This window comes from Calliphora vicina, chromosome 4 (assembly GCF_958450345.1).
Source record: "Calliphora vicina chromosome 4, idCalVici1.1, whole genome shotgun sequence".
NCBI lineage: Eukaryota > Metazoa > Arthropoda > Insecta > Diptera > Calliphoridae > Calliphora > Calliphora vicina.
In genome coordinates, this window is record NC_088783.1 from 122,565,018 (window position 1) to 122,699,165 (window position 134,148).

The 134,148-nt window shown below is 29.4% G+C and overlaps 7 protein-coding genes across 8 annotated transcripts; 5 read left to right on the forward strand and 2 right to left on the reverse strand.

Moving 5' to 3' along the window:
- Positions 1 to 456: 456 nt before the first annotated feature.
- Positions 457 to 5,942, reverse strand: Coq8 (ubiquinone biosynthesis protein COQ8, mitochondrial). The gene is made up of 4 exons (XM_065508319.1): positions 4,352 to 5,942; positions 4,101 to 4,293; positions 957 to 1,127; positions 457 to 900 (listed from the first exon to the last, which is right to left on the reverse strand). Exons 1-4 carry the CDS (start codon positions 5,833 to 5,835, stop codon positions 712 to 714), a joined length of 2,037 nt encoding a protein of 678 aa, XP_065364391.1. The 5' UTR covers positions 5,836 to 5,942; the 3' UTR covers positions 457 to 711.
- A 1,810-nt stretch (positions 5,943 to 7,752) lies between these two features.
- Positions 7,753 to 9,489, reverse strand: Flad1 (Flavin adenine dinucleotide synthetase 1). 2 transcript variants are annotated; one of them, XM_065508157.1, is made up of 4 exons: positions 9,276 to 9,489; positions 8,595 to 8,828; positions 8,184 to 8,534; positions 7,753 to 8,122 (listed from the first exon to the last, which is right to left on the reverse strand). In XM_065508157.1, exons 2-4 carry the CDS (start codon positions 8,715 to 8,717, stop codon positions 7,856 to 7,858), a joined length of 741 nt encoding a protein of 246 aa, XP_065364229.1. In that variant the 5' UTR covers positions 8,718 to 8,828; positions 9,276 to 9,489; the 3' UTR covers positions 7,753 to 7,855. The 2 variants fall into 2 exon arrangements, with proteins under 2 accessions (XP_065364229.1, XP_065364230.1); XM_065508158.1 differs by having other exon boundaries at positions 8,595 to 8,848.
- Positions 9,490 to 22,696: 13,207 nt separating this feature from the next.
- Positions 22,697 to 25,231, forward strand: LOC135958758 (putative uncharacterized protein DDB_G0282133). The gene is made up of 2 exons (XM_065509652.1): positions 22,697 to 22,708; positions 22,805 to 25,231. The coding sequence occupies exons 1-2, from the start codon at positions 22,697 to 22,699 to the stop codon at positions 25,229 to 25,231; spliced, it is 2,439 nt and encodes an 812-aa protein (XP_065365724.1).
- A 5,938-nt stretch (positions 25,232 to 31,169) lies between these two features.
- LOC135958759 (hornerin) lies at positions 31,170 to 33,042 on the forward strand. The gene is made up of 2 exons (XM_065509653.1): positions 31,170 to 31,307; positions 31,370 to 33,042. Exons 1-2 carry the CDS (start codon positions 31,296 to 31,298, stop codon positions 32,837 to 32,839), a joined length of 1,482 nt encoding a protein of 493 aa, XP_065365725.1. The 5' UTR covers positions 31,170 to 31,295; the 3' UTR covers positions 32,840 to 33,042.
- A 9,732-nt stretch (positions 33,043 to 42,774) lies between these two features.
- On the forward strand, positions 42,775 to 50,249 carry LOC135958760 (uncharacterized). The gene is made up of 2 exons (XM_065509654.1): positions 42,775 to 42,939; positions 49,144 to 50,249. Exons 1-2 carry the CDS (start codon positions 42,775 to 42,777, stop codon positions 49,954 to 49,956), a joined length of 978 nt encoding a protein of 325 aa, XP_065365726.1. The 3' UTR covers positions 49,957 to 50,249.
- Positions 50,250 to 52,989: 2,740 nt separating this feature from the next.
- Positions 52,990 to 75,009, forward strand: LOC135958761 (putative mediator of RNA polymerase II transcription subunit 12). Its single transcript, XM_065509656.1, has 4 exons — positions 52,990 to 53,339; positions 56,523 to 57,177; positions 73,047 to 73,372; positions 73,436 to 75,009. The coding sequence occupies exons 1-4, from the start codon at positions 52,990 to 52,992 to the stop codon at positions 74,925 to 74,927; spliced, it is 2,823 nt and encodes a 940-aa protein (XP_065365728.1). The 3' UTR covers positions 74,928 to 75,009.
- An 18,758-nt stretch (positions 75,010 to 93,767) lies between these two features.
- Positions 93,768 to 95,899, forward strand: LOC135958232 (basic-leucine zipper transcription factor A). Its single transcript, XM_065509122.1, has one exon. It carries the CDS (start codon positions 93,926 to 93,928, stop codon positions 95,702 to 95,704), a length of 1,779 nt encoding a protein of 592 aa, XP_065365194.1. The 5' UTR covers positions 93,768 to 93,925; the 3' UTR covers positions 95,705 to 95,899.
- Positions 95,900 to 134,148: the final 38,249 nt, after the last annotated feature.

Sequence of the window (134,148 nt, forward strand, 5' to 3'; positions counted from 1 at the left end):
AAAGAAGAATAAATAAAAACACACACACACAAACTCTCTAACCGTCAACAATAACAACAAAATGTTCTAAAATATTATATTTAACATTTTTGTTAACCTATTTTGAGTTTTCTTTTGTAACAACTTACTATCCTTTTCGAACATAGACATTCCGTTACAGCAATACACACATATATCGGATATCGCTGTTTTATTTTTCTTTCAACTCTCTTGGCATATACATTCCTAAGCACTGCATCTGTAGCGGCGAATTCGCTAACAGCGAAAGAGAATTGAAATTAATTAAAACAACAAACATCACAATGTATGTATGTATTTATGTTTGTATATACTTTGCCATGTGTTTTATAAAAAAACAAACTCTTTTTAGCCATTTTTAGTTTTATCCGTATGTCCCTTTACTTCCTTCTAAATTGCTTTTCGACTGCCAGTTGACCCCATTAAAACTACAATAGGTTGTGATGTGAAAAATTTACAAGTTTAAATGAATTCTTATGGAATGGATGATAGATACAAAAGTATAACATATACATATATTCTCATAATTAGTCATATTTAGTGCAGTTGTATAAAGACATTAACATTAAAACATATTATCATTTAGTACAAAAAACCGAATAAAATAACATTTTTGGATTTCTAAAAAGTGTGTCCTTTCAATATATTTTTTAAGGGCTCTCCCTTAAATAATCTTGTAAAATAATAACTTATTTATTCCTTAAATTTACCCACAACAATTTCATCAAATAATGGACGACATTTAAGTTTAATTTGAAGTCGAGCGCATAATAAGAATATGCCAGATAATTTTCGATGAATAGAATAAATTTCTTCTGGAGGAGGACATAAGCGATGTGCCACCATAGTCGGCACTAAATGAGCGATACGTTCCGTAGTATTCTAAGAAATAGTACAACATATTATTACCAACAAATTTCTAAGCAATATTTACTTACTTGTTTGCCAAAATCGAATTCATCCTCATAACGGAACATTTCTCCCAATATCATTACTGCATCCACATGTGCCTCTTCCATTTGTTTAGTCTCATAACCAGTTAGAAAACCCATGTCTCTAGAAATTTCCAGAACTCCCTGACGATTGTTATTAACAGCACACATAATAACCTTAAACAATTCAAAAACACAATATTAAAAATTACATATGTAAATAATATATTTTGTATTACAAATATTTTTTACTTACATCGTATACCTGAATACTCACTAAACATTTTATGCCGAATTCGATCAGAAATTGTAACTCTTTGTCTGGCGAATTTCATAACATTTTTCAGACTTGTCGGACAGAATTCTGTAAGAGTTTGTGAGCTAAATTCAAAGGGTAATTCTAAAGATATTTTAGACATGTTTGACTGATATCGAAAAAAGTTGATATAACTTCCGATATGATTACGACATTTCTAATAGAAGTCCGAACAAACATCAGAAAGGGGTTCGAATATTCTTATTTGAGTTTAGCAAAAATAAACAACGTATTCAAATTCTGGTTTTAAAAGCACAAGAAAATATCGGAAAACAACGTCAGACAGGCATACCATTCTGATCGGTTTAAAATAAATTTTAATAAAATCCCATGTTTTAATTTTTTTATATTTTTATGAGCAAAAATAAAAATTAGTTTTTGATTTTTATTTTTTCGAGCTGAAATAAAAGTTATTTTTAAAAACCACTAATTAGTAAAAAATACTTTTTGAGATAATATGCCAATGCTTGATTTTGGTGTTATTACGACTTTTTCTAGTTAGGAGTACTTTTCGTAATATGTATATTTGGTAAACAGGGGTTTTTGGTTAATAGACTTAAAGCTAATAAACACATTTTATGTTTTCTTTAAAAAATTAACTTTTATTTATGACCAAAAAAAAAAAAATACATTTTTTGCTCGAAAAATAAAAAGCAAAAAATAACTCTTATTTTCTAACTTTTATGAAAAATTCTTAACTGATACCTGCTGTTGAGTTCTTTTTTGTGACAATTGGAATTTAACAATGCATACTACATATACATACAGTGGTGGTCAAAACATATGCAACTAGCATCAGAATTTTACAAAAGTTGTTTAAACTATTTTTAAAGGTAAACAAAAATATTCATTTGCTTATAATATTTGTTTATTAATGCATTAAAAATAAGAATATGAAATTTAATTCAGAATTTTTTGCATTGAAAAGAAAAAAAATTAAAAAAACTACGTATGGGTTGATATTTCAATGGCCAAAACATATGCAACTAATTGCTTCTAAAACATTTATGTCTATAAAACTTAATATTTGGTGGCAAATCCTATATTTTCAATGACGGCCTTACATCGGCAAGGCAGTGAAGCTATCATATTGGCAATAAAATTTGCAGGAATAGCGTTCCAAGCATCTACCAATCCTTGAAACATAATATCTGAATTAGTGCAAATTTCGGGGTCGATTCTTTGATTAACGATTTCCCAAAAGTTCTCAATGGGATTTAAATCCGGTAATTGTGGTGGCCATTCCATTACTGAAACTCTTTCTTGTGCTAACCTCGATTTAACAACATGTGAAGAGTGCTTGGGGTCGTTATCGTACTGAATAACTCATGGAAGAGTCATATTATCCTCAGAATTTGGAAGCATTACTCTTTTCAAGATGTCTCTATAGATAAATCCATCCATTATTTCATTAATTCTGAGCGATGGACCAACTCCAGCAGCTGAAAAACAACTCCCATACCATTACGTTGCATCTTGTATGTTTCACTGTCTTTTTGTAGTATCGTGCTTGAAGCCACGTGTTAACTGGTCGTCTTACGTAACACATGAAATCACTTCCGATAATATTAAATTCAGAATCGTCGCTAAATAGGACAGTCGTCCATTTGTTTTCTGACCAATTTAAATGCTCCATAGCAAACTTCAAACGTTTCTTTTGATTACGTTTTGATATAAGCGTTTTTTTGCGCGTAGGAAAAATGTCGGTGAAGCATGCAAGATGCAACGTAATGGTATGGGAGTTGTTTTTCAGCTGCTGGAGTTGGCCCATCGCTCAGAATTAATGAAATAATGGATGGATTTATCTATAGAGACATCTTGGAAAGAGTAATGCTTCCAAATTCTGAGGATAATATGCCTCTTCCATGAGTTATTCAGTACGATAACGACCCCAAGCACTCTTCACATGTTGTTAAATCAAGGTTAGCACAAGAAAGAGTTTCAGTAATGGAATGGCCACCACAATTACCGGATTTAAATCCCATTGAGAACTTTTGGGAAATCGTTAATCAAAGAATCGACCCCGAAAATTACACTAATTCAGATATTATGTTTCAAGGATTGGTAGATGCTTGGAACGCTATTCCTGCAAATTTTATTGCCAATATGATAGCTTCACTGCCTTGCCGATGTAAGGCCGTCATTGAAAATATAGGATTTGCCACCAAAAATTAAGTTTTATAGACATAATGTTTTAGAAACAATTAGTTGCATATGTTTTGGCCATTGAAATATCAACCCAAACGTAGTTTTTTTAATTTTTTTTCTTCTCAATGCAAAAAATTCTGAATTAAATTTCATATTCTTATTTTTAATGCATTAATAAAAAAATATTATAAGCAAATGAATATTTTTGTTTACCTTTAGAACTAGTTTAAACAACTTTTGTAAAATTCTGTTGCTAGTTGCATATGTTTTGACCACCACTGTATGTATCCCATCGATTGGAAATATAAAATAATATTCGTATGTGAACAAATTTTATTTCTTTGGGCAAAACTGCTAATCGGTTTGAACTTATGATATAGAGTCAATGGACAAACTCATTGGACTGATTAGGCATTATAAAAACGTTTATATACAATTCCGATAAATTCAGATGTATATAAAATAAAAACGGGAAAAAATAAATTAAATTGGTACCGAACTATCATCTCATATTCTTTCTCATGTTTCTTATAAATATTTCTTTACTTCTTAATACTACAATATTTTTTCTGTAGTAGCTTTTATTAGCCATAAATGCTCATTTAGTTAGGACTTGGTTGGTCATATAAATTGATGATAAATAAATAAAATATTTATTAAAAAAAAACCAAAATATGAATACTTACATTTCTGTAATTTCGGATAAACTCTTTTTGATAGAAGCGAGTTGAACCAAAATCAATTAACATTAGACGTCGAGAGTCAGCATCGTATAGGAAATTTGACCAATTCGGATCAGTTTGCATGCACTGCAATTCGAATAATTCGCGTAAACAAAGCTTTAAAACTGATTCTCCTATGTGCTTGCGATGATCGTAGCTGAAAGTTTGATATTCATTAAAAATTACCTAATAAAACTATCAAATCCGCCACCTACCTCATTTCAAAGCATTTATCCAAGGGCACACCAGGTACCAATTCAGTTGTTAGAACACTACTCGTAGTCAGTTCTTTTATTACGCTTGGAACATAATATTCTTTATAGGGTGATACCATTTCCTTGAATTTTTCAGTATATTCAGCTTCTCGTGTATAGTCTACTTCCCAGGTCAATTCACGCTTGGCTACCTTGACTACATTGTCTATGAAAAAGCCCTGAGGAAAGACATCCCACACCTTCAACATACCTACTAAGTTGTCTATATCACTTTCAATACTTTCAGCAACGCCAGGGTACTGAACTTTTATCGCAACAACCATGCCATTTTTCAATGTTGCTCTGTGAACCTGGCCAATCGAAGCGGCAGCAAAGGGTTTATCGTCAAAATTTTCTACGGAATTTCGCCAGTCTGGCCCTAGTTGAGTAGACATTACACGTTCCAGCTGCCAGTCTGGCATATAATCTGCAGCCTGGCGAACTCTTTCAAAAGCTTTAGCTAATTGTGGAGACACCACTTTGGAGTCTTGTATGGATAAAATTTGGCCAATTTTAAGAGCAGCTCCCCTTACTTTGCAGAGTGTGTCGACTATTCTTTCTGCATTTGCAGGACTAAATAAAGCCTCTGAAACATTTTTTGATCCTCCCATGCCCAGAGCACCTTTTGTTAATTCATTTATGGTACCAATTCCTAAACCAGCAAACAAACCACCAAATGACGCCATTCTTCCTAATCGACTTGACGGCACTTTTCTTTGCTTGGCCACTGTACTAAGAGAAGGTAAATTTTTTTGAGCGTTAGAATTGCCTGCATCCAAATTTGTGGTGGAATCTCCAGCTACAAATGTCAATACATTTTTAACATAGTCTGTATCTGCTTTGAGTTCATCTGTTGTAGTTTTTATGGGTACTGTTGAACTCATTTCATTTTGTGATTTTACAACTTGCTTACTTTTTGTCGCTGCCGTTCGTAGGCTAACTTCTCGATCTTTATGTCTCTTAGAAAGTATATTTTCTAGCTCTTTTAGAGTTATTGAAGAAATATCTAAATTTGCCGCGTCCATATTAGCCTGCATATTAACGCTGCCGCTGTTAGTGGATGATGATTCACGTTGCAAATGTTTATCTTTATGATTCCGTTCGTTTTCTGCACTTACAGCACTCCCAAATGGATTTTGATTCATTTTGAATTCCTGAGAAAATTTAACTCCGGCCAATTGCTTTACTCCCTCGGCCACCGCACAAGTTCTTCCTCTGGATTCTTCAATAAATTTTTGTAGTTTCCTTAGTTCTTCTGTAGGATTTTGACCAGTTGATTTCAAATATTCTGTTCCCTCTTTTATATTTTGTTCCAACAATTCTCGTATACTTGAATTAGACCATAAATGTTTGCTTACTTTTCTTTGTTCATGACACAACGCCTCTGCAACCAGTTGCAAACCCCTCAACACCGCTAACATATCTTGACCAGCTCGAGCCATCATTTATTTATTTGTTTTGCTGTATTTCTTTACTCAGAATAACACATTTAAATATAAAATCAGAAGTTTTCTTAAATCTAAACTTTGTACGATTTTCTTTTCTTCAGTTTAATTATGAAATATCTATAAAAAACAAGAAATTGTGAACAGCTGGCGGGAAAATTATATAAAAACTATGCTGCCGGACTGTTACAAATAGTACTGAACATATGATTGTCAACTGTTGTGTTAGAGATGCCAATTTATTTTTATATATTAAAATAATACAACTTGGGAAAAAATTAACACAAGGCCAAGGCGTATTTAACAAGGTGACAGCAGTGGCGAATTGAAATAAATACAGGCGAATTCACTTATTTTTTATATATAGAGTTTGACATACGGACGTACGGGCGAATATTTTTTATATATGTAGTTTGACATTTGTGCGTGCTATTTCTATAATCAGCTGTGCTGCCGATGGCACCTTATTAAATGCACCTTGCACAAGGCCAAGGCGTATTTAACAAGGTGACAGCAGTGGCGAATTGAAATAAATACAGGCGAATTCACTTATTTTTTATATATAGAGTTTGACATACGGGCGTACGGACGGATATTATTTATATATGTAGTTTGACATTTGTGCGTGCTATTTCAATAATCAGCTGTGCTGCCGATGGCACCTTACCCTAGGTCTCCAAGTAGCAATTTTTATTGCTAAGCTCAAGCAATAACGTCGGCAAAGCAACAGCAGAGTGATTGCTGATTGCTTTAGGTGGGGAAAACGTTCGTCACAAATACAAAATTTTCAAAGCGAGAAGTTCTATGAAAAACTGTGGTTTATTTTACGTTAAATGATTTTTTCACTAATTTCTTTGTTTTTTTGTTTGTTTTGGTTCTTAAATAAATTAAATATGGATGAATTAATCGCATCGAATCATAGAAAGAAGAAATTTTACATTAATGACAACTGAACTGACAGCTTATTGCTTAGCAATAATTGCTCAGACAATCAGCAGAGCAATCATTGCGCAATGGATTGCTACATATGGCAATTTGCGGTCTACACTCGCAAATTTTATTGACGCAATCAAATTTGACAACTGCAGCAATAAATATTGCTACGTGGAGACCTAGGGTTATTAAATGCACCTTGCACAAGGCGTATTAACATATACGCCTTGAATTAACACAAGGCGAATCTAATAAGGTGACCTCACGAGAACAGCTGATTACAGAACTAGCACGCGAGATCAAAATGCATATATAAAAAATATTCGCCGGAACGCCATTATGTCAAACTTCATATATAAAAAATAAATGAATTCGCCTGTATTTATTTCAATTCGCCACTGCTGTCACCTAGTTAAATACGCCTTGAATTAACACTTGCGAATCTAATAATAATTAGATTCGCCTTGCTTGCAATATTGCACTACACGAAAATTAGTTTTTTACAAAATCCAATAAACATGACGTCAAACAAAATAATTACAAAGTGATTTTTAATATCTTTTTGTATAAATTACGTTATGCTCTAAGCAAAATTTCTTTGGGATACAATAAGCGTTTTTAAAACACTTTTATTTTACATTTACTATAAAACGAGAACAAAGTCTAATAGCTGAGAAACGTGAACAAAATCTATGAGTTTCGAAAAAATATTTTTAATAATTATCTTAGTATACTTTGGTGATGGGTATATTAGATTCGTCACAGCCGAATATAACACTTGTTATACCTTTCACCAGAGTATATACAACGCATATTTAATACAAAACATTGAGAAAACAAAATAAAAAGTGATTAGAGTAAATGTGTTATTTGACGTTGTAGGGGTAAATATTGAAAACTCTCCCTAATAATTGTACCTGGTTGGTTCTACCATGCATAATTACTACGATTTATTTTTCAGTTATGAATTTAATTCTAAAAATATTTAAAATTTTAGCACCGCTCAGGTAAATGTATATTAAGTAATTTTTTTAACACAATCTTAAACAAATTGTACTTGCAATTATACTAACTAAATTAAATTGTTTTAAAATCGCCCGGCTCGTTCCAATTCATCGTTGTCCAGCAATTCATGCCCGTGCCTATAATTGACAACTGTCCCCGTGGTAACATCTATTAAACGTAGATACGGATTCGGTTTCGTATTTTTCTTATTTCCTATAGATGTGTAACCTTTTTGATATAATTTGCAATAAGTTACATTATAATGATATATATACTCCCAGACCTGCCGACATTTCCAATCAATAATAGGATTAATCCTCATTAAAGGTGGCCAACCAGAATCTGTCATCTGTAAAATAAATCTATTAGGATAGATAGCAATTATAGGTATAAAATGTTTTTTTAAATACCTGCATAACTTTTAAATCATTACAATAAGGATCGGTTCTTCGACATCCCATAAATACAGCTTTAAGCTTAGGGTTATCATTACAAAGATCCTTCAGTGCTTCTTTAATTGGCCCCTTTTTCTTTATTAGATCTAGGTTATAAAGAATTTGGCAATCAGACACAAACTGATCGATTTCCTCAAACGCATCTGGATCAGTGATATATAATGTAGGTATTTTAATATGTTTCAGACTGGAGTTATTTTGGAAAAAATTGTGTAACATGTGTAAAACTACCGTACAATCCTTTCCTCCATTAAATGACAGCAACATTTCATCGGGTTTATAAAGTTGAAATACTTTGTGCATTAGCTGTCAAACGAATAATTTGATTAAGTAAAATTGTTAAATTTATTTAATTTTTAGAAATACCTCTAATATGTCCTTTTCTTTTTCTTTGATTCCTTCTTCAATATCTTCGAACTGCTGATATTTAAAGTCTACCTTTAGTTTTTCACTTAGGTTCTGCTCCTGAGAATCGACTTTAACTTCCATTTTTGAAAATATTATACTTATTACTCCTTGTATGGAAATTGCTGTATCTCTTTTTTTTCACTAGCTTTTTATTACTGATTAGTATTTTTCTTTTTTTGTTTTTAGTTCTCCCTAAAAATTAGTTAAAATATCTATAAATTATAGGTATTTTAGGTTTTCAATTAGTTAAAAATGTTTTTTATACAATGTTCGATTCAATGGAAATAATAGCATCGTTAAAATTTATAAAAAACCGAATTATTTTTGACAAACTTTATTTGCAATGTAACCTTTGTTAATACTTCATTTGTAAAAACAGTCTCAACATGATTTAGTTTAGGTTACTATTTTCATAATGTATATTACAGATTTGAAACAAATTGATTAGTCTGTCTTCTATTTAGCACAGTCTTGGTTTTCAAATTGTATTGAACTTTTGCAAATTGTTATTAATAAAAATTAATAAAAACAAATAAAAAGTAATAAGTAATGGTATGTCTGTATATCTCATTACAAAATCAAATTTTAGCCATTTTCAACAATAATTGTTGTACCACACAAAAAAATGTTTACACTCACTTTAAGTACAAATGATTTTATCCACAATGTCTCGTTATTTGATTTGCTCCAAAGTTAATATTGTGAATTTATATCAAAAGTAATTCTACAAATTTGTGTAATTTAATTGTATCTCAAAATTTAATCGTAAGTTAGCTTTTTAATATATTTTTAACTTTTTTTCTTTCTTTAGCAATTTCATTTTTGACAAATTGATTAGCCCAGCTGTTTTTGTTATGACGGAAAAAGCGAGAGTAAAAAATAAAAAATAGACAAGTGTTCACGTGTAGCCAAGGTGCATTTAATAAGGTGCCATCGGCAGCACAGCTGATTATAGAAATAGCACGCACAAATGTCAAACTACATATATAAAAAATATTCGCCCGTACGTCCGTATGTCAAACTCTATATATAAAAAATAAGTGAATTCGCCTGTATTTATTTCAATTCGCCACTGCTGTCACCTTGTTAAATACGCCTTGCGTGTAGCATTAGGGAAGAGTTGCTGAAAGTAGTAGTAGTTTTCTATGTACATATATGCATTCAAGGCGTATTAATACGCATTGTATGCATCGTAACAAGGCGAATTCATATTAGGTGGAGTCAGTGTAGCGTCTGTCAAAGCTTGTTTTTATCAAAGTAAATTAATAAAGTAGACTCAGTAGAACAAAAATTGCTTGTGGTTTTTGTAAATGTTGTATTTGTTGTAGTACTGTCGCTACTTTATTAATTTACTTTGGTTCAAGGCGTATTTAACAAGGTGACAGCAGTGCGAATTGAAATAAATACAGGCGAATTCACTTATTTTTTATATATAGAGTTTGACATACGGGCGTACGGACGGATATTATTTATATATGTAGTTTGACATTTGTGCGTGCTATTTCAATAATCGGCTGTGCTGCCGATGGCACCTAATTTAATGCACCTTGCTTTGGTTTTTATCAAGGCGAATCTAATAAGGTGACCTCACGAGAACAGCTGATTACAGAACTAGCACGCGATAATGTCAAAATGCATATATAAAAAATATTCGCCGGAACGCCATTATGTCAAACTTCATATATAAAAAATAAATGAATTCGCCTGTATTTATTTCAATTCGCCACTGCTGTCACCTAGTTAAATACGCCTTGGTTTTTATTATACAAGGTGCATTTAATAAGGTGCCATCGGCAGCACAGCTGATTATAGAAATAGCTCGCACAAATGTCAAACTACATATATAAAAAATATTCGCCCGTACGCCCGTATGTCAAACTCTATATATAAAAAATAAGTGAATTCGCCTGTATTTATTTCAATTCGCCACTGCTGTCACCTTGTTAAATACGCCTTGTTATTATATTTCAATATCTACATCAAGGCGAATTCATATAGAAAGCTTGATGATTCCAGTGCAACTATAAACTATCCATTTTGCTAAAACAACAGAAAAAAGTGGACGCATTAAAAACACACACATATACAGTTTGCCAACAATTATAATTGTTTTCAAAACAAACATATTGTAAAGCATTTAACAAGGCGTATTAATACGCCTTGGCATTTAATTTGAATGAAGGCAAACACTAACAAATATTAAGATTTTTTATTATTCATCTTAATACGATTATTAATTTATTTATCTTAAGTATAAATACGCGAAAAAATAAATTATTATCAAAACGAAGCTGTAAGAAAAAGGATAAATAGGAAAAACATAAATAATATGGTGTCAAACAATTGTTTTAAAATTTTTCCACTGACAATTTTAATTAGATTTTTTTTTATTTAAACAATACTGATGACTCCAGTTGAGATACATTAACATTGAACTACAGCAATCAATATAACGAAGTTTTGTAAAAAAAAAAAAAAAATATATAAAGATGCCAGGAAGCGAACCTTTTTGAAAATTATTCAATAAGTTTATTATCAATATTATAGGAAAAATCTCCTAAAATATTTTAGAAAATGTTTTATTTGCAACTAAGAACTGTGTATAACACTATATACCGTGCTGGGGAGGAAGAATAATTGGAATTAAACAAATCAACTTGCAGAAAAAAGGCTCTTACAAAACGATCTGAAAAAAAATAACTAGTGAAACAAATCCAAAAACAGGCATGCAAAGGATCTTAAAAATGAATGTGGACTATCAGTTTCGCATGAAACAGTTCAAAAATGTCTAAATAAAAACAAATGTTCATCGCGAGTAACTATAAAGCTGCCGTTACTATCGGGCAAAATGTAGATTAAAAACTACACTTTGCTATTGATCACATTTTTCTGTCAATAGAGTGTTAGGATGACGTAATAAATAACGTGATGAAACAAAAATAATGCTCTACAGCCCCGGTGGACCAAACATGGTTTAGAGAAAACCACTGACTGTCCTCGAAAACAAAAATATAATACCCACGATCAAATTTAGAAAATTGTCTAATGGTGTGGGGTTATATTTCAAGTAAACAAGTGGGATAAATTAGAATTTTAGGAGACGTAATGACCATTAAAAGGTTTACTGACTATTAGTGCTCAAAAATTTGGTTTCTTTACCGTGAAAATGATGTAAAATTTAAATACAAACTATACCATGACAACAAACCAAAACATAAATCATATTTATGACGACCGTAGTTTCTTTATAACTGCAAAAAGGTTATTGATACACCTCCCCCAAGTAAAGATTTGATTCCTTTGGAATAAAAATGAGTTAATTAGATTTATTAATGAAGAATGGTTAAAAATTTCCCTTGTATACGATATTCTAAAACTGATGCCGATCAGATTGGCATCTGCGATTGATGAAGATTACGTTACCAAAATCACTAAAAATAGATGTATAATTCCATAGTACTTTATTTTGAAAACAATTATTTGACACTCTGGAATACTGTCTTATTTACTTTTTTCCTGCATTCTTCCTCACTATAATTAGAATTTTAGGTTTCCTTTGTCTTATTAATTTAAAATAAATAAAGAAGATAAATTGTAAGAATATATATATATATATTATATATATATATAACAAGTAAGAGTACTATATTCGGCCGTGCCGAATCTTAAATACCCTCCACCTAAATATGATGGTATAACAACTGAAATAATATAACAATTGTTAGTAAGACTAGTTTACGCAGATCTAATTCAGAAATTTAGAATTAAAATTCCTATTAGAACGTATGAAATTTAACAATTTATATACTTAATAATAAGTTAATACGTTTGGATCAACATTTTTCCTTTTTAACCTCAAGTGAAGATTCTTCACTGAAGAAACAGATTATAAAAAAGGGTATATATATTTAGTCAAATTTCAAGATATTGGGTTGTGGGACTTATATGGGAGATATGACGTATTATGAGTCGACTGTCGTAAAATATTTTAACGTGATTTTTATGTATTTATATGGGAGCTGTTGCTCCCATATAAACAACGCCATTAAAAAGAGTGGACCTTATATGGGAGCTATGACGAATTATGGACGAATATTTAAAAAATCTTGTAGTACGATTCTTGGATACAAATTACTGATTGGTGTAAATTTTTGGTTCAGTACAGATTATTTTGGATATTTTTGAAGGTTAATGTGGCTATGACCAATTATGGGCCTATCATCGTAACATTTGGTACATCGATTTTTATTATATATTGAACAAATTTGTTTCGAATTTCAACCTGATAAATATATTTGTAAGAAATTTATGACGAGTTTAGTGATTTTCAAGAGTGGACCTTATATCGGAGTTATGGTTAAATATGGACCGATATTCACAGTAGTATGATTGCTGGATACAAATTACTGATCTGTGCGTAATTTCATTTTGATATCGATTTGTTTTAAATATTTATTAAGGTTAATATCTTTTTCGGAAATGGGCCTTATAGGGGAGCTATGACCAATTATCGGCCAATCTGCGTAAAATTCGGTACAGAAATTTCTATGTATATACTTATTATTTTTGTTGAATTTTAGCATGATAAAGCTATTTATAAGATATTTATGAGTACTTAACTGATTTTCAGAAGTGGACCTTATATGGAAACTATGGTCAAATATGGACCGATATTCACAAAATCCCGTAGTATGATTTCTAAATATAAATTAGAGATTTGTATAAAATTTTGTTTTGATATTGATATTTTTCAGATATTTATGTTGGTTAATGTGTTTTTCGGAAGTGGTCCTTATATGGGAGCTATAACCAATTATTGGCCGATCTTCATAGAATTAGGTATAGCGACTTTAGTATATATTGGGACTATTTATGACGAATTTAAACTTAATAGCGATATTAATAAGACATTTATGCTTATTTAAGTGATTTTCGGAATTGAACTTTATATGGGGGCTATGGTCAAATATGGGCCGATCTACAGAAAATTTGGTGTTGTGATTTTTTTAAGCACAAAACTTATTTTTCCTGAATTTTGTATGGATACTGCAATTTGGTAGGCATTTACAGACCATAGAACTATATTTCTGGAAGAAATTTGTATGGGGGCTAGGAGAAATCATGGACCGATTCCTATTATTTTTACCAGAGTTAGTCCTTTTAATATAAAAATAATTTGTGCAAAATTTGATGGTATTATCTGCAATATATTTGCACATATAACAAAAACAATTTTAAAATTATGATGTTTTTTTTTAGGTTGTCTCACATTTTGGTTCATAACTCTGGTTCCACTGAACCGATTTTGCTGATTTTCAATACCAAACTGCTTAGGAGAACAATAAACATTTTTCTTGCAAGTTTACCAATTTTGTTTGTCTATTTTGGACGTGAGCGTGTTTTACACAGACAGACAGACAGACGGACAGACAGACGGACATAGCTCAATCGACTTAGAATTTCATAAGGATCAATAATATATATACTTTGTTGGGTCTCAGATGAATATTTCTCAATGTTACACACGGAATGACAAACTTATATATACCCTCATTCACCACTTATGGTGGTGGAGGGTATAAAAAGAAGTGTACATTTTGATGTCACCACTAACTGCGAAAACGGGTCGACCGATTTCAACCAAAATTTCAGGGTACGTTGGGGATGGTATGTAGATGGTTTATGTGAAGTTTGCACGAAATCGGCATAGTGGTTCCGGAGATATGGCTGGACCGATTTTTATCAAATTTTCAGTGAATCTTCAGATTTTTGATTTTCGGTTTGTGGGCGGAGGGGCGTGGTAAAATCAAATTTTTACACTATACCGCTAATGACACTATACCTGTAACGATTTCAAGGTCAGTAATTGTGGCCAAACTTTTGCAATAAAAAATCAAAAAAAATTGTCAAAAAATTATTTTTATTTTTCATTCGAGAAATAAATGATGATGTCAACAAGCTCAATGAGCAAATTAATTAAAACTGACTGGTGAAACAATGAAATACAATTCGATTGACACAGTAATGAACGCAGAACAAGCCTCAATTATGATACTGAAACATTGAAGGTTGGATCACAGATAATGTTTCTCCGCAACATAAACGCGCCAAAATTATGCAATGGAACACGATTGACCATCAAAAAATGTTCACCAAATTTAATTGAGGCAACAATCATCGGTGGCAGATTAAAATGCGAAGACGTAATGATTTCACGCATACCAAAGATTTCCAACGACAAAGCATAAGGCCAATCGTTGACTATTTGGAAAATTCATGTTTTGTATGTGGTTTGCTCCCGAGTAAATAAAAAAAGAAACGTATATCCCCTGTCATTAAGATGAATTCATAAATATAATCCCATTTGCCTTAAATACATCCGTTCCTTTTTTTAAGGGCATATCATGCCACTGTACTTATATGTAGATATCTGCTACAACTTTGTCAAATGACCACCCCAGTGTTTCGGGTGCGATGTCAGGGAGGGGGACTCCGTGCTTTTTTTTCCGACACTGTATATTCAGATCGAGATGCAATATAAAACATAATTATTGTAAAGGCCAGCAACGCGGACCGGGTTCAGCTAGTTATATTATAAATATGTTGAATATTTTTGAAAACAATTTATTGACAAACTGTATATGGCGCGCACCAACACAATAGAGTTGGGTTTATTAGCTCAGTGAAGTGACCGCTCTTTTCAGCTCAGCTCACTGAAATGAACTAAGTCGCTCTATCTACGTTCCAAATTTCAATAAAATCGGTTCAGCCGTTAAGGCGTGATGCTCAAAATAAATATATTTATATAGATGATCTGATAATTGTGATCCAAAATAAAAATGTGACAATAACTAAACCAAAATGAATATTGTTGCAATTTTTTGGGGGTTTTCCCATTTACATAATGTTAGTTATCAATTGGCAAAATATATATTTTTTACCTGACTTTTACAACTTATATATACATATATATATATGATCAACAAAATTTCTACTATGAATACGAAAGAAAAATAGTTTTGTGATACAATTTGTATAAAATTCGCCTTGATCTACATATTCTAAGCTTATCCACACTATATTAATTTTTAATACACATTTTTTTTAATTTTTCATTTGTTTTTTACATTTGGAGCTCGCATGATATTTCGAATATAAAAACGTTATTGGTAAAATTAACTTTTTTTTTGTTTTACAATTTCAGCTTTTGTCGGTCGGTATTAAAAAAACACTCTTTACAATATGTATTAAAAAAACACCAACAAAATCCAAAAATTAACTGGAATTTAGAAAATGGAAAATACTTATGTGACCTTCGCAATTTGATGCAAAATAACAAAATGCAACAACAAATACACAAAAATTATATTTTTGTTATATTTTTTATCAGCTTTTTACAATATTATGTATCTATGTATGAAAAACAAATTTCTCTTAAAAATGCGTAAGCATATGTTGTTGTTGTGCCAACCAAAAAGCTTCATGAGTAATTTTTCCAAAAAAAAAAAAATTCCATTTTACTTTGGAGATTAATGTGTGTTTTTAAAATTTAAATAAATGACTTTAGTTTTTTTTTTTTTATCCGTTGCCTGCATTTACGATTCTTGCCCAGCGAGTTACATACATATATTGTTAATTTTTGTTTTGACAACACTTGCATAACTATCTCAAAGTTTTTTATGACTTTTGCAAACACTTTTTAATTTAACTCTAATTCAAAAATGGGTTTTAATGTATCACTTCATTTTTAAAATCACGTTTGTGTATACAAAATGCGTGGGATATTCAAAATGTCGATGAGAAACTTGGGAGTAGCACGTACATAATATCAATTTTGTATTACATAGCCTTTAAAAACAAATCTTCAAGCAATACGCTGTTTGCATATGAACTTTTAACGAAATACTGCAGTATATACATACATACATACATACATACATACATACATACATACATACATACATACATACATACATACATACATACATACATACATACATACATACATACATACATACATACATACATACATACATACATACATACATACATACATACATACATACATACATACATACATACATACATATTATTATTGCAATTACACATTTTATAACGAATAAGAGTATTGTAATCGAAATTTTGAACGTCAATTGAAACCATTTTTTGTTTTGCATGCCCTTCTTAGAGCATTAAATATTTAAATTTAGAACTCATATACATGTACACATTAGAGTGACGAAAGCCGATTTTTTTTTTAGATTTCAAAGTTCAGATATATGCAAAATTTTACTGTTAATATGGAATAAATAGGTGAAACTCGTTAACTTTCTGCATTGTTTTCTAGAAATATGTAGATTTATTTATATTAATGAATATTACACTAAAAAAAAATTTTTGGAAATTAACCCTGTATCTTCTTTAGTTCAAAATGACCCAAAAACTTTATTATAGCCAAAATTAGAGAAAAATGAAAATTTTTCAGTTTTTGAAAAAATTTTCGTACTAAATAAATACTTTTCCAATTGAAAGCAAAAGAATCGAAATATGTACGTAATTATCGTTGTAATGAGATATAAATGACAAAATTTGATTAAAAAATTTTAAAGTTATTACAAATTCGCCAGGCTATTAACGTGTTTCAGGCCACTTGAACAAAAAATTTATGAAAAAAATTAAGATATTTCGAGAAAAATTAAAATAAAAGCTCATTTTTTATTAAAATATGTTCATATTTACTTGTATATGAGATAAATTTAGCGATTTTCAAGAAAAACTAATATTTTGTCCATATTTAGGCGAATGAGCCCAATTTCCTTACTGTTATACATTTTAAGTAAAACTTATTCATAGTATTATAATCCTGGTAATTTTAAATATGGTCTGATAGTTCTACTAAAATCGGAAAACGTTAACCTTTAAATCGTGAAGGTCAAAAGTCAAATTTTTCAATATTTGGAATTTCTAATGAAAAGATAGCGAAATTTTATATATTTTTGGGCCCATTTTAATGCAACTTAAGGAAAATATAACATAAAGTCCAGAATTTAAAATAACAGCAAAAAATGGAAATTGACCCTTAGCAGCACTTGGAGTCCAAATTACCCTCCACACAACCATTTTGACCCCAAGTCCTCTTAAAGGTTAAAATCCATTTTTGCACTGTTGTTGTAAATTGTAGACCCCAGTATATATTTTCCTCAAGTTTCATGAAAATCGGCCCAAAAATATATAACATTTCGCTATCTTTTCATTATAAATTCCAAATATTGAAAAATTTGACCTTTGACCTTCACGATTCAAAGGTTATCGTTTTCCGATTTTAGTAAAACTTTCCGAACATATTTAAAATTACAAGGACTATAATATTATGAATAGGTTTTACTTAAAATTTATAACAGTAAGGAAATTGGACTCATTCGCCTAAATATGGACAAAAAATTAGTTTTTCTTGAAAAACGCAAAATTTAAATCCCAGGTACGGAAAAACTGTAAGAGGTATTGACATAATTTTTTCATATTTTTATTCCCTATTTTGATCTCAATAAAGCCCAATGTGATGATCGAAAAAATCTGAAATTTGTTTAACAAAATTTTTAAAAATTTGAAAATATAGTTTTGAAACAGCTTTTCAAAATCTGGAAAATTTTAATTTTTCTCTAATTTTGGCGATAATACAGTTTTTGGGTCATTTTGAACCAAAGGAGATACAGGGTTAATTTCCAAAAATTTTTTTTAGTGTAATATTCATTAATATAAATAAATCTACATATTTCTAGAAAACAATGCAGAAAGTTAACGAGTTTCACCTATTTATTCCATATTAACAGTAAAATTTTGCATATATCTGAACTTTGACCTCGATGCGCGTCCAGAAATCGTTGCCCGATTTGGCTCAAATTTTCAGCACTTAACATTTAGGCCTAGTGTCACAATATTCCACCCGGCACTCTTCAAAATTTTAACAAAAAATTTTTTCCATACAACTGATTGTCACTCTAATTAATATACATACATATGTACATATGTACATATGTACATATTTAAATTTTATTTATTTATTTAATTTGCTTAATAAATTTAGTCCGATATTGTAACACATAGCAATCGTAGTATCTACTTATACAATTTAATACGTACTTAATTTGTTTAAATAAACTTAACTAATTCACTAAATTACTTGATTAGTACAAAAGAACGTATAGTAGGTGTAACTTCGGATGTGTGTTCATTATTTAGCATGAACAAAGTTTCTGTTATTAATGTACAGCAAATCTTTTCTAGTTGTTATCAAAAATGTATAAAAATGTATGTATGTTTGTATGCATATGTATGTATGTATGTATGTATGTATGTATGTGTATGTATGTATTAATAAAATTACTTTATCTATTTGTCGTTGTTTTAGATTAACATTAAATAACAGTTATTTTTAGATCATTTAGTATTTTTTTCGGTTACAAGTAATATATTGAGAAATTAGTTCTATTGTTATCAGACCTAAGTTGGCCCGGTTACCAAGCAAATGAAGTAATTTTGTTGTTATAAATGTTCTATTGGTATTCGAGTCATCTTAGGTTCATGGCCTGGAATCGTCTTTATCTAAATGACCTGTGGACAAAAAATATGTGAGTGTATATATTTTTTTTAATATTAAAACCTACATTATGAATAAAATAATACACGATCGTATACAACCCCACCCCCAAAAAAAAGCATATTTCATTCAAATATACCGTTTCTCACAATTGTTGTCTTGGCGTCAATATTTGGTGTGGTAGATCCAAGGGTCTTTTTTGTGATCAATAGAAAGCTTATGAAATTACGCTTATTTTGATATCCATACTGATTGTCTGGAATATATAGTTAACATCAGATCGGGAAGTAAATAAGTTTCGAGAAATTTAAATAAAATTGAAACTATATTGAATTTAGAAAAACTGATATGTTTTATTTCAGGATCGTGAAATCCATTAACAAATGCCTCTATATTGATATGGTCTAAAAACGTGGTGTTTTCCTCGATAAGTAAGCTGTTGTAGCAAACGCTCGATTTCCAACGCAAAATCTTGTAGTGTCTCATTGGCCTTTTGCACTCTACCACGCAATTTCATTCGGTATAATTCCTTTTTATGTTCGGTTTATGTTATAACTTCCGAAATTTCCTGAAATTTCTCGTTTGTGGTTTTAGATGTTTCTTCAACTTCAGCTAACAGTTTCTTGTTATTGATTTTAGAATTTTCTTGAACTTCAGCAAATTTCTCGTTTGTTTCTTTGAATTTGTACATCTTGTAGTCTCAAAAGGCCAACGCAAAATCTTGTAGTGTCTCATTGGCCTTTTGCACTCTACCACGCAATTTCATTCGGTATAATTCCTTTTTATGTTCGGTTTATGTTATAACTTCCGAAATTTCCTGAAATTTCTCGTTTGTGGTTTTAGATGTTTCTTCAACTTCAGCTAACAGTTTCTTGTTATTGATTTTAGAATTTTCTTGAACTTCAGCAAATTTCTCGTTTGTTTCTTTGAATTTGTACATAATAGCAGCAAAGATTGTGCTTAAATCCACGCTGCTTATTGTGGCACGGGTACAGACTTCCACTTCATCTTTATACTAAAATTCATAAGATCCAATGCCACGTCGCTTGAATTCATCTATCAGCCTCTTTTGCAATTCTGCTTTGTATATACATATGTATGTATGTCAGTAGCTCAATTCTTTCTTGAGTTGTTCCACTTTTAGCTCCTCAGACTTCATGATTTTTATTTTGCAATCCCACTTCTGACACCAATTCGTTAAAGTAATCAATGACAGTCGGTAATTCCAATTTTAAATCAATGTGTTCCTTTTTCAAAAATCTAAATATAACCCTGGAGACTGCCACGCTCAGCGTTGTCTGGATTACTTTTGTCGCAGATATACCAAATCGTTAAAGTAAAAGCTCCTCCCTTTTACATGATACCAATATTTCATGTTTTCTTTGCGAGAAATATGAAAAAATAAATCATAAAAATCTTCAAAAAGGACTCTTTACTCTTACACCAAATACTCAACACAGAACAAACAATCTTAAGGAGTGCGGTTCTGAATATTGTTTTGCTAGGTCTCAAACTTTAGTACTGAACATTTTATCCAAACGGGGCCAACAACAACAACGGGACACGAGTTGGGATCAAAAGTAAATGGACATACGGCCAGATATAGCTCAGATAATATGAATTTGTAAATTTACGTAAAATTACAAAATTACATAAACAAAAATTCAACTTAACATACATAAATCCGTCATTTCTATCTACCAAAATATAAATTTTTTGCCGACAAGATAAAGTATAAAGAATCATAAATGAAAACAATGCACACATTTTACAAATGTTTTGAGTTTATGAGAACACTATGCATTGTAGTAAATATTGCTTTACAAAATGCGTTTATGAAGTCACCCAAACTATTTCAATTTCATACAGCACTCTTATGCATTAAATGTTGCAAAATTTGGTATATTATTTCTCGATGAAAACATCCAAACGTACATACATATGTATGTATATACAACATACATATAATATACATATGTATGTATATTTTTATTTTGATAAACATTATAGGTCATTGCTCTTTAAGACGAAATTGTCCCAGTTATGTATTTATTGCAAAGCTCATGTGCGTTCAGTAACTTCTCCAAAATACATACAGTGCCGGACTTAAATATTCACACAGCATACAGATTTATCTTTAATCTTCCATATTTTTAAACGAAGGCCACAACATTCGTACGGGTTTCAAAAAATATTTATTTACGTATAACTTATTGAAATATATGGAAAAACTAAACATAAGTTGGTACATTTCAGAAAAAAAATTTAACAAATGTTTCGAAGTTCGATTTTAAGGGGACAAAAATATTCACACAGTTTCTAATTTTTAATAGGAAAATTGTTTAGGAAAGCACCATATTATTAGTAAGACTCAACTTAAAGAAGTCCTGTTACAAAAATGGCAAAATATTGGAGCTGACGTCACCAAAAATTGGTCGATTCAATGCCAAGACGATTAAAAGAAGTCATTAAAAAGATAGGCTACTCCACAAAATGTTAAACTATTAAAAAAAAACTATTTTCCTATTAAAAATTAGAAACTGTGTGAATATAAAATCGAACTTCGAAACCATAGAGCATAGAGCGGAAACTCTCCTGTCAAAGACCTAACTCAGTTGTCAAAAACCTAAGTGGTGAGAATGTGTTAGTAGAAAAAACTATGTGAAAACAAAAACAACACTCGTATGTGTGATTATTTTGAGTAATTTTTTTGTTTGACTTTTTTTCTAGTTTCCGCTCTATGTTCTCTATGTTCGAAACATTAGATAATTATTTTTCTGAAATGTGCCACCTTATGTTTAGTTTTTCCATATATTTCCATAAGTTATATGTAAATAAATATTTTTGTTGAAATCCGTACGAATGTTGGGGCCTTCGTTTAAAAAATATGGACGATTAAAGATAAATCTGTATGCTGTGTGAATATTTAAGTCCGGCACTGTATGTACTTTTGATTTCTTTAAAAAACATGTTCAAACCGCAATGAATTTGAAACATTGAAGAAGCTGATTAATGTAGATCAACATTCAATAAATTTTATCTAAAACAATCATATGTAATGTTTGCGCTTATGTAAAATAATAATGTACACATGTACATACATATGTACTACATATTCCGTATGAATTTGAATTTTAATTATATTATATTATGACTGAAGGTGTGATTGAAGCTGTTGCGTTCTTGATGGTGTTTGGGTGTTTTTTGACATGTGACAGAGTGTGTTATTGTTTTTATTTTGTAAATTTCAGAGTGTTCAATATTCATGATGTCATAGAAATTATGAAATTATAATATTTGTTCATAAACATTTTCTATTAAAAACTAGACTAAATTTTACATATATAAACAATGTTAGGTTTAAAAAAAATAACCATTTCATTACTTCGAAGAAAGCAAACAACAACACAAATAATTTTGATCTACATATGCATAGGAGTATATTGTAGTGACTTAAATAAAAATGTCAAGTTTGGTAAGTATTTAGGATCTACGTATGTACATATGTACATATATTTTTCATTATTGAGTTTTATTTAATAATGATACGAAATATGTTTTATATTTTTAGATTCATTTAATACTGATTTTGGTATTAAACCAATCACTGTACGTTGTAACAAACGCTCAGCAGGATTTGGAAATTGAATCAGGTGTTTGGAAATATCCGACAAGTCAGTTCTCATCAACTAATTCGCAACCATATATTAGTAGTAGTTATAATTTGCAAACAATTCGTAATTCTGCACAACAGGAAAACTTGTTCGGTTCAAATACTAATTCTAATATGAGAAGCCACAAAGCAATGCCATCATTATTCAATTCACATTATGACTCCATCATTCACATAACTCCCGAAGCAGTTCCAACAAATTTACAGTTAAATAACAAACATAATTGGAATGATATAACAGAAGGAAGATCAATACCAATTTATAGAAATATTATTTCATCAAACGAACAGCCTCCTGTTGAGTTACATCATGGATATCGTTACTTTACACCAGCAATTTCTTTCTCAAACATTGATAATTTCAAAAATGTTATTTACAATGAATTGGGTTTGAGTGAAAGTCCTAGTGGTACCCGTATCTCGAGCAGTCCACAAGGATTTGCGTTGCAACAACCAGTAGCGGAAATTGGTAACAACATACGTTTTTTGACAGAAAATACAAAAAGTAAAGCCGAAATTTCATCTCATGAAACAAATTTTGTAGGCTACCAAAACTCTCAAAACATTACAATTTTAACACCAGTTAAAAATCTTACATTTCCCTACAACTACTCCCAAACAAATGGGTTAAATAACGTATTAAAAGGTAAACTGAATGTTAACCAGTTCAGTTTGAGCCACAGACAAGTTACTGCAGAGGAGACGGGAAACCAATTAAACAAAAAATCATCCTTTCTACCTAAATACGACGGAGTTTTTAACTCAACATCTAATTTGAACGCAAGTGGGCAAATATCAGAAATTAAAACACCAGAAACATCATTACATTCAGATATACCTTTAAATTTAAACGTATCAAATGTTCAACCTAATCAGAAGGAATTAGCATTGAATATCCGACCAAGTATAGAAATATTTCAAAATACACAACCAGGCAACATAGTAACACAAAGTTCATCTCAATCGCCCTTAAAACTGAGTGATATGGGCTCATATTTTCCTCATTCAGAGTTTAACCATGATTTTAATAAAGCGTATAATCAACATATTCAACAATATGAGAATTTTGTTAATAACAAACAAAGTTTACCAAATCATTCACACAATATTGGTCTTAATATACCTACGATCTCAACAATTTCTGATGTTTCAAAACCTTCCGATTCATCTTACAGCGGAGTCTTTAATAGGGTTTTACCACAAATAAGCGGTGGTGGGCGTCCCATTGAAGCCATTCATGAAAACTACCAAAATTATAAAATTTATCAGAGGCCCACACAAAATATTTCTTTGAATAACAATAATCAAATTTCCCCATCGGAATACGAGCAATATTATGCTACTTCACAGCAACAGCACATGCCAATACAAAGCATATATCAACAAAACAAAATAGGAAATCCTTCACACAATATTGGTCTTAATATACCTACGATCTCAACGAATTCTGATGTTTCAAAGCCTTCAGATTCAATTTACAGCACTGCGATTTATAGACTTTTACCACAAATAAGCGGTGGTGGTGGTGGGCATCCAATTGAAGCCATTCATGAAAACTACCAAAATTATCAAAATCATCAGAGGCCCACACAAAATAATTCTTTCAATAACAATAATCGAAATTCCCCATCGGAATACAAGCAACCTAATGCTACTTCACAGCAACAGCTCATGCCAATACAAAGCATATATCAACAAAACAAAATAGGAAACCAGATACAAAATCAGATTAACAAGGACTCATCAACGATATTCTCTTCCCCGACTTATCAAACACCCGAATCAAAGAAACAAAATAACATAATTTTTCCAACAAATTTATTCCTAATTGATTCAGGCAATCTCGCAGCAAGGCTTCCGATAGAGTCAAATCTATATCCTTATTCTAAAATACACGAAACGAATGGATCCCCAATGGCCAATTCAAACGTTCAAAAGAGATATCCCGAACATAGCTATCATCACACTTCTTTCAATAATAATATACAAAATAATGCTTTTAAAATCATTGATGGTAATAATATAAATCAAATCTACGCAGTTCACACAAATAAAAAAACTCCTCAAATTGAAACGCATTCGAATCAGTTAACAAATATTTATTCATTGAAACCTACATTTGCAGTTAATAATGAGCACATAGACCCTCGGACTTCCAACTATAGAATGAAAAATTCTAACTACACGGCAGCCGAAGCACAGTCTGCTGAATTTACATCAAACAAAACACCAATTACTTATAACCCAGCCCAAACATCTATAGTGTTTCCCAAATCAGATGAAAAAATACGTTTGCCTCATTTGGTATATGGTCCTCCCACATAACACTCTCCCTTTCGGTTTGTTTGTGCATTAATTGCATTTTTACTAATATTAATGAAGTGTTTATAATATTAAAAATAGAAATAGTGTTATAAATTTAAAGAATTATGATGTATTTAATTAAATGTGTTGAACATGTACCCTACCTATCCATTCGAGTAATGATCGTACAATTAATCGAACAGTTTCTTAGGAATAATTATTTAGAAATTATTATTTTCGAATAAAGATAGGCAAAAATTTCACGAAAAAGACGCAACAATAAATAAAATACATTTTAATTATTTTATTAATTTAAAAATCTCCTTTTACTTAGGACAATTAAAACAAATATTTAGTGTTATTTATAGCTGTTTGATCTTACAAATCACTTGTAAGTGCCAACAATTTGTTCTAAAAAAAGTTGTAACGCTTTTTTGCGTAAATATTTGCCATTTGTGGCCATACCTTAACGAATAATTCTAACAATTTTATGAAGATTAATCGAATAAATATATTTTAATTGTTGTTTTAATTTATCATGTTTTTTTTCGTAAATCTTGATTTAAGCTAGACAGTGTCTTCTATGGCGTTCACAATAACTCACCCCAAATTATAACGAATGGATTTGACCTAAATCACGGTTTGCATTCATGTTTTCACATTTTTCATAAAAATATGTAAATGGTTTTGTGTAGGCATGTGCGATTAATCGAATAATCAAACATTCTGCTTTATCAATATTTTTATTAATCAATTAATTAATTTTAATATTTTTGTTCTGAAATATTAAAAAAAGAACCAATGTTACACACATATGTAATTTATTTTGAATTATTTAAATGTGTAATTAATCCATTATTGTTAGCTTTGAACAATCAAAATCAAAAATATTCAATTAATTATGAATATGAATAATCAAAATGTTTGATTAATCAGGATGTTAGATTAATCCATTAACTCAGAAGAAAATAATATTGAAAGTGATAGTGAATGTGATATTGAAAATGTTTTCGACAGTGACAAACATATAATCGAATTAATATAACAATTTGAAAACTCTTATTCGAATTATTCGTTTTATTCAAACAAAAAACTAATAATTTGGATAATCTAGTAGTTACTTATTTAATTTTCAATTAAACGTATTGGTCATAGGGTAATATAGAGACGAGACGAAATTGTCAAAAACCTAAGTCTGTTGTCAAAAACCAATCTCTTGCAACAACAAAATACATGCTAGACAATGTATTTTGTTGTTGTATCAGAAATATTATTTGTTGTATTTTTGTTTGACAAATCGGAGTGTCTCGTCTCTATGTATAATTCTCTATGGTATTGGTCTCTCTCGTTACAAGTTTTTAAAAGTAAACGAACGGAATCCCGTAACTTCCAGTGATAATTTGTACAAATTATTACAAATTATCAAGTACGCGAACACAACTAATAACACAAAAACTACTTAACTTCATTTTCTCTCTTGTTAGATGTTTGTATGTATTTATAATTTTTATCCAAATACAAATTAATTTGTTCTCCTCATCTAATGTAAAACAATAAGATCCATCGATTATTTATATAATTTACTTTCTCTTGCATATAAAAAAATAACTATTGCGAATTGTGTTGGAAAATAATAAGAAAAACGTCTGCCTTTCAATTGCTGCATTGTAAAAAGGGGTCATATAGTTAAGTTTGACATTCCAAACAACACTTTCATTATTGAAAAAGTCAAACTCCATATATAAAAAATTAATGAATTCGCTCGTATTTGCATTTATTTCCCACTGGTAAAAAATCGATGAGTGTGTGAGACGATAGGATAGATAGGATTTGATTTTGTTAATTGCGTTTCTGCTATACGATTTTTTACGTTTTGATCGTCCATACAAATCGACACAGCCTAATGTACATACTGGTAAAAACAGTTCCTTATCTTTTAGCAATCGAAATATTTTCATTTTGTTCGAGCTCCTCATCTGAGATAAAATCTATTTCATTTGAAGAGAATTTAAATTGATTTTTATTAGACAACTTACAAAAAAGGTGAAGAATTGATTTTCTAGAGCCCCACTCAAGGAAAACCAAAACTACCGTTTTCCTTTATTAACTATATTGTAGCAGGAGTTGAGCTGAACATCACTTTGTGATATTTGGGCATGTAGAATGTCAAAATGCATGAAAAAGGCATACAAAAATGATAATTTCCCCTATTTATTTATGAAAAACGGGATTTGGGGTTCCCCGTTTGGCATCTCTAGGTATATATAAGTTATTATTTTCCACATTTTTCATTTACGATCCTTATACTACGATCCTTTGTCTGTTGAAATAAACTTTCCGAAGGCTCTCAATATCTTACAAACATGAATGATACAACAGGTATGGTTCTGGTTCGATTGCTAATTAAAATCTGAAAGATCGGCTTACAAAAGGCTGAAAGATTTGCAAAAAAGCTACGACTTACATATATCGCGAATACTATCGGACGTATACAAAATTCGGACCAACAATGTTTCAATTTCGGGAAAATCAAGTATCAGACTTAATTAACTTTAATAATTCTTTAGTATAGGTTTATAGAAATCTTTCAAGTAACTGCTATACACATTGGCGGACGACTAAAATTAAAAATTTCACAATTTTTTTCAAAAATCTTAACAAACATTTTACATTTTGTTTCATTAAATTATTAATATCAAGTATTTTAAGCTCTTTAAATTTGGATTCTGCTTTTATATATACTCTTCTTTCCTACAAAAACAATTACGGTTCAATTTGTATTCATTCTATTTGTTAATTGAAATATTTGGGGTATTCACACGTTCTACTATTTGGTCAAATTGTCATAATGTCCTAATATATTATGATAGTTTCAACTAATTTTTTTTGTGTTTCAAACAAAAAAGTTCTAAACTAATAACACTATTTGAACTATGTTTATTGGTATGTCAAAAAAATAATACTTTTTTTTTGTTTAAAACACTACAACAACTATTATAATATATTAGGACATTATGACAGTCATATTGCAGACCATGTGAATACCCCAATAATATAAAAACCTTGATGTAAATATAAACTTTTCATAAAATAGTAATTTTGAGTACTAAAATCGGCAAATCGCACTTTGCCATTTTTCCGATCAAAAGTCGTCAAAATGCCGATAAATCGGCAAATCTGGCAACAGTGGTCACAGTGAAACAGATATTGTTACTGTTGTTAGACTATAGATTGGTACTAAAAATTTGTACAAATACAAATTTGTATATTCAAATTGTGTTTATAGCAGCTGTTCGTTGTACTTCAGACAAGGGTTCCTAATTTCCCGGACATTTTTCATTCTGTTAAAATATTAAAAAACAAAAAACAGTTAAGCCAAAACCAGTGCAACACAGACTAAGTTAAATCTGAAAAAATTCATTATTCATTTCGAAAGAAAATCAACTGATTTTTTATGCTAGTATCAAAAAATCTATGGGAATAATCGAATTATAGTTTAACAAAAATCAAAAAAAATTTGTTACCATAGTTTACAGAATTTCACAACATTCAATAGATTTCCGGCACGGATTCTCATTATCCGATTGGCATAAAATTTTACATCAGTTAGTTTCAGATACCAAAAGAAAACAACCATCCAAAGCAAATACATTTTTTAAGAGAAGGTCTAATTTATACATACATATGTATGTAGTTAAAATTAACTTTCATTGAGTTTTTAACTATGATGTAATAAAAACTCTTTCAATAGTAGGTTGGTTTGGTATCATTTTTCTAAAATACATATTTATATTTCAAAATACCAAATGTTCGAATACGAAAACCTCACATGGAATTGATGCAGTTACAAACAATGTAAGATACATATTCAATGTCAAGCTATTAATTTCAATTCCGGCGGAAGTTTGCAAGTTTTTCTACTTTAGGATTATATTTCAATATTGTGTCTGTCTTATATAACTTTATGCATGCAGATTGTTTAATATAAATATGAAGAAAAGTTAAAATAATGAATTAGTTGCAAAGTTAACCATCAATAAAACAATATGCATTATATACACGCTTTTCTAATTACATATATATTCAATATTTGTTTGTTAATCCACAATACAGCAGTAAGTTTATCTTACGGTCATAGAAAAAGAGAGCTAAACTTTAATAACTATCCTGCCAATAGACAGATAGTTGATCCAAGGGAGTACAATAATTATTATCAACAAAATACTGTTAATGATCCTGGTTATACCACTCAGAATGAAAATAATAACGAGGACACAACATCAACTGCAAATACAACTAACTCTCAACACTATGTGGAATTCATTAATCCATCAGGTCATATGTTGCATTTGATGTACATGCAACCCCATCCAAATAAAAGACAGGAAACTCCAACAAGCGCTGACGTAAGCAAAACGTATCAGAACCAGCTACATCACCAACCTCAGCATCTTAATATTAATAGTCAAAATTTGGAATATGCAGGACCTCATCTATTTCCTACGCCACTTCCAAACAATTACCAAAATATACAACAGTCAAATCTTCCCATCAAACAATTTAATACGGCTTTACATAACCTATATCCAGCTCAGTTTCTCTTGCGACCATATCAGCCAGATTCAAAAGTTCCATCTAAAATGGAAGCTCCCTTCATACCCTCACAGTTTTTGGGCTATGGCCAACAACAAAAACAACAGTTGCCTCAACAACAGCAACAGTTGCTCCGGCAGTATCAACAACTACCCCAACAACACCAACAGTTACTCCAGCAGTATCAACAACCACCCCAACAAAACCAACGGTTGCACCAACAACCTATGAAAATACCACTTAAGACAGAAATTAAACCAGTGCACGAGGCACATCAAGTTTCGCCATATCACTCCTCTCCCAACTTAATTTATATGGCTCCGAGTAATGTATATGATTTGTATAGAAAATCATATTAATATTAATCTTAAATTATCTTTAATACTAAGTTTCAATATATTTTATTTTATTTTATTTAATTTATGAACGAACAATTTAGCTGCCTATAATGGTGTAATTTGCTAATGACCTTCTGCAAGAATTGTGTAACTTTTGCCAAATTATCAATTTAACGAAAATAAAAACTCAGAAAACAAAATTAAATGAATGTTAAGTGAGATGAGATGAGTTGAGTTGAATAAAAAATTAATTTCGGTACCTAAATATAAAGTAAAATGATCAAATGTTTATTTGAGTGTCGTCGCAATTAATTCTCGTAAATGCTGATATGATAAAGTTATTAATTTGTGAGACGGGGATATTGTCAAAAAATAAAAAACCTTTGAATATTTTCTTTGATATGAAACTTGGCACAACCAATTTAACACATTGGCGTACTGAAAAATTAAAGTTTTTCCACTTTATATTTACCACAGTGTCATTGACGATCATTAATCACGACAAGTAACAACTTTTTCCGGGGGAGCAATATTGTTAATTTAGCTAAATATGCGCACATACACAAAAGAGTAAATGTTTGAAATTTACCACCAAATACCAAAATTTAATATGTAAATATGTATGTAATGAATTTTACGCATTTGAAATAAAAAATACCAAGTATTTTCATAATTAAAATACTTACTTACATATTTAGGAAAGAGAGGAGACTTAACTGAGAGTAAAATACGGTAGATTATGTGGTTTTAATCATTTGGCTCGTGTCATCACTAGAGACATTGAATGAACAGTAAAGAGTAGAAATTAAAAAAAAAAAAAATAAATAAATTTAACATGACATTGTGTGTAACACAATCCATTTTCAAGAGCAGCATGGCTGGCTTCACATTTTTATTTATTTTATTTTTTCTGCTCATATCAAAACATTTTCTTTAAACGAAATGCAAAATTTTGCTAGGGTTTTATAAAAAAAAGAGTATTTTACTTACTTTTTCTTGAATTCGTTTTAAACCAATTCAAAAAGTGTGTAAGTATAAATGTGCTTGCCCGTTCACTCATCATGAACATAAACCTTGTAGCTGTTAAGCAGCACACTTGTGGATTAAAGACAATTTTTAGTTGGAACGAATTTTAAGGATTAATCAAGGATACCATGAAACTATTTGTAAGTATACCTTATATAATTAGATGTAAAACTGCAAATAATCGAAATCTATTGCATTTTAGTATTGTTGTTTGTTTGCGGGAGTTTTTTGTTTGGCATTGGCAGATGTTAAACATGTTAATGTTAAAGAAAGTGCTGTGGAGAAAAAAGTAGATGCGGTTGCTACAGATAAAAGCAGTGACTCTAAACCAAAAAGAGATGCATCTCATTTGAGTGGTGTTTACCATGGTCCTTCATATAAATACTTGCCCCCGTCATCGATTTCATCTTCGTACGATTCATACTCAGGAAGTCTAGGTAATTCTGCAGGATATTCCGGTGGACATATTTCTGGTGTAGGAGGTGGTTACAGTTCGGGTGGTATTGGTATTGGTCGTGGTCATAATCATGTCGGATTTTCTTCATCTGGTCATTATAATAGCGGTGCTTCCCATGGCCTTGGCTATGCCCCTGCATCAAGTTATCATGGTAGTGGTCATCATGGCTTAGGTTTTACCTCTTCTGGTCATTATGCTGGTCATGGAGCCAACCAACACTCCGGAGGTTTTAAAGGTGGTGCTGGTTCTCATAGCGGTGCTGCTTTTGGACATGGTGACTTTTCCGCAGTTCGTCCCCATTCTTACGCCGTCGGCCATGGTTATAGTTCATCGGGATCTAGCACTTCTGGCTTAGGATACAAATCGCACTCACATAATTTAGGTGGAGCAAATGCAGGTTCGGGTTCGGGTAGCGGTTATCATTATTCTAAGGGTATTAGTGGATCTTTCCCTGCTCCATCATCTTCTGGATTTGGATCTGCTCAAGGATTTAGTAGCTCTCATGCATCTGGTTTGGCTGAAGTTCACCATGGCGATCATGTTCATAATGGTGGCCAAGAACATATTTATGTAATTTCCAATGGACCTTCCGGTTATGGTAATTCTCATGGTGCGGTTTCTGTGGGTCATGAAGTGCCAACTGGTTCATATTTACCACCCGTCCAACAACATCCACTACCTTCCAGCAGTTATGGTGTGCCCATTTCAACCGTAGGGGATTCATACAACACTAAATATCACTCTCAACAATCTGCAGTTATAGAACACGGCCCAGCTTATGCTGCTGGTCACAAGGGTTTGGGTCATTTCGGTTTTGCTGCAAGTAAACCTCAAGTGTTACATACCAGCATTACGGGATCTGGTTTCAAGCAACCTTCTTATTCCAAGGCTCCTTTTAAGCCATCTGAATTCTTAGGTGCCAAATATGAAGGTGCCGCCCATAACGATGCTCCCGGCCAGCAATATTTGCCTCCATCAGGTGTAGGAAGTGACACTACAGGCTATGATTATTCCATACCTTCTGGATCATCTGTAAGTTACCCAGAACCTAGTTATCAACAGACTGTGGAAGTGCAATCAACATCTGTCCATGAACCAGACTCTGCTTATCTACCCCCCAATAATAACGAGGGTTCTTTTAATGAACTACCTTCTGCTCCTAGCGGCAATTACTTGCCACCCAGCAATAGCTACGGAGTTCCCTATTCTCATTAGGTAAAATTTAATACATATTTTACCTTAAATTATTGTTATTATTATGTTTAAACTAAACCTATTAACTCTTTCCCAATCCTTTTAGTTCATATAATTTATTGCATTTATCTAGTATGTTTAAACAAATTTCTTTCATGCAAATCAAAAATGTATTATAAGTTAAGAAAAATAAAACTTGTACATACTCGTAGTAAACAAATAAATTGTTTGAAAAATTTAAAATTCATCTCACAATTGGCATGATGTCAATCACTACAAAAAAAAAAAAAAAAAACAAATAACTTTCCCACTTTGGTTGGTTGGCTAGCTCACAAATGAAGTAGATTGATGATGATCAAGTAACAACATTAAAGAAATTTTATAGTTACGAGTATGTAGTTGTCAAAGTATTGTTTTTTGTTCGTTTGACGATTACAAGAATTTTATTAAAAGCGTTTTTAATGTGCAAAGAGGTGCTGCTGCATTACAAATGCACTCACTCGTATGGGAGGAATGAAGCGTTATGGAAATTGCTCGTTATATCATCTAAATTAAAAGGGAAATTGTAGTTTTATATTAATGGAATTTAAATTTACATTGAAAAAGTAAACCAAATTAAAGTAAAGTCTTTGTATGATAAAAATACATACATACATACATACATAGATATGTAAATAAAATTAATCATACATACATACATATTTAGTAAGTAAAAGTTGTTGCTGTCGTATTCCAACGACAATGTGTGTTTGCGCTAAAAAGATTGTTGCTTAAGTTTTTTGTTTTTTTCTTATTACAGTTTTTTATTTGTTATTTGAATCTTCCGATTTATATTTCATATTTTGGGGTATTTATACTAAATATCGTAGCATTGATATCCAGTGTATAATTTTAATACTATTGTTGTATTTTATTGTATCTATGACAAACAAAAAAAATTGCTAAATTTACTTTTGGGAAACATTTTTTTGGTTTTTGTTTTTTTCTTCGTTGCGTTCAAACAACAAAACACACTAATAAGTTATGAATAACAAAGTCACTAATGTATAATTAGTGTTCCCAAATAACAACAAAAGATTTAAATAAATAAATAAATAAATATATATGTAACACATAGGATTTGAAACCGAATATAATGACATTAATATAATATAATGACATTTTGAGAGGATCGGTCCATAATTAACCCTACCTCCCATATAACCCCTATATCAGACAAATATTTTATTGTCAATAATTAATTTATACTCGTATATAATGATATTTCTTAAAGTTTTAAGAAAATAATAACTCTATCAAATTGTGTACAGTTCGGACCATAAGGCCAACACTTCATATTGAATGTATGTATATACATATATATTAGGGTATTCGAATTATTCGATTTTTCTCTTATTCGAATAAAACGAATAATTCGAATAAGGGATTTTAACTTGTTCGAATAATTCGATCACACGTTTAAAATTAATCGAATTATTCGAATAATTTAATTTTTTTTAAAAAGTAAAGAATGAAGTTTTGATGTCGGTTTTTTAATATTTTATTGTTAAAGTGTTCACACGGTGAACAATGGGTACCGATAAACACCCAATCTGAAGCTTCCAGGCCCGGGAGGATGTTCACATCAGTGAAAAGGTCTAAAATTATTATACCTATATCACAGAAAATATATTTAAAAGTGCATAATAAAACCCTAAATTACTTATTAATATAAACAATTATTTACTCAACTGAGTTTAATAAATATATAAATTTTTTATAACGTTACCCGAATACATGGTTTTCTTATTTTCCCTTTCCCTAATTCCCGCGTAAGTACCCAAACGATCTATCCCCCTCTAACCCGTTCAAACAGAAAGAAAAACAAAAAATAACGTTAAAGTTAACAATTCATGTATTGATAATGTTAAAAAACATTCAAAAACAAAGTAGATCATTAAATATTCAACAGAAATATTCTGATCAGATTAACTCCCAAACAATCTACAAAACAATTGACAAGCAAACCCTTTAGTTTCCGTTTTGGAGCTATGCTTTAAAAAATTTGAGCTAGTTGGACATGATCCTGAAATCAAATACAATATTAAAGTATTAGGAACTTTTTTATGTCGTTCATTAATTCGGGGTTTAAATTGAGTTACTAATTCTTTAGTAAATTAATTATTCACTATTTCTAAATTATTTATAACAAATTGTATTTTACATCAAGCTCTATCAACGTTGCCGAACCTTTGCTTAATAAAGTGCTCTTGGGGAATTACACAATAAAGGAAATCTGTTCAAAGTTTGATATCATTGTCAGTGAACGTGGCTAATTTGAAGTCAGGCAGTGCATGATTGACGCATTTATAAATACGCAAAAAGTTTATTACCATGTTAGACAAAGATGTTCAACGATGTTCAAAATCATGTATAAGACGAACTCAATGCATTTCTTGCAACAAAACGTTAGTTTGCAATATTTGTGTTTATCATTCGATTTATTAAATATTTTGCAACACTTACTTACGTACGCGGTTAAAAACATCACTTTTATACATATATCTTAAGATCATGGCCTTCATCTATTTCAATGTAATCATCAATATCATTTTCGACGACCGTTTCCAAATCACATTCAACTAGAGTTTCGTGTTCGGTTTTAATCGAAACCGCGGTTTTTCAAGGCCTAAAACCGAAACCGACAATTATTCTTCGGTTTTTACTTTTTATATATTTTCAGTAGAAAAATAAAAAATTTAGAAATGAGTAACAAACTTTTTCCTCCAAAGATTCATCCAAGTATTTTCTGACAATTAAAATTCAATTGACTGCAAAATTCAATTCCATACAAAATTTGTTTTATAAACCTTTGATAAATTTATAAACTGTTTATGCATATGGGGGTTAATTATTTTCAAATATGCAATAAAGTATGGAGTACTGGCTGACCCGGTGCGTTACGCCATACCAATTAGAAGAAATAAATAGTACTATTAAGTCTCCCTTTGTGAATTAATAATAATTCAGGATAACATTATAAAATATTCCAAAAGTACTTTACAATAAAGAAATAGAACTATTTCCGAAACCAATCGGTTTTCAATTTTTTAAAACCGAAACCACGGTTTTGAAATTCTTCGGTTTTTGGAAAACTCTACATTCAACTCTACTTTAATCTAAGTTAAAATTTTGATTATTAATTGCGATTCTTCTAATATTTCGCCAGCTAAATAACAAATATTTTATTCCGTACCTTTTATTTTCAATGGTTCAAGTCCTAAGTTAAAAATTTTGAAATATTTGTTTTTAGAATTGTAACTTCTTTCAGTAATATTTATATATTTATAGAAGGAGCTATCGGAACACTCATCTACAGTGATCGAAAGTCCATTTGTCGAATTTCAAAAACAATACAATGTTTGTGAGTCATTATTACTTATTTAAATTTGAAATTATGACATATTTTAAGCAATTTAATAAATTTAAATATATATGAACATTTATTCGTTTTATTCGATTATTCTACATAAAATTATTCGAATTATTCGTTATTCGAAAATGGCCATTTTTAAATTGTTCGAATAATTATTCGTAAGAAATTATTCGATTAATCGAACGATCATTAGTCGAATGAATACCCTAATATATATATATATAACAATCTTACTTGTTAACTCTGTTAAGGTCTATAAACCATCATTTAAAATATTGGCATTTAATGAATTTATATAAACTATTATTTAACACTTACATATCTACATATGTCGTCATTGTGGAAAGTATTGTGTGAAATCATTCGTAAAATATTTAAATGTACATACATACATACATAAATACTTATTTCTTTTACTTGTGTTGACTTTTTTAACTTGGGTCAAGTTTTTTTATTTATAAACTAAAATAAAAATACTAAGTACTTATATAGGATGATACCTTTTTAACATTTAATAATGAGGTTAATATTTCAGTTCAAGTAATATTTCATCCTCCTACGTACTTCCCTCGAGGCCCTATTGCGCCAACAACATACGGAAATTCCCTTTATATTTCTCGTAAAAATATAAAGGCACTATTAATTCATTTGATCAAACAAATTGTTATTGAATAGAAACTATTACTTTGATTGTTGCGCCTTTAATTTTGTCCATCAGTGATGTTAAACTACTTAGGGCCATTATTACAACTTGCCGCTATAGTTAAAGTTAACTTTAAGGGTACCTTTTTCTATTGCTTAAAGTTACCTTTAACTATAAAGGCAAGTTGTAATAATGGCCCTTATATTGTGAAATGGTACACATACATACATATTTACATACATATTATGTATTTAATCATTGCACCAGTTATGTAGGTTTGAACAATCCTTTCACTTTAAATAAAAAATATTTCCTGTTTTATACGATTCATTTTATACTGCCAGTTAATGTTTCAAATTTGCAGCATATTTGCTATAAAACGAAGAGTTCAAACATCAAAACATTAAATCGGCAAACGTGTTGTGGTGGTAGATAATTTTTAGAAGAATCTTAATTTTGTATTTACAGCGTTATACTGGTACACATTAGTTGGTAAGAGTTACAATATCAGATTGGACTGTTCGTTAACATAGTATCCCAGCAGTTAAGCAAGTAGTCAATGTATCCCTTAAAGGCAGTAATTGTCACAAATGTTTTATCACATGGCTAACTCCAATTTATATATTTTGGTCATTTGACACGTGTGTGCACTTTGTAGTGCAGAGAGAAGACAATTGGTCACTTTATACATCCCAAGTAATCTAGTGTGAAGACAATTGACACTTAAGTGTCTCTAAGTAATCTGGAGTGTAGTCACTTTAAACGTTTTGTGAGTAATTCGTACAAACTGGTTTTATACAAATTGTGTTGATATAATTCTCATACAGTTTATTTTTATTTTTGCTTAAGTATCCGGTATCCCATGTAACATAGCATGAAGTCAATAGTCACTTTAGTGTCTCTTATGGAGAAGTCACTTCATACTTTTTTTTCAATTGAGTTATGCTTAACAAACCCAGCAGTTAAGCAAATAGTCAATGTATCCCCTTTAGACAATAATTGTCACTAATGTCTGATCACTTGGCTGACTCCAATTTATATATTTTGGGTCATTTGTTGCGTATATGTATGCTCAATTGGTTACTTTGTATACCCCAATGTCTAAGTAATCTAGAGTGCAGTCTAGAGAAACCGGTCTACCGGTTTTTTCAACTATCTAAACTCCACCGGTTTCGGTTTTTTGACAAACCGGTTTTTGTAAGACGGTTAACCGGTTTTAATGAAATATATTTTCTAAAGCTCATTCAAACATATTTATGAAGAACTTTGTTACCATTTTTAAAAATATGGATTTATTTAATGGAAAATTATAGCATTTGACAATATTTCGTAAAAGATATAAAATAATTGCATAGAGATAAAGCCTTAATAATTCAAAAAATACTAAATTTCCGAGGATTTAGTACACAATTCTTAACACATTTCCTATTAGCGTCCACAAATATAAATAAATATAAGGATACCTCTTTCATATTAAGAAGACAAAAATCGAAACCGTTTAACCGGTTTTCTTAAAAGACAATAATCAAACCCGGTTTTTTAAAAAACACTAGAGTTGGGTTTATTAGCTCAGTGAAGTGACTGCTCTTTTCAGCTCAGCTCACTGAAATGAACTAGGTCGCTCTTTTAGCTCAGTATGTTGTATAATGACCATTTCATTTTGAGAATTGCTTGTAGGGAATTAAATCAATTATTTCTGTTGTTAGTTGTAAAAACACACAGTCTTTTGACAATTAGAGATTTATGCGTGAAATAATTGATTAAAATTTTAAAAAATCAAATTGTATTTTATTTAAACTAATATTTTTGCGGAAAAAAGAGTTAATTTTTTATTATTTCTAATTTCCGATGGTAAGCAAATGTTTAGACAATATTTGTTAAACAGAACATTCACTAACTATAAGGTATTATTTTACCACAAAATAATAAAATTAACAAAAAAACTCAAGATATTAACTGGAATTTGAAAAATGAAAAATATTTTGATGATCTGATAATTCTGATACAAAATAAAAATGTGACAATAACTAAACCAAAATTAATATTGTTGCAATTTTTTGGGGGTTTTCTCATTTACATAATGTTAGTTATCAATTGGCAAAATATATATTTTTTACCTGACTTTTACAACTTATATATATATATGATCAACAAAATTTCTACTAAAAATACGAAAGAAAAATTGTTTTGTGATACAATTTGTATAAAAATATTTTCAACATTACCTTAATTATTTTATGATATAACAATATATACATAAATAGAATTTCTGAATTTAAGGAATAAGATTTTATTGTTTTAAACTTTCATTCCAAAAAACAGCGAAAACCCATGATAGGTCGCTCATGGCAGCTGACAAATGTTCTGTTGATGTAGCAGTATAGTAAAAAAGTGCATAAGATATATGTTTTCTAAAAAAAAGTGATTGAAATAATATTGCTAATTTAATTAAGAATATCAGTACTTTGTATTTTTTTGATTATGTTTTTTGGTAGATATAATCCCACTAATGTATTTTTGAAATAGTATTTTTTTTACTAATTACATAATTTCAATTACAATTATTATTTTAACAATAACAATTATGTATTTCCCTTTTTCATTATTATTTTATGAAATATACTTACAAACTGTGGCAATACTCTTTCTTTATATCATTCTACATCACCATACCATAAATAAATTCACACTCATTCAATAGCACACATATAAAAATTCCTTCATGAAAACAAAAACAATTTGAATAACTCTAATAATTCTTGAAACAATTCATACAAACGTTGTATCATATCAAAGCAAAAATATATTCGCGGCAGCATACGATCATATACATACATAACAAACCTACATTCGAATGATCGTTTCATTTTTGTAGTACACAATACTCACTCACTTTTCAATGTCAGTGAGCGAAAGAATGTTTCAGAATTGACGAGTAAAGTGAAACATGTGAAACATTGAAGATGACAAATGAATGTGCTTGTGCAGCTCTTTCATGAGTACTGAAAGAAACATTAGCATAAAACGCTCAGTGCTCAGTTGAAAACGCTCAGTGCTGAGCTGAAAACGCTTCGATTCACTTCGCTCAGTTGAGTGAATCGTTCAATTGAACTAGGTCATTCATGAGCTACACAACTCTAAAAAACACACTTTTTCGGTTAAACCGGAAACCGGTTTTTTAAATTTTGACACTTTAAACTCTAGTGTAGTCACTCTACACGTTTATTTTGTACATCACTTTAAAAAACTGTTATTTTACCCACCAAAAGTAATATATTGGAGAGTTGTCAGAAGAAGGTTTGTTTACAAGCAATCGGTTATTGGCCTGATTATGAGATGCCATTTTAAGTGACTATTTGAAGTCAATTGTCACCCATACATGTTTACATAATCAGCTATCAGACTGTCTCATTGTAATCGAAAAGGTTCAATTGAACATGCACGTGATAAAATACGTGACTAGTTATGTAACTAGTCACACTAAATGATAGGTAAAATCACTATTACGGGACAATCACCTAGAACTGCTGGGGACAGTTTATACATTTTAAGTAAATGTTAAAAATTAATAATAAACAACAACAATTCTGTTATCTCATCATTCAATAATTACTCGTAAATTTTAGTCATAATCTCAGTTTTTAGGCTTTTGGTGTTATTTTTAAAGAATGCAAAACGGAAATTTATGATAGGTAAATTAAGCAATTTCAAAATCCAAGGTCAATATTAGTTATAGTTTCGTCAAGTTGAAATATGTATATAAAAAAAAAATTGTTTTACCACAAATTTTAAGAACCAATTAAATAGTTGTTTTTCTATGTATTCTGTTTCACCAATTTTTACTACCACTAATGTGATTTAAAATTTATTAAAATGAATTTTTGTAAGCGGAAAATGAGATACTTTTATCTCAACACGTTTTGCTGAGACACATCGAAGATACTTCGTAAAAGTTTTCAAAACTGAACGCATATGTACATATATTTATACAAACAATTAGTATTCGGAATTTATTGGGCTTATTTTAACAAAACACACTGTATATAATATTTACGTTTAATTATTAAAAAAGTACAGTATATATTAAGGCATTTTCGACATTAAAAATAAATTTACCGTTATACGTTTTTATATACATACATACATCAGAGGTTGCCACTTTAAAATTGTTCCAAATCAGCCTTTATAAGTTTGTACTTTTGTACTCATAATTGTACTAAAATACATTTTATATTGTTAATATATTTTTGATCGGAATAGATTATTACCATATTTGTTGATGAGTAAGGAATACACAAAATTCATATTTAATTTTGAGAACTTCTGGAGAAATTGAATTAATTTTAAAAACCTTGTTCCAAAATTTTCTTACACTTAAATTTTTATAGTAATTTTATGAACAGCATGGGCATAAGTATGTAACTTTGATAATGTTGTAAACTTAAATAAATCTAGAAATTTGTTTCTAATAAAACTTCCAATGATGAACATCCATGTTTGACATTACAAATTTCATTTGAGATTTTTTCTTCTTAAATTTTTTTTATCTATGTATATAAATTATCAATATATAATTTCTATATAATTTATTTATTTTTTTAATTTTAGCTTGAAACTAAATCTACTCAAGTTCATATGTACATGTATTCGAATAATTTTTAGTCAAATGATACCATTAATATGGTGGTTAGTTAATATGTACCTACATATTTTATATAAAAATTACCTGTTCAAATTTAAATAATGAATTTGTATGCATTTACAAAATATTATGTATTTCTAAATAATAAACTCACCCCTAGTATGTATTTATTTATTACATTATTAAATTAAATACCCGAACCGTTTTCCGTTTTATTTACACTTTCTAGAGAATTGACAACTCTAGTATGCTTCTTTATTTTTCAATTAAAAAACATAAACATTTCATTTAAGTACAGTAATTTTGACTTACCTGCACAACCAACTTTGCACGATATTTTGTGCAGGTAAGTTAAAAGTAAAAAGTTAACATCAGTTAACTTAAAGGCTATTTTAGTCGTAAGTAACAACGGTAATCATTTGAAATTGGTTTTTAAGTATAGATAAACATTTGAAAATTACGATAAGTATTTTCTTTTTGCATTTGCAAAGTTTGGTAATAATTGACAGCTTAAAAACAATGGTATGCTAACTTTTCGTGTATGCAAAAGTATGCGTATATATCGTTCTGGTCGTCCACCAAAATTAACTGAATGCGAAAAAGAGGGTTATAATGCAATCTGTGAAGGAAAACCCCAGATTTACTGCATCGAAAATGGCAGAAAACTTAAATTCACTATTTAATAAACATGTGTCCAAAGACACTGTGATCAGAATTTTGAAAAAGGCCAACTATAGAAGCCATGTAGCAAGGAAAAAGCCGCCAGTTTTTATATGTAGTTAATAGACAAAAACGAATTGCTTTCACTAAAGAACACATAAATATGCCTCCAGAGTTCTGGAAAAATGTTCTGTTCGCGGATGAATGCAAGTACTGCATCTTTGGCATAAAAGACCGTCAGTTTGTTTGGAGAAAGCCTTGTACAGTGCTTAGTCCCAAAAATTTAAAACCAACAGTTAACTAACTTTTCGTGTATGCAAAAGTATGCGTATATATCGTTCTGGTCGTCCACCAAAATTAACTGAATGCGAAAAAGAGGGTTATAATGCAATCTGTGAAGGAAAACCCCAGATTTACTGCATCGAAAATGGCAGAAAACTTAAATTCACTATTTAATAAACATGTGTCCAAAGACACTGTGATCAGAATTTTGAAAAAGGCCAACTATAGAAGCCATGTAGCAAGGAAAAAGCCGCCAGTTTTTATATGTAGTTAATAGACAAAAACGAATTGCTTTCACTAAAGAACACATAAATATGCCTCCAGAGTTCTGGAAAAATGTTCTGTTCACGGATGAATGCAAGTACTGCATCTTTGGCATAAAAGACCGTCAGTTTGTTTGGAGAAAGCCTTGTACAGTGCTTAGTCCCAAAAATTTAAAACCAACAGTTAAGCATGGTGGTGGTGCAGTGATGGTACAGGTAAGTCAAAACTACTGTACTAAAATGCAGTTCACTTTTTTCTAGCTCTGCTTTTACTATTTAGGTTTTGCTTTTATTTTCTAATTCATGCAAAAACAATAACAAATAACCACAAAAAATTATAATTCACAACATCACCAAGCGACATACACGCAAAGTCATGTCTGAAAGGGCTTTACTTTAGAACAACAGCAACTACACACTGCTAAATACAACAACAATGAAATTCTTGCATACACAATCGGCTTGATAATTTAGTTTTTTTTTTCACTGATTTATTTATACCCTACACCACCATAGTGGGGAGGGTATTATGCGTTTGTGCAGATGTTTGTAACGTCCAAAAATATTAGTCTAGCACCCACCTTAAAGTATACCGATCGACTTAGAATCACTTTCTGAGTCGATTAAACGATGTCCGTCCGTCCGTCCGTCCGTCCGTCTGGTTGGCTGGCTGGCTGTCCATGTAAACCTTGTGCGCAAAGTACAGGTCGCAATTTTGAATATATTTCGATAAAATTTGGTACATATAATTTTTTCGGCCCAAGGACGAACCCTATTGAAACTGGCTGAAATCGGTCCATTATTTCACCTAGCCCCCATACAAATGTCCTCCCGAAATTGGACTTTATCGGTCATAAATGTTTATTTATATATGTATCTACACAAATTTCGCTCCAAATAACTTTTATACATACAAAATTCATGTCACCAAATTTTATTACGATCGGTGCATAATTAGTCATAGCTCCCATATAAGACCCGCTTCCGAAAATCACTTTAACGTGCATAAATCGCTTAAAAATGTTGGTATACACACAAAATTCAACATAGTTAACTTTAATATAGACATAAATCACACGACCTAATTTTATGGTGATCGGTCCATAATTGGTCATAGCTCCCATATAAGGCTCACTTCCAAAACTCACTCAAAAATATAAATTATTGATATTTTAAAAGAAAAATATTTTTACTCATTTACTTGGTGTAGGGTATTATATGGTCGGGCTTGACCGACCATACTTTCTTACTTGTTTAATACATACATATGTATGTACCATAGTTGGGGGTAGTGCACTAATTTTTAACTATCACTAATAGTTAGTGGTAGTGTAAAATATTTCACTAATTTTTTTAATGTTTAGTGATGAGTTGAAAAATATAAGCCTCACTCAATAATAGTGATAGTGTAGTTAAAATTTTTTAACTAATAATATTTTGAAAATAGTTAAAATATTTTTTTTGCAGCCTAATGAAATAATTTTTTCTACACTAAAATTTTTAGTTAAAAAATATTCCTGCACTATTTTTTTCAACAAAGAAATGTTTTACTCTATTCATAGTTTAAGTTAATATATTTATGGAAAAAACGTAAAAGCGGTATATAAATATACAAATTACAATAAAAAGAAAAATAAGCAATTACACATAATATAATTAGCGACTATTGGCTTTAAGTAAAACAAGCTTTTCGAAATTCGAATCACTTAATTTATTTCTCGGAGGAGAATCCACCATTCCACTAAAAGAAAATAAACGCTCTACTGGAGCAGAAGAAGCCAAAGGCGTGTTAAATTTAAAAAACATTTGCCTTATTATTGGATATTTTTTGAGACTGCAAATATCAGTGTCCGAGCTTAAAAGGAATGCACGTATTTCACTATGCCATCTTTCTGAACAAAGGTTGAAGGTCCTAATATTGAAGATGTTAATAAACTAAGTAATTTCTTCAATAACTTTTTCACTTACTGTCAATTTCCCCAAAATCTAAGAATCCTACATTATCAGTGTTTTTTTGTGTTATTATTTCTTCGGATGCTGAAAAACACTTTGAAGCTTGCTCAACAAACATCTGTATATTTAATATTCTAGTTTAAACTGGAATAACTTCACGATCACTAATTTTGAATATATTAGTGCAAAGAAAATTATTGAAGCTTTTTTTTAGTTATTGTTAAATTTTTTAACTATTTGAGTTTAGTGCTTATTTCTACACTACCACTCAATTGATTTATAGTTAAAAAAATATCACTATCACTAAAAAATATTAGTGATAAAAATATAAGCTTCACTACCACTAAAGCTGATGAAAATTAGTTAAAACTATATTTTTTAAAATAATATTTAGTGCTAGTGAAATGTTGATTGCACTCAACATTTAGTGCACTACCCCCAACTCTGGTATGTACATACTTTATTTTAACAATGATTTTTATTAAATTACATTGAGAGTTTTTATATTTTAGTAATTTTATAAATTTTGCAACACTTTCACTGTATTTATTTTATTAATGTTCGATTAATAACGAACAATACGACGATGAATTTAAAGCGAACGATTATGGAGGAGACCGTGTAAGAACTAAAATGTTTGGCAAACAGCAGCATAGAGTTGCCAGTTAAAATAGAATTCTATTTGATAGGAAGATTTTATTAACATTATATTTGTTAGATAAAGAGGGGAACTGATGTAAAATTAGTTACGTGACTAAAACCGATTTCTATTCTAATTATGATCATGAGGCAATCATAAGAGGATAATGTTTATCCTCCATATTCATATTCAAATTTTAAATGGATAAAAAAAATGTCATATTTAAAAAGTTCATGCATATCTCAGTTTGAACTTTTATGAAATTTTTTATCAATTTAAAATTTGAATATGGAGCAAGGCGAATTTATATACATGGTGGTGTCGGTGGCGAATTCAGGCAAATACGAGCGAATTCATGCATTTTTTATATATGGAGTTTGACATTCGAAACAATGAGAGAGTGGTTTTGAATGTCAAACTCCATATATAAAAAATTAATGAATTCGCTCGTATTTTCCTGAATTCGGCACCGACACCACCTTGTATATAAATACGCCTTGATATGGAGGATAAACTTTATCCTCTTATGATTACCTCATGATAAAAATTTGAATAAAAAATTATTTTCAAGCTAAAATTTAAAAAAAAAAATAAATTAAACCGGCAACATCAATTATCCGGGAAAGAAAAAGAAAATATTTTTGGATCGATTTAAATTTGTTTGCATCGATTAACCGTAATTGCCTCTATTATCCGGGATTATAAGCATAATTTTTTTCGATTATTTTTGAACAATCAAACACAATGTAAATAAAACGAACAGGGGGAATTCCCTCTATTGCATATGATGAGTCGGAAGCAAATACATAATTTAATTTAGAAATTTGAGAAGTGCGGATTGTTAGTGTTAGACATTATAAAAACAATGTGATTCTGGTATTGGCTTTCGAAACCGAAATTGACAGCTGAAGAACCAAACGTAGATTTTGCAGTTTATAAATGGTTCCGGAAGGAACGATTGAAAGGAACACTAATTTCTGGAATAACATTGAAGGAAAAGGCTAAAATATTCCCCTCAAAATTACACAAAAAAGCGACATGGAAAAATCTTCAGTTGATTAATTAAATGAATTCAAATTAATGGAAAAACTCACCAATGAGATGCAAATTCTGCAAATGTTTTTAGATGTTTTAACAATAATTTTGTACCACAAGTGAGATAGTATTTTAAGAAAATCGGTCTAAAAGATGATATGAGTGATCACAAATCATTCACATCCAGACGTGCAGAATTTCAATGCTGAAAACGTTATTGTGGAATTTTTTGTCAAACAAAGGTGTTCATCATTGAGCATTTTTATTAGAAATGAATTTCTAGATTTATTTTTCATCGTTTTTGGATTTAGATCTCAGGATTACAACATTATCAAACTCAATTGAAACACGAATAATTTATTTTTTTTCATTTGTGTCAAATGGACGTATTTTGTAGATAAAAGTGTGCACTTGATGTCTAGTTATTTCTTAACTTATAGTTATTCTGTCTGTTAAAATAATTTTTGTATAAAAACTGTCATCATAACGTTAGGTTAAAAAACAAACACATTGTGAAAATGAGGATAAGACTTATTCTGTCTTGTTTAGAAACCACTTTACTTGTATCATAGGTCAGTAATACATATTCAGGTGTAAATAATATTGACTATAGAATTGATATTTTTTTACAAATTTTTCTTTTCTGTTTAAACAACTTAATCCTTCGAATAATATTTTTAAAAAGAACGATTTTTTAAAAAATATACCAATAATAAACATTTGCTCTTTTATTAAATATTTTCGGATTTCGGAAATTATGTATGTATATATTTTATGAATTACACCAATTTTAAAACACTTCCTCTACTTATTAAATAAACATTTCATTGAACATGTGTGTGTACGAGTAATTAACAAAATATTAAATTCAACCATACTCACAAATTTGCTGCAATATTCGTATGATTGACCATACTCGTAATTAAAAACATTTAAACCTGTTGTTTGTTTGTTCAGTAATATTGAATAAAATACAATAAAAATTTAACCGAAACCCAACCTAGACAACTTGATTATGGTCACGTGCATTGAACTTGCATTAATCAGCATCAGAGAGAAAATGTTGTTGGAGGAAACACTTTTCAGTGCCATTTTCCAAATATAAAAAAAACATATTTATGCACCAGTTTAACTGAAAGTAAACCCGAACAAATATTGCAGATATTTTTGTTTGTCTCTTTGCACAGAAATAGTACCAACTAGTTGCTAGCTAACATTGACCTCTAATTGGGTAAAACAATATAACAAAAATAAAATAATCGAAAACGCTTGCTGTTTTTATGCTTGACAAGTTTTTCTTTTTAAAATGCAGAAAAATCCGTTGTTTACATTAGGTTTTCTTACATACTACTATATACTATGTATGTACTTGCATTTTTTATTATATCCACCATCAAAAAAGATGGGGGGGGGGTATATTGATTTTGTCATTCCGTTTGTAACAAAACGAAATATTTGTCGCTGACCCACATTAATATGCATATATGTATGTATATTCTGGGTCCTCATAAGATTCTATGTCCGTCTGTCCGTCAGTCTGTCTGTTAAAACACGATAGTGCCCAAACGAAAGTAGATTGCTGGCTGCAATTTTCCACAAATACTCCCTATTTTGATTATGCGGCAAAAGTATATATGTACATATGTATATTATGGGTCCTTATGAAATTATAAGACGATCTAGCTTGTCCGCCCTTCTATCTGTCTGTCTGTCTGTCTGTCTGTCTGTTGAAAACACGGTAGGACCCATCCGAAAGGAGCTAGCTGACTGATTTTCTAAATATATTATCTGGTAATAAGTTTTCACCTGTCACTGTTTGAGCAGTCATAAAGATGTTGATTTTGCGGCAAACCTGATAATATTTTGCACAATTAAATTAGTTTTAAGCACTCTGAAAATTTAATGTAAAGTATGTCGAAAATCGGTTAACATTTGTCCCTGGTCCCCACACAAGGTCCCCCTCAGAAAATGACTTGAACATTCATAATTGTACATATTATAATAATTAATATCGGAATGAATTTAGACATAAACAAGTTTTATATGAACCTAAATCTTTCTACCAACTTTTGTGAGGTTCGGTCCATAATTGATTTTATTGTTACATATTAATGGTGGGTATACAAAACTCGGCACAGCCGAATATAACACTCTTACTTGTTTTTAATTTTTCGTTTTTAATCGAAAACTTTTAATTTTCACAATGCTCTGTGAGTAGTTTACGTTTATGTATGTATGCATGTGTATTTTGTTTCACGTTTTTCTTTTAATGGATAACAACTGCCTGAAACGGCGAAAATCAGGTTGTATAGTAGAGAAATATTTATTTTGTACATTTTACTAGTAGCAGAGTTATTTATAAAAGCAGTTGTCAACTGCATACTGGAGTTAAAGAAGTATCATAATTCAAAGGTGATGTAACAAAAAACACCAAGGATAAGACGTAAAATAAAAATTTATAAAAAGTGGATTTTAAATCTTAATCACAAAGATAAAATAAGGACATACTTATGAATATATTTTTAATAACAATTTACACGAGTATACACATATCGTACTTTAAATTCCAAAAAATATTGGTGAATTAAATAATACGAAAATTTCTGTATAAAAGCATCCAGTTCTAACTGAAGGAACATCAAAATTGCAATAAATTTATAATTAAAAACAAAACAAAACAAAAGATTATGTGACTTAATTAACATTGCATTTGATCAGTAATTGTTGACATGACATTAATGTGATTTATTAATTTATTATTATCTTTATGTAGGTTTTTTGATTTTTTTTAGTTAAAAATGTACTTCAGGAAATGTTTCTACCAATTGGTTCTGCTTTTATTATCTGCACCAAATATCATAATTTCTGGTCCAGTTTCTAGTCCTGAAATTTCAACTCAGACAGGCAAATCGAATAGTCATTTATCGATACAGCAACAACAACAACAACAGCCACATAAGTCCAATCACAACAATCAAGATGCTCAGTTAAATTCTTTAAACGTTTATGCATCGAACTATGAAGCCATTTCGAGCAAGCAAAATCAAAATGAACATTTTAAACCGTCTTACAAACTGCCAGATATGGAAACAAATTTTACACCCATCCACAATGGCAATAGCATAGCACCGGAATTTGCTAGCCCACTAGGATCTTCAACTCCACTTTTAATGCAATATTTGCCACAGCAAATTAATGAAGGCGGCGTCCAGTATTTACAGTTAATCCCAACCAGACCTTTAATGGTGCCAATAGGTCCATATTTAACCGGTAACACAGGAGTACAACCTTTGACATATCATCAGCATTTGGCACCTAGCAACAGCATTGACTACACCGCCCGACCACTTTTATCAGCATTACCAATCAATATGCCTCCACCTGCTCCTTCTGCTCTAGTAGACGTACCTGCTTCGCCATTACCTTCCTATGGAATTCAATCGTATGCTGGCCATATTTCGCCTTACAAACAAAATCATCGCATAAATAGGGAAACTAAAGACAAACCGTTATTAGGACCTATAACTTTAAATCTAAATGAATATATACCATCAACAAGCAGTCAACATTCGCATTCGACATTTAATGATCGAGGAAGACCTTAAAAATTCCAATTACATTGATAATTATGTATTTATTATTTCTTGATTACATACTTTTAAATAACCAAAAATTGTCTATTGATTGATTGATTGCTTGACTTCACTAGATTTTATTAATACCATACCATACCATACCATTTAATTTTACTAATAAAGGCAATGAGAAATTTTTAAAAATTTTCTCCTATAATTTAACAAATATAAAATTAATTGCACTTAGTTTTATGAAAATCTATTTAATTGCGAATATAAAATTCCTTTCAATAAAACATCATACTGTTGTTATCAAACACAAATTATGTATATCAGTTATTGGAAGGTATTGAAACTTGTTTCTTCATTTTCATAAAGTAAAAAAATAATTGTTACAAAATAAAAATTAGGTTATAAAGCTAACTCTCTCTTCTAGTATTTGTACGTATATTAATTAGTGTGGGCCAAAAAAAAAAAAAAAAATGCTGTGGATGTTACCAACTAAAAAAAACTTAATTCTCAAAAACCGTTTGTCAAAATTGTTGTCCTGACTTCAATATTTGATGAGCTGGATCAAAGGAAAATGTTCTTTTTTAAGATTTTTATGATTTTTTGGACAATTCTCAAAAAGGAAACATATTAAATATACGTATATATATGTAATGTGAAAGCTGTCAAAGTCTGGAAGTCCCTATTGGAAGACCTTAGTTTTCCTCCATACAAATGAGGCCACCCTAATGTACATAGATATGTACTTGCAGGGGGGGGATGTTGGTAGGGGTGTGGTTATTCCAAAATATAAGATGTTATTTTAGCAATCACCACTTATGCAACTAACATGCTTTTTAATAAATTGTCTTAATTAAATATGATGTAAAATTAAAAAGATTCAATTATAATTCACTAAGATGTGTATTTAGACACCTAAAGATACTTTCTCATCAATGGGAGTATACGAAACCAAAAAGTGAATGTATGAACTTGCAATAAATTTAATTTATCAAATATATACATACATACATACAAGCTCGTATATACATACTTACATACATATTATGTATATGTTAGATACAAAATAAAAAAATAGTTGTAATCAACAAAATTAAATACAATATTTCGTTATTATAACATCAATGTGAATTTCAATAAAAAGCTGTTGGATTGAATGTTAATTCATTAATAAACTACCTTAAATGATGATAACCGTCTGTCTAGAAGTAAACTTTACTTAAACAAATCATTTTAGGACTAGTCTGCATTCAATTCGCACACTTACGTTTGTTTTGACCACATAAGTGTAAGTACAAGTATTTGTATTTGAAAACCCCCCAAAGATATGGAACTTATTTTAACCACTGGCCACCAATTGTGGATGGTAACACTTACCAAACTGAGTATACATACATAGGTATAAAACAAAACACTCTGTTTGTTAACCAAACATTCGGTTTCGATAAACAAAACTCTAAAGACATAAATAACCTATAGATTTCAAGAAATAAAAAAAAACACAAAAAACAGTTGTATACAAATTAACGAAATGGAATAACTAGTAGAATACTTGTATAATTAAATTTTTACATCGAGTGATTGACAAAATAAATAATATTATTTCAAGTTATTTTAAAGAACAATTCTCTAAAATGGTGAGTTGTTGAAAATACGGACTTTTTGAAGTTAAGTGCATCTTTTTTTTACTCTTATAGAAGCGACTTTAGAATGTTGCATTGAATGACTTCATGCGTTTGCTGCCACAAAGTTGTTAAGTGTTTCTTTTTCAAATTTTAGTTCAATAACAAAAAACTAAACATTTTTAAAAGTGAATGTTGTTAGTTCAGTTTTAAATTCAGATGACAGTCGTAGTTAAAAACAAAATAAACAAGTAACCCCTATTAACACGAAACCTGGTTAAGCGTTAACTACTAGTTATAATGTCGATTAAAATTATTTTTGTATGAAAACTGTCAGTATAACTATTAGTTAACACATAACCAGACTTTGTATTACTGGGGGTAAGAGTGTTATATTCTGCTGTGCCGAATCTTGTATACCTATCATCAATATGTAGTTTTGACCTTCTTAGGGACTTGAATCAGTAATGGTCTGAACTGTACAGAATTTGATAAGAGTGATTCATTTTTTAAAACATTAAACGACTTATGTGAACATTTATGTTAATATCATTATATACGAGTATAAATCATTTATTAACAATTAAATATTTGTCTGATATAGGAGTTGTATGGGGGGCAAGGTCAATTATGGACCGATCCTCACAAAAGTTGGTAGAAAAATGTATGCTCATATATGTCCAATTTAATCACGATATTAATTATTATAAGACAATTATGAATGTTCAAATCGTCATTTGTATGGGGACTAGGTGAAATCATGGACCGGGTATGGCCCCAAACAAACCTTATCATTAGAGAGTATTTGTGAAAAATTTGTGAAACAGCTTGCTACTTTCGTTTTGGGCCCTACTATGTTTTCAACAGACAGACAGATAGATAGATAGATAGATAGACGGACGGACATAGCTAGATCGTCTTAGAATCTTATGAGGACCCAGAATATACATACTAATGTGGGTCTGCGACAAATATTTGTATGTGTTGCAAACGTAATGACAAAATCTTTTTGATGGTTGGTATAAAAAATCAAAAGGATGATTAAACCTGCTTTTATTATTTGGACTTATGTATTTTGTTGTATAAAATTAAGCTCAAGGTACGTTCGCTTGTTGAAATATTTGACGAAAAAAGCGTAACCGTAGAATTTCAACCCGCCAAAACTAATTTTCGTTAGTGAGCTTTTTATATTATTAATATTATTACTATTATTATTATTTTACAATACATACTAATAAATATATAAAATTTAATCTTGTATATTGTTTTTTTGCAGCATAACTATTTAATCATATTTTCCACAATCATATTGACTTATTTTGGATTTATCCAAGCAGCATTTTACGCTAATAAAAACAATTTAAATAAGGATTACAAACCTCAATCAACATACTTTAATACGAATACTGCTGTCATAGAAAACAGGGAAATCATGCATCATCTACACCATAACAAATTAAAATTTCATAATACACAAAAAAATCTAGCTATTCGAGATACTCAAATAGAGCATCTATCATATAGTACTGAAAAAACATCTACTTACTCTCCAGCTAAATATACAATAGTGGACTATAATAATGTGGATGTTGTATACAACAATCGTCCATTAGAAAACTCCCAGCAGCAGCTTTTGGAAAATATATATGATTTAAAACAGCGAGGAAGGTCGTCGCTTTTAAAGCAGCTGGAAAGTCAAAAGCAGGAATTGAGTAGAGGTTATACAGACCTTATATACGATCCATATCAGCTGACAATAACACCCAACGAAAAACCAGCGAGGTAAGTTTATATTAAAAGCTTAAAAATGCTTTTTTCCTATTGCTAAACTTTTATCTATTTATGGTTCATGTATACACTCAGATTATAATAGCATTTGAAATAAACTTTATTCAATAGTAAAGCTTTTGTTACATTTAAAAACGTTTCAATTCTCTGTTGAATAAAAAATTACTTACTTACATACATTAAGGTAGCTCGTTTCAGAATAAAAATTGTGTGGGTCCCTGAAAATAATCTTTGGCATTTTATAAGAATATTATTTCGTAATTTGCGATTACCGTTAATGAGCTGCGCCATTTTTAAAAAAGGGCTAATTTTTAGTTATTTTCCTTTTTCATGATCTTTTATATGATATTAAATTTTAATACATAACCAGCCCAATTATGAATAAAAAATTCCGCGGGAGTTTGTTCCCCGGGAGTTTTTTCTCATTGAAATTGAATAGGAAAAATGAGAAAAGGGAAAAAACTCCCGCGGAATTTTTATTCATAATTGGGCTGAATATGTATATCAGAAAACGGATTGAATGCTCTATTTTGTGCTTTTGAATGCATTCGCAAGAAATTAGCCTTTTGTTGACAATATACATTCATTCTGTAAAGCAATGCATGACATTATTCATAAAATGGAGTGCAACGAAAAATGATGCATGCATTGCTTGTCTTCTATAAAAGTAAACAAACACTCCCAAAAGCAACCAATGCTTAACGATTGGTATGAATGGTTTTAATGCTGATAGAATGAATTTACGTAAATGTTAAAAGTTTTACTGTACACAAGTTCAACTTAACATATTGGTGTTGCACAGTGCTATAGAAAAAAAATAGAGGGAAATAAATCTGTAACTTCTAGACGCTTAGTCCGATTTCAATAAAATTTGACGTGCTCAAGGGGAAATATTGTTGAGTTTAAGTTTTGAGTTTGGGGTCCCCAAAGTAGGACACCTCGGGTATGTTACATTTTTAAAATAATCCTATTTCTTCGTTTGGGTTCCGATTTCCAAAAAATTACATATAATGAATCTCCTTGTCGAGTATTTGCATTTTAAAATTAAATTTTTAAAATTTTTACACACCCTACTCCAGTTTTTTGTTAATATCGGGTCTAAATACTTCCCGATTTTCTAAATTTTTATTTTATCGGACTAACAACAATAACAACTGTATATGTTAAAAAAATGGCTAAAAATCATGATCGACTTCAATGTTATATGAATTTTAATTTAAAAAAACATTAAAATACTAATTCCGTAAGATTCTGTATGTTAATAAACTAAATATGTATGTATTAGGGTATTCAATCGATTAACCGTTAATCGGTTAACCGATTAATTATGGACGGTTAACTGTTCGAATAATTTAAAATTGCCGATTTTCAAATAACAAATAAACCGATTAATTTGTGTCGATTAACCGATTAACCGAAATTCCTTTTTTTTGTTGCACTTTAACACATTTTTGTATATTTTTTCCGTTTCAATTCAAATACAAATTTCAAATTAAAATTACATACATATTTTGTTTAGTGAGTATAACAACTGACATATTTAATTTACATGTATTTCAAACTTTGTTTGTATTTACATGTATAGACGAAACTTGTTATACCCTTCACCTTCGTGAGAAGGGTATATATAAGTTTGTCATTCCGTTTGTAATTTCTACATTTTTCATTTCCGACCCTATAAAGTATATATATTCTGGATCCTTATAGATAGCGGAGTCGATTAAGCCATGTCCGTCTGTCTGTCTGTCTGTTGAAATCAGTTTTTTGAAGACCCCAGATATCTTCGGGATCCAAATCTTCAATAATTCTGTCAGACATGCTTTCGAGAATTTTGCTATTTCAAATCAGCAAAATCGGTCCACAAATGGCTGAGATATGAGGAAAAAACCAAGACAACCTCGATTTTTTACCTATTTTTGACCTATATTTGGATTACTAAGACATTAATATAGACAATATGGATATCTAATGATAGATATTTCAAAGACATTTGCAACGACGTATATAAGACCATAGTAAGTTGGACCTACAATGGGTCAAGCACTCTTACTTGTTTTTTGAAATAAGTCTTTTATCAGAACTTAACAAAGGAAAACATTTAAATTATATTCTTTTTTTAAAAGATTATTTCAGAAAATCTCACTAAAATTCTATAAAACTCACATGTGTATACAAAAACGATCTCAAATACCATATTTGCTATTATTTTTTGGTTGAATGTTTTTGTACACAAAATTCATGGTTGTATTTTCAATTTAAAATTAAAATATAAATTATTCGGTTAATCGAATAATTTTAAATTAACCGATTATTAACCGAATAAATCTAAGCCCCGATTAATTATTTGCTCGATTAACCGATTAAATCAGAAACCCGATTAATTGAATACCCTAGTATGTAGGCACACAAATGTCAACGAAACATCATGAAAACATGATATGGCCCAAACGAAAGAAAATGGGAAAAATCAGTCAATCATTTCACCTAGCCCCCCCCATACAAATGTCCCCCTGGATTACTGTTTGGGCAGCCAATAAATATGTTGATTATGCAGCAATTCTGATACACAATAGAGTTCCAAGCTATTAGTATTTCGAAGTTTGGACTCTTTTACTAACAATTTTAAAATTATAAGTGGGTTTTTATAAGGTTTTCTGAGAATGAGATGGATATTTTAGGATTAATACTATTTTTAAGTAAGCTATGTCAGATCTTACAACGTTGTCAGAACAATGCTCAGAAAATGGTTGACACAACCATGTTAACTTATATTGAAACATATGGTTGATAACCATTTTTTGAACATTTTTCTGAAAACGTTGTAAAATCTGACTATATCTATCTATCGCTATAATCTTTAGAGCTCTTATAATTTGTTATGATAATTTCCAGTTTCTAGATGTCGAAAAAGGACGAGGGACTTGTAAGTATTTAGAAATTACAATTCATTGTAATTTAATTATCAGTCATTACTTTTTTCCCAATATATTTCTTGTTGGTTTCGTAGAGTAGAAACCATTCAGATTATTTCTTCCACAAATGTTTAGTGGGTGTATAATATGTTCAAATACAATAAACATTTTTATTTTTGTTGATGATTTTTGAATCTAATGAAATAGCTGTATAAATCAAGTATTTTTAAAAGTTTTTTACAATTTAATTTGTTTTCTTTTCAAGCTCTAATGATCTCTACAAAACACGGTATTTAGCTTCGTATGTCACACCATCGCCATCACCATCGCATTCAGAAATGCATCCAAACTTACACCATAATATACCACACATAAACTATAAAAAACCAACAATTGTGTCACATGCAACAGGCAACGAACCATCACCAATGACGACAACATCCATAAAATCGCTTACATCAATCGAAAATATGCAGCATTTTTTAACAACAGTCCACGGAGTAAAGTATAATACAAATAATGAATTGAATGATTATGATGGCACCGCTGAAGACGTACCAGAATTTAATAAGTCTGCACTTAAGGCGGGTTCCAAACAGTATTTGTATGCACCAATGCGGCCTTCTTTAGAGAGAGAATTACCATTATCTAGCAACACTTTACCTTACCCTCCGTCATTTATATTCATCACTACCACGGAAAAACCTTTGCTCAATTTTAATTCAATGCACCCTAATATACCAGATTTATTTACCCACCGCCAGTCCAAATCATTATGGGATTCTTACATACCTAGCTGGCAGATAACCAAAATGATGCAACAATTAAAAAACAAGCCTAAACCTAACATTGACAACAGGAATAATTTACAAACTTTAGCAATCACTAGGCAGTATAAAATTGAAAGAGAAAAATTAAGGGTATAAATGATTTATTTATTTATTCATTCATCTTTGTATCAATAAAAAAACAAATTTTTCCTTTTAATTAATATTTAAATATTTAGCATAAAACAAACTGATATTTTCTTCAATTTGGTTCCTTTTGGGAGCAAAACAGTCAACACGATTTTATTGTTTTTAGAAATAGAAATCATTTCTATCGGTTATGTATTTAAAATAGGCAAATAAATATAAAGTTTTCGGGAAAAATATCTTTCTACAAAAAATAATAAAATTCAAATAAAACATTTCCTAATTGCCATGATGGTTAATATTTCATCACAAATTGGTACAACGTGTCTACATTATGGCTAAATCATACATATCTACTTATTTTTAATTGAAAAAAAAAAACTTTGAAAATATCCGATAGTTGCAGGCATTTCAATCAAGCTTATTTAATATCTAGTGTTTATAAACCGATTAACCGGTTTTTCTTCGCAATTTCGGTTTCTTGTGAACCGGTTAATTTAAAATGTGGATTTTTAGTTAACCGGCTAACCCTTGCTTTTCAGTTTTTGACATTTCTATACAGAACTAATGAGAACGAATGAATGAATGTGGTTGACATACTCAACAAAAATTGCATGTACATGAAACAGAGTACCCTTTTCCATTCCTCTCTACCCTTTCATCAACAAACTGAATTGTTTTGCAGCAAATGTTTCACATGAGTTTAGTTACAAACTTTTTCAGAATCAGTTACAAATAATGAAACTATAAAATGTTTACTATCAGACCTGTCACAGAATTCCATTCCGACCGAAAGTGGAATTAGTTCCGTATTTTGCCTTTTCAGAAAAAGTAAAACGAAAATTTCTTTCGGAATGAAACCACTTTCAGTTTTCAAAGTTTAATTGATATTTCTTTGTACTTATTTGTTTTTCTAAAATTTTTAAACAATTTTTAAACGAAAAACATTACTTTTGTTTTAATATAAAAAACGATGTCAAATTAAAATCAGAAATACAGAATTATTAAATATTTTTAGAATTAATAATTTACACGGAATCTAAAGAACCTAAAACGAAATCGATCGGAATAAAAACTACGGTATTGACTACGGTTTTCACTATTCATGTTGCAAAGCTAGTAAAAAAGGAAAATCTAGAAAGTACATTCCGTATAATTCAAGATGTTTAGGCTAAATCTTACTAAAGATTCAATAAAAAATTACTGTTGATTTTACCAAACGTTAAACTGAATTTTATTTAGGTACATATTTATCATTTGGTAATTTATTATTTACTTATATTCATTTATATTATATGTAGCTATATGTTTAATCATTTAATCATTCCTGAATACGAAAAAAAACGACAAACCTCTTAACCGCCAAACCGGTTTCTTATAAACACTTTTACTATCAAATAATAATTTACAATAGCTCTGTTCAATAACCAAAAGTTGTTACCAGTTAGTAACAATTGTTACTGGAAAAGCGTTCATTAACTCAAAAAACTTGCAAGTAGAGAAAAAATCAAGAGCGTATAAATTTTAGAGAGTGTTCGTAATAGTTAGCAGCTTATATTTCATATGTTTTGTGTTATTGTTTATTTACAATTTTATTTTTGTGGTGAAAAAAATGTAAAAAAAAGAATTTTCAATAAAATTTAAGAAAATGCGAGTATTTATACAATTTAAAATGAATAAAACATGAACAATGTTACTGGAAAAGCGTTCATTTGCTTTTTACCATGATACAACCATTAGAAGGTAGAATCACTAGGGAGAGAGTTTAAAATGCTATGCCTTGTTACGTCAAATAATAGAAAAATAAAAAACAGAAATCCAAAAACACGAATAACAACAAATGAAAATTTAAAAATATTTTGTTTATATTTGAAATACATAATTTATTTGCATACGAAAAAAATCATTTACGCCTTTTACTGGCTCAAGAGAAGGTGTCGCATTTGGCAGTAGACGTGCACGTTTTGTGGCTTCATGCAGTTCAATATTATCGGAGTCATTGAAATGATGCATGCAAATCCGGGAGTGTTTCTTCAGCTCAACACCGCAGGCTGCACTCCATTCTTTAATTTTATTTTCAGGACATTTTATATATCTTACGAGATTTTGTTCAAATGAATATTTACACAAACAACATTTAACACGCATGTTTCTCTTATACATATTTTTTAAATTGAATTTAAATTTTTCAATTTAGTTAATTATTTATATTTTATTTCAATTGTATAATTGTATGTATAATTGAGAACATATTTTGTAGTGATTCTACCTTTTATTGTTATATTATGGCTTTTTACTATTTTTGAGAATTTAAGAGAGTCATTTTGTAAATTTTGATTTTATTCTCTCGTTGCAAGTATTTACTGGGAAAGTAAATGAACGGACCCAATATAAAATATAAAAAAATAAATGCCTTATTATTACGAGTATGACAATTGAATTCTAATTTCCTTAGTTTCAACAAATTGTCATAAATCATGTTAAGGAATATTTTTACCATTTGAATGGTGGTAGCTAATAACTGAAAAATCTCAGCAAAGATTAAGATATGATTTGTTAAATCATTTTTACTTTTACTCAAAACACACAACTCAAGAAATTCATTATGCGCCAAATTAAAGCTGATGTACGGTTAAAGTGAAACAAACACAAACTGGAAGGTTATATACATCATACATAAATAACAGTGTCGGTTACAACCAGCGTTGCCGCTTTGGTCCAATTGGACCAAAATTGGTAGTTTGAAGTTAACAAATTGACTTTTGGTAGTTTGGTTGGTTTGTTCCGATATTTGTCGTATTTTGGTAGGCTACGATATTTCTGAATACATAAGTATTTATAAGAACAAAATAATTAAAATAATAACGAAAAAACTACTTATGTTAAGCCAAAATAATAAAACTACATATTTGCAAAATATGAAGATAGCATTTTCTTAAATATTTAGTTTAGTCAGTTAAATGTGTATTTATTTAGTAGTGTTGAGTTCAAAAAATGCCACAGCGCTCTCAAAACTAATAATATGTGTTAAACTCTGCTTCAATATTTATGTTTCATCTGACTCTTTAAATGTCCAATTATGGAAATTAACACCAACACTTTTAGGAGTTTTATGTTCGTTTAAGTAATTTTCGGAAGAGGGCCTTATATAAAAGCTATGATCAATTATGAATTGAATTTTTAGGTGTAATATATTTGTAAAAATATTATTTAATATCTATATAAATCAAGCATTTATGACGGATAATGTCTTATTTCTGGAGGACATTTATATGGGGGATATGTGAAATACATGGACAACTAGCCAGACAGACGTACGAAGGACATCGTTAAATCGACTCAAAAATAAAATCTCGAAAACTGAACGATTTTAACATATTTATGATTGTAGTGTTATTAAATAACTTTCTTCCTCTGGGTAATTTTATAGCAGCAAGAATATAATTATATAGTTAACTATTAATTTTGAAACGAATCCATATAGCATTTCTCAAATATTTTAAATTTGGTAGGTTTTGGTAGGCTTTGGTAGTTTTTAATTAGAAATTTGGTAGGAAAAATATTTTATGAGTGGCAACGCTGGTTACAACACATTGTACACAAATTGCTTCTATACTATTTTTATATGGAAAACAAATTTGCAAACCGAAGTTACGTTTTTTTAAGTTTCTGCTTTCGAATTTGTCGTTTTTGCTTCGAAGTTGCGTCGTTAGTGCTTCGATTTGCGTCGTTAATATGGAAATATTTGTATTGCATATGGGTATACTGTTTCACACCGACGCAAAAGTAATTACATACTTTTCTGGATGTGTTCAGAATTAGACATAAGTAAGGGTTAAGTGTGCTTATAAACCATAATTGGGACATTATAAATTTATAAGCTTTGTTATTTTTACAAATAAAACTTGAGTGTATATAATTCTCATTATCTTACCTAAAGCTTTCGGTAAGTAAATTTAATATACATTACTGTACATTCATTCACTGTTCACTATTAAATTTACCATGGATTTTCCTACTATACGTTTTTTTATTAAGTTACTATACATACATACATACATAAATTAGCTATGTACAGTAAATTTACCATTCCCGCGGATTTTTTATTCATAATTGGGCTGTAAAATATCCATTTTGTCGAATATGTTTTGAGCGACACTGTATATATTTGTATAAGTTTGTATCTTGTTAAAGCAAACAAAGCTGGCAAACAGCAACATGTAACAATTTAAACCGTTGATAAACACAAATGCACAAATCCACACCTTGTTTGCTTAAAAAAAGTCTCTTAAAAAATGAAGAAGATGTCGTCGCGACGGTCTTAGAAATTTTCACAAGTAGGAAGTAAACTGTTAAACTGAAAATTGTATTTACCTTTGTTGATGGCTTAACACAGATCTGGTTGCTGTGGCTTGTGATTTTTTGTTGTTGTTGTTGTTGTTGTTGTTTTTAGTTATTGAAATATGTACAGTTTCACATTTAATGCTGATCATTTTAACTTCACCTGAAAAGAAAAATATTAATAAACGTTAAGTTGAGTTAGTTTTATGATGCAATGTGAGTTTATATGTTTAATAAATAATTGATGATAACTACAATATACATACATATGTATAAATAAATGATATGCTTATTAAATAAATATGCAGGAATGAAAACTTTTTTATTGGAAATCATTTATACATAGTTAGTATGTACTCGTAATACATTTCATTTCTATTTGCCAGTTTGAATGTCTACAAAACAATACGTTTTAATAACCTAATGACTTAAACTAAACAAAATAATAAAACGTACCGAGTAAACATACATACATACATACATACATACATACATATTAAGGTGGATCGATGATAATGTATCAATTTTTTTTGTTTTTGTTTTTTGTTTTCAATGTAATAGCGATATAAAGTTGCCTTTTAATGAGTAAGTTAAACGTACGAAAGATTACTTACCTATTTTGATGTTTTGAGGTGCCCCAACACAATTGAAAATCAAAAGATTGCCTATTTTTCATATGGTCATTAAACAACCTTATACTTTATAAACTTTAGTTTATGTTGAATATAAATAATTTTATGTATTGTTAGGTCAATATAATTATGTCCAATAATTAAAAAAAACTCATTTTTACTTGAAAAACTAAATTCATATTTCATACGTTTTACAACCCACATAAATACATAAAATCGTACGTGTAGCTTAGGAACGTGGGAATAATCACTTGGTTATTTTTTTTTACTGATAGAGGACATCCAAGGCTACTATATTAGCCTTGGATCATTATACTGTTATTATAATGATGTGGGGGCACCTCTATATGTATATACGATCCACCAAATGAATATTTAGGAGTTAAAAAAGCAACTTTTAACAGTTATTCCAAAGCGATTACGAAAAACAATATAAATCGATCCACCCTAATACATATGTATGTTAATTTTTAAATTTCTCGCCATTTATAATGAAATCATGGAAAAACGTGAGTTAATAAACAGTTATAACTTGGAAACACGATGAATTGAATGCAGTTATCTGTTTAATAATTATGTACTCGTTAGGGTATTCAATTAATCGGGTTTCTGGTTTAATCGGTTAATCGAGCAAATAATTAACCGAGGTTTATATTTATTCGGTTAATAATCGGTTAATTTAAAATTATTCGATTAACCGAATAATTTCTATTTTCATTTTAAATTGAAAATACAACAACGAATTTTGAGTACAAAAACATAAAAAACAGCAAATAAGGTATTTGAGATAATTTTTTTAAACATATCGCCTATTTGCTGCAACAACGTCATAACTTAAAATCCGTGTTTTATGAACTGTTCTATAATCTTTCATATAGTTTCATCAGTTTTCAAAAAAGTCAATTATTTTTTGTGTGAGAGTGCTCTTTTTTTTGTAAACATCAAAATTAAAATTCATGTTTTCTCGTATATTTGATAAGTAAAAATTTGGGTTTAATACAGATTAGAAAGATATTAACATCTACTATTTATATTTCTGAAATCGCATGATTTGTATAATTTAAACGATTTTTTTCTTTAGATTTAATAAAACTTTTCTTGGGAAAAAACTCTCTCGCTGATTGTATATGTTGGAGAAATCAAAAGCATGATAAGGAATATTCATTTTTGAATTGTTTTAGATTTTGATCAATTTAATAGTTTCGTTTAGTTATGATAAAAGACTCATTTCAAAAAAAGTTTCGTCCATACATGTAAATACAAACAAAGTTTCAAATACATGTAAATTAAATATGTCAGTTGTTATACATGTTTATTGGATGTTCAAAAATATCTAATTTTAATTTGAAATTTGTCTTTGAATTGAAATGGAAAAATAAATACAAAAAAATTGTTTAAAGTGCAAAAACAAGGAATTTCGGTTAATCGGTTAATCGAAACAAATTAATCGGTTTATTTGTTATTTGAAAATCGGCAATTTCAAATTATTCGAACAGTTAACCGTCCAAAATTAATCGGTTAACCGATTAACGGTTAATCGATTGAATACCCTAGTACTCGTACATGCAGACATTGGTGGAAAATGATATTAAATTTGCAGCGAAAGTACGGCCTTAAGAATCGCATTACATATGAAATACATATCTAGTTGATGATCTTCAACGAATTTTTGTGAGAGAGGGTCGTAGTAGTATCAAGGTCTTATTGAAGCAATAATTAGTATTGATTTTAAGATGAATAAGGTAGTTTTATGTATGTATCGCTCTGCAATATGTATTTATATGTATGTATGTAGGTAGTTGCGTTAAGTTATACTAATTTACATTCATCGTCGTTCATTTATTGTCTTATGTTTAAATTGGTTCAGTTATTGTTATGGTTGTGATCAATAGATAAACACAAAAAGTTCATTGATCTGTTTTCTGTTGTGTGTTGAATGAAGTTTTTTTTAAGTGCTCATTTGCATTTCAATACATTTATAATTTTTAAACGATAATATTGGGTTGTTGCAGATACAACTTTCGTGATTATCAAGCTGCACCTCAGCACAGTGGACAATTTTGGTCATTTTCGGATCAAAAATCTGTAACTTTTGAATGGATGAGGATTTTTATAAGATTTTTTTGTTGTTGAATAGGTGGAACTTCAAGCTTTAATATGTATTCTTAGTCATAAAAATCGAATTATTAAAAACAAGTTATGAACGGTTAAAAATACATTTTTGATTTTTTTGAGATTTTGTAAAAAAGTAATAGTACTATAGTACCTCTAACTCACATATTTCCAGACCGATTTCAAAATTTTAAGTAATTATGGAGAGGCATCGAATTAATCATTCATAAATGTCTGCATATTTCATGAAATTATGTAAGTTTTTATAAAAAGTTTCGCATTTTTTTAATTTTTTCCGTAACTTTTCAAATTCAACAATAGTTATTTTAATTTTTTTCTATGAAAACCTATTTTTTTGCACAGTGTTTTAAAGATAATTTTATATAGACAAAAATGAGACATTACTTGTTAAATTTTCATCCGGTTAAAAAAAATAAAACACTGTTTCGTTAAGAACTAAATTTACATTAAATATAGTTAAAAATTATTATAAGCTATCATAGCAAAATAAGCAATGAAAAGCAACTGAAGTCAAGAAAGTTGATAATTTTTTTTAAAAAATTTCTGAGTTGCTCAATATTTTTGCATGCGATTTCTTTATAGGCACTAAAAGGCAGCTAATTTTGATATATCTTTTATGTAATAAGTTAAATTTTAATTCTATGTTAAAACTAGATCGGCGGCAAACGGCACCAATATATATTTTAAATAAATAAATTTCAAATCTGCTACCAATATATACAAAACTCATTACAAAGATACAATCGGGACAAGATGCCCTTTCCAACAAGGTATAACAATCCTAAAAAAATGCCTATAAATATTAAAAATACGCCCTTGAATATGGTATAATTTTAACTCCCCAAATCTTTAAAGTCGATTTTCGAAAACTTCTGTTGACATAAAAACAATAATTTCTGCAAATAATTATTGCTTGACATCTTAACTTTACGATAGAACTTGTTTTATGGTTAATATCAATAATTTGCAAAAATCAATTATGAGATGCATTCACCTTATATAACCCACTGTGCTCCACCAACAAGATACGAGTAGGTATTACACAAGTTTGAATTGAAATGATACTTACACATACACATACATATGCAATTATTGTAAAAGTTTTCCTGTTATGAAAGTTCTTTCCCAGAGGAAAACGTTTCTTTGTGTTCTTTTTGCCAAACTATAGGTATTTTACTTTGTCTTATAGATTTGAATTTTGGAAAAAAATTCGAAATGTTCTAGCAGTTTTATTATCTTGTGTGAAAATTTTTCTATAACACTGCTGACATTTTCACTTTGAATTTTAAAAACAGTTCCAAGACATAAAACCTAAGTCTGCTGTCAAAAACCCAACTCTTGCAACAACAAAATACATGCTAGTCAATGTATTTTGTTATTGTATCAAACATATGATTTGTTGTATTTTTGTTTGACAAATCGAAGTGTCTCGTCTCTATGTATATTTCTCTATGGATGAGGGGATGAGGGTATCGATAAAATACATACATATAAACTATTTACATTTGCTCCTTAAATGAATAAAATAATTAAATTCAAAACGTCAGCTCTTTTTGATGTTAAACTTTTAAATTAGAATAATTGCCTATTCGACAATACATGTGGGGTTTTGATACATATTTTCATGATTCATGTATATATTTATGTATAAGTATAGTATCAGGTATTAGGTATTAGGTTAGAGCCAAATTGAGAAATGTTGTTTGCTTTTTCCCTTGACAAATAACAAATCTTCGATTGCTTAACAACTGTCTCTTGAAAGGTGTCAATATTTGAAGTTTTTTAAAACAAACAAAACAAATTAGAAGAAAAAAGTAATATTAATACTCGTATATTCGGCTGTTCCGAATCTTATACACCCTCCATCAATAAGATACGACACCAATTTTTGTGCGTTTCGTATAAAAAACATTTATCTGACATTATTCTGATTTTATGGGAGCTATAACCTATTGAGGGGTGGGCGATTGTCATACAATTTTGTGCGCTGATATCTATGTATCTTATGTGGTAGCTAATTATGGACTGATCTTCACAAAATTTGGTACGCCAATATAGATATATATATACATATATCAGGAGTGTTTCTTTCAAATTTAATCTGGATAACGATATCCGTAAGAGATTTATGCATATTTAAGTGATTTTTTGAAGTGAAGTATGGAGGCTATGGTAAAATTTGGACCCATCAAAATAAACTTTAGTTTTGTGATTTCTTTTTACATATACATAACTTCTGCTTGCTGAATTTTGTATGGATACTGACACTATATAATTATTTATGTACCACAGAGTCATATTACGAGAAGATATTTGTATAGAGAGAAATCATGTACCGATTCTTCCCATTTTCAACGAAGCTTATATTTTTTTATCAAAAGAACGATGTGTGCAAAATATTTTTGAAAAATATCATATCTTCTTTGGTCTGGTTCTACTTGACCATTTTCAATACCAAACATTTCCAATCAGGAATATAACTAATACATATACATAATAAGAATATACATAATAAAGAATAGTTCATTCCCCTACGCATTTCCCTCGAGGCCCTATCGTGCCAATAACAGACGGACGGACATAGCTAGATCGTCTTAGAATTTTATAAAGACCCAGAATATGTGAATATACTTTTTGGTTCTATGATCAATATTTCGATAAGTTACAAACGGAATGTACAAACTCAAAATACCACCCATCTTTTTGGTGATGGGTATACAACATATTGAATTTAATTCATAAGCTACTGTAGGTTACACAATTGTCTTTCTTTTCTGTAGTAATTAAATGGTTTAGCCTTGTTTTAGCATAAATCATATTTATGAACTTACATGTATGTATGTATGTTTGTATGTCTGTATGATGATTTTTACTTAACAAATCCCCTCTTAAAATCTTTGTTATTTAGCCTGCAGTTAAGTGAATTATTTAGATGATCAGCAATTGTTTATATGTAAATTTTTTGTGAATGCGTATTTGTTATTGAATGAATAGCTTATTTTTTTATTTTTGTTTTACAAATTTTAACAATTTTTGAAAGGGTTTTGCTTTTGTTTTGAAAATGGTTTTTACATAAAATTTTATAGATATGAACTTGAACTTTGTGGATCATCAACATCATCATAAAAATAGGTTTTTCAAGAATTTCCAATTTGGAAAACATCTTTAAAAGTCTTTACAAATCTGAATTTTTATTTTTTATTATTGTATTTTTCAGCGAGAGATTTTATACATGTCTCTCGCTCTCTCTCTCTGTTGTCTGAGATGAGATTTGTTGTGTATGGTTAAACGTAAGCTCTGCTAGACTGAACATTGGCTTAAATACAATCACGGACGCTTGATAGATAAGGAGGTATAAAAAGCTAATGCAGCCAACGCGCCAGCTACAGTAAAAGAAGTAAATTTTAATCAAATACGTTAACGGATAAATTTAATATAAAAACGTACAACCAATTACAATTTAATTTACATAATAAATAATGAAGTGAACACTAGAAAACATTATTAATAAAAAAATAAATAAATAAAAAAAATAAACCAATTAAAAAAAACGTTTATTAAAGAAGTTAAAATAATTCAACACAAAATGAAGTTCTGTTTAATAGTGGTAAGATTGTAACCAAAGTTAATGACAAAATACTGAAGTGTTGAATGAATGAAACAAAATTTACATAATGTTTAATTTTCTTCAGTGAATTGCGATTGTGTCTAGCTTACAAACATGTATATATTCCAAACAAGTAAAAGTTACATCCTAAAAGTTATTTTATCTAATAGTGGTTTCACTTGTTTAACAACATCTTGCCAATTAAATGCAAGCTGTAGCAAAAAAGAAATGCAACTTTATGTGCCGGAAGTTTTCTTATGAAGTGTGTTTCTTTAACTGGTTATCCAACCTGTTTAAATTGTTGTAACATAAATAAAAAAATAATGGAATTGAATTAAAAACCACTGTTTTAATATACACATGCAATACATATACATATATGTACATACATACAACTTTGCTTGCCGGCGTTTTAATAAAACAATAATTTAAAAGAATAGAAATAAAAAAATTTTATAATTTGTAATTTCGCAACAATATTAAAAAAACAAGTAAGCTGTGCCAAATCAGTGCCTTCACCAAATTATACTTCAAAATACAAATTTTAAATATTTTTAGGTAAAAAAATTGTAGGTCCAACTTACTATGGTATTATATACATACGTTGTTGCAAAGGTCTTTAAAATATCTATCATTAGATATGTATATAGTCTTTGTTAATGACTTAGTAATCCTGATATAGGTAAAAATCGAGGTTGTCCTGGTTTTTTCCTCATATCTCAGCCATTTGTGGACCGATTTTGCTGATTTTAAATAGCAAACTGCTCGAAAGCATGTCTGACAGAATTATTGAAGCTTTGGATCCGACAGATATCTGGGGTCTTCAGAAAATTGATTTCAACAGACAGACAGACAGACATGACTTAATCGATGGTGTTGGTCCATGGTGTTGATTCATGGATACAAATGAAAAAATATTATTCAAATATTATTTTTTGGGTCAGGTTGAAATTTAAATTCATAATCGTTTATAATCGGTAAACAATACAAAACAGAAATTTCGTAGAAATAATTATGACGTAGAAACTGCTAACATCTTGGATTGCTTTAGATGTTAATGCTTTGATAAGAAAATTTGTTTAAGAAAACAAGAATTATCTCAAACGTTAAAAAAGGATTATCTAAATGCAATATTTATAAAGAAATCTAAAATCGTAACCAATGTTCTAGTTAATTCTCAGGCGATTCCGGCAATAGTTCTACTAATACGATTGGTCCCAAATTGTACATCAGTTAGTTTTAGAAACTGAAGAACAAAATTATACCCATCCGTGACAAATGTATTATTTACGAAGGGCATGTTTAATATGTATTTATGTATTTAAACTTTGTATGTACTAAAAGTCAGTCGTAAAATTTATTATTTGTATTATCCAACATTAAATTTTTTTATAACTAAGTACGACGTTGATCACCTTTTATGATCAAATTACGTCAAGGTTATGTATGTTGTGTTTAAACAAACATTAACGCAATTATGTATCTATTAAAAATAAGAAATAAATAAGTCCAAGAAAAATAGATTTCAATAAATTTTATTAAGCACCACTGCTCCGTTCTATTAAAGGTTTTATTTAAAGTTCATAACTGTTAACTGTCAAACGAACTTTTATACTGCGTTCACATTTTGACATTTATGATCAGTCATTGATTCGCCCATTTTACAGATGACTGAAGCCGGAGCTCTCGTTATGAACAATGGAGATTGTTACCGCACCATGATTCTTTGTTTAAAAAATCACTACGTGCCATACGGCGATCGCAATCATCGATTTATTGAAATCATAATTTGGCGATAACTTGATTTCGAGAAATGAACTTGTCAATTGGACTCCAAGGTTGTGCGATTTAACACCTCTCGATTATTTCCAGTGAGGCCACTAGACGCCTTGGATGCCAACATTGTTCGTGTTATTCGTGACATTATTTAATGCATTATTGTAACAGAAATAAAAACAACATTTTTTTAGAATGACAAAAACCGAAACCGGTTTCTTTAAAAATGCACTTTTTCGGTTAAAGCGGTATCCGGTTTTTGGATACTCAAGTGCATGTGTATACAATTTATGCAAACATCTTTGCACAAAATAAAAAAAATATTTATGCAAACATACATACATATGTACATAAAAATATACATATGACTTTTTAATATTGTAACAATAGTATAGTATATAGCAAATGACCAGCATTAAAAACCCTCTTACATATATTACCATAAATAAGCTCATTTAAATGTTAAAATCAAGGCCGCCAATAATAATGTTTACGTTTGTAATAGTTTTTGTTTGCAAAATACATTAATTGTAACGTATTTAAAAATAGGTCATGTTAAAACATTAACTTCTTACCACGGAAAGTTGTACGTTATCTTTCTCGTACCATTGAAGTACATAAGTACATACTTAAGTTGCTATAAAATTGAAAATGGTTGTATCATCTTCTTCGTTTCCAATTAGCAAATGACCAACAAACATTAACAACTTATGCATACATACATATGTATGTACTACATACATACCTATTTAGGAGCATTTCACATTGCAGATCTTTAGATTTTGCAACAGGTTTTTCATTAGCCACAACCACAACTACAATTGTAAAATTTGTTATTTGTATATATGTATTTATGTATTTATGTAACACATCCCAATAGTTCTTGGTGACTATACGAACTAGTGCTATTACCTGTCGCTTAGGCTGACAACTAGTTACATAAGTAGTTACGTGTATCAAAAACAAAAGTATCAAATGACCTAAAAGATATAAATTGAAGTCAGCCAAGTGATCTGACATTAGGGACAATTACTGTCTATACGGGATAAATTGACTAACTGCTGGGTGTGTATTTTTGAACACCTATCGTGTATTGGGCAACTGTGTAATATTTTATTTTGAAAAATTTCAATTATGCAAAAATAATTGTATGTTGTTGAAATAAACTGGTCATACATATAACACCGTACGACACTCAATATTAGACACGAACCGGATGATATACGTCTTAAACAATAATTTAAATGGAGAAAAACTGCGTTTTCAGTTTTTCATTTCGTTAACATGTTTCCTTTTAAAAGAACTTCAAATTTTCAGAGGAGTACATTTTTGAAAACAATGTTTTAAAATACTTCTGATGATCCTACTATGCCAAATTTGGTCTCAAATGATCAGGAAGAGTTGTTAAGTATTTCGTATTATTTATATTTTATCCTGTCAGAATCAAAAGCTGTCAAAAATGTCCTTTTAAATTATTATCCTTGAATATCCTTTTAGATTTCCAAGAATTTTTTTTCAAAAAAAAGTGATTTAAAGATCCAAATATTGAATACCACATGCCAAAATTTCATCCTTCTATCTTTTCTACTTAAGTGTTACCTAACTTATATTTTAAATTTGCATTATTTGATTTATTATATTTTATTTTATTATTTCATTCGAAAAAAATATAACAAAACCCGTTGTGAAAAGCAACAAATGATACTTTTTAATAAACAAGTAAAATGTATATGATTATAAAGAGTTTTCTTTTGATATGAAACTTATTTGTGTTATTTGTGTTATTTGAATGCCAACATTTTCGGTAGTGGGCCTTATATTGTTTGGATACTGACACACATATTTCAGAGATTTATGTATATTAATGACATTTTCGAGAATGTTGCTTATATGGGAGCTATGGAACATGGTTGACCGATCGTCACAAAATTTGGTCGTGAGAGTTCGGCTTATATAAAACTTAATTGTGCTGAATTTGGTTTGCATATGTTTATAATTAAGATACTTATGAGAGCTTAACTATTTTCCAATAAGGCAATCATATGGGGGCTAGGAGAAATAATAAACCGATTCTAACCAAATTCAATAGGCTTTGTCCTGTGGGCAATATAAAGGTTTGTGACAAATTTTGTCGAATTATCTTTAAACCTGCGACCTGTAGTTTGATTACAAGGTTTTCATGGACAGACGGACTGACATCGCTTAGTCGACTCAGAAAGTGATCATGAGCAGTTTGGTATGCTTTAAGGTGGGTGTTGGGAAAGTATTTTTGTATGTTGCAAACATAAGCCCTAACCCATTAAACCTCCAACACTATGGTGGTGTAGGTTATAAACATGCACTTTTTTAATAAAACTTTAATTTGAACTTTATATGTAAAGGATGAAATTTTGACATTTAGTATAGAATATTTGGGTCTTCAACGCACTATTTTTTTAAAAGGAATTTATTGGCAATCTTAAAGGATATTAAAATATAACAATTTTAAAGGACATTTTTGACTTCTTTTGATCCTTGCAGGATAAAACAAAGATAATACTAAATATTTGGCAACTCTTCTTGTTCTTTTGACATGAAATTTGTTATTGTTGTATCAGCTGGAGTATTTTAAAATATTTTTTGAAAAATGTACTTCTTTGAAACTTTGAAGTCCTTTAAAAAGGACACATGATTTAATTTATAGTTTCATACGTATATCATCCGGTTCGTGTCTAACGTATTCTAAATTTTTTAAAATCATTTCATTCAATATTTAAGAAACAATTTAAATTTTTGTTTTATGTAAGTAAAAGCCATAGGGTAACATAGAGACGAGACGTAATTGTCAGAAACCTAAGTCTGTTGTCAAAAACCTATCTCTGGCCACAACAAAATACATGCCAGTCAATGTATTTTGTTGTTGTATCAGACATATGATTTGTTGTATTTTTGTTTGACAAATCGGAGTGTCTCGACTCTATGTATAATTCTCTATGGTAAAAGCTTTGTTCCAATAAAAGCAATAATAGTTGATTTAATTTATCTTATGTCAGTCAACCTTGCTCTGTTTAATTTTAATTCGACAACCATATTAACTATTAATTTAAATTTTGTTATATCACTAGAATGTGTGTGCCTTGTAAATGGTTTAAAATCAACGTAAAAAATTGTATTTGGAAAAAAACTTGAAAGTTTACGTTCATTGCAATATTGGGTGGCATTAACCGTAAGCTGCAATACGCAATTGAGTTGTAGTATGGTCATGACCATGTTTTGTAATGCTGCCAAAACAATCTCAACAATTTATGATTTTGTAGAAATATTTTTATTGATTCAACAATTGATGCATTTACCCCCAATGTACAAAGGCAACTACTATGTATACCATTTTGTTCATTTATTTTCAGAGTACTGTGTTTTTGTTATATGTAACAGTGATTGCATCTGAAGACTCTAATTCAACCTTAACAAAGACCACAAATACCAAGGTAGCGGAAAAGCTTTCTTATCCAAAAAAAGTTAGTTCAATAAAAAAGCATCCCTCGAAAACTTCTCTGAAAAAAATAGCAGATATTACTGAAAAGTTTAAAGATCTGCCCGCTGATGATTTGGCATTTATCAAAGAATTGGATAAACAATTTAAATTGCATGGAGGAAAAGTTAAAATTAAAGTAGAAAATAAAAATGTCACCGAAACAAAGAACAGCAAAAGAACTATAGATGGAGAATTGGGGTGAGTTATCGGTTGAATGTCTTTAAATATCTTTTAAATTTAACTAACACAATTTTATTCCAGATACGGCTATGCTCACAATGGATATCAGTACAACCCTCCCAAGTTTATGTTTTACCCATATTCTCAACAACACATAGCCAATAATGCAAACAATTACTTCCTAACAGGAGATGGCAAAACTGAAGTGTCCATAGAGCCATCATATTCATATGAATTAAAGTCACAATCTTACATCAGTCACAATGAACCACAAATAGATGTACCCAAACCGGAACTTCAACAACAAACTGATCATTTCCAGTCACAACAGCACCATATTCCACCACCACAACAGCAACAACAGTACGAGGAACCAGTTATAGTTTTACGTATACCCGGACCAGCTAAATATGCATCCCATTTACAAATGCTTTTGCAAAAATATTTAGAAATTAGAGCTGCCCAATACCTCCGCATCTTAGAAGAAGCAGAACACAGAAACAATCAACTCCAACAATTAGATTACGGACATGGAAATAATGCAATCGCTGATGGTCAGGTAGAGCATGTTGAGCATAATCAACCTCATGGACCAATACCAGATCAACATGATTATCAGCAACAAGTGCAATATGATCATCAAATTGCCGTGACTCCCCAACCAGTTCAATACCCAGAAATAGATAATGTCTATCAAAACTATAAGCACAGGCATTCTTTACAGGCCGAACAGGTGCAGCAGCCGTTGCAAGACTCACAAGCATATTATACACCACAACAAGGCGGAGAAGAACAACACCCAGCTCAATATCAGCATCAATCGCAACATCAGCAACAACACCAGTATCAGCATCAATCACAATATCAGCAACAAGAACAAGAGCAGCCTCAGTTTTATTACACACACGAACAGCAATATGCTCAACCCGAAGGTCCACCAGCCAATACATATCAGCATGTATATCTATTGTCCATGGCACCTCAAGGACAGCCTGATTATGAAGCTTCTCAAGCCCAACCCGAAAAACAACAACCGATTTATGTCCAAGAACAACCAAATCAGAATGAACACTCTTCATCATTGCCCATAGCCGAAAACAACCCTCGACCATCACACACAAAGGTTGTATTTACTAACAATAACGAGCACTCTACTCAAGATTACCAAATGTACCAGTTACCTTCGATAAAACCTAATGAAAGACATGCACCCTCATCAATACCAGATTATCACCAAGATTTTCAGCAACAACAACACAAACAACAACAATATCAAAATGTACAAGGAAAGCAAGACTCACAAGAAAGTTCGATCAACTATCAACAAAATTACAACAGTGCAGAACCAGCTAACCCAGAAGTAGTGGCCATTACTCAAAGACCATACAATTATCATGCGCATAGCGTTAAAGCTCGAGCCAGGGGCAGGACAGCACATTCCAGAAGAGCAGCTATCACAAAAGAAGCTGATAATAATGGCTTACAGAAGATCCGCGAATTTGTACGTGACAAATTAGGTGCTGAGACCGGTAGTGCTGTGGAATTTAAAACTACTCAAGTGATAGATGGTTGAATTTAAGATAGAATAAATTGAAATGGAGAGAACCCCTAAAAAAACAAGATATTATTGGTCTTAATATAAAATGGTACTGATTTTTTTTTATATCATATATAATTAAGTAAATACACACAAAAATATCCACATATTTTATATTAAAAAAAAATATATATTTTTTATTAAGTTTTGCGTTGTTGTTAATTTAATTTTGTTAATATATGTACATATTTAAATACATACATATGTATGTAAGTACTACGTATAATACATCTTAGAAACTGATTTTCCTTATAAATTCTCTAAAAAATTAGACTTTAATATGAATTTGAATGGAATTCTGGTAAAGCAGAGTGAAATTTTAATAATCTTCTTAATATATTTTGTAAATGTTTTTTTATTAAATCATTGTTTATTCATTTCTAAATCTGCTTTAGTTTGAATTTATTAATTTAAGATAATTAAAATAAAAAATAAAATAAAAATGTATTAAAATGTGCAATATTCTATTATAGTATAGTATGTACATATATGAATTATATGAATAAATACCTTCATAAATAACATTTCATTCAACTGATTTGATTGATCGAGTATGATCTGACTGACACTCACTCGCATCTCGTATAACATTTGCGATTGCAACTTGAACTCGCAAGAGAGGCGTTCTGTAAATAGCAATCGCAAGAGTATAGTGAAGAGAAGTGATATGTTTATAATAAATCAAACTTAAAAGATACAATAAAATTAAGAATTAATTGTATTAAATATGTTTTATTTTTATTTGAATCAATACTAGCATCATTTACTTACAGTTTTTTAAAAAATTTTATTTGGTTTTGTTATGCATTGGCGTTTGAAATAAGAAGCTGATGTAAATGATCTTCGAACAATTTATGTTGTAAGTGCTGTGAATAATTTAAATGAAGTACCGGGTTGGTTATTTTTCCTAAAAAAAATCTATAAAATTTTAAAAATGCATAGATCAAACCACCTGCAAAACGCGTGAACTTCAGAACGGAATTTAAAATATTATTTTAAATTTAAAACAAATGTCAAACATACATACATACATACATACATACATACATAATTTTAAAATGTTGTTTTATTTTATTTATTTCTTTATTTATTTACACTCATTGAAAAATATTTTCAATTATTTGAGTGTATATGTTGGAAAAAGTTTTGAAGCTTTTTTTTTTCAAATAAAAACAAAAGTTTTATTTTAAAATATAGTCGACTTTAACAAAAATTAACTTTAAAATGTCTCTCATAGTTAGGGTGAATGTCTACCAAAATGTAAAGTTGCTATTTCTATACTTGCTAATAAAAGGCAATTATTTCGAAATGAATGATTGACCATAATATACACAAAATGTTACGTATTCAATTGGCTATTGAATTATATAAAATCTTTCTCTTAATGAATATTACGAACTCAATAAATAATATACATAAATATGTATACCTATTTTATATAATTTTTTTTAAAAGCTTTAATTAAAATATATAACATCAGTAGCCAATATAATTTTTATATCGGAAAGTTAAAAATTAAGCTCGTATTAAATATTTTTGACGCCCTAATATAGACAGTATTTTTTTATTTTGTTTCTTTGCTCGTAAATCAGTGGTTCTCACAATGTTTTGCTTCATGTCCAACCTAACTCATGTCATTGAAATCACGACCCATTCTTTTTAGAATTGGAAATTAATTTTGAAAAAAAAAATTTAAATTGAGAAATAATTTTGGCCCTAAGGGCTTGCGGCATTTTTGAAATATAAATAAAATAAAATAAAAAAAATACAAATTTGGATTTTCTCAATTGCAACTTGAAATAGTGTAGTTAAAAAAATCAGATAAAAACATCATTAATAATATTAAGAATTGTTTTGATCGATAAAAGTGCAGAAAATCTAATTTAACATAAATATGTCGACGACAATTGTAATATAGCAACCAAGTCATAAGTGGAGTAAAATTACCAGTCTGGACTTCTCACTGCAAGCCCTAGTTTGCTCCAGTTGCAATGGATCAGTCATCTTGAAACTCTTATAGGTTTCTGATGACAAATGATGACAGCGCAACTGTCAAACTGAGTAAGTTTATTTTTTTAATTTTCTAACAGCATCCACAATCAATTGCCCTTTCCAGGGCTACAAAATAATTTAAAAAAAAGAGATAAAATTATAAATTTCAGCAAAATAATAACCGATGTAGTCAGCTGAAAGTCCAAAACCGTTTTATTAAGATACATTGAATAATTTACAAAATATAAAAAGATAAAATATATTATTGATTAACTCCATTCTTGTAATACGGTAATACTTGTAATAAAAATAACCTTATTTACTTAATACAACATGCACAAATTGTAATTAATAAGTTTTCTTGTCCCTTCACTCTTGTAATCTGAATCTAGAATAAGGAATTTCACTTCACACGATTGTACATATTCAATAAGCAATGGGTGTAATGGTATGAGGCAAAAACCGCCACCAGGCATATGGTCTGCAAAGGTCTGCTGGCAATAAGTAAGTAAAATAAATTAGAATACAGTGTTAATGTTTTCCTGAGTTCCTCGCGGCCCCTCTGGAATATTTATGCGGACCCCCATTTGAGAACCGTTGGTGTAAGTAAAGCTTTTCAAAATTAACACATTCGAATGGGAAATGATTTGAAATATGTAAGTGGTTTTATATATTTTCTTATGGGTAAATTTTCGTATTATTTAATACTTTGCTTAAATCAAAATTTCGTACATATTGAATTACACGCAATTGAACAGAGCCACGATTTAGTGTTATGGTCAGGCAACTCACCATCAACTAATATACGTCAAAGTATAGTAAGTATCTATATTGTTTATTTAAAAAATAATTACATACATATGTATACAAACATTGAAAAGATTCCACCTATATCCAATCGAAAAAAAATATTAAAAATGTGCATTATACATAAAACTCCAACAAGTTCGCCATACAATTTATATTTATTTTATTTTTAGATCGAATACATTGTCTATCTAATTTAATTTATTTATTTAATATTACGAATAGTCATGGCAACTATTTCTTTGTTTTCAGCAAAAAAGGAAATACATATGTATTACATTAATAAACATAGTATGTACGTATGTATGTATGTAAATGCATCACAGTTATATTAAACTAATTTTTAATATAAAATGAAGGAAGGAAACTCTACTGTGAAAATATGTACATAAGTACATACATACATACATACATACATACATACATACATACATACATACATTAATACATACATACATACATACATACATACATACATACATACATACATACATACATACATACATACATACATACATACATACATACATACATACATACATACATACATACATACATACATACATACATACATACATACATACATACATACATACATACATACATACATACATACATACATACATACATACATACATACATACATACATACATACATACATACATACATACATACATACATACATACATACATACATACATACATACATACATACATACATACATACATACATACATACATACATACATACATACATACATACATACATACATACATACATACATACATACATACATACATACATACATACATACATACATACATACATACATACATACATACATACATACATACATACATACATACATACATACATACATACATACATACATACATACATACATACATACATACATACATACATACATACATACATACATACATACATACATACATACATACATACATACATACATACATACATACATACATACATACATACATACATACATACATACATACATACATACATACATACATACATACATACATACATACATACATACATACATACATACATACATACATACATACATACATACATACATACATACATACATACATACATACATACATACATACATACATACATACATACATACATACATACATACATACATACATACATACATACATACATACATACATACATACATACATACATACATACATACATACATACATACATACATACATACATACATACATACATACATACATACATACATACATACATACATACATACATACATACATACATACATACATACATACATACATACATACATACATACATACATACATACATACATACATACATACATACATACATACATACATACATACATACATACATACATACATACATACATACATACATACATACATACATACATACATACATACATACATACATACATACATACATACATACATACATACATACATACATACATACATACATACATACATACATACATACATACATACATACATACATACATACATACATACATACATACATACATACATACATACATACATACATACATACATACATACATACATACATACATACATACATACATACATACATACATACATACATACATACATACATACATACATACATACATACATACATACATACATACATACATACATACATACATACATACATACATACATACATACATACATACATACATACATATATACATACATATATACAAAATAGGTGCAAGTGCTCTGAGAAGACCTGTGACTAGGTCTACTCTACTACCGTAATTTTAGATGAATGGATACGACTCTGACACACCCCGATACGATTTCTGCAGAAAGGCATTAAGATCAAGACCAGCACGATCTTAATTATGGCATTACTGGAACAATGATATGGAACTGATGAACCCTGGGCCGACGGTTTGTGGCATTCTGTAACTTTAGTACTAGGAGGTGATACTCCTCGGAAATGGCTTACAGGTTAATGTCACAACTGCCTCTTCCTTTTAAAACCTGGCAGGTCTCAGAAAGCGCTCGAAGTTCGTCGCCATTAGGTTGGCGGTACAGGCTCGGTTTTTTCGAGGTAAAAATCGTCAAAAGACTCTGGCATACCTAACAATTTGCCAGGAGTGCGAGACTTTAACACGCTAAAAAACCTCTATCTCCAATCCAAGTTCCCTGTGGAACTACCGTTAAGTATTTCTTCACAGGGTGGGGAAAGGTAGAATCCTACACTATACTAATTCGATTCTTCTACGAATCTCCTCTTCCCTACGAAGTTCTTCTAGAACCAATCTCACATAATGGCATACAGTATTCCAATTGTCGAGGGATGACAACATAATAGGCACTATATTTGCCGGCTCAACACTACACCCTACTACTGCCTCTAGATTATCTCTATCATGTCGGAATCTGGGACATATGAAGAAAACATGTCGTGCATCTTCCTCTACATTACCGGTACACTGCGGACAAAACGGATCCAAGTCATGTACATATGTATATTATTTCTTAAAAAAAGCAACAGAAACTACACAGTCCCGTGACATTTTTTTCACTTTAAATGTGTACGACGGTCCCGTGCGACATAATGGTCATGTCAGCTAATTTTATGATGATTGATCCATAATTAGTCATAGCTCCCATATAAGGCATAAATCCCTTAAATATTTTGGTATCCTTAACTTTTATATAGACATAAATCACACGACCTATTTTCATGGCGAGCGATCTATAATTGGTCAAATAATTGGCTCCCATATAAGTCCCACTTCCTAAAACCACTTTAACGAGCATAAATATCATACAAATTTTGGAATCCACATATAATTCAACAGAAATAAGTTTCATATAGACATAAATCACACGGCCCAATCTCATAGCGATCGGTTCATAATTGCTCATATCTCCCATATAAGGCCCAATTCCGAAAACCACTCACGAAAATAAATTATTGAAATTTTAAAAGAAAAATGTTTTGGCTCATTTACTCAGTATAGGGTATTATATGTAGGGCTTGACCAACCATACTTTCTCGCGCACTAACGCAAGTTTCTAGCATCTGCATATAAAACTTGGCAACTCCTTGTAGACATCATTAATCTAGATAAACCACTTTTATTGTTTACTAATTGTTGGAGACGACGATAGTAATAATAAAAAAGGCGTTTGTTTGCTCAAACATGCTCATTTAGGCCGAATATTTGTAATATCGAATTAAATAGATGTTTGAACAAAGACTAAACCGGATGTTGATTAAACAAATAATATAAATACTTTTGTTTTACAAAACAATATTTTATAAAGTCCAGATGTAAAGATTTCAATATAACATACTAGGAAATTTACGAAACGAAGTCCGTATAAGTACATACATATATGTAGTATGTTCAAGTAAGTAATTCAAAAGTGACTCAACTCAAAATTAATTTGTCGGGTTATATAAACCCGAAAAATTAACTATGGCTAAAAATAACACTAATGTCTTTCATTATGTACATATGTACAGTATTGGCCATAACTAAAGCTCCCCCTCAATGGATTTTTTCAAATCATAATTTTTTTGATAAAAGCGGCTTTTTTGGGATGTATTTTGTATATATTTTATTAACTAATATTGTTAATGTTCATTTAATATTCATTTAGTAAAAGATAATTTTATTAAAAATTAATTTAAAATGATAAATCATATAAAAACTCAAAACGCAATGGACAAAACAAAAGCGCCCTCTTATAAGATGTTTAAAAATTTGACTCGGTACTGCATATTTGCAAAGTGAATTATCGGGAATCACAATGAATGGACTTAAAAATTCCAAAAGATAAAAATATAGGAAGACGTAGTGTGCAAAATTTAAGTTTTATACAGTTTATTGTGAAAAAAACATTGACAAGGAACAAGTACTCCAGTAAATTTAAAATTAAAGTTATTGAAGACTGGAAGACGGGCTTATCACTACATGAATTTAGTAAAAAATATTCAATTAACAGATCAGTTATTTCCAGGCTCGTTTCAACATTTTTTAAGACTGGTCGAAAATCTCCGGTGCATTCTGGAGGTCGTTCGCGAAAAAAACACTATATTATGATTCCTTGATCAAAAGAGCAATACAAAAAGATCCTTCAGCATCAGCTATTCAAATACGAACAAGTTTAAGATTATGCGTTAGCGAAAGAACAATCCGTAGAAGAGTAGTAGAAGCTCGATTATTCAGCTGACGACCAGCAAAAAAACATTTCTATCAGCTAAGAACAAGAACTGGAGTGTCCTAAAATGGAAGATAGTACTGTTTCCTGACGAATCCAAATACAACTTAAAAAGTTCCGCTGGAATAAGGCGTGTACGCAGACCAAAAGGAGAAAGATTGAATGCTAAGTATTGCAAAGGAACAATTAAGCATCGAGGAGGCAATGTAATGGTCTGGTGATGCTTTTCTGGTCAAGGATTTGGGCCAAATCATAAAATTTATGGGATTATGGATCGCTTCATGTACCTTGATGTATTGAAAGATGTAATGTTGCCTTATGCCAGTGAAGAGATGCCACTTATAGGGAGTTTCCAACAGGATAACGATCCTAAGCACACCTCCAAAGTTTGTTAGACTTGGCTTCAGAGCAATAAGATTAAAGTTCTTCATTGGCCTAGTCAATCTCCCGATCTCAATCCTATTGAGAACTTGTGGCACATTGTTAATATGAAAATAAATCGTGAAAATTGTTGAAATAAGGATCGGAAATTTTCACTATTTATTTCATGCCGTTAAAATAGTCTGGGAAGGAATATCGAAAAACGCCATAAAAACATATTATCTTCTATGCCAAGAGATGTTCTTGTGCCATCCAAAACAAAGGATTTGCAACAAAAAATTAACTAAAATTTTTTTTATATTATATCCTTGAAGGGGTGCTTTAGTTTTGTCCGTTTCATTTTCTACCTTAAAATATTTTTTGATTTTAAGTTACCTCTTATAGAAAGGTTAACTTTGAAAGTATTTTTTTATCAATACTAAACATATTAACAAATGAAAATAGTACATAATAGATATTTAAAACTTTGATTTTATACAAAAAAATACCATATGAAAAAAATTCATTGAGGGGGTGCTTTAGTTATGGCCAATACTGTATATATTTATTTTCGATTTCTGAAAAATTAAAATTTTGAGTTGTGTTACTTTTGAACTGGGTGTGCGATATGTAGTTGTAATCCAGCAGGAAAAATTGCTAGGGCTTCAGTTTTTTTTTTACTAAGGATCCCATCTTTTTTATATTTTGTTACTTTATGTCACTTTATTAATAGTACGTATATCGTTTCCTTACAGTTTTGACTTCAGTTCCAATACATAAAACAAACATAATACTTTAACTAAGAGCTTGCCCGATGGAATTTCACTAATCGGTTGGTCGTTATACTAATTATGGTTAAATTTTTAAGTTGAATATCTATTTTTTGTTGTTTTCATTTAATTTTCTTACAATCGTACGTATGACATAAGTGTTAAACGATTTAACCACACTGACATCTATCTATCTATATTTTGTTCGCACAAGCTTGAAAAACATCATCTTGAATGCCAAATTACTTTTATTGTAATGTTTAAAATGCCAATGCACGTCGTTATTCATAGTTTTATCCACTATAGTAAAATCAATTTAGGAATTATTTAACGTATGGGTTTTGAAAATAATATGTATGTATGTATGTATGTATGTATGTATGTATGTATGTATGTATGTATGTATGTATGTATGTATGTATGTATGTATGTATGTATGTATGTATGAATATTGAAACAGATAGGCGTTTCCTAGATGAAAATAAATAATATTATGCAATTTGGCATATTGAGAGTATTAATGCATATGCACATACATACATACATATTTATGTAAATATAAATATGTATCAAGCAGCTTGAATTCAATTTATTCGCACTTTATTTAAAAACAAAAAACGAAAAGTGAACATGAAATTTACAGATTTTCTATTAATTGTTATTTTGAATTTTTATGGATTAATTTATTAAAACTAAAAATAAACTTCATTCAGATATAATTTGCAGCTTATTTTGCTTAACTGGAATAAATAATTACTTAGTGATGCATAATTTAAAAAAAAAAAAAAATCCGAAATAAATATTACATTTTCTCAAGAATATACTAAATTATATTGCAAACAATTTACTAACACGGACTTTAAATGTCTTCTTCATTACTTTTACTTAAATCCCAAATTTGCTCTGACAAAAATCAGTATCAGTCAGTGTACTAATGCTCTATAAAATTAAATGAAAATTAATTAAATTCATTCCTACTCAAACACACAAGGTGGTAATGAAAGTATGTATGTATATATTAAAGTAGCAAACAAATTTATTTCATTAGAAATCTTTTATTAACAAACAAATGAGAGTTTTTCCCAACAAAAAACCTTTCATTGCAAGAGTTATTAGCCCCAAAGACTTGCATATGTATGTATATCAAACTAATATGCAAATTAAAACGGAAATAACTTCCATTCAATGGTAAAGAAGATGACATTTGAACAAATAAAAGCTACGAAATTTTCCTACTCGTATAATACACATTTAATTATGCCAATGCATAATACATATTGTTTTATAATTTATGGGAAATGTGTTTTTTAATAGTATTTAATAACAAGCTACAAACATTATTTGAAACAAAAATTTTGTTATAACTTTTGAACAGTGTGAAAAAATACATATTAGGGTGGGTCGATTTTTTTCACAAAAAATCGTATAGCAGAAACGCATTCTACGGAAAATTCTAAGAAATGTACACCAAGAAGCCATATGTCTAAAATCAAATCCTATCTTGTGCATTTGGTCTTTTATCCAATGATATTTCAGTATTAATTTTTTTTAATAGTTTCTTTTTATTGGATAAAATACGAAATGCGCAAGATAGGATTTGATTTGATTTTAGACCTATGGTTTCTTGAGGAAACTTTCTTAGAATTTTCCGTAGATTGCGTTTTTGCTATACGATTTTTTACTTTTTGATCGTCCATACAATTCGACCCGGCCTAATATACATTCATACGTACGTACGTACATATTTAATTGATTTTACATCATATACATACATATACTACGGTTAATTACAAAAGTAAAACATAGAAAAAAATAAAACTAAGATTTTTATGGTGAATGATTTTCTCCACTTTTAATATAATGCGGCTGAAAAATAAACATTTAAGAAAAAACTTTCCTTGTGGGTGAATAAGTATTTTCATTTTTAGCCAAAAATATAAAATTTTCATTACTTTCTGCATTTAAGTTAATTTTTAAATTTATCTTTTTATAGTACATATGAATATCCCTGTATATTTCTGTAAGAAATGTATTTTCAAGTGTAAGTTTTGTAGGAAAGTATGACATGATAAATTACATCAAAAAAATAAAACAGAAAACAAGTAAGAAAGTAAGAAAGTACAGTTGGTCAAGCCCGACCATATGATACCATACACAGAGTGAATGAGAAAAAACTGTTTGGATATCGATATAAATGAAGCATTTTTGGCCGATATACATATGTAGTCATATTTCGGGATGACATTTGTTATACATATGTAGTCATATTTCGGGATGACATTTGTTTCTTTGCTAGGTGAAATTTAACGATTTGTACCAATTCCAATAGGCTTTGTCTTTCGGCCGAATATAATACATGTGCCAAATGTTATCGAAATTGCGCACAAGTAAAAAACTATTATAACCATATTGTTATGTTTATTATTAATTGGAAAATCATTCAAACTCTATTCCAGATACATCAGTTAATCATTCCTAGTTCTTTAGTAGTCACAAGGTTTTCATTTTTAGTCAGGTTTCATAATTTTCTAATATTGGTGTGTTTATCCAAAGTCGATTGGAAAATTAATGTAGAAAGTAGTTTCTAATATCAAAACTTTTCAATGTAATCAATTTGGAATAAAATTATAAACTATTGATGTTTAAAACGACATAGTTAGCTATGTCCATCCGTCTGCTGGTAAGGACTTAGGTGAATGAAATTTTTCTCAAATATTCTTTGTTGATCAGAAATGTTTGGTATTGAAAATGGGCAAAATCGGTTGAATAGACCTAAACTGTGAGATAGCCTCCAAAAAAGTTAATATACATTAGATAATACATACATTGAAATTTTACACACATTATACCTATTATAAAATAACAAATTTGTATGGAATATGGTAAGATTCGGCCCATGATTTTTCGTAGCACCTATACCAATATCTTCCCGGAATATGGCTCTATAAATGTCTATAGAGTTGTGGCATCCATACAAAATTTGGTATTGAAAATATGCAAAATCAGATTTAAAAAACGTAATAAAATCGGTGTCAGTCTTATATTGTTGGTTGGTATACATATGTATATGTAATATTCAACACAGCCGAGTACAAATTGTTTAAATTTAAAACAAAAATTCCATTCTCAATCACTTAAAAAACAATATACATACCTAAATACTTACATACATACATACATACATACATACATACATACATACATACATACATACATACATACATACATACATACATACATACATACATACATACATACATACATACATACATACATACATACATACATACATACATACATACATACATACATACATACATACATACATACATACATACATACATACATACATACATACATACATACATACATACATACATACATACATACATACATACATACATACATACATACATACATACATACATACATACATACATACATACATACATACATACATACATACATACATACATACATACATACATACATACATACATACATACATACATACATACATACATACATACATACATACATACATACATACATACATACATACATACATACATACATACATACATACATACATACATACATACATACATACATACATACATACATACATACATACATACATACATACATACATACATACATACATACATACATACATACATACATACATACATACATACATACATACATACATACATACATACATACATACATACATACATACATACATACATACATACATACATACATACATACATACATACATACATACATACATACATACATACATACATACATACATACATACATACATACATACATACATACATACATACATACATACATACATACATACATACATACATACATACATACATACATACATACATACATACATACATACATACATACATACATACATACATACATACATACATACATACATACATACATACATACATACATACATACATACATACATACATACATACATACATACATACATACATACATACATACATACATACATACATACATACATACATACATACATACATACATACATACATACATACATACATACATACATACATACATACATACATACATACATACATACATACATACAACGTAACAACAACGCATTATTATTTATACCAGATAATGTATTATATAAACTCTATTGGCTATCTAGCTTCCATTGACGTTGAAATGCAACTTTAAGACTTGAGAGATCAGAGATGATCATAGGAGATGATCATAGGAATAATAAAAGTTGAATTACCAGCTACAGATGTTTTAACAAACTAACAAAGTTCAACGTCATTGTCATTGTCATTATGACACTAAATGGTTCAAAACAATTGAATATACATTTAGCAAATATGTATAATTAAACAGCACTTAATTAATTACAAAGTCATCAGCACTTGACAACTGTGTAAAAACAAAATGTTACAATTGTTCAATATTTTAAAATAATAAAAAGCAAAACATTGAAGAAGGTATAAATAATAAACAAATGGATTTTTATGCTAGAAATATGAAGTAATATCTGTTTATATTACAAATACTTACATACATACATATCTTTATATACAAGTACACATGTAAATACCTGTTATCAATAAATAGTTTCAGAGCCAACTTTTTATATAGTATTTTTCTGCAAGTATTTGAAATATACACAGTTGTATGCACCAATTTTTTACATACATACATACGTTTCTACCATTATATTGTACAAATGCACACTTTATGCACAGGTATTGTATTGTATCAAAATGCTGACTTGACTGCATGTTTACATGCAAGTTTTTTTGTAACTGGGAAAATGTTGTAAACTACGTACATTGGAAAATACCATTCAAAAAAGAAATTCACATTATAAAAGCTTTGGATTGGACATATTACGAAAACAATTGATGTTTAGATACCAAAGTGGAATAATGTACGCGCTACAGTTAAAATTTTTATACATAACCTTGCTCATTGTAAGTAACGTTAACAGTTCGGGATACAAATAAATAAATAAAATGGACGATTTGTGAATATCCTGTAACAAAGCAGACAGGCTTTTAAAAAAATAAAAAACAAATAGCAAAATCAGTGATGAAATCAAAAAAAAAAAAGAAACATGTCTAATAAAAACAGACATAAAAAAGGAATTGTGCAAATGTTATGCTCAAAACTGGTTTAATTATTAATTTTAAACAATATAAATTGGACAATGTGTGATGCAATAATAGCAGGATAATGATTGTATAGTTTAAATGATGGTGCTTGAAAAAAACAGCTTTAATACTTATTATAACGAATTCAATAAAAAGCTAACGTAACGAACGTGTTAATGAACTTTACATCAACATAATGTTATTTATTTTCTATTGTTGGAGTTTCGAATTGGTGTTGCTGTTGGTATGGGTGTTGGCGTTAAATTTACCAAGCGTGATAAAAATAAAGCAAATCTAAGTAAAAGCGAAAGCTTTTTTCTTTCCTTAGAAACTGTAAATACAAAATAAACAATATAAAAAAAGTCGATAACATGAACATTAATATCAATCAATTACATACCCACTTATAAAAGTGAAGTTGCATTTGCGAAAATCTATATACATATGTATGTATGTAGTATGTATAAAAAATAGTATCGTTACTGAGTGATCCAAACGTCAAAAGGTAGAGACATGCAATTTGGAATATAGGTTTCCTTTCCGGTAACAGTATATGTTCTAAACTAATACATATACCAAAACCATTTCATATAGTAAAAACTATGTGTTGCTACCTCTTTGGTAAATTTTAAATCGTATTATTTACTATTAAAAAAATACCAACTATAACATTATTTTGATAAAATTTTAAGCATTTGTTCTATACGAACAATTAACGGGTGTACAAGAGCGTAAACGTAAACGAAATTTATAATTTTTCTAATGGTACTTTTTTATATATTAAATAATTTAATTTATATGTATGTAGGTACTTATGATAATGAACGACATGCAAATAAGAATTTATGGTTCTGTAATGGTACTTTTTGAACATTTTATAATGATGAACCTAGAATCATGTTTAACATTTAGTTCATGGCTCCTAATATTCCGAACATTTTTCATTCCTGGGAAATAAACAAAAATATGATCATTCACAAGAATTCCGGGTAGTTTTTTTAAACTTAATTAAGCCAAACACAGTAAAGTTTTTCAAATAAGAAATGACCGCATGCGCATTCGAATGGATTTGTTTAGACTCTTAGTTAATGGGGGAAAAGTTAATAATGTCTACTGTTCAAATCAAAAGATTTTATACGTCCGGCAAAGTTAAATCTAGAAAAAAGGGGTAATTGGTTTTGAAAGACAACATTTTCAAATCAAAATGTATGTATATAAACAAATTTTAACCACTATTATATTGTCATTATTTTTTCTAGATATTAATATCCCTCCTTACAAGTTATAAGTAATGTTAAGTACCATAATAATTCCTTTAAGAATCCTTTCAATTTGTATTGAGTCGACCTACTTAAAGAGTATTTTTTAAATCGAATCATTTAAAATAAATGTGAATTACTTACGGAAGATTTTTTAACAAATCTATTTTTCGAACAGTTTCTACCCAATTATCGATATTTTTATATTTTCAGCTTATCTAAATCACTTTCTGATTCTTTAGAATATATAACATGCATGTGTAAGGCATAATTGCGTAAAATATACAAATACAGGAGGACTACTTTAAATTTATATTTTAAATACATAAATTATAATAGAGTAGTTGTTAGGTATTTTAGATTTGTAAATAAATTTGAAAACTATGAACACTATTTATATTTAATTAATCAATAAAATCTGTATGAAAATTGCTTTCTTTTTGTAAAATTTTTTATTAAAATGTATTTAATTAAATAATTAAATACCTAAGTAAATCGATATGATTTAAAGTTAAATGATTATAAATCTTCAGTCGTAATTTGTAATATACATATGTACATACAATGATTTAATTCAACCACTGAAATGTATTGTACAAACATATATACATAGAGTAAGTTCGGGTAATGTGATATACCTATTTTTTATTTGACTAAAATTTTTAAAATCTTAATTCGACTGGAACAGTTATCAGCTGATGTTCTACTACAAGTGTTAGGTTTACATCCATGAAATTAAAAGTCTTTTAAGTACAAGTTTTAGAGAAATTTGGGAAAAAGGGAAAAAGCCCATTAACAAGCCATTGGAAAAATTGGCGGGTAATGTGGTACACCATGTTCTTTTAATATTGTATACTAAACCACATAACCGATGCAAAATATTTTAATTTGTAAATGAGTTGTGTTTTATTTAAATCATCTTCAATGAATTCGGTTAAAGTTGGCGGCTGACCAAGCCTACCAGAAGCTCCTCAATAAATTCTTCGCTACGTAGGAGACATTGAATGACTGATGCGAAAAAAAGTCCATTTGTTGTTTCTAATAGCTCAGATAGCGTTCTTCAATTCTTCCGATGCCCATTTTCATACTTCACATTTCTTTGGCATATTATTTGCTTGAAATTCTTTAGCTATACAACATTAGCCGACCACGTGGTTTATTGAAATTATTATAAAATTAAACATATAAGTACACTAAATATGCTATATTGTTACATATGTTCTTCAATAGCAAAATATTCCCATTTGTCTTTAAAATTAAATTATTGAAGTTTAAAACACGTGATTTTAGAAAAAAATTAATTTTTAACAGATCACAAAAAAAGTCTACCACAAGATAATGCTGATTTTTTACAACTGACTATTTCCATGACCTGCAGAAATGAAGTACACTCACACAATGTTAATTTTCTTAGATCATAAAACTCTTACTACTCCTAAAAACTCGCTACTCCTATGCTCTTAGTTTTAGAGAAAAGCAGCTATACCACATTACCCGCCTATACCACATTACCCGAACTTACTCTATGTATGTACAATGTACATTAGAGTGTCCCTTAGAATTAAATTTTTGGAAATGTTGAGACGGTACCCCCTGAAAACTTGTGTAATGACATAAAATACCACCAACAAATTTTTAGCTTGTTCTAAGAAGGGCAACCCGTGCCGACTTAGCGATTTAGTTTTGAGGTGCATTTACAAGGGGAAAAAATGCATTTTTTTCAGTTTTTGTAAAAATTTTGCCATTAAATAATTACTTTAGCAATTTAATTTAAAAGAATCGAAATGTGTACGTAATTGTCGTTCTAATAAGATATAAAAGACAAAAATTAGTTAAAAAATGTTAAAGTAATTAAAAAATCGCCAGGCCATTAACGTGTCTCAGGAAACTATAACATGAAATGTAGGAACAAAATTAACATATTTTGAGAAATATTAAAATAAAAGTTTATTTTTACTTAGAATATATCCATATTTACTTGCATATGAGTTTTTATCTTCGTAGGATACCGCTAACCTATTCCCAGGTATGACCAAAAAAATTATTTTTTTTAACGGCAGTTTCAAAACTCCATTTTCAAATTTTTAAAAATTTTGTTAAACAAATTTCAGAATTTTTTGATCATCACATGGGGATTTATTGACAACATAATAGGGAATAAAAATATTGATGAAACTTAAGAAAAATATAACATGATGTCTAGTATTTACAATAATAGCACAAAAATTAAAATTAACCCTTAAAAGCACTTGGGGTTAAAAAGACACTCAACTATTAAAGTCACGAAAAACACATTCAATATGAATGATGATAACTTTAATGTTTCTCAGAGTTAAATAAATTCAATCATTCAAGTTATTTTTTAAATCTATTAAATCAAAAGTACACTAAAGGGTTAAAATCAATTTTATTATTCAAAAATCCTCAATAAAATATTAATTACGTTATTAAAGCAAAAATCAGGTATAAATACAATATTTTGCCGTTTGAAAAATGTGTGGTCAAAATTGAAGAAAATTGTGAACATTTTTCAAAATGGCTTCGTAATACTATTTTCTAATACCCAACACAATACTTTAAAGTTTGTTTCCTATAAAAATAAAATTTTCATCAGCTCTATTGAAATTGACTATTTTTTAATGGTTTTAGAAGTTTGCGGTCATTTTAATCCCAAGTGCTATTATGGGTTAATTTAAATTTTTCTGTTGTTTTTGTAAATACTGGACTTTGTGTTACATTTTTCTTAAGTTTCATCAAAATCGGCCCAAAAATATATAACATTTCGCTATCTTTCCATGAGAAATTTGAAATATTGAAAAATTTGAAGTTTGACCTTCACGATTTAAGGGTTAAAGTTTTCCGATTTTAGTAAAACTTTCAGACTATATTTTAAATTACCTGGACTATACAATTCTGAATAGATCTTACTTTAAAATCATAACAGTAAGGAAATTCGGCTCATTCTCCAAAATATGGCTCAAAATTTAACTCGCTGGTACCATAGGAGGTATTGTCATATTTTTTTCATATTTTTATTCCCTATTATGTTGTTAATAAATCCCCATGTGATGATCAAAAAATTCTGAACAAAATTTTTAAAAAATTGAAAATGGAGTTTTGAAACTGCCGTTAAAAAAATATTTTTTTTTGTCATTCATTAGAACGACAATTACGTACACATTTCGATTCTTTTAAATTAAATTGCTAAAGTAATTATTTAATGGCAACATTTTTACAAAAACTGAAAAAAAAATGCATTTTTCCCCTTGTAAATGCACCTTAAAACTAAATCGCTAAGTCGGCACGGGTTGCCCTTCTTAGAACAAGCTAAACATTTTTTTGGTGGTATTTTATGTCATTACACAAGTTTTCAGGGGGTACCGTCTCAACATTTCCAAAAATTTAATTCTAAGGGACACTCTAATGTACATACATTGTACATATATTTATTTTACATCGATCGATCGATAAGTTTAGATGTCGCAATTGTCATCACAAAATAACTTTGAAATTATAATTAGTATCATTTTTAATAAATAACTATTTAACTAATTAAACTCTTTTCAATATGCATAACTATTATACATATTTTATTTGAGACATCTTGTAAAAGCGTAAAAGCGTAATAGGGAATTTTATCACAACTTCAATTCTAATTTAGTATTTTAATATAAATATGTATTAAAATTAGTTCTAAACATTGTCCTGCTGTTATTTTTTACAAATCTCTCATAATAAATATAATAAATACTTGATATGTTTATATGTATGTAAATAATTTTTTGTTTATTCATTTGATGTGATGTGATTGATATTTTTTTACCATTGAAAAATATCAATTAACTGTAAACTATTGTTTACTACGTGGTATACATAAGTATAAAATCGATTATAAATTTAAACTATTGCTATTTCTAGGTAGCATCTTTAGGGTTTAATGAAGCTGTAGCAAATGGGCGTAATAGACGTCGTTTTGGTCCTGGCAGTACCAAGTTCTCTTCAGATGAAGCAACGGAAAAGACTTCAGCAGATCAAGTAATAGCAGCTTCAACAAATACGGAATCTAATAAATATCGACGAGGCGGAGCATACTCCACTGATGCTGGAGGTAAATTTAATATATTCATTTCCCCAACTTATACTTATAAATCAGTTTTATTCCCTTAAAGACTACATATACAATACTGCCGATATTAATTTAATACAGCCTGAGAATAAACCTGTACACACTAAAATAACAGCCAAATATACTAGCACTATCACAATACCTCATGATTCATTAGAAGATACTGAAACTGCTGAAGAATATGTAGCCAAAGCAATGGGTATGTATGGTTCTCGATTGCGTGAACCTATACGCGTACCCTATGAACCAGAACCAACACAATCAGAACAACCTCAGCAGCACCATCAGCAACAGCAAAAAGAACAGGATCATTTGCAGCAGCAGAATCAACAGCTATTAGATCATCATCAACAACAGCAACAGCAAGAGCAACAAAAGCAAAACGAGGAACAAAAACAAAATAATTACGAATATTATACATATACCCAAAAGGAAGTACCACATCAGACATATACAACTGACGACGAACAAGCTCCGCAACAGGCTTACGAACAATATCCCTCTCGACCAACATCCGAAAATGATGCCAAACAACAATTGGAAGAACATTTACAAGCCCAGTTGCAAGAACAAATACAACAAGCGCAACAATTGGTAAAAGACAGAGAACAAAAACCACCACAAGCTGAACAAAATGAAGCCGATGAATCTCCCGCTCCAGTATATGAAAAAGATCCTGTCACCAGATCCTACAATATATATGAAGAACATACCGAAGGTTATGATCCAGCACAACAATCCGTGGTCGACCGTAACTATCGCACTAAATTTATCTACAAACCTGCTCCCCAATATCAAGAAAATGCAAATGAAAACGAAGAGAGGATACGAGTGTCCGCTTCTACAGAAATACCAAAAGCCGAAATCATGAAGCAAATTGAAAAGTCTGTTATTAAATATATGAAGGAATTGGAAGCAGAAGGCAAGATTATTGCAGCTCCTCAAAATCAAGAGCCCAAAACCTATTTTAAAGTCATAACAGTTCCAGGAAGTGACGAGAAACGTATAGCTTCTACTACAATTAAACCAACCAAATATATCTCCTCCTCTAGCGGCAGCTATCAAGAACCTTATAAATATTTGGCATCTCAAGCAATCTCATCAACCCAAAAGTACCATAAAAATGCACCTCCTAAGTCCAATTATCAGAATGAAAACGAAAGTGCATATCAAACAGCTGCCCATGATGTAGCCGAATTAACACCAAATGTTGAATTTATATACAAAATAAAAACAAAGGCACCTTTACATACCGCCACAGTAAAAACTGTATCAAAACCTTATAATTTACCCATTAAATCATACGAACAATTTGATCACTCACAAGCATTAAAGAATTTGGAGGAATTTGATCTTTCGCACGTAGTTACAACACCGGATCCAGAAGAACATCAAATTGCTTCCACCAACAAACCAAACAAATTGTATTTCAATTCAGAAATCTATCATGACATCAATTCATTGCCATATAAGCAAAAGCAACGAGCGGAAGCAGAATTTCGTAAATTAAAGGCTGCCGCAGAAAATCATCCAGACTATAAAGGTTACGCGGCTAGTAATTCACAAGGTGGTTATTATGCGGAACCACCATCTGATCGCGAACCTGATCGCGAAACTTCAAGTTCTAATGTTTCCGAAGATGGCTATCCTATAATGAACCCTTATCAGCATGTACTAAAGAAGGAGGCAATGCCTGGTAAATATGATGACTCCAGTTATGAGCAGCAACAACCTCGAAGTCATAAATATAAACCTCTAGAATTTGATAGTTATAATCCTAAATTTAACAACAATCCGGAGGGCTATGGATACCAACAGACCTATAAAACACATCTAACAAACCGACATGCTCCCGGTAAAAGAGGTAAGCGTGGTGGTTCACCCCATCCAAGCGCGAACAAGAAGTCAACACATCGTGCTTCCTTAAAAGATTATGAAGCTAATGTTGCTCTTCGCCCACCACCAAAAAATTAAACTATTATTTTAATAGCCAACGCGAATGAAGTCTTCTAGAAATTTTCTTTATTTGTTTATAATTAATTCTTTTAAAATAGTTCATAGTTGTGCTGAAATATTAAATTTTAAACAATTACTATTGTTTAATTTACACTAATTTTAAATGATATTAAAAGTGTGTTATTTATTTTTGAATAATTTTTATATACAATAGTAGCATGTGTTTTATTTTTACAGAAATATGAGTGATCACAGATCGAGCTCCTTTTTTTTTTGATTTAACGTTTATTGGCCAAATTTTAGCGAATTTAGTTATTGTGAGTTTTTATATCGTTTTATAGATTAATCGTTTTTTTCCAGAAATATAAGTGATCACAGATCGAACTTATCACAGATCACAGATCGAACTTAGACTTGCCACCTTTTGAAATTTCCAAAACGGGACACCACTAAATGATCAGAGAACGTTGGAAAAAAACATGGAAAATGACCTAGTGTGGGTTATAAGACTTGCTGAGTACATTACAAATTGTGTCAAAAAATTTCAGAAACACCTTCAAATTCAGCAGTTATTCTGAAAAAACCGTTTACAGCATAGGTGGCCAAACATGCCCTTGAGGGCATTGTGTTATTCTCACTAATACACACGCAATACGAATGTTCTCAGCAAAAACTCAAAATAAACACAAAACAAAAACAATTTAATTTAATTTAATTTTCGGTGCAAAGTACACATATATTCATTTGTGTTCTCTTTTATATTTTACACTACACCATATGCATTTTAAACACTCTCTTTCTGGCCACCGCTGGTTTACAGTAATGTTTTTCAACTTATCGATCTGTAACTCAGTCAGTTTTTGTTCAATTTTTATTTTTTTAACGTGTTGGGAAAGAAATCTTATTACGCTTCAAAATTTGTAAGTTATAAGTATTGTTTTTGTTACGATCTTTTTTGATTTGAGTCGCTTTTCATTGCTTATTTTGACATGAAAGCTTATAAAAATTTATATCAATGTATAAAGAAAAGTTCTTAATAAAACAATGTTTTAATTTTTCAAATCGGATGAAAACTGTAAAAGTTATTCAACTTTTCATTAATACCTTTTTGAGTATTTTCTCCCCCAGCGCATATAAATGTAAAAAAACAGGGTAAATATTTTCGAACTTTTCTCGAAAATGTTTAATAACTTTTGCAAATATAAACCGATTTTAATAAGTAATATCTCCTTTTTGTCTATATAAAATTGTCTTTAAAGCACTGTGCAAAAAAAAATGGTTTTCATAGAAAAAAATTAAAATAACTATTGTTGAATTTGAAAAATTACGAATAGGCATACAACCTCCATTTGGACGCTTTTCAAGTTCTGACAAAAAGTGTTATTTTGAAGCAGTGTTATCCTATTTTATTTATTAAAATCAACAATAACACATTAATTTTAATTGTGTAAAATCTGAAGAACTATTACTGTGAAAGTCTTCGAACTTTATACAGGAGTAAATAATTATTTTCGAATATCTGGAGAACTATAATTGTGGAAGTCTTAAAATTTTGCCCTAATATCACCCTTACTATTCTACATTTTTTGGGTGAAAATGTTATTGTGTTAGATGGCGTGACATCTCTCATACAAAGTAAATAGTTAATTTCGAATATCTGGAGTACTATAATTATAAAGTATTTAAACTTTGTATGAATCAAATTCTTGTTACTATACGGAGATTGGCTGAAAATGTGCGAGACTGAATTTTTTAAAGTAAATAGTTATTTTCAAATATCTGGAGTACTATAATTGTGAAATTCTTCAAACTTTATATGAATCAATTTCATATCACGACATGAAGTTTAACCAAATTGGGAAGAATCGGAACAAGGTTTAAGTCACCTACACACAAAGGTAAATAAATATTTTCAGAACTATAATTGCGAGATTCCTCAAACTTGTCCGATAGCTCACTTATCACTTTACATAGTTTGGCTGTAAAATGGTCGGGATTGGATTAGTGGGAGTGACACCTCCCATACAAAGTATATAGTTAATTTCGAATATCTGGAGTAATTGCAATGTATTTAAACTTTGTATGAATCAAATTCTTATCATGTACAGAGTTTAGCTAAAATGGTCTAGATCGGAACAGTGGGTGTGAAACTTTCCATTCAAAGTACATAGTAAGTTTTGATATTCAGTTTTTAGAAAATACTATATTTCAGAAAATAAAGCATCCTTGTTTATCGGTATTTCCAATTTTTGATTTTTTTATATTTTTTGTGGTAATTAATGAAAAAGTTGTTTTTTTTTAAACGGGACAAATGGCGTCCCGTTCAGAGTATCGCCGGGACACGGGACATTCGACTCTAAAACTGGTCTGTCCCGTCGAAAACGGGACGGTTGGCAACTCCTTTTATTGATTAAACGCTTATTGGCCAAGTTATTACCGATTTTAGTTATTGTGAGTTTTTATATAATAAATCGTTTTTTTTGTCAGAAATATACGTGATTACAGATCGAGCTCCTTTTCTGGATTAAACGCTTATTGGTCAAGTTATTAACGAATTTAGATATTGTAAGTTTTTATATTAAAAACCGATTTTTGGTCAGAAATATAAGTGATCACAGATCGAGCTTCATTTCATGATTAAACGCTTATTGGCCAAGTTATTAGGGATTTTAGTTATTGTGAGTTTTTATATAGAAAATCGATTTTTGTTCAGAAATATGAATGATCACAGATCGAGCTCCTTTTTTTGGTTAAACGCTTATTGGCCAAGTTATTAGCAAATTTAGATATTTTGAGTTTTTATATAAATATGAGTGATCATAGATCGAGCTCCTTTTCTTGATTAAACGCTTATTGGCCAACTTATTAGCGATTTTAGATATTTAGAGTTTTTATATAAAAAATCAATTTTTGGTCAGAAATATGAGTGATCACAGATCGAGCTCCTGTTCTTGATTATACGCTTATTGGCCAATTTATTAGCGAATTTAGATATTTTGAGTTTATATATAAAAAATCGTTTTTTGGTCAGAAATATAAGTGATCACATATCGAGCTCCATTTCTTGATTAAACGCTTATTGGCCAAGTTATTAGCGAATGTAGATATTTTGAGTTTTTATATAAAAAATCGATTTTTGGTCAGAAATATAAGTTATTACAGATCGAGCTCCTTTTCTTGATGAAACGCTTATTGGCCAAGTTATTAGCGATTTGTTTTTTTTTAAATGGTTAGATTTTTACTGAATGAAAAATTGACCACGCCCGCTTTTGTCGTTTTATATAAAATCGAAAAACGGCTACACTGATTTGGATAATTTTATGTTTAAATGATTTAGTAATCCAATTTAAGTTTTTACTTAAATTGACCACGCCATTTTTTCGATATATCTAAAATCGCAGGACGCCTGGACCGATTTAACTAATTTTTAATAATACATAGTCCGCAAAAGTGTTTACATAAATAAAAATTGTCCACGCCTACTAATACGCCCACTTATTAAATACATCTGCAAAATACACCGGTCTGTGATCAATCATATTTCAGACCAAAATTCTATTGCTTATATAAAAACTCAAAATATCTAAATTATCTAATAACATGCCCAATAAGCGTATAATCAAGAAAAGGAGCTCAATCTGTGATCACCAGGGAAACCAAAATATACAAATGCATGTTTTTTCTGGTGAGTCTAATGAGCACATGGATAAGATATTTACACGTTTCAGAACTATTTAAGAATTTTGGCACCCTTAAATGCATATTTTTGCATATATTTGTTTTAAGAGCATATTTATGTCATATTTTTGCGTTTTTAGAGCATATTTTAATGTTTAATAGCATATTTTGACTATATCAAAAACAAATTATGTATTACTTACTTCTCGCTGTTGTGTTACAGGTTTTTACTTCCTTTGTTTAAAATTCAAAATTGATAAATAGATTTTTTGATATAAAATAAGCCCTATTTTAATAATAGCGCCATCTAAATATCAAATTTTAGTTCTAATTCAAACTTAACCGTTCTAAGTGTTAAAGAAATATTGGCCCATAATCATAGTCAGAAATAAAGAATACTTTAAGAGAATTAAACTCGACTTTACTCCAGAGTGGACTTTAGGTCTATCATAGACAGACCAAAATTCTATTGCTTATATAAAAACTCAAAATATCTAAATTATCTAATAACATGCCCAATAAGCGTATAATCAAGAAAAGGAGCTCAATCTGTGATCACCAGGGAAACCAAAATATACAAATGCATGTTTTTTCTGGTGAGTCTAATGAGCACATGGATAAGATATTTACACGTTTCAGAACTATTTAAGAATTTTGGCACCCTTAAATGCATATTTTTGCATATATTTGTTTTAAGAGCATATTTATGTCATATTTTTGCGTTTTTAGAGCATATTTTAATGTTTAATAGCATATTTTGACTATATCAAAAACAAATTATGTATTACTTACTTCTCGCTGTTGTGTTACAGGTTTTTACTTCCTTTGTTTAAAATTCAAAATTGATAAATAGATTTTTTGATATAAAATAAGCCCTATTTTAATAATAGCGCCATCTAAATATCAAATTTTAGTTCTAATTCAAACTTAACCGTTCTAAGTGTTAAAGAAATATTGGCCCATAATCATAGTCAGAAATAAAGAATACTTTAAGAGAATTAAACTCGACTTTACTCCAGAGTGGACTTTAGGTCTATCATAGACAAGTTAAAGTATACTTCTGACGTTGAAGTCGACTTTAAATATAAAACTAGCTGAAGCTGTTATTAACTCTATTAACAACAGCATCAGCTATTCTTCACCAAGTAAAAAAGTTCTGCAGAAAGTAAAAAATGTTTAAGTTACAAGATATTGGTAGAGATTTTGCAATTATTGAACAGTTATCAATAAAATTAGTACCAAAATATTCTAATTATGATATTCATCTTATATATTTAATTTTTCCACAACAAACAACTTTTTTTCTTTAGTTGTCCCGGTTACTTTTATTGTTTACCTTTTTTGTTTTTTTTTTAATTTTGTATGTCAGCTGTTCAGCGTTGTCACTTGTCTGTATTTTGTTGTATATTGTATGAAAACATTTTCTACAATTGCCGTGGCACCCAGTTAAAGTCGGTTCAATTTAAAACATACTTTAATTTTGACTACAGTTGCAAAATAATTAAAAGCAGGTTTTTATTTTAAAGTTGTTTCTAAAAAGAACCCACTTTAGTGTTTGACTATGATTATGGGCCATTGTCTTTTAAATTTGCTCCCATAACATCAGTTGATTTCGAAGGAACATTTTCTATGTATAAAAATGTTTTCAGATCCAATAGACAACGATTTTTATTTGAAAATTTAAGTCAATATTTTGTAATTGATTGCAATAATAACCTAAATTGAAGAAGTGACTTTATTAACTTATCGATAAAAAAAAAATTTGAATCAAGGAAAGAGAGCTTAGAGGTATGAAAGTACCGAAAAGCGAAACCTTTTTTAATTTTCTGAAATAATGAACCTAGAAAGATTTATTTTAAAATAAATCCATATCAGTTAACTGAATAAAACAAACTGAATACTGAATAAAAACAAGTAAGAGTGCTATATTCGGCCGTGCCGAATCTTCAATTATACTTCAAAATTAAAATTTTAAATATTTTTAGGTAAACAAAATTTATTTTTTTTCCAAAGTTGTTTGTTTAATTTTTTGGAAAAATAAAATTTTCTAATTGTTATTTTAAATTTTTTTTTATTTTTTCAATTTTTTTTTTTTGGTGAAAAATTCGGGTTCAAAATTTTTTTTTCCGATTTTGACCCATTGTAGGTCCAACTTACTATGGTCTTATATACGTCGTTGCAAATGTCTTTGAAATATCCATCATTAGATATCCATATTGTCTATGTTAATGTCTTAGTAATCCAAATATAGGTAAAAACAAGTAAGAGTGCTATATTCGGCTGTGCCGAATCTTATATACCCTTCACCAAATTATACTTCAAAATTTTAAATATTTTTAGGTAAACAAAATTTAATTTTTTTTAGTTGTTTTTTTCATTTTTTGGAAAAAAATTTATTTTAAATTTTTTTTTTTTAAATTAAATTTTTTTTTTTTTAAATTTAAAATTTTTTTTTTAAATTTTAAAAATTTTTTTTTGGTTTTTAAAATTTTTTTTTTTTGAAAAAAAAAAATTCGGGTTAAAATTTTTTTTTCCCGATTTTGACCCATTGTAGGACCAACTTAATATGGTCTTATATACGTCGTTGCAAATGTCTTTGAAATATCTATCATTAGATATCCATATTGTCTATATTAATGTCTTAGTAATCCAGATATAGGTAAAAAATTGGTCAAAAATCGAGGTTGTCTTGGTTTTTTCCTCATATCTCAGCCATTTGTGGACCGATTTTGCTGATTTTAAATAGCAAAATTCTCGAAAGAATGTCTGACAGAATTATTGAAGATTTGGATCCCGAAGATATCTGGGGTCTTCAGAAAACTGATTTCAACAGACAGACAGACAGACAGACGGACAGACAGACAGACAGACAGACAGACAGACAGACAGACAGACAGACAGACAGACAGACAGACAGACAGACAGACAGACAGACAGACAGACAGACAGACAGACAGACAGACAGACAGACAGACAGACAGACAGACAGACAGACAGACAGACAGACAGACAGACAGACAGACAGACAGACAGACAGACAGACAGACAGACAGACAGACAGACAGACAGACGGACATGGCTTAATCGACTCCGCTATCTATAAGGATCCAGAATATATATACTTTATAGGGTCGGAAATGAAAAATGTAGAAATTACAAACGGAATGACAAACTTATATATACCCTTCTCACGAAGCTGAAGGGTATAACAAGTAAGAAAGTATGGTCGGTCAAGTCCGAGTAAATGAGTAAAAATATTTTTCTTTTAAAATATCAATAATTTATATTCGTGAGTGATTTTCGGAAGTGGGCCTCATATGGGAGCTATGACCAATTATGGACCGATCACCATAAAATTAGGTCGTGTGATTTATGTCTATATTAAAGTTAACTATGTTGAATTTTGTGTGTATACCAACATTTTTAAGCGATTTATGCACGTTAAAGTGATTTTCGGAAGCGGGTCTATATGGGAGCTATGACTAATTATGGACCGATCGTAACATAATTTGGTGACATGAATTTTGTATATATAAAACTTATTTGGAGCGAAATTTGTGTAGATACATATATAAATTAAACATTTATGTCCGATAAAGTCCAATTTCTAGGGGACATTTGTATGGGGGCTAGGTGAAATAATGGACCGATTTCAGCCAGTTTCAATAGGCTTGGTCCTTGGGTCGAAAAATTAATATGTACCAAATTTGATCGAAATATCTTCAAAATTGCGACCTGTACTCTGCGCACATGGTTTACATGGACAGCCAGCCAGCCAGCCAGCCAGCCAGCCGTCCAGCCAGCCGGCCAGCCAACCAGACGGACGGACATCGTTTAATCGACTCAGAAAGTGATTCTAAGTCGATCGGTATACTTTAAGGTGGGTGGTTAGACTAATATTTTTGGGCGTTACAAACATCTGCACAAACGCATAATACCCTCCCCACTATGGTGGTGTAGGGTATAAATAGGTCAAAAATCGAGGTTGTCCTGGTTTTTTCCTCATATCTCAGCCATTTGTGGACCGATTTTGCTGATTTTAAATAGCAAACTTCTCGAAAGCATGTCTGACAGAATTATTGTAGATTTGGATCCCGAAGATATCTGGGGTCTTCAGAAAATTGATTTCAACAGACAGACGGACATGGCTTAATCGACACCGCTATCTATAAGGATCCAGAATATATATACTTTATAGGGTCGGAAATGAAAAATGTAGAAATTACAAACGGAATGACAAACTTATATATACCCTTCTCACGAAGGTGAAGGGTACAAAAATAGTCAGCTGTTCTACTGAGTCTACTTTATTAATTTACTTTGGTTGTATTTGTTGCCGGGACGCACTCACCTTGTTAATACGCCTTGAACAAGTACAACATTTACGAAAACCATTTGCAATTTGATTTTGATTAAGTGTTTTCAAGTTTATTGTCTAAAAAATTTTTTTTTTTGGAAATTTATACAATACATTTGTGACTTTTTGTAGAACTTTTTACTTGTCGAAGAACTGCTGATGATGTTAAATGAGTTAACAGCTTCAGCTAGTTTTATATTAACGTCAAAAGTATATTTTAACTTGTTTACTTTATTTCTATTAAAATATACATTTTTTCACAATGGCCATATTGTTTTTGAATTAAAAACGAATTATAAAGCTCTTAAAAACATTAACTAATACTTTGTATATACAACAAACTAATCACTCACCTACTCAATCAGCATACATGTGTATTTAAGTATGTTCCCTTTCCGTTTACATTTTACTGGTACAAACTTATTTTCTCATTTATTTAGCTTTTTTGCTTTCAAAGATCTGTAGGTACTTTATTTATTTATTTCCTCTTCATTTCCTACATAAAACTTAAAAGCTTATTTGACCTTTATTTACTTTGTATAAAGCTTTTATCTTTCACACGCACACTCCACCAAGACTTTTTGCCAACGAACGGCCCGAGCAAAGCAACACACCGACCGGCACAAAATTGCATTCATACAATACATGTTTTTCTAAAAATTGTTCCAACACTTTTATCACAAATTTACTTGATATTTTTAACAATATTTTTACACACATTTATTAAGCAATATTTAAATTTTATACTTATGTAAAAATATTTGCAATTTTTCAACTTTTTACACGATTTATTTATTAATTAATCGAGCTCTAATCACCAAACAACCGAACACTTGTTAAATTTCTAGAAAACTAAAACAAAAATGTTACTGTTGTTGTAATTAAGTGTGTAGTAAAATAAAAATAGTGTTTGTTGTTATTTATTGAGATGATGATTCGAGCGGGAAATATTAGATTCGCCTTGCCCCCAACCAAAGCAACACACCGACCGGCACAAAATTGCATTCATACAATACATTTTTTTAACACTTTTATCACAAATTTACTTGATATTTTTTAACAATATTTTTACACACATTTATTAAGCAATATTTAAATTTTATATTTATGTAAAAATATTTACAATTTTTTAATTTTATACACGATTTTTTTATTAATTAGTCGAGCTCTAATCACCGAACACCGAACACTTGTTAAATTTCTAGAAAACTAAAAGAAAAATGGTACTGTTCAAAGTAAATTAGTAATTAATATACCTTGGTACTGTTGTTGTAACTAAGTGTGTAGCAAGCAGTGTTACCATGTATTTTTTTCAAAAAACTTTTTTTTAAACAAAAAAAAATTATTTACTAAAATTATACTAATCCCCGTATTCCGAACTATATAACAAAACTGAAAGTTGTATCACTTTTGTATGAAAATGGTTATAACATACATTTTTGTTATAATTTTATCATAAATTTTTATGATGCTGTGCAAGGCGTATTTAACAAGGTGACAGTAGTGGCGAATTGAAATAAATACAGGCGAATTCACTTATTTTTTATATATAGAGTTTGACATACGGACGTACGAGCGAATATTTTTTATATATGTAGTTTGACATTTGTGCGAGCTATTTCTATAATCAGCTGTGCTGCCGATGGCACCTTATTAAATGCACCTTGATGCTGTGCTTGTTGCTATAAGCCATAGACTAACATAGACCCGAATCAGCTGTTTTTAGCAACATGGCGGAGGCAAACAAAAAAAATTTACGAAAAATTAACAAAAGAAAATGTATAATAAACCACGGTAGATTTAAAAGAGGGACAAACATATACATTTATCTTTCTATATCTCGTCTCACACACTCATCGATTTTTTACTACATTTTATTTTTTCTCTCGCTCTAAGATCTGCCTTAATGGCGGAATTGAAAAAATGTAAACAAAACCATACGGTTTGAAATTACTTGTTTGACAGCTGTCAATGGTCTCTTATCTGTAATAATCTGTGCTATAAGTCTTGTATTTTTCGCTACAACAACCTCAAGTGAATTGACAGTACAAACCAAGGTGCATTAAATAAGGTGCCATCGGCAGCACAGCTGATTATTGAAATAGCACGCACAAATGTCAAACAACATATATAAATAATATCCGTTCGTACGCCCGTATGTCAAACTCTATATATAAAAAATAAGTGAATTCGCCTGTATTTATTTCAATTCACCACTGCTGTCACCTTGTTAAATACGCCTTGGTATAAATCAAGGCTAATTTATACAAGGTGGTGGTAGTTCTACAAAAACAACAAATGGTCTTAACAAATGTCAAAAAACAGAAATTAAAAATTAAACAAATATGTATTAAAACTAAATATAGTGTAGATAATTGAATAGTGAGGGCTTTACTTATTTATGCAAAATATAAATATTTTGTTAATTAGCTTAGAATATGAACTGTCAATTCACATGTGGTTGTTGTGGCGAAAAATACAACAAACTCAAAAGCAAAAACAACAACAGGAAACTTGACAGTTCACTTACCTTTTAACAAAAACAAAGTACCTGTTGTTTCTGTAATTGTTGTATTTGTTGTAGTACTGTCGCTACTTTATTAATTTACTTTGGTTCAAACTGAATAAAAGAAATAGTAATAGCTGTTCCACAAAGTATACAGAGGCGTCAAATTTGACAGTTCAAAAACACTAAAATCAGCTTTTTTTGAAATTGTTTCGATAGAAAGAGAAAACAAATTTGCGGTTTAATACAGATAGTGCGTTAAAACAAACAACTATATAAATAAGCACAAAACCAAACCAGTTGAAATTGTTTCGAGCGAAAGAGACAAATATATTTTTTTTGCCATGTCGCCTCTGTATACTTTGTGGCTGTTCTACTGAGTCTACTTTATTAATTTACTACTAACAAAACAGTGTTTTTATAGTATGATGTACTACGGATGGATTTCAATATTCCTGTTTCAAATTTAATTTTGAGCTTTGTAATGGCATATTAAACAAGTAAGAGTGCTATATTCGGCTATGCCGAATCTTATATACCCTTCACCTTTGTTGTAGATGCATTATTATTTTTTATAATTAGTATATATGTATGTACATTGCCCACTTTCAGCGTACAGCATCCTAAATTTATCAAGAACACAAAAAACAACAACGCCAAACGAAACAAAACACCAAAAGAAAAAACAAAAACAAAATACGCAAGCCAACGAAACCAACACACATCCAAACATACGTTTAATTGTATAAAAAACAACAACGCCAAAAGAAACAAAACACAAAAGACAAAAACAAAATACGCAAAGCATGCACATCCAAACATACGATTTGTTGCTTTTTTGTCAAAAAAACCAACACACAACCAAACAAACGTTTAGTTGTATAAAAAACAACAACAACGCCAAAAGAAACAAAACACAAAAAAAAAACAAAATACGCAAAGCATGCACATCCAAGCATACGTTTTGTTGCTTTTTGTCAAAGCATGCAATACATTGTGTTTTTTGATGAAATTTTCAGAGGTTGTCTCGGATTTTTGCTCATATCTCCGTTATTTATGGACGGATTTAGCTGATTTTAAATATCAAAATTCTCGAAAGTATGTCTGACAGAATTGTTGAAGATTTGGATCCCGGAGATATCTGGGGCCTTCAGAAAATTGATTTCAACAGACAGACATACAGACGGACATGGCTTAATCGACTCCGCTATCTATAAGGATCCAGAATATATATACTTTATAGGGTCGGAAATGAAAAATGTAGAAATTACAAACGGAATGAGAAACTTATATATACCCTTCTCACGAAGGTGAAGGGTATAAAAATTAATGATGGTTGTCAAGAGGAATGATTTTCTTTGCGAATCGAATTATACAATAACCCATCCTCCAGATTCTTTTTTACAAGCTTTTATTTCACTTGCAATGTTTGTTTTCTTATTTGTTTGTATGTTTTTATACCCTTCAGCTTCGTGAGAAGGGTATATATAAGTTTGTCATTCCGTTTGTAATTTCTACATTTTTCATTTCCGACCCTATAAAGTATATATATTCTGGATCCTTATAGATAGCGGAGTCAATTAAGCCATGTCCGTCTGTCTGTCTGTCTGTCTGTCTGTCTGTCTGTCTGTCTGTCTGTCTGTCTGTCTGTCTGTCTGTCTGTCTGTCTGTCTGTCTGTCTGTCTGTCTGTCTGTCTGTCTGTCTGTCTGTCTGTCTGTCTGTCTGTCTGTCTGTCTGTCTGTCTGTCTGTCTGTCTGTCTGTCTGTCTGTCTGTCTGTCTGTCTGTCTGTCTGTCTGTCTGTCTGTCTGTCTGTCTGTCTGTCTGTCTGTCTGTCTGTCTGTCTGTCTGTCTGTCTGTCTGTCTGTCTGTCTGTCTGTCTGTCTGTCTGTCTGTCTGTCTGTCTGTCTGTCTGTCTGTCTGTCTGTCTGTCTGTCTGTCTGTCTGTCTGTCTGTCTGTCTGTCTGTCTGTCTGTCTGTCTGTCTGTCTGTCTGTCTGTCTGTCTGTCTGTCTGTCTGTCTGTCTGTCTGTCTGTCTGTCTGTCTGTCTGTCTGTCTGTCTGTCTGTCTGTCTGTCTGTCTGTCTGTCTGTCTGTCTGTCTGTCTGTCTGTCTGTCTGTCTGTCTGTCTGTCTGTCTGTCTGTCTGTCTGTCTGTCTGTCTGTCTGTCTGTCTGTCTGTCTGTCTGTCTGTCTGTCTGTCTGTCTGTCTGTCTGTCTGTCTGTCTGTCTGTCTGTCTGTCTGTCTGTCTGTCTGTCTGTCTGTCTGTCTGTCTGTCTGTCTGTCTGTCTGTCTGTCTGTCTGTCTGTCTGTCTGTCTGACATACAGACTGTCTGTCTGTCTGTCTGTCTGTCTGTCTGTCTGTCTGTCTGACATACAGACTGTCTGTCTGTCTGTCTGTCTGTCTGACATACAGACTGTCTGTCTGTCTGTCTGTCTGTCTGTCTGTCTGTCTGTCTGTCTGTCTGTCTGTCTGTCTGTCTGTCTGTCTGTCTGTCTGTCTGTCTGTCTGTCTGTCTGTCTGTCTGTCTGTCTGTCTGTCTGTCTGTCTGTCTGTCTGTCTGTCTGTCTGTCTGTCTGTCTGTCTGTCTGTCTGTCTGTCTGTCTGTCTGTCTGTCTGTCTGTCTGTCTGTCTGTCTGTCTGTCTGTCTGTCTGTCTGTCTGTCTGTCTGTCCGTCTATCTGTCTGTCTGTCTGTTGAAATCAGTTTTCTGAAGACCCCAGATATCTTCGGGATCCAAATCTTCAATAATTCTGTCAGACATGCTTTCGAGAATTTTGCTATTTAAAATCAGCAAAATCGGTCCACAAATGGCTGAGATATGAGGAAAAAACCAAGACAACCTCGATTTTTGACCTATTTTTTTTACCTATATCTGGATTACTAAGACATTAATATAGACAATATGGATATCTAATGATAGATATTTCAAAGACATTTGCAACGACGTATATAAGACCATAGAAAGTTGGACCTACAATGGGTCAAAATCGGGAAAAAAATTTTGAACCAGATTTTTTTTTTTTAAAAAAATTTTTTTTAAAAATTTAAAAAAAAAAATTTTAAAATTTAAAAAAAAAGAAAAATTTTTTAAATTTAAAAAAAAAAATTTTTAAATTTAAAAAAAATTTTTAAATTTAAATAACAAACAAAAAAAATTTTTTTTTTTCCAAAAAATTCAAAAAACAACTGTAAAAAAAATTAAATTTTGTTTACCTAAAAATATTTAAAATTTTGAAGTATAATTTGGTGAAGGGTATTTAAGATTCGGCACAGCCGAATATAGCACTATTACTTGTTAGTTCAAAATTTGTTACTCGTATCCCGAAATTTGGCATTCAAGCATATAAGTATCTGATAACAATGCAATATTATGTTCGAAATTATATTCGTAATTATGTTGGACAAATTTTTAAAACTGTTAAAATAATCTCTAGACAATGCAACATTATTAGGATTCTTGAAAAACTAATTTTAGTTTTATTTGAGGCCATACATATATGTATATTCCAATTTCGAACATGAAGATTTTTAAAAAAATTTCATCAACAACGATGTCAATAATGAATTAATGATAAACAAATCAAATTTTGTAAATTTATATGATATTAAAGGCTTATAGCAACAAGCACAGCATCAGAAAAATTTATAATTTTGATAAAACTTTCAGTTTTGTTATACAGTTCGGAATACGGGGATTAGTATAATTTTAGTAATTAAAAAAAGTTTTTTTGTTTAAAAAAAAGTTTTTCTTCAGAAATAAAAAAGTTTTTTGAAAAAAATATATGGTAACACTGCTTGCTACACACTTAGTTACAACAACAGTACCAAGGTATATTAATTACTAGCTAAAACCCGGTGTGCTTCGCTACCCGTACCGTAAAGATTTACAATATATTTAGTCGATCTAAAATTAGTTTCTGTTCATGTGAAAAACATGGATTTTCTAGATTTAGTCCGCAAATTTGTTGTTCATTAATTGCCTTAATTGCCTTACTATACAAACAATCATACAAACAAACACATATTGACTTTTATATATATACTAGCTAAAACCCAGTGTGCTTCGCTACCCGTACCGTAAAGATTTACAATATATTTAGTCTATCTAAAATTAGTTTCTGTTCATGTGAAAAACATGGATTTTCTAGATTTAGTCCGCAAACTTGCAAACACTGACGTTGAGCTTTATCAATTATCATTGCAAATACTAAGCAAATAGGAAACTGCAATCGAGTAAAATCAAATGGCATTTCCGAAGTTATAATTCCCAGTTATAAAGGTCGCTCCGATTAGATTGTTCATTAATTGCCTTACTGTAAGTCGAGTGTCATTACAAATACGCAAACAATCATACAAACAAACAAACACACATTGACTTTTATATATATATAAGGGTTTCAAATGTATACATACAAATTTTAACATTTACTTAATATTTTTGGTAGTCCGCGCATTTCTGTACTAAATATTAATATTGATAGCTGCTATAGCTGTCCCTATATATAATTTTTCATCACATCTATGGGAGGTGCCACGCCCACTATTGCTATTTTGCCCATTTTTGGCCTAAATAAGTAGTTCATACAAAATTTGAACGCTTTACATACTACAATTATACAGATAGATATGAATTTTAGTATTTAGATTATTTGGGAAGTGCCACGCCCACTATTTCAGTCCGCCCATTCTTGTCCTAAATATTAAAATTGATGGTAGAATATCCGTACAAAATGTATGGATTCTATCTCTTATCGTATCCCATATATAAGATTTTTTAAATAATCATCATATGGGAGGTGCCACGCCCTCTGTGGCTACTACTCCCATTTTGCCGCAAATATTTAAACAAACAGTGGAATTGCTCATGCAAAATTTGAGGACTATAGCTATTATAGTTTCCTAAATATTTGATTTTAAAAATTAACTTTGTATGGGAGGTACCACGCCCACTTAAAATTTCAAAACAAAAAGTAGCCTATAGCTCCTTCCAGACATACATAAATATACTGTAAAAATTTCAAGCAAATCGGTTCAGCCGTTTAGCCGTCTATAGATCCCAAACTAATAATAATAAACATACATACATACAGACACACATTCACTTTTATATATATAGATAGATAGATAGATTAATTTACTTTGAACAGTACCATTTTTCTTTTAGTTTTCTAGAAATTTAACAAGTGTTCGGTTGTTCGGTGATTAGAGCTCGACTAATTAATAAAAAAATCGTGTAAAAAATTAAAAAATTGTAAATATTTTTACATAAATATAAAATTTAAATATTGCTTAATAAATGTGTGTAAAAATATTGTTAAAAATATCAAGTAAATTTGTGATAAAAGTGTTGGAACAATTTTTAGAAAAACATGTATTGTATGAATGCAATTTTGTGCCGGTCGGTGTGTTGCTTTGCTCGGGCCGTTCGTTGGCAAAAAGTGTTGGTGGAGTGTGCGTGTAAAAGAAAAAAGCTTTATACAAGTAAATAAAGGTCAAATAAGCTTTTAAGTTTATTGTAGGAAATGAAGAGGAAATAAATAAAGTACTTACAGATCTTTGAAAGCAAAAAAGCTAAATAAATGAGAAAATAAGTTTGTACCAGTAAAATGTAAACGGAAAGGGAACATACTTAAATACACATGTATGCTGATTGAGTAGGTGAGTGATTAGTTTGTTGTATATACAAAGTATTAGTTAATGTTTTAAGAGCTTTGTAATTCGTTATGAAATTAACAATTTCATAATTTTGAAAATCATATTACAAAAATGCTATACTGATTCTGAATATATGCTATACAGTTCTGAAGTCTATGAATACATGGTTTTCGAACCCATTAAGTAGATAAGGAGCACCTTTCCATTTTTGGCCAGTTTTTCTGATTTCACAAAATCCTTATATGACAAAATTCACAATTTCATAATTTTGATAATCTTATTACAAAAATGCTATACTGATTCAGAATATATGCAATACAATTCCTAAATCTATGAATTATTGTTCAGAAATATGACTGTTTAAACTCTTATTGATCAGAAATATGAGTGTTTAAACGCTTATTGATCAGAGATATGAGTGTTTAAACGCTTATTGTTCAGAAATATGACTGTTTAAACTCTTATTGATCAGAAATATGAGTGTTTAAACGCTTATTGATCAGAGATATGAGTGTTTAAACGCTTATTGTTCAGAAATATGACTGTTTAAACTTTTATTGATCAGAAATATTAGTGTTTAAACGCTTATTGTTCAGAAATATGACTGTTTAAACGCATATTGATCAGAAATATGAGTGTTTAAACGCTTATTGATCAGAGATATGACTGTTTAAACTCTTATTGATCAGAAATATGATTGTTTAAACGCTTATTGCTCAGAAATATGAGTGTTTAAACGCTTATTGATCAGAAATATGATTGTTTAAACGCTTATTGCTCAGAAATATGAGTGTTTAAACGCTTATTGTTCAGAAATATGACTGTTTAAACTCTTATTGATCAGAAATATGAGTGTTTAAACGCTTATTGATCAGAGATATGAGTGTTTAAACGCTTATTGTTCAGAAATATGACTGTTTAAACTCTTATTGATCAGAAATATGAGTGTTTAAACGCTTATTGATCAGAAATATGACTGTTTAAACGCTTATTGATCAGAAATATGATTGTTTAAACGCTTATTGCTCAGAAATATGAGTGTTTAAACGCTTATTGTTCAGAAATATGACTGTTTAAACTCTTATTGATCAGAAATATGAGTGTTTAAACGCTTATTGATCAGAGATATGAGTGTTTAAACGCTTATTGTTCAGAAATATGACTGTTTAAACTCTTATTGATCAGAAATATGAGTGTTTAAACGCTTATTGATCAGAGATATGAGTGTTTAAACGCTCATTGTTCAGAAATATGACTGTTTAAACTCTTATTGATCAGAAATATGAGTGTTTAAACGCTTATTGATCAGAGATATGAGTGTTTAAACGCTTATTGTTCAGAAATATGACTGTTTAAACTCTTATTGATCAGAAATATGAGTGTTTAAACGCTTATTGATCAGAAATATGACTGTTTAAACGCTTATTGATCAGAGATATGAGTGTTTAAACGCTTATTGTTCAGAAATATGACTGTTTAAACTCTTATTGATCAGAAATATGAGTGTTTAAACGCTTATTGATCAGAGATATGAGTGTTTAAACGCTTATTGTTCAGAAATATGACTGTTTAAACTCTTATTGATCAGAAATATGAGTGTTTAAACGCTTATTGATCAGAGATATGAGTGTTTAAACGCTTATTGTTCAGAAATATGACTGTTTAAACTCTTATTGATCAGAAATATGAGTGTTTAAACGCTTATTGATCAGAGATATGAGTGTTTAAACGCTTATTGTTCAGAAATATGACTGTTTAAACTCTTATTGATCAGAAATATGAGTGTTTAAACGCTTATTGATCAGAAATATGACTGTTTAAACGCTTATTGATCAGAAATATGATTGTTTAAACGCTTATTGCTCAGTAATATGAGTGTTTAAACGCTTATTGTTCAGAAATATGACTGTTTAAACTCTTATTGATTAGAAATATGAGTGTTTAAACGCTTATTGATCAGAGATATGAGTGTTTAAACGCTTATTGTTCAGAAATATGACTGTTTAAACTCTTATTGATCAGAAATATGAGTGTTTAAACGCTTATTGATCAGAGATATGAGTGTTTAAACGCTTATTGTTCAGAAATATGACTGTTTAAACTCTTATTGATCAGAAATATGAGTGTTTAAACGCTTATTGATCAGAAATATGACTGTTTAAACGCTTATTGATCAGAAATATGAGTGTTTAAACGCTTATTGATCAGAGATATGAGTGTTTAAACGCTTATTGTTCAGAAATATGACTGTTTAAACTCTTATTGATCAGAAATATGAGTGTTTAAACGCTTATTGATCAGAGATATGAGTGTTTAAACGCTTATTGCTCAGAAATATGACTGTTTAAACTCTTATTGATCAGAAATATGAGTGTTTAACCGCTTATTGATCAGAGATATGAGTGTTTAAACGCTTATTGATCAGAAATATGATTGTTTAAACGCTTATTGATCAGAAATATGAGTGTTTAAACGCTTATTGTTCAGAAATATGACTGTTTAAACTCTTATTGATCAGAAATATGAGTGTTTAAACGCTTATTGATCAGAAATATGAGTGTTTAAACGCTTATTGATCAGAGATATGAGTGTTTAAACGCTTATTGTTCAGAAATATGACTGTTTAAACTCTTATTGATCAGAAATATAAGTGTTTAAACGCTTATTGATCAGAAATATGACTGTTTAAACGCTTATTGATCAGAAATATGATTGTTTAAACGCTTATTGCTCAGAAATATGAGTGTTTAAACGCTTATTGTTCAGAAATATGACTGTTTAAACTCTTATTGATCAGAAATATGAGTGTTTAAACGCTTATTGATCAGAGATATGAGTGTTTAAACGCTTATTGTTCAGAAATATGACTGTTTAAACTCTTATTGATCAGAAATATCAGTGTTTAAACGCTTATTGATCAGAGATATGAGTGTTTAAACGCTTATTGTTCAGAAATATGACTGTTTAAACTCTTATTGATCAGAAATATGAGTGTTTAAACGCTTATTGATCAGAGATATGAGTGTTTAAACGCTTATTGTTCAGAAATATGACTGTTTAAACTCTTATTGATCAGAAATATGAGTGTTTAAACGCTTATTGATCAGAAATATGACTGTTTAAACGCTTATTGCTCAGAAATATGAGTGTTTAAACGCTTATTGTTCAGAAATATGACTGTTTAAACTCTTATTGATTAGAAATATGAGTGTTTAAACGCTTATTGATCAGAGATATGAGTGTTTAAACGCTTATTGTTCAGAAATATGACTGTTTAAACTCTTATTGATCAGAAATATGAGTGTTTAAACGCTTATTGATCAGAGATATGAGTGTTTAAACGCTTATTGTTCAGAAATATGACTGTTTAAGCTCTTATTGATCAGAAATATGAGTGTTTAAACGCTTATTGATCAGAGATATGACTGTTTAAACGCTTATTGTTCAGAAATATGACTGTTTAAACTCTTATTGATCAGAAATATGAGTGTTTAAACGCTTATTGATCAGAGATATGAGTGTTTAAACGCTTATTGTTCAGAAATATGACTGTTTAAACTCTTATTGATCAGAAATATGAGTGTTTAAACGCTTATTGATCAGAAATATGACTGTTTAAACGCTTATTGATCAGAAATATGATTGTTTAAACGCTTATTGCTCAGAAATATGAGTGTTTAAACGCTTATTGTTCAGAAATATGACTGTTTAAACTCTTATTGATTAGAAATATGAGTGTTTAAACGCTTATTGATCAGAGATATGAGTGTTTAAACGCTTATTGTTCAGAAATATGACTGTTTAAACTCTTATTGATCAGAAATATGAGTGTTTAAACGCTTATTGATCAGAGATATGAGTGTTTAAACGCTTATTGTTCAGAAATATGACTGTTTAAACTCTTATTGATCAGAAATATGAGTGTTTAAACGCTTATTGATCAGAAATATGACTGTTTAAACGCTTATTGATCAGAAATATGAGTGTTTAAACGCTTATTGATCAGAGATATGAGTGTTTAAACGCTTATTGATCAGAGATATGAGTGTTTAAACGCTTATTGTTCAGAAATATGACTGTTTAAACTCTTATTGATCAGAAATATGAGTGTTTAAACGCTTATTGATCAGAAATATGACTGTTTAAACGCTTATTGATCAGAAATATGATTGTTTAAACGCTTATTGCTCAGAAATATGAGTGTTTAAACGCTTATTGTTCAGAAATATGACTGTTTAAACTCTTATTGATCAGAAATATGAGTGTTTAAACGCTTATTGATCAGAGATATGAGTGTTTAAACGCTTATTGTTCAGAAATATGACTGTTTAAACTCTTATTGATCAGAAATATGAGTGTTTAAACGCTTATTGATCAGAGATATGAGTGTTTAAACGCTCATTGTTCAGAAATATGACTGTTTAAACTCTTATTGATCAGAAATATGAGTGTTTAAACGCTTATTGATCAGAGATATGAGTGTTTAAACGCTTATTGTTCAGAAATATGACTGTTTAAACTCTTATTGATCAGAAATATGAGTGTTTAAACGCTTATTGATCAGAAATATGACTGTTTAAACGCTTATTGATCAGAGATATGAGTGTTTAAACGCTTATTGTTCAGAAATATGACTGTTTAAACTCTTATTGATCAGAAATATGAGTGTTTAAACGCTTATTGATCAGAGATATGAGTGTTTAAACGCTTATTGTTCAGAAATATGACTGTTTAAACTCTTATTGATCAGAAATATGAGTGTTTAAACGCTTATTGATCAGAGATATGAGTGTTTAAACGCTTATTGTTCAGAAATATGACTGTTTAAACTCTTATTGATCAGAAATATGAGTGTTTAAACGCTTATTGATCAGAGATATGAGTGTTTAAACGCTTATTGTTCAGAAATATGACTGTTTAAACTCTTATTGATCAGAAATATGAGTGTTTAAACGCTTATTGATCAGAAATATGACTGTTTAAACGCTTATTGATCAGAAATATGATTGTTTAAACGCTTATTGCTCAGTAATATGAGTGTTTAAACGCTTATTGTTCAGAAATATGACTGTTTAAACTCTTATTGATTAGAAATATGAGTGTTTAAACGCTTATTGATCAGAGATATGAGTGTTTAAACGCTTATTGTTCAGAAATATGACTGTTTAAACTCTTATTGATCAGAAATATGAGTGTTTAAACGCTTATTGATCAGAGATATGAGTGTTTAAACGCTTATTGTTCAGAAATATGACTGTTTAAACTCTTATTGATCAGAAATATGAGTGTTTAAACGCTTATTGATCAGAAATATGACTGTTTAAACGCTTATTGATCAGAAATATGAGTGTTTAAACGCTTATTGATCAGAGATATGAGTGTTTAAACGCTTATTGTTCAGAAATATGACTGTTTAAACTCTTATTGATCAGAAATATGAGTGTTTAAACGCTTATTGATCAGAGATATGAGTGTTTAAACGCTTATTGCTCAGAAATATGACTGTTTAAACTCTTATTGATCAGAAATATGAGTGTTTAACCGCTTATTGATCAGAGATATGAGTGTTTAAACGCTTATTGATCAGAAATATGATTGTTTAAACGCTTATTGATCAGAAATATGAGTGTTTAAACGCTTATTGTTCAGAAATATGACTGTTTAAACTCTTATTGATCAGAAATATGAGTGTTTAAACGCTTATTGATCAGAAATATGAGTGTTTAAACGCTTATTGATCAGAGATATGAGTGTTTAAACGCTTATTGTTCAGAAATATGACTGTTTAAACTCTTATTGATCAGAAATATAAGTGTTTAAACGCTTATTGATCAGAAATATGACTGTTTAAACGCTTATTGATCAGAAATATGATTGTTTAAACGCTTATTGCTCAGAAATATGAGTGTTTAAACGCTTATTGTTCAGAAATATGACTGTTTAAACTCTTATTGATCAGAAATATGAGTGTTTAAACGCTTATTGATCAGAGATATGAGTGTTTAAACGCTTATTGTTCAGAAATATGACTGTTTAAACTCTTATTGATCAGAAATATCAGTGTTTAAACGCTTATTGATCAGAGATATGAGTGTTTAAACGCTTATTGTTCAGAAATATGACTGTTTAAACTCTTATTGATCAGAAATATGAGTGTTTAAACGCTTATTGATCAGAGATATGAGTGTTTAAACGCTTATTGTTCAGAAATATGACTGTTTAAACTCTTATTGATCAGAAATATGAGTGTTTAAACGCTTATTGATCAGAAATATGACTGTTTAAACGCTTATTGCTCAGAAATATGAGTGTTTAAACGCTTATTGTTCAGAAATATGACTGTTTAAACTCTTATTGATTAGAAATATGAGTGTTTAAACGCTTATTGATCAGAGATATGAGTGTTTAAACGCTTATTGTTCAGAAATATGACTGTTTAAACTCTTATTGATCAGAAATATGAGTGTTTAAACGCTTATTGATCAGAGATATGAGTGTTTAAACGCTTATTGTTCAGAAATATGACTGTTTAAGCTCTTATTGATCAGAAATATGAGTGTTTAAACGCTTATTGATCAGAGATATGACTGTTTAAACGCTTATTGTTCAGAAATATGACTGTTTAAACTCTTATTGATCAGAAATATGAGTGTTTAAACGCTTATTGATCAGAGATATGAGTGTTTAAACGCTTATTGTTCAGAAATATGACTGTTTAAACTCTTATTGATCAGAAATATGAGTGTTTAAACGCTTATTGATCAGAAATATGACTGTTTAAACGCTTATTGATCAGAAATATGATTGTTTAAACGCTTATTGCTCAGAAATATGAGTGTTTAAACGCTTATTGTTCAGAAATATGACTGTTTAAACTCTTATTGATTAGAAATATGAGTGTTTAAACGCTTATTGATCAGAGATATGAGTGTTTAAACGCTTATTGTTCAGAAATATGACTGTTTAAACTCTTATTGATCAGAAATATGAGTGTTTAAACGCTTATTGATCAGAGATATGAGTGTTTAAACGCTTATTGTTCAGAAATATGACTGTTTAAACTCTTATTGATCAGAAATATGAGTGTTTAAACGCTTATTGATCAGAAATATGACTGTTTAAACGCTTATTGATCAGAAATATGAGTGTTTAAACGCTTATTGATCAGAGATATGAGTGTTTAAACGCTTATTGTTCAGAAATATCACTGTTTAAACTCTTATTGATCAGAAATATGAGTGTTTAAACGCTTATTGATCAGAGATATGAGTGTTTAAACGCTTATTGCTCAGAAATATGACTGTTTAAACTCTTATTGATCAGAAATATGAGTGTTTAAACGCTTATTGTTCAGAAATATGACTGTTTAAACTCTTATTGATCAGAAATATGAGTGTTTAAACGCTTATTGATCAGAGATATGAGTGTTTAAACGCTTATTGTTCAGAAATATGACTGTTTAAACTCTTATTGATCAGAAATATGAGTGTTTAAACGCTTATTGATCAGAAATATGACTGTTTAAACGCTTATTGATCAGAAATATGATTGTTTAAACGCTTATTGATCAGAGATATGAGTGTTTAAACGCTTATTGTTCAGAAATATGACTGTTTAAACTCTTATTGATCAGAAATATGAGTGTTTAAACGCTTATTGATCAGAGATATGAGTGTTTAAACGCTTATTGTTCAGAAATATGACTGTTTAAACTCTTATTGATCAGAAATATGAGTGTTTAAACGCTTATTGATCAGAAATATGACTGTTTAAACGCTTATTGATCAGAAATATGAGTGTTTAAACGCTTATTGATCAGAGATATGAGTGTTTAAACGCTTATTGTTCAGAAATATGACTGTTTAAACTCTTATTGATCAGAAATATGAGTGTTTAAACGCTTATTGCTCAGAAATATGAGTGTTTAAACGCTTATTGTTCAGAAATATGACTGTTTAAACTCTTATTGATCAGAAGTATGAGTGTTTAAACGCTTATTGATCAGAGATATGAGTGTTTAAACGCTTATTGCTCAGAAATATGACTGTTTAAACTCTTATTGATCAGAAATATGAGTGTTTAAACGCTTATTGATCAGAGATATGAGTGTTTAAACGTTTATTGTTCAGAAATATGACTGTTTAAACTCTTATTGATCAGAAATATGAGTGTTTAAACGCTTATTGATCAGAAATATGACTGTTTAAACGCTTATTGATCAGAAATATGATTGTGTAAACGCTTATTGCTCAGAAATATGAGTGTTTAAACGCTTATTGTTCAGAAATATGACTGTTTAAACTCTTATTGATCAGAAATATGTGTGTTTAAACGCTTATTGATCAGAGATATGAGTGTTTAAACGCTTATTGTTCAGAAATATGACTGTTTAAACTCTTATTGATCAGAAATATGAGTGTTTAAACGCTTATTGATCAGAAATATGACTGTTTAAACGCTTATTGTTCAGAAATATGACTGTTTAAACTCTTATTGATCAGAAATATGAGTGTTTAAACGCTTATTGATCAGAGATATGAGTGTTTAAACGCTTATTGTTCAGAAATATGACTGTTTAAACTCTTATTGATCAGAAATATGAGTGTTTAAACGCTTATTGATCAGAAATATGACTGTTTAAACGCTTATTGATCAGAAATATGATTGTTTAAACGCTTATTGATCAGAGATATGAGTGTGTAAACGCTTATTGTTCAGAAATATGACTGTTTAAACGCTTATTGATCAGAAATATGAGTGTTTAAACGCTTATTGATCAGAGATATGAGTGTTTAAACGCTTATTGTTCAGAAATATGACTGTTTAAACTCTTATTGATCAGAAATATGAGTGTTTAAACGCTTATTGATCAGAGATATGAGTGTTTAAACGCTTATTGATCAGAAATATGATTGTTTAAAGGCTTATTGATAAGAAATATGATTGTTTAAACGCTTATTGATCATAAATATGATTGTTTAAAGGCTTATTGATAAGAAATATGATTGTTTAAATGCTTATTGATCATAAATATGATTGTTTAAAGGCTTATTGTTAAGAAATATGATTGTTTAAACGCTTATTGATCATAAATATGATTGTTTAAACGCTTATTGATCATAAATATGATTGTTTAAAGGCTTATTGATCAGAAATATGATTGTTTAAAGGCTTATTGATAAGAAATATGATTGTTTAAACGCTTATTGATCATAAATATGATTGTTTAAAGGCTTATTGATAAGAAATATGATTGTTTAAACGCTTATTGATCATAAATATGATTGTTTAAAGGCTTATTGATCAGAAATATGATTGTTTAAAGGCTTATTGATAAGAAATATGATTGTTTAAACGCTTATTGATCATAAATATGATTGTTTAAAGGCTTATTGATCAGAAATATGATTGTTTAAAGGCTTATTGATAAGAAACATGATTGTTTAAACGCTTATTGATCAGAAATATGATTGTTTAAACGCTTATTGATCATAAATATGATTGTTTAAAGGCTTATTGATCAGAAATATGATTGTTTAAAGGCTTATTGATAAGAAATATGATTGTTTAAACGCTTATTGATCATAAATATGATTGTTTAAAGGCTTATTGATCAGAAATATGATTGTTTAAAGGCTTATTGATAAGAAATATGATTGTTTAAACGCTTATTGATCAGAAATATGATTGTTTAAAGGCTTATTGATAAGAAATATGATTGTTTAAACGCTTATTGATCATAAATATGATTGTTTAAAGGCTTATTGATCAGAAATATGATTGTTTAAAGGCTTATTGATAAGAAATATGATTGTTCAAACGCTTATTGATCATAAATATGATTGTTTAAAGGCTTATTGATAAGAAATATGATTGTTTAAACGCTTATTGATCAGAAATATGATTGTTTAAAGGCTTATTGATCAGAAATATGATTGTTTAAAGGCTTATTGATAAGAAATATGATTGTTTAAACGCTTATTGATCATAAATATGATTGTTTAAAGGCTTATTGATAAGAAATATGATTGTTTAAACGCTTATTGATCAGAAATATGATTGTTTAAACGCTTATTGATAAGAAATATGATTGTTTAAACGCTTATTGATCAGAAATATGATTGTTTAAAGGCTTATTGATAAGAAATATTATTGTTTAAACGCTTATTGATCATAAATATGATTGTTTAAAGGCTTATTGATCAGAAATATGATTGTTTAAAGGCTTATTGATAAGAAATATGATTGTTTAAACGCTTATTGATCATAAATATGATTGTTTAAAGGCTTATTGATAAGAAATATGATTGTTTAAACGCTTATTGATCAGAAATATGATTGTTTAAAGGCTTATTGATCAGAAATATGATTGTTTAAAGGCTTATTGATAAGAAATATGATTGTTTAAACGCTTATTGATCATAAATATGATTGTTTAAAGGCTTATTGATAAGAAATATGATTGTTTAAACGCTTATTGATCAGAAATATGATTGTTTAAACGCTTATTGATCAGAAATATGATTGTTTAAACGCTTATTGATCATAAATATGATTGTTTAAACGCTTATTGATCAGAAATATGATTGTTTAAACGCGTATTGATCATAAATATGATTGTTTAAAGGCTTATTGATCAGAAATATGATTGTTTAAAGGCTTATTGATAAGAAATATGATTGTTTAAACGCTTATTGATCATAAATATGATTGTTTAAAGGCTTATTGATCAGAAATATGATTGTTTAAAGGCTTATTGATAAGAAATATGATTGTTTAAACGCTTATTGATCATAAATATGATTGTTTAAAGGCTTATTGTTAAGAAATATGATTGTTTAAACGCTTATTGATCATAAATATGATTGTTTAAACGCTTATTGATCATAAATATGATTGTTTAAAGGCTTATTGATCAGAAATATGATTGTTTAAAGGCTTATTGATAAGAAATATGATTGTTTAAACGCTTATTGATCATAAATATGATTGTTTAAAGGCTTATTGATAAGAAATATGATTGTTTAAACGCTTATTGATCAGAGATATGAGTGTTTAAACGCTTATTGTTCAGAAATATGACTGTTTAAACTCTTATTGATCAGAAATATGAGTGTTTAAACGCTTATTGATCAGAAATATGACTGTTTAAACGCTTATTGATCAGAAATATGAGTGTTTAAACGCTTATTGATCAGAGATATGAGTGTTTAAACGCTTATTGTTCAGAAATATGACTGTTTAAACTCTTATTGATCAGAAATATGAGTGTTTAAACGCTTATTGATCAGAGATATGAGTGTTTAAACGCTTATTGTTCAGAAATATGACTGTTTAAACTCTTATTGATCAGAAATATGAGTGTTTAAACGCTTATTGATCAGAAATATGACTGTTTAAACGCTTATTGATCAGAAATATGAGTGTTTAAACGCTTATTGATCAGAGATATGAGTGTTTAAACGCTTATTGTTCAGAAATATGACTGTTTAAACTCTTATTGATCAGAAATATGAGTGTTTAAACGCTTATTGATCAGAAATATGACTGTTTAAACGCTTATTGATCAGAAATATGATTGTGTAAACGCTTATTGCTCAGAAATATGAGTGTTTAAACGCTTATTGTTCAGAAATATGACTGTTTAAACTCTTATTGATCAGAAATATGTGTGTTTAAACGCTTATTGATCAGAGATATGAGTGTTTAAACGCTTATTGTTCAGAAATATGACTGTTTAAACTCTTATTGATCAGAAATATGAGTGTTTAAACGCTTATTGATCAGAAATATGACTGTTTAAACGCTTATTGTTCAGAAATATGACTGTTTAAACTCTTATTGATCAGAAATATGAGTGTTTAAACGCTTATTGATCAGAGATATGAGTGTTTAAACGCTTATTGTTCAGAAATATGACTGTTTAAACTCTTATTGATCAGAAATATGAGTGTTTAAACGCTTATTGATCAGAAATATGACTGTTTAAACGCTTATTGATCAGAAATATGATTGTTTAAACGCTTATTGATCAGAGATATGAGTGTGTAAACGCTTATTGTTCAGAAATATGACTGTTTAAACGCTTATTGATCAGAAATATGAGTGTTTAAACGCTTATTGATCAGAGATATGAGTGTTTAAACGCTTATTGTTCAGAAATATGACTGTTTAAACTCTTATTGATCAGAAATATGAGTGTTTAAACGCTTATTGATCAGAGATATGAGTGTTTAAACGCTTATTGATCAGAAATATGATTGTTTAAAGGCTTATTGATAAGAAATATGATTGTTTAAACGCTTATTGATCATAAATATGATTGTTTAAAGGCTTATTGATAAGAAATATGATTGTTTAAATGCTTATTGATCATAAATATGATTGTTTAAAGGCTTATTGTTAAGAAATATGATTGTTTAAACGCTTATTGATCATAAATATGATTGTTTAAACGCTTATTGATCATAAATATGATTGTTTAAAGGCTTATTGATCAGAAATATGATTGTTTAAAGGCTTATTGATAAGAAATATGATTGTTTAAACGCTTATTGATCATAAATATGATTGTTTAAAGGCTTATTGATAAGAAATATGATTGTTTAAACGCTTATTGATCATAAATATGATTGTTTAAAGGCTTATTGATCAGAAATATGATTGTTTAAAGGCTTATTGATAAGAAATATGATTGTTTAAACGCTTATTGATCATAAATATGATTGTTTAAAGGCTTATTGATCAGAAATATGATTGTTTAAAGGCTTATTGATAAGAAACATGATTGTTTAAACGCTTATTGATCAGAAATATGATTGTTTAAACGCTTATTGATCATAAATATGATTGTTTAAAGGCTTATTGATCAGAAATATGATTGTTTAAAGGCTTATTGATAAGAAATATGATTGTTTAAACGCTTATTGATCATAAATATGATTGTTTAAAGGCTTATTGATCAGAAATATGATTGTTTAAAGGCTTATTGATAAGAAATATGATTGTTTAAACGCTTATTGATCAGAAATATGATTGTTTAAAGGCTTATTGATAAGAAATATGATTGTTTAAACGCTTATTGATCATAAATATGATTGTTTAAAGGCTTATTGATCAGAAATATGATTGTTTAAAGGCTTATTGATAAGAAATATGATTGTTCAAACGCTTATTGATCATAAATATGATTGTTTAAAGGCTTATTGATAAGAAATATGATTGTTTAAACGCTTATTGATCAGAAATATGATTGTTTAAAGGCTTATTGATCAGAAATATGATTGTTTAAAGGCTTATTGATAAGAAATATGATTGTTTAAACGCTTATTGATCATAAATATGATTGTTTAAAGGCTTATTGATAAGAAATATGATTGTTTAAACGCTTATTGATCAGAAATATGATTGTTTAAACGCTTATTGATAAGAAATATGATTGTTTAAACGCTTATTGATCAGAAATATGATTGTTTAAAGGCTTATTGATAAGAAATATTATTGTTTAAACGCTTATTGATCATAAATATGATTGTTTAAAGGCTTATTGATCAGAAATATGATTGTTTAAAGGCTTATTGATAAGAAATATGATTGTTTAAACGCTTATTGATCATAAATATGATTGTTTAAAGGCTTATTGATAAGAAATATGATTGTTTAAACGCTTATTGATCAGAAATATGATTGTTTAAAGGCTTATTGATCAGAAATATGATTGTTTAAAGGCTTATTGATAAGAAATATGATTGTTTAAACGCTTATTGATCATAAATATGATTGTTTAAAGGCTTATTGATAAGAAATATGATTGTTTAAACGCTTATTGATCAGAAATATGATTGTTTAAACGCTTATTGATCAGAAATATGATTGTTTAAACGCTTATTGATCATAAATATGATTGTTTAAACGCTTATTGATCAGAAATATGATTGTTTAAACGCGTATTGATCATAAATATGATTGTTTAAAGGCTTATTGATCAGAAATATGATTGTTTAAAGGCTTATTGATAAGAAATATGATTGTTTAAACGCTTATTGATCATAAATATGATTGTTTAAAGGCTTATTGATCAGAAATATGATTGTTTAAAGGCTTATTGATAAGAAATATGATTGTTTAAACGCTTATTGATCATAAATATGATTGTTTAAAGGCTTATTGTTAAGAAATATGATTGTTTAAACGCTTATTGATCATAAATATGATTGTTTAAACGCTTATTGATCATAAATATGATTGTTTAAAGGCTTATTGATCAGAAATATGATTGTTTAAAGGCTTATTGATAAGAAATATGATTGTTTAAACGCTTATTGATCATAAATATGATTGTTTAAAGGCTTATTGATAAGAAATATGATTGTTTAAACGCTTATTGATCAGAGATATGAGTGTTTAAACGCTTATTGTTCAGAAATATGACTGTTTAAACTCTTATTGATCAGAAATATGAGTGTTTAAACGCTTATTGATCAGAAATATGACTGTTTAAACGCTTATTGATCAGAAATATGAGTGTTTAAACGCTTATTGATCAGAGATATGAGTGTTTAAACGCTTATTGTTCAGAAATATGACTGTTTAAACTCTTATTGATCAGAAATATGAGTGTTTAAACGCTTATTGATCAGAGATATGAGTGTTTAAACGCTTATTGTTCAGAAATATGACTGTTTAAACTCTTATTGATCAGAAATATGAGTGTTTAAACGCTTATTGATCAGAAATATGACTGTTTAAACGCTTATTGATCAGAAATATGAGTGTTTAAACGCTTATTGATCAGAGATATGAGTGTTTAAACGCTTATTGTTCAGAAATATGACTGTTTAAACTCTTATTGATCAGAAATATGAGTGTTTAAACGCTTATTGCTCAGAAATATGAGTGTTTAAACGCTTATTGTTCAGAAATATGACTGTTTAAACTCTTATTGATCAGAAGTATGAGTGTTTAAACGCTTATTGATCAGAGATATGAGTGTTTAAACGCTTATTGCTCAGAAATATGACTGTTTAAACTCTTATTGATCAGAAATATGAGTGTTTAAACGCTTATTGATCAGAGATATGAGTGTTTAAACGTTTATTGTTCAGAAATATGACTGTTTAAACTCTTATTGATCAGAAATATGAGTGTTTAAACGCTTATTGATCAGAAATATGACTGTTTAAACGCTTATTGATCAGAAATATGATTGTTTAAACGCTTATTGCTCAGAAATATGAGTGTTTAAACGCTTATTGTTCAGAAATATGACTGTTTAAACTCTTATTGATCAGAAATATGTGTGTTTAAACGCTTATTGATCAGAGATATGAGTGTTTAAACGCTTATTGTTCAGAAATATGACTGTTTAAACTCTTATTGATCAGAAATATGAGTGTTTAAACGCTTATTGATCAGAAATATGACTGTTTAAACGCTTATTGTTCAGAAATATGACTGTTTAAACTCTTATTGATCAGAAATATGAGTGTTTAAACGCTTATTGATCAGAGATATGAGTGTTTAAACGCTTATTGTTCAGAAATATGACTGTTTAAACTCTTATTGATCAGAAATATGAGTGTTTAAACGCTTATTGATCAGAAATATGACTGTTTAAACGCTTATTGATCAGAAATATGATTGTTTAAACGCTTATTGATCAGAGATATGAGTGTGTAAACGCTTATTGTTCAGAAATATGACTGTTTAAACGCTTATTGATCAGAAATATGAGTGTTTAAACGCTTATTGATCAGAGATATGAGTGTTTAAACGCTTATTGTTCAGAAATATGACTGTTTAAACTCTTATTGATCAGAAATATGAGTGTTTAAACGCTTATTGATCAGAGATATGAGTGTTTAAACGCTTATTGATCAGAAATATGATTGTTTAAAGGCTTATTGATAAGAAATATGATTGTTTAAACGCTTATTGATCATAAATATGATTGTTTAAAGGCTTATTGATAAGAAATATGATTGTTTAAATGCTTATTGATCATAAATATGATTGTTTAAAGGCTTATTGTTAAGAAATATGATTGTTTAAACGCTTATTGATCATAAATATGATTGTTTAAACGCTTATTGATCATAAATATGATTGTTTAAAGGCTTATTGATCAGAAATATGATTGTTTAAAGGCTTATTGATAAGAAATATGATTGTTTAAACGCTTATTGATCATAAATATGATTGTTTAAAGGCTTATTGATAAGAAATATGATTGTTTAAACGCTTATTGATCATAAATATGATTGTTTAAAGGCTTATTGATCAGAAATATGATTGTTTAAAGGCTTATTGATAAGAAATATGATTGTTTAAACGCTTATTGATCATAAATATGATTGTTTAAAGGCTTATTGATCAGAAATATGATTGTTTAAAGGCTTATTGATAAGAAATATGATTGTTTAAACGCTTATTGATCAGAAATATGATTGTTTAAACGCTTATTGATCATAAATATGATTGTTTAAAGGCTTATTGATCAGAAATATGATTGTTTAAAGGCTTATTGATAAGAAATATGATTGTTTAAACGCTTATTGATCATAAATATGATTGTTTAAAGGCTTATTGATCAGAAATATGATTGTTTAAAGGCTTATTGATAAGAAATATGATTGTTTAAACGCTTATTGATCAGAAATATGATTGTTTAAAGGCTTATTGATAAGAAATATGATTGTTTAAACGCTTATTGATCATAAATATGATTGTTTAAAGGCTTATTGATCAGAAATATGATTGTTTAAAGGCTTATTGATAAGAAATATGATTGTTCAAACGCTTATTGATCATAAATATGATTGTTTAAAGGCTTATTGATAAGAAATATGATTGTTTAAACGCTTATTGATCAGAAATATGATTGTTTAAAGGCTTATTGATCAGAAATATGATTGTTTAAAGGCTTATTGATAAGAAATATGATTGTTTAAACGCTTATTGATCATAAATATGATTGTTTAAAGGCTTATTGATAAGAAATATGATTGTTTAAACGCTTATTGATCAGAAATATGATTGTTTAAACGCTTATTGATAAGAAATATGATTGTTTAAACGCTTATTGATCAGAAATATGATTGTTTAAAGGCTTATTGATAAGAAATATTATTGTTTAAACGCTTATTGATCATAAATATGATTGTTTAAAGGCTTATTGATCAGAAATATGATTGTTTAAAGGCTTATTGATAAGAAATATGATTGTTTAAACGCTTATTGATCATAAATATGATTGTTTAAAGGCTTATTGATAAGAAATATGATTGTTTAAACGCTTATTGATCAGAAATATGATTGTTTAAAGGCTTATTGATCAGAAATATGATTGTTTAAAGGCTTATTGATAAGAAATATGATTGTTTAAACGCTTATTGATCATAAATATGATTGTTTAAAGGCTTATTGATAAGAAATATGATTGTTTAAACGCTTATTGATCAGAAATATGATTGTTTAAACGCTTATTGATCAGAAATATGATTGTTTAAACGCTTATTGATCATAAATATGATTGTTTAAACGCTTATTGATCAGAAATATGATTGTTTAAACGCGTATTGATCATAAATATGATTGTTTAAAGGCTTATTGATCAGAAATATGATTGTTTAAAGGCTTATTGATAAGAAATATGATTGTTTAAACGCTTATTGATCATAAATATGATTGTTTAAAGGCTTATTGATCAGAAATATGATTGTTTAAAGGCTTATTGATAAGAAATATGATTGTTTAAACGCTTATTGATCATAAATATGATTGTTTAAAGGCTTATTGTTAAGAAATATGATTGTTTAAACGCTTATTGATCATAAATATGATTGTTTAAACGCTTATTGATCATAAATATGATTGTTTAAAGGCTTATTGATCAGAAATATGATTGTTTAAAGGCTTATTGATAAGAAATATGATTGTTTAAACGCTTATTGATCATAAATATGATTGTTTAAAGGCTTATTGATAAGAAATATGATTGTTTAAACGCTTATTGATCATAAATATGATTGTTTAAAGGCTTATTGATCAGAAATATGATTGTTTAAAGGCTTATTGATAAGAAATATGATTGTTTAAACGCTTATTGATCATAAATATGATTGTTTAAAGGCTTATTGATCAGAAATATGATTGTTTAAAGGCTTATTGATAAGAAATATGATTGTTTAAACGCTTATTGATCATAAATATGATTGTTTAAAGGCTTATTGATCAGAAATATGATTGTTTAAAGGCTTATTGATAAGAAATATGATTGTTTAAACGCTTATTGATCAGAAATATGATTGTTTAAATGCTTATTGATCATAAATATGATTGTTTAAAGGCTTATTGATCAGAAATATGATTGTTTAAAGGCTTATTGATAAGAAATATGATTGTTTAAACGCTTATTGATCATAAATATGATTGTTTAAAGGCTTATTGATCAGAAATATGATTGTTTAAAGGCTTATTGATAAGAAATATGATTGTTTAAACGCTTATTGATCATAAATATGATTGTTTAAAGGCTTATTGATCAGAAATATGATTGTTTAAAGGCTTATTGATAAGAAATATGATTGTTTAAACGCTTATTGATCATAAATATGATTGTTTAAAGGCTTATTGATCAGAAATATGATTGTTTAAAGGCTTATTGATAAGAAATATGATTGTTTAAACGCTTATTGATCAGAAATATGATTGTTTAAAGGCTTATTGATAAGAAATATGATTGTTTAAACGCTTATTGATCATAAATATGATTGTTTAAAGGCTTATTGATCAGAAATATGATTGTTTAAAGGCTTATTGATAAGAAATATGATTGTTTAAACGCTTATTGATCATAAATATGATTGTTTAAAGGCTTATTGATAAGAAATATGATTGTTTAAACGCTTATTGATCAGAAATATGATTGTTTAAAGGCTTATTGATCAGAAATATGATTGTTTAAAGGCTTATTGATAAGAAATATGATTGTTTAAACGCTTATTGATCAGAAATATGATTGTTTAAACGCTTATTGATCAGAAATATGATTGTTTAAACGCTTATTGATCATAAATATGATTGTTTAAACGCTTATTGATCAGAAATATGATTGTTTAAACGCTTATTGATCATAAATATGATTGTTTAAAGGCTTATTGATCAGAAATATGATTGTTTAAAGGCTTATTGATAAGAAATATGATTGTTTAAACGCTTATTGATCATAAATATGATTGTTTAAAGGCTTATTGATAAGAAATATGATTGTTTAAACGCTTATTGATCATAAATATGATTGTTTAAAGGCTTATTGATCAGAAATATGATTGTTTAAAGGCTTATTGATAAGAAATATGATTGTTTAAACGCTTATTGATCAGAAATATGATTGTTTAAAGGCTTATTGATAAGAAATATGATTGTTTAAACGCTTATTGATCATAAATATGATTGTTTAAAGGCTTATTGATCAGAAATATGATTGTTTAAAGGCTTATTGATAAGAAATATGATTGTCTAAACGCTTATTGATCAGAAATATGATTGTTTAAACGCTTATTGATCATAAATATGATTGTTTAAAGGCTTATTGATCAGAAATATGATTGTTTAAAGGCTTATTGATAAGAAATATGATTGTTTAAACGCTTATTGATCATAAATATGATTGTTTAAAGGCTTATTGATCAGAAATATGATTGTTTAAAGGCTTATTGATAAGAAATATGATTGTTTAAACGCTTATTGATCATAAATATGATTGTTTAAAGGCTTATTGATCAGAAATATGATTGTTTAAAGGCTTATTGATAAGAAATATGAATGTTTAAACGCTTATTGATCAGAAATATGATTGTTTAAACGCTTATTGATCATAAATATGATTGTTTAAAGGCTTATTGATCAGAAATATGATTGTTTAAAGGCTTATTGTTAAGAAATATGATTGTTTAAACGCTTATTGATCATAAATATGATTGTTTAAACGCTTATTGATCATAAATATGATTGTTTAAAGGCTTATTGATCAGAAATATGATTGTTTAAAGGCTTATTGATAAGAAATATGATTGTTTAAACGCTTATTGATCATAAATATGATTGTTTAAAGGCTTATTGATAAGAAATATGATTGTTTAAACGCTTATTGATCATAAATATGATTGTTTAAAGGCTTATTGATCAGAAATATGATTGTTTAAAGGCTTATTGATAAGAAATATGATTGTTTAAACGCTTATTGATCATAAATATGATTGTTTAAAGGCTTATTGATCAGAAATATGATTGTTTAAAGGCTTATTGATAAGAAATATGATTGTTTAAACGCTTATTGATCATAAATATGATTGTTTAAAGGCTTATTGATCAGAAATATGATTGTTTAAAGGCTTATTGATAAGAAATATGATTGTTTAAACGCTTATTGATCAGAAATATGATTGTTTAAACGCTTATTGATCATAAATATGATTGTTTAAAGGCTTATTGATCAGAAATATGATTGTTTAAAGGCTTATTGATAAGAAATATGATTGTTTAAACGCTTATTGATCATAAATATGATTGTTTAAAGGCTTATTGATCAGAAATATGATTGTTTAAAGGCTTATTGATAAGAAATATGATTGTTTAAACGCTTATTGATCAGAAATATGATTGTTTAAACGCTTATTGATCATAAATATGATTGTTTAAAGGCTTATTGATCAGAAATATGATTGTTTAAAGGCTTATTGATAAGAAATATGATTGTTTAAACGCTTATTGATCATAAATATGATTGTTTAAAGGCTTATTGATCAGAAATATGATTGTTTAAAGGCTTATTGATAAGAAATATGATTGTTTAAACGCTTATTGATCATAAATATGATTGTTTAAAGGCTTATTGATCAGAAATATGATTGTTTAAAGGCTTATTGATAAGAAATATGATTGTTTAAACGCTTATTGATCATAAATATGATTGTTTAAAGGCTTATTGATCAGAAATATGATTGTTTAAAGGCTTATTGATAAGAAATATGATTGTTTAAACGCTTATTGATCATAAATATGATTGTTTAAAGGCTTATTGATCAGAAATATGATTGTTTAAAGGCTTATTGATAAGAAATATGATTGTTTAAACGCTTATTGATCATAAATATGATTGTTTAAAGGCTTATTGATCAGAAATATGATTGTTTAAAGGCTTATTGATAAGAAATATGATTGTTTAAACGCTTATTGATCATAAATATGATTGTTTAAAGGCTTATTGATCAGAAATATGATTGTTTAAAGGCTTATTGATAAGAAATATGATTGTTTAAACGCTTATTGATCATAAATATGATTGTTTAAAGGCTTATTGATCAGAAATATGATTGTTTAAAGGCTTATTGATAAGAAATATGATTGTTTAAACGCTTATTGATCATAAATATGATTGTTTAAACGCTTATTGATCATAAATATGATTGTTTAAAGGCTTATTGATCAGAAATATGATTGTTTAAAGGCTTATTGATAAGAAATATGATTGTTTAAACGCTTATTGATCATAAATATGATTGTTTAAAGGCTTATTGATCAGAAATATGATTGTTTAAAGGCTTATTGATAAGAAATATGATTGTTTAAACGCTTATTGATCATAAATATGATTGTTTAAAGGCTTATTGATCAGAAATATGATTGTTTAAAGGCTTATTGATAAGAAATATGATTGTTTAAACGCTTATTGATCATAAATATGATTGTTTAAAGGCTTATTGATCAGAAATATGATTGTTTAAAGGCTTATTGATAAGAAATATGATTGTTTAAAACGCTTATTGATCATAAATATGATTGTTTAAAGGCTTATTGATCAGAAATATGATTGTTTAAAGGCTTATTGATAAGAAATATGATTGTTTAAACGCTTATTGATCATAAATATGATTGTTTAAAGGCTTATTGATAAGAAATATGATTGTTTAAACGGCTTATTGATAAGAAATATGATTGTTTAAACGCTTATTGATCATAAATATGATTGTTTAAAGGCTTATTGATCAGAAATATGATTGTTTAAAGGCTTATTGATAAGAAATATGATTGTTTAAACGCTTATTGATCATAAATATGATTGTTTAAAGGCTTATTGATCAGAAATATGATTGTTTAAAGGCTTATTGATAAGAAATATGATTGTTTAAACGCTTATTGATCATAAATATGATTGTTTAAAGGCTTATTGTTAAGAAATATGATTGTTTAAACGCTTATTGATC

Bases quoted from the DNA above. Each gene is read 5' to 3' on its own strand.
- Coq8 (XM_065508319.1), bottom strand. From the start codon at position 5,835: ATGATGGCTCGAGCTGGTCAAGATATGTTAGCGGTGTTGAGGGGTTTG. The intron at 4,294-4,351 runs GTAGGTGGCGGA...TCAAACTTTCAG, and splicing joins GATAAATGCTTTGAAATGAG to CTACGATCATCGCAAGCACA. The intron at 901-956 runs GTAAGTAAATAT...ACTATTTCTTAG, and splicing joins AATTCGATTTTGGCAAACAA to AATACTACGGAACGTATCGC.
- Flad1 (XM_065508157.1), bottom strand. From the start codon at position 8,717: ATGGAAGTTAAAGTCGATTCTCAGGAGCAGAACCTAAGTGAAAAACTA. The intron at 8,535-8,594 runs GTATTTCTAAAA...TTCGTTTGACAG, and splicing joins AAGAAAAGGACATATTAGAG to CTAATGCACAAAGTATTTCA. The intron at 8,123-8,183 runs GTATTTAAAAAA...TTTATTTTACAG, and splicing joins ATGATTTAAAAGTTATGCAG to ATGACAGATTCTGGTTGGCC.
- LOC135958761 (XM_065509656.1), top strand. From the start codon at position 52,990: ATGCATCATCTACACCATAACAAATTAAAATTTCATAATACACAAAAA. The intron at 57,178-73,046 runs GTATAAATGATT...ATTTATTTTCAG, and splicing joins TTGAAAGAGAAAAATTAAGG to AGTACTGTGTTTTTGTTATA. The intron at 73,373-73,435 runs GTGAGTTATCGG...ATTTTATTCCAG, and splicing joins ACTATAGATGGAGAATTGGG to ATACGGCTATGCTCACAATG.
- LOC135958232 (XM_065509122.1), top strand. From the start codon at position 93,926: ATGGGTATGTATGGTTCTCGATTGCGTGAACCTATACGCGTACCCTAT.
- LOC135958760 (XM_065509654.1), top strand. From the start codon at position 42,775: ATGCCTCCAGAGTTCTGGAAAAATGTTCTGTTCACGGATGAATGCAAG. The intron at 42,940-49,143 runs GTAAGTCAAAAC...GATTTTTTTTAG, and splicing joins GTGGTGCAGTGATGGTACAG to TTAAAAATGTACTTCAGGAA.